The 144,179-nt window shown below is 33.9% G+C and overlaps 1 protein-coding gene across 1 annotated transcript; it reads right to left on the bottom strand.

The window, feature by feature from the left end:
* Positions 1-31,557: 31,557 nt before the first annotated feature.
* LOC116642573 (40S ribosomal protein S17-like) lies at positions 31,558-114,873 on the bottom strand. Its single transcript, XM_032421066.1, is given in 3 exon segments — positions 31,558-31,630; positions 31,632-32,028; positions 114,795-114,873. Coding segments are annotated over 3 exon segments (549 nt in total).
* Between the last annotated feature and the right edge of the window lie 29,306 nt (positions 114,874-144,179).

The following is a 144,179-nucleotide window of genomic DNA, read 5'->3' as shown; positions in this document are numbered from 1 at the left end:
AAAACAATTGGGCCAAGAATTTGCAGATATTTAGCAATTACTACTGACTTCTTCAAATGTCTTAGAGATAGATGGCAAACATATCTACTAGAAAAGAAGGCTCAAGTGTCTTGCTGAAACAATGAGATAACCCTACTTGTTATGGAACTCAACTTGTACAACATCACTTCAGCACACAAATGCAAATATATGGCACAGTAAATGCCTCTCCTCTTTTTTGAATAAATGGTATTGTTCTTTAACTACAGCAATCCTACTCCTGTCTCTACTCCCAAGTTCTGACTGTGCCTCAAAATCCATGACAGCAAGGCTCACCATTTTCCTAATCTCCAAATTACAACTGATTAATAAATTATCTCATGGAAAACAATTTTCTTTTAGTTTAGGAACATGCATTAGATTTAAAAAAATATAAAACACTAGTTTAATCTTCCAAAGAATTTTATAAAACATGTATACATATATTAATTAATAAGCCTTTATTGGCTTAATTTTTAAAAGTCAGATATAGATAATATCTTACTCTACCTAACAATGGAAATTACCCTGTTTTTTTTATTATGGTCTTGGAAATAGAAATTCCCAGTTTCATAAGCAATTTACTTATATAAAAATATGCAATCAAGGAAGTAAAGATGCTATCCAAAATATCGCCACTGCTTCAATTAGTTCCTAGGGAATTAATTCACTGAAAAAATATTATTCAGCAAAACTGAGCATAAAATTTATAATCTAATCAGTTTAAGAAACAGTCTTTGAAATTCAATTAACCTAGCTAGAACAAAGAATAGTATGCATTAGCAGAATCTACCTTTAAAACGTTCAGATGTCTGTTGCCTTAAAATCAAACATTTTTGGCGAGTGTACCCCCACCTCTGCTACACACACCACCAAAGGGAGTTTAGACACGGAAATAAACAAACTTTGTAATGCTTATTCTGAACTTCCTGTATCAATGAACAAGAAAAAAGTGTAGCCAACCAATTAGCAATCATCCTTTCTCTTTAGAGGGACATTTTATTGGTATCTGGCTTTCCAAATATTAGCATGTCATCTGCTAAGTAGTTTCACTGTGGAAACGAAATGGTAGGGAGTGATTTTTATGTACTGTTTTTGTGTCTTGTATAACTACTAGCATAATCTGTGCATCTCTAAAGGCAGTAGAAACAGAACACATGAAGTCTAATGAAAAGGAGTGACAAAGAAAGAGATTATTTTAAATCTTTTTACCCTTAAATATGTAAACTCTCCAAAAACAAAAAAAAAAAAAACTGTACTTCATGATAAGATGCCAAATCCCAGGTTCTATAATGATCCCTGGTGACATCTTTCCTTCAATCCCAACTATACCTAGGTCAACTTCATCACTTTTTTGCCCCTCCTCCATCTTGTGTTCATCTTGTGTTCATAATCTTTCAGCATTTACAAATTACTTTGTGATTACTCATTCTCTACTACTAGTCTCTTAATTCCTTGAGAATATGGACCAAAATTTGTCCATTTGATATCCTCAGAATCTAGAGTATATTTTGTATGTATCAAGCAGTTAATAAAATTTTGAAGGAATAATAAAAATCATTTGAAAAGAGTCCTGAATATTAACATGACACATGGCATCTTTTGAAAAACAGAGATTATCTCCTCACAAATCTTTCTTTCCTCTCCAAGCTTTATAAAACAGAACAATATTCAGGGATTAGGAGTACAGAGATAACTCATACTGCTTATGTTTCATACTGCTTATGTTTCAATCATAAGACAAGTAACCTTTATTCAAACTATACTCTGTGTGGATTATGTTGAATTTATTTACATCTGGAACAGCTACATTTACCATCAGACTTTCAATTGCTTGCCATTCACTGTAGAACTGGAAGGAATTAAAGAATGAATATTTTTAATTAAAAACAAATACTACCTAAGTAATTGTAGTTTATTAACTTCATAGACATATGCCAAGGCTTAGTATTTATTTGTCAATTACTAAGAATAGGAGACAAGAATACACTAAAATAAAATAATAAATTTAGAAAAAATCTTGGATGCATATTTTTACTATATGTGATATAGTCCACTGGTGTTATCTATGTCTCACAACAAAGTACTTGTTATAAGCTCCAAAGGTAACCTTGAGTTCTTTGAACTCAAGATACAAACAATACAAAAGATAAAAATACATTTAAATTGATGGTAATTGACCTTAGCTTTGCAGTCTATTCCATGTTAGCTTGTAAAATGCAGTGTGTTTTCTATTCTTGCACTATGTACCTTTTATTAATACTGAGAGCCAACAATTATACACCTAAAAATAAATACATCAAATTTTCTAATCTGTATTTCTTTTCACCCCAACTCATCTTTGTATCATTTGAAATGTTTATAATCCTTTTGTCTTTTTGAGATATCTAACCATTCTTCAGGCTTGTATTTTCCACCTTTCCAATCTTATCTGTCACACATTAAAATTATAGAAAAGAATAGAAACTATAGTGATAAAAGAAATCAACCATGCATTTCCCAAGATAACCTAGAGCAGAAAAAAAAAAAAAAAAAAGAATGTGGTGTGTCTATGGGGAGAATATCCTAATTTAGAAAATTCACTTGTGATATACCACTTCCAAATACTCCAATTTTTTCCTCTCTCATAGATTACTATCAAAGACTGAGAAACAGAAATAAGTATATATACATGTATTCTACTGAAAGAATAATTCATAAAGGGACAGTTTACCTTCAAAGAGAAAAATGTGTCAAGGTCTAAAATGACCACTTCATCATGAAAGAATGAAAATAAATGATATGACAAACTTGTCAAGATGGGAGACACAAGTCTCTCATTTATTTATTTGGGGATATACATTTATTTGGGGGGACTTTTTAAAACAGAACTCACACAAACCTCTGCTTTATCTCTGTAATCGGTATAAAATGGCATGTGACAGGCAAGGTGGTTGTGGATTGGGACTGAAAAAAGATCCTATTAAAAAAAGGAGAAAATGTTTCTTAACCATACCATATTTTGAAGCAATGACTGTCACATATTACATAAATTCTAATTAAGTGCATCTCCTTAAATAGAGAAAAACAGAGTCATATGAGGACTGAAATAAAAATTATCTCTTATTAAGTAACATAAATCTATAAAAAAGCAGCAAAAATTGGTAACAGTTAATACAATACATAATATCTTAAGTAATATTGCCTTAGAAATTCCTAGGGCTTGCAAAACACCAAAAATGTATTCCCTCTTTTTCGTTTTCATTTTCTCTCTGATTTTCAAAGAAATCTATAGTCCAGGAAGAATTCTAGAATTTGAAGCTATCAAGGCTAACTAAGGCAAGGAGTATCAAAATTATGAGGTGAATAACAGATTTTTATGAATGCCATGAGATCTGTACATTGTGATATTAACAAATCAGACAGAATGTTGTTAGATCAAATTATCAGAGTCATATTTTCTGAATTGCATAAAACTGGGGCTCCTGGGTGGTTCAGTTGGTTAAGCATCCAATTCTTGGTTTTGGCTCGGATCATGATATAGGGGTCATGAGATCAAACCCTGCTTTGGGCTCTGTGCTCAGCACAGAGTCTGCTTCAGATTCTCTCTCTCTCTTCCTCTCCTTCCTGCTCACACTCTCTCTCTCTCAAATAAATAAATTTTTTTAAAAATTGCATAAAACTTTATTTAGAAGTATATATGTATATGTAGAAGTATATATGCATAAAATACATAATAAAGTATACACAGTGATAACAAAGTATATATACATTGTGTATATAATGCAAGCATTATACTACATATATGTAAATACCAAATTAGGATATTAAAATAAGTTATACTTTCTATACATTAAATGAACATAACTCTGTTACATCATTAATTCATTTGATCAACTGTGTGCACTTGAAATTTGAAGAGTGGCATATAAGCCATTTCAGAACTGTTTAGATATATATTCAATAGAAAGTTAACTAACCTGTGATATTGTTCTGTGAAACATCTGTTAAAAGATAATGTATTTTACCAAGATACATTTATATAGAAAATAATAATAGAGGTTAAGAGCTACATGCATTTATGCCTTCCTCTATTACACCTAACATAGTGTCTGGCACACAACCAATGTACAAAATGTATTTGGAAAACAAATGAAAGAATACTAATAATAATTCTACTAAGATTTTAAAAGAAGGATTTCTGATTTCTGATCTGGCATGTAAGGAGCTCGTAAGTCCTCACTCCGTACTAACAAGTAAAAAACTGAAATATCAACAACTCTTCCTGGATCTGACAAAGAAGTGAATTCACTGGGCAAACAACTGCTCCCAAAATTGGAGAGACAGGCAAATACAGGGAATCACAATTTACTAGAGCATAAACGTTTGCATGATCAGAAACCTCTCAGAACCCCTGCTGGGGTAGGAAAACCTAAACTGTAACTGACAAATAGCTGAGGGTTCAGAGTGGACAAGTCTGAGAGTTTAAAACTCCAGGGGAAACTAGTCATAGAGTGGTTCCACAATTTCATGTTTTGCCTCCAAGAGTTGGACCAAGTTCTTACAATGAATGTCACACAAAAATGCCATCACCATTCTGAGAGGGGAAGAGGAAAGTAACTATTTTTAAAAATACCAGAGTATTCTGTCCTTCTTAACAAGATCTGCTCTCAAGAGAAACTTTTCTTTTTAAGAGTAATTGACCTGGAGGAAGGGAACTATCCAATTCCAGCCAGCTTTAGCATGTGGGAAAGGCAAAGGCAAATACCCAACTCTGGCCATGTCTAGCCATCCTGTCCCACTCAAGTGGGGCACAGGAGCAGACAGAGAAGCAATTGTGAAGTTCATAGTCCAGCAGCACAGGCTCACTAAAAGACTGAGACCAAATCATAGGACTATAGAACAATTCCCTTCCTGCATACCTTCACATTACTAAAACCTGATTTCCTATAGTTCCTTTTACCCAGTCCTTCATGTCCAGCTATCAAGAAAAAAATTACAAGGCATACCATATAGCAAAAATACAATTTGAAGAGACATAGCAAGTATAAGAACCAGATATGGCAAGGACGTTGGAATTATCAAACCAGGAGTTTAAAACAACTATGACAAATATGCTAAAGGCCCTAGTGGGTAAAGTAAACACCATGCAAGAACAGATGGGCAATGTAAGAAGAGAGGAAATTCTAAGAAAAAAAATAAAACATAAATGCTAGAGATTAAAAAAATAACTATAACAGAAATGAAGAATGCCTTTGATGGGCTCATTAGTAGACTGGATCCATTGAGGGAAAAATCTCTGAGACTGAGGATATGTCCATACAAACGTTCAAAACAAAACAAAACAAAAGAAAGGAGGAAGAAAGAGAAAGAGAGAAAGAAAGAAAGAGAGAGAGAGAAAGGGGTGCCTGGGTGGCCCAGTCAGTTAAACATCTGCCTTCAGCTCAGGTCATGATCCCAGGGTCCTGGGATCAAGTCCTAGACTCCCTGCTCAGTGGGGAGCCTGCTTCTCCCACTCGCTCTACTGTCCCCCCTGCTTGTGCTCTCTGGGTCTCTCTTTCTCTCTCTCTGTCAAATAAATAAAATCTTAAAAAAAAAAAAAAAAAAAAGGAAAAGAAGGAAAGAAGGAAGGAAGACTGACCAAAAAAAAAGACAGAAAATCCAAGAACTCTGGCACAATTACAAAAGATGTAATATATGCGTAATGGCAATATTAGAAGAAAAAGAGAAAGGAATGGAAGAAATATTTGAAACAAGAATAGCTGAAAATTTCCTCAAATTAGTGCCACAAACCAAATCACAATTCTGAAAGCTCAGAAAACACCTACTAAAATAAATGCCAAAATAAAAATAGGCATTTTATATGCAAACTAGGCATATTATATTTAAACTGAAGAAAATCAAAAATAAAGAAAAGATCTTGAAAGAAGCCAGAAGAGAAAAAATAAAATAGAACTTTATCCATGGAGGAGCAAAGATAAGAATTACATCTGATCTTTCTCAGAAACCACACAAGCATGAAGAGAATGGACTGAAATATTTGAAATGTTGAGAGAAAAAGATCAAAATCTAGAATTCTGCACCTTACCAAAGTATCCTTCAAAAGTGAAGGAGAAATAGTTTCCCATACAAAAAATTGAGGGAATTTATGGCTAGTAAGCCTGCCTTTCAAGAAATGTTAAAAATTCTTCAGAAAGAAGAAAAAGGATATAGGTCAGAAACTCAAATCGTTAAGACAGTTAAGACTGTATTTCAAAACACTTGAAAACTTTCTAAATATTAAATAGGTTCATCAAGGAATTATTATGGAAAGTGAAAACCATTTAGAACTCGAGTAGCAATTAAAATATTTGTAATAATGGTGTTTTAAAAGGAATTCTTATTTAAGAAAAACATCAAAGTTTGAATATAACTGAGCTAAGTGATCAACTCTAGAACCTCAAGAAAAAAGCAGATAATCAATTTGAATTGAAACATAAAAAAGGGGCACCTAGGTGGCTCAGTCAGTTAAGTGTCCCACTCTTGGTTTCAGCTTAAATCATGATCTCAGGGTCGTGAGATCATGCTCCACATCGGGATCTATGCTCAGTGTGGAGTCTGCTTCAGATTCTCTCTCTCTCTCCCTCTGCTACTCCCCCCACTCACATTCTCTTTCTCTCTCAAATAAATAAATAAAATCTTGAAAAAAAAAAAAAAAACACAGGAAAAAAAGCTACACGAAAAAGAGGCAAAAGACCTTAATGGAAGCCTAATGAAAAATGAAACTTAAATTTCCAGTAACAAATGAAAAGATGTTTCATCTCATTCACTTCAGCTGAACACAAATGAAAATCTCAAGGAGATATCCTGACAAACCAAATAGATTAGCAAAAATTTTTAAAAAGCTTGATAACCCACAGATGATTTGGGTGTGGGTATGGACGACTTTCATTCTATATATGCTGAAACAGAGGCATTAAGGTCTTACCTCACAGTGACAAGTGTCAGGGACTGGATGAAAATGGGCTGGTTCGCAAACTCAAACTCTTGACCTCAATACTTGACTGCCTCCTAAGAACAGACAAAAAAATTCTACAAAGGAAAACAGTGGGAGCCCCTCCCTCCAGACTTCCTGGAGCTCCTGTATCTTGTATATCATACAAGTTGGCTGTAAATTAATATTAAACTGCAAAAACAAAAGATTTTGCTCAACTGACTTTACCTATGATAAAGCCTCAAGGTCACCAAGGTTCTTGGTTTTACCCTGAATTAAAGAATTCTACTTAACAAGTATTCCTGGGAATATTTATGCTATTGCCATTCAAAATTAAAAAAAAAAAAATACTACCACAAAAATGAGATTTAGTTTACCTGTCCTCAGAAGACCTACCATCCTATTTAACCAACTTCCCTTCCTCCCTTTCTTATTCCTTTTCCTTATCTCTTCTTTCCTTTCAGTATTTTGTCCACAAGCTGTGCTACACCAAATATTGTACTAAATGCTGGAAATACAAAAGTGAATTTAAAAAATCATCCCTTTTTGGATAAAGTTCACAGTCCAGTACAAAGATTTCTTGATGGAAAAATTATATATTTGTATTCTTTAATGCACTACCACTCCATAAATAAACAGCACCCTAGCTTTCTTCATAGAGGTGATTCTTGGTACCTGCTCTTGAGAGACTTTGATATCTTCAGCTGGTATTCCTAACTAACCATATATGTAAAAACCGTTAATTTGAAAAATAAGTAATTAATGAACTAATCATATTCTTACAGTTAACCATATTCTTTCGGATGACAATAAAGATGATCAACCTATAGTTAGAATCAAATACAGAATTGTGGGAGGTTGTCAGATTTGATAAATTTTTTTGAAATGTGAAGTGATAATTGCAATGTTATTTGTAGGCTCATGGGATTCCCAGTTATACATGAATTACATCAATTATCTCTAATAGGGATGGCAGAGGAAGAAGCATGGAGTGGCTTAGAAGTAATTTATATTGCATGAATAAACTATTTCTTTGGCTCACGTCAACAGGTTTTATGATTATGTAACCAGTTACAAAATGAATTGAAAATAGGAAATGTCACTTACAGGAAGTTTTTCTATGCAAAACTTTTAAAATGTTCACAAGTTTAAAACTTATTTTTGCCTGAAAAACACTCTTGGATTACTTGGATTTTGACCATGTGTAAAAATAGTTATCTAAACTAAATGTGGTAATATAATTTATATTTTAAGTTAAACATTTACTCCTTATTATGTGCTTATGAAATAAGTAAATTAATTTCTTACTCCTTGTTGAATGTAAACTTACATTTTTTGCTCAAATATGCAGGTTAATCCTGTAATAGTGCCTTATGTTACGCTAAGTGAACTTGTAGTCAGAGAAACTTCCCAATTTCCCTACTAACACTTCACATTTTCCCCCTTTCCCCTTTTTTGTCAAAATAGAATGATATGAATTTTAAATGAAGCACTACTCTCGTTTTGCTCCTACAATATTCTGGGATATGTCTAAACATCAGGACTATTGGTGGCAAGAAAAAGATAGGCCAGTGTCAAGCAAACCCCAGAAATAGACCTTTTTCCACCTTTCCATAATTCTGGCCAAGGTGCTTCTCACCTACACAGTGCCTTTACCATGCATTTTTAACTCGCCTTTTTTTTATTCCTCACTTCAGGGAAATCTCCTGGAAAAAATTAGATCTCTCCATTCCTTTTTGCCTAATTCTACAGGGTTGTGAGTTGGAAAGCTGGCTTTATTTTGAGGTAACACTTTGTATTTAGTTTTAAACTCCTTGACATAATTTTAAACTGCCAAAAGGTACAAAAATAATACAAGGAACTCTCCTAAACTCTTTACTCAGAACTTCCAATTGTTTATATTTTTCCCCATTTGCTTTAATGGTGTATAAAACATTTTATGTTGATATTTATTTTTCTTTCAACATTGTATTTTACTATACTCTCTTCTAGCTTACATGGTTTCTGACAAGTCCACTATTATTTTTATCTATTTTCCTCTATACTTAAGTTTCCTCTCATCTCTGGCTTCATTCAAGATTTTTCTCTGTCATTGGTTTTGTTTGTTTGAATAAGATAAGCCAAGATATTTTGGGTGGGTGGGAGGGAGAGTCAGTATTTGTCCTACTTGGTATTCTCTGAGCATCCTAGATTTGTGGTTTAGTGTTGGTCATTAATTTTGAAAAGTTCTTGACCATTATTACTTCAAATGATTTTTTTCTGATTTTTTCAAATGTTTTTTCTCTTTCCTTCCTTCCTGGTAATCCAATTTAGGTTGTTTCCAATGATCTATCTATAAGTTTACTGATCCTCTTCTCAGCCACATTAGGTTTACTGAAGAACATCATAACATCATAAGCATTTTTTATTGTTTTTGACTTCCAGTGTTTTATTTTTATCCTTCTTAAATTTGTCATCTGTTCTTACGTATTTTACTTTTCTATTAAAACTCTTAGCAAATTAATCACAGTTGTTTAAAATTCTCTACCTATGGGGCGCCTGAGTGGCTCAGTCGTTAAGTGTCTGCCTTCAGCTCAGGTCATGATCCCAGGGTCCTGGGATTGAGCCCCGCATCAGGCTCCCTGCTCTGCAGGAAGCCTGCTTCTCCCTCTCCCACTCCCCATGCTTGTGTTCCCTCTCTCGCTGTGTCTCTGTCAAATAAATAAATAAAATCTTTAAAAAAAAAATAAAATTCTCTACCTAATAATTCCAAAATCTGTGTCATATCTGATTTTGCTTCTGATAACTGTTTTGTTTCTTCAGACGGGGCTTTTTTTCTTGTGTCATGGCCTATCTACTTTGTCATTTTTTGTTGAAAGGCAATGTATCCATTGATAGGGAACTGAGGCAAACAGACCTGGTATGTGAAGATGTATGTTAATCTCATTAGGAGTGGGCTCCATTAATATTTGTTCAACCTACAGATGCTAGAGGCTTCAAATTATTCTTTCGTCCATGTTTATGTCTCTCCTCTTGATTTTGGGTTTCCCTAAATATATTCATCAGAGAGAATACCTTGCTACTTTTCTACTTATAATCCACTACTATACTAAGGCATATTGTGGTGGTAAGAAGAGAATAGAGAGCATTCTATATAGTCTTCTAATTAAATCTCCATCCTTGAGACAGTGGGCCCTGTTGTGGCGAAGACTCTGGGTTTATTTCAGTAATTATTCTCCCGCTCCCTCTGCCACATTCAGAAGGGTATTTTTCCTGGATGTTGTGAGAATCTAGTGAGATTTCTGAAGGTAAAGCAAATGAATGCGATAGGTCCCCCTTAAAACTCCAGCCTCCAGGAATTTCTCACTCTCAAGTTCATCCATACTAAGCCTCCAGCAATTTACCAAAAATACCATTTCTTCTGAGATCCTACCAGTTCATGGCTTCTGCTGCAATTAAGCAGATCTTACCTGTGTCTGCTTGGATTTGACTGTCTCTCCAGATTTTGGGGTAGAAGTATGCCCTGCCATGTCAGTTTTCTGATACGTCCAAGAAAAAAATGTTTATTTTCAGTTTGTTCAGGTTTATCTTATTGTAAAGATGAAAATGACAACTTTCAAACTTTCTACATGTCACAGATGAAACTAGAAGTATCATCAGCAAAATTTATCTATTATTTTTAGTACCTACTGATAATTTTCTAACTCCTTTATTCCTTCTACATATTTCTTCTGTTATTGTTTTGGGAAGAAATCCCTTCTCTTCTTTGTATTTATTCATTTACATGTTCATTTATTTTTATGTCAGTTTGATAAGTATTTTTCTTTCATTTAATAAGACATAATTCAGTAAATATTTATTTTCGTGCTCAAGTTGCTCCAGATTGGCCAGTGTGAACCCCATCATGCTGATTCCTGAAACCTCTGACAAGTCTCCATGATTCTTAATACTTCATTTCTTTCTGACACAACATGATGTCCCTGGCTCAACTTCTATTTCCCTGTCCTAGTGTAGGAATCATCCATTCCTCCAAGGAATCTTAGTTTCTTTTAGTGGAGACTGGTGTTTAAAAACTGAGATCTGGACTCAAATTGCTCAATTCTGCTCTTTTCCATTTCCATATTTATAACAGATGTCTTTTGGTACTGAAAGTGTAGGTAGGATCTGAGGAAACATCCTGGGATTATGGAAATGTTCTTTATTTTAACAGCTATGTAGGTTACATGGGAGTATAAATTTATAAAAATTCACAGAACTATATCTTTAAGTTATGTACATTTTACCATATGTAAATTTTACCTAAAAGAATAAAACCTGCAAACAAATATTGAACTCTAATTAGTGTATTTGTTATTGCAGAAATATGGGTTAAAAAAACTAAAAATGACTTATGTATATTCTATTATTGAACAAATTGAATATATTGAGGATAGTTAGGGCCAGGTATTTCACTATTGAGGAATGGAACTATGGATCCATTGTGGTGGTAGGACAACTGAATAACCATATGCAAAAGAATGAGGTTGAGCTTCAACCTCATACCACATAAAAAATTAACTTGAAATGTATTATAGACCTAATAGCTAAAACTATAAAATTCTTAGAAGAATAAATAGGCATAAATCTCTGTACCTTTAGATTAGGCAATAGATTCCTAGCTATAATAACAAAAAGCACAAACAATAATAATTAAAAAGATAAATCAGACTCATCAAATTCAGAATGTCTCTGCTTCAAAAGATACCATCAAAAAATAAAATGACACTAAAAAGAAAAGACAATAAAAAGAAAATTAAAAAAAATGATAATAGGAAAAAACATTTACAAACTATATTATTGATATGAGACTTACATCCAGAGTATATAAAAACTTTCACAATTCAATAATAAAAAGGTAAATAGCCAACTTAAAATATTGAAAAGGACTTTATTATTTATTTTCTTTATTTCTTAAAAGGATTTTATTTATTTATTTGAGAGAGAGCACGAGCAGTAGGAAGGGGAGAGGGAAAAGCAGACTCCCCGCTGAGCAGGGAGTCCAATGCGGGACTTGATCCCAGGACCCCGGGATCATGACCTGAGCTGAAGGCAGACGTTTAACCGAGTGAGCCACCCAGGGACACCGAAAAGGATTTTAATAGACATTTCTCTAAAGAGGGTGTGTATATATATATATATATACACACACATACATACATGAAAAGATTCTGAACATCATAAGTCATTAGGGAAATGCAAATTTTAACCACAAAGAGATACTATTTCACATGCATTACAATGCTAAAATAAAAGGATAGTAATAATGTGTTCATGGGGAGGTGGAAAAATTTGAAACTTCCTTCCCTGCTGGTAGGAATGTTAAATGGTGCAACCACAATGGAAAATAGACTGGCAGTTCCTCAAAATGTTAATTGTAGAGTTCCCATATAACCCAGCGATTTCAAACTCTAGATATATTTTGAAGAGACATGAACATATATTTCCAAAAAAACGGTACATGAATGTTCACAGCACCATTATTATTTATAGCTAAAAAGCAGAAATCCGTAAATATTCATCACCTGATAAATGGAAAAACAAAACGTAGTATACCCATACATTTGGATATTTAGCAATGAAAAAGAATGGAGCACTTACACATACTACAACATGTGTGTACCTTTAAATATTTTGCAAATTGAAAGAGGGTTTTTACAAAGGACCACATATTGTATGACCACACTTATGTGAAATGTCCAGAAGAGGCAAATCCATAGAGACAGAGAGTAGAGTATGTGTTGCCAGAGCCTGTGGGTGGGAAGACATGGCGGCTATTTGGTATAAGGTTTCCTTTCCAGGTGAAGATGTTCTAAAATTATGTTGTGTGAATAGCTGCCAACACTAAGACTATAGTAAGAACCACAGAACTGCATACTAAGAGGAGGGATTTTATTGTATGTGAATTATATTTCAATAAAGCACAATGGAAAAAAATTGCACTGAATCTATAAATTGATTTGCTGTGAACGGACATCTTTACAATATCAAATCTTCCCATTCCTGAACATGTATAGCACTTTATTTATTTGGTCTTCATTAATTTCTCTCAACAGTTTCATTAGAGGATATGCAATGTGTTGTAGTTTCTTCCTAAACATTATTTTATTTTAGGTGTTTTCAAGTGTTTTTTTTTTTTAATTTCTAATTTTCTCATTTTTTGGCTAGTATATAGAATTACAATTGATTGTTGAATTACTTTCTATCACTTAACTATGCTAATTTGTATATAAGCTTTAGTAGTGGTTTTACAGATTTTGCAGAACTCTCCACAAAAACAATTATGTCCAAAATTAGGGACAATTCTGCTACTTATTTTCCAGCCTTTAAGGTTTTTTTCTTTCATCTTGCCTCAATGCACAGTCATATCGGTTACACAGGTAGACAGACATAGTAGACTTTAGATCAATAGGTAGATAGGCAGATACAGAGTAGATGGGTAGACAGAAAGAGAGATAGATTTAATATATCCAAGTCATGTTATTTTCTCTGGAGGGAAGTTAATTAATTTTCCTCACCTTTCCTGTTATTAGACCAAATGCTAGCTCATGTCTTTCTGATATCTTGGTTTATGCTATCTTGATTTAACTTATCATCTACTAAATAATAATAAAGTTGAACCAGTAAAGTATGAAAAATGAAGAGATTAAATGTTATCAGTCCCATAAAATGTATAATTGAGTTCCTCTTTCTTACTTCCCCAATTTAATATATTACCATTTACAAATAATTCAGCCAAAATTTTAGTAATTGAAATCCTATTTCACTTTGACTATGGAGGAGAAGATTTTAGTGTCTACAAAGCAGGCTGTATAACTGTAAAACTTTATGGACTACCTTGCTTTAGAAATCTGAAATCTGCTTTTTGGACAAATCCTTAAGTAACATGATTCAGTTTTTTAAAAAAACAGAAATATTCCAACTGGTGATGATACTGTCGTAACTAAAAACTCAGTTGCATACAGACCTAAAAAAAATAGGCTGTCATATCATACGACTGTCTGAATATTTCAAATAATCAAAAAATTGAACATAGAACCAACCTAGAATATGTTTAAATACTGCAATGTTTGATACATGCACAGAAATTAATGAGATAATATTTTATATTATTAACTAAGGTATTTTGGCACATTAGAAGTACACATCTAAGAATTAGAAAAAATATGAAAATCTAAGTAAAGTTATTTAAAATAAGCACATAACTTTGCTGTTTTCATACTGAATTTATCAATTTGTTTTGACATTGGGTTGACACAGCTTTAGGCTGTTTTCTTACTTTTTCTTATAAAAGAGACAATGCTGCAATAGCAAATACAGCTGGTATTTTAGTTTTACATACAAAGATGAAGTATTTTACATACTTGGATGCATTTCCCTCCTACTATTTATACATGCCTACAATCTACCCCATGGTAACTATATTGTAAATCAAGAAGTTAAAATGTAATTGAGCTGGGTGATAGACACTGGGGAGGGTATGTGCTATGGTGAGCGCTGTGAATTGTGTAAGACTGTTGAATCATAAGACCTGTACCTCTGAACCAAATAATACATTATATGTTAAAAAAAAAGAAGAAGAAGATAGCAGGAAGGGAGAAATGAAGGGAGGGAATCGGTGGGGGAGACGAACCATGAGAGACCATGGACTCTGAGAAACAAACAGGGTTCTGGGCGGGGCAGGGATGGGTTAGCCCGGTGATGGGTATTAAGGAGGGCACGTTCTGCATGGAGCACTGGGTGTTATACGCAAACAATGAATCATGGAACACTACATCAAAAACTAATGATGTAATGTATGGTGATTAACATAGCATAATAAAATTTAAAAAAAATAAAATAAAATAAACACAAGAAAGAGAAAAAAAAATGTAATTGAGAGCTGGGTGTTCACAGGATATGCCCACAGCAACTTGATGAAAAATTCATTTGTTTAGAATGACTTACTTAGACACTTAGTAATCTAAGATGAAGATATTTTGAATCTATATCCTCTAGCATCATCCCATATTTCAGCAAATCCTTATTGCTAGGGAAAAATGCAACTAGCTATAAAATATAGGAACCTACTTAATCTTACAAATTTGCTCTATTTTCTTCATTTAGTCTTTCAGAATCCTTATCTAATTTTACATCATCATCATGCATTTCTCTAAAAATAACCCCAGATTTACAACCATAGCCTTTATCACTAACCTGTTACTTGTCTACATAGAAAGCTTTGATTGTCACCTCAAACTCACTATATGAAAAATTTAACTCCTCCATATCATCCTCCAACATATATTTGCTTTCCAGCTAACCCAGTTCTGTCAATAGGCTTTTCCAGATGACTTTCTAGATTCCTCATCTAGAAAATTTGGTCAAATTTGATATATTGTTCTTTCAAAAAAAGCTTTTTATGTTCTTTATGTCACTGAATCCTCCTAATTCTTTCTTTAAAATAAGCTCAAGTATGCTCCTTCTCCATGACTATCAGAGGTCCCAAGAACATAGTCACCACTGCCTTCTACTTGGATAACTGCAAACAACCTACAGTTTAACTCCTTTCTTCTATTTTAAACATATTAATATTAATAATATTAATATTATTTATTCTACCAAGCTCTTAGGAAAATAATTTTTTAAAAAAGCTTTACAAAACTTTAAATAATTATTAATTATTTAATTAATATTATTTAATTAAATATTATTAAATATTTATTCTCTTACAAAATTTAGGAAGACATTTAGTGTTTTTATTAAAACTTAAAATAATTGCAAATGATATATACTTCATTGTGATAGTCCTTAGAGCACTATTAAATGTATCCACGAAATTCAAATACTATTACAATTTGATAAAACCACTATCTATTAAAATATATAAATAACTTCTTCATTAATTGTAGGAAATTTTGCATCCTATATATCTAAAGGAGAACTCATGGGAACAAAAATCTTCCTGAGTTTTTCTATGATCCTAAAGTTACCTCTGACCGGTTTGAGTGAATACAAGATATTGGCTTAATTTTCCTTGCTCAAATATCTTAAATACATTATTATTGTTCAAAAGTCATGATGGACAAACTGATTTTCTTTCTCCTATATATTGTATAACCAGTCTGCCTAAACACCCAAATAGATTTTTCTTTTTCTTTCTATTCAAAGCCAATACTTTGCTAGTATATGTCAATCTGTGGGTATTCCTATGTTGATTTTCTCATGTATAAACTGCAAATACTGTGCTTCTAAATTTTGTTTTTTGATTTTTTTTTTTAAATTTATTTCTATTGAATTACTTGGTTTTCAGTATGGGGATTCCTATTTTACTTATGTTGGTTTGCTCTGGCCTATCTTCTGTATCTAATGCTTTTGTTCAAATCCATTTGATTTTTCATTTATTTAAAAAATATATCAATTTTTCTGTATATCATATTTCAGATGGCATTATTCATGATTATTTCTGTGTTGTGTGTTTCTTCCAATTCAGACTATTTCTGAGATGACTTCTTAAACATTTTTTAATTAAATCCTGTTATATATTTTTCATACATTTTTTTCAACTTCATTTCTTGGTTTTTGTCTATTTCTTATTTAAGATGTTCTTTCAGAGCTTCTATTATTTTCGGATTAATTTTAGCTCAATTAGAAACATTAGGTTATATTTCTAACTTTTTTGTGTGTGAATAGATCTTTCTGTTACACCTTCACTTTTTCAGGGATGTAATTCTGCTATTTATTCTTTTATTTCTCTATACTAATTTCTATGGAATTCAACCACAATTCTTTATTGGTTGCTCATTTTTAAGGGAGGCTAGTGTTTTTGTATTTTTTAGAAGGTAATTATGGGCCTTTGTATTGTTGCTAACTCTATTACTCTAGAGCTATTTCTTATTTTGTTCATAAAATGATCAAGCATACATTCACTTGTATTCTGCGATATTGCTCCCTTTTTTTTTTCCTACCCTTTGTTTCAGTCCTGCTACTTTTGATCATAATCCCCACACTTTCTTCTCAATATAGGGTCTTCTCCTTGATGTGAGTGTTGGTTTCGTAGATGTCATAGAGTTCATACTACTTCTATCTTTTCTTTTTAGAGTCTCCTCTCATTCACCCATAAATTTAGGCCTGAAATTCCCTCTCAGTTTTAAATGCTCTGCTCAGTTTGAACTGGGATACTTGACAGTGAATATCCTTGGTGACAGTGAGTATCTTTGGTGACCTGAATTTCTCAGGTCCTAGGGCGGTCAGAGGTAAGTTGCTTCCCCTCTACTTTCCTTCGGGCAGTTTTTGATTCCATGTGGGTCTTGCAGGTTTGACTATAGACTTATCTTTTATGCCATGAAACCATTATGTCACTTGATTTTATGTATTTTTCGTGGGACTTTTGGTTCTGCTATCTTATCTGCCAGTTTTAATTAGGAAATTGGAGTACATTCACAAACTATTGAACCATTGTGTCCATCTTTCCAGAAACCCAACCTGACCTATTTTTGATAGTATATTCTCAGAGATAGTGGACTATTTGTATGTTGCCATCTTTTTATTGCTTTTGGAAACAATAACCTTCAAATTTTATTTATAGTGTAAATTATATTAATTAGGCTATTTCTATCACCTTATAATAACACAAATAGAACAAGATTCTATGCATATAAAATTGCCAAAAATATTTAAAGGATGAATTCTTTATGTTTTTAATTTTTGTTTAACATTTGACTTCCTGTAAATCTAATTTAATTTCTAAAGCCCATAATGTATACATATACACAAAAATGCTCAGTTTAAAATTAGCAGTGATTGTTATTATAAATATATCATTCAGGATGCATAAAGTAGGGGCTAAGGCAAATGTTTCTGTTCAGAAATACCTTTGAGAGTAAAACGCATGCCTTCCTTCAAATGATATAATCTCTAAAAATCTTTTCATATATGATTATCTTAAGTTTGTGATTACTTTCAATGACAACTCATATGTCCTATTCATTAGATGTTTTTAACTGTACACTCAACATTACAGACACAGTTAAAATCTAATAATATGAAATTTCCATTTCTGGAAGTTTATACTAAATATAATGTCATCCCTTATGTCATCCCCTTTTCTATAACTAACTTCATTTTTATCTTTTACAATAAGTTTATATAAAACCAAATAGTTCTATTTTAATTTGAACCAGTCTTCTTAATATACATTTATACCAGTACATATACATTCATTCACAATTAAGTTAAAACTATTAAATTCATTGCAAAGAAATATCTGTTTTCTTAAAGTATTATCATCCAACCCAAACAATTATTAGTTATTAATGCAACATTTCCCTGCTTCTATCCTTGCCAATCTATATTCTATTCTCAAAAAAGTAACATAAGAGATCTTGTTTTTAAAATTGTAAGTCAAAACATGTCACTCTTTTCCTCAAAACCACTAAGTAGCTTCCCATTTTGCTCAGAGTAAAGCAAAAGCCACCTCTATGCCCCAAACTGTAGTACAAGATCTGGTCTCTCTTCCTCTTTCTAATCTCTTTTATTCACTCACTTTGCCACCAACTTCACGGATGTGCAACATATGCCATCATCAAGGCTTTTTGCTCAAATGGACCCCCCATCTTGTTTAATTCTCCCTAGTCACCATCTTTAGATTTTTGATAATATTTTTAACTTTTTTACTTTATATAAATTACATAATTAGTCCTGCTGGCCATTTTGGTACTTCTTGAATATGCTGGTCATCCCTACATTAAAACCTCTGTTGGTTGTTCCTATTTCCTGGAATGTTATTCCCCCAGAAATAACTACCTTTCTCACCTCTTTACAATTTTTGCTCAAATGTCAGACCTAAACTGAAGACTCTGTTAAAAACTACAGCCATTCCACCAACATCAACCACATTGAATTTCAGATCCCTTATTACCATACTTCATACTTCCTTGTTTCTACAGTTTCTACTGACTAACAATTTTCTTATTTACTGTGGGTTTGTTTATATTTGTTTGTTTTTGGTTTTGCTTTGTTTTGTTTTATCTTTCCATTAGCTAATCTGTAGACTGCACAAGGGAGGATCTTTTTTTCTAATGACATAGCCTAACCACTTAGGACAGTGCTTGGTGAGCACTACTCAGTAAATCTTTGTTAAACAAATGAATCAATTCAGTCCTTTTAACTAGGATTTAGCCTTTTTAGTTTTACTCATACATAACATACATCCACAAATACTTGCTCTACCACTGCAAAAATTTGTTCCTATTTGGGTCCTAATATCCCAAAAGGTATTTTCTTGGTCAAAAGAATGATACCTAGCAGAAATTAAAACATTTTTTTGGATCTGAAAAAAACATTGATCTGATTTTTACTAAGAACTTTGCAATATGCTCATTAAGCTTTGTAATCTCTCTCATAAATTAGAATCAGAAGACAAGGCTCTAGAACAGACTCATTATATTAATGCTTATGTAACAATGTGAAAAAAAATCACCCTTTCATGAAGTCCTAATTTCCTTATTTGTGCTCTGAGAGTCAGCACAATATAAAGACTATAATGGACATCTACAGAGCCAGCTGCCTGGTTGTATTCTGGTTCTACCATTCTAGCTGTGGAATGTTGAGATTTCCTCATTAATTGTAAAGGGGAATAATAATAGAATGTCCTCTTAGAGCTGAAGCTGTGAAGATAAAATGAATTTATCAACATAACATACTGTGAACAGGCACATACTAAACACATACTAAATAAGAACATGTCAAACACTGTATAAATTTGCTAATACTATATGTAAAATGGGAATATCAGTGTTTGTGTACTGTGTATTTCTTTGGTCTTTATGAGACTCAAAGATAATACAGTTAAAAAAGTCAAGTTGAAAATTAAAAATAACTGTGTAAAAATATATTACACTGATTGAGCTTAATGACTATCATGAGATTTCCATACCCAGGAGTCTACAATGAATATAATGTCATCCCGTCCGGCATATAATCTTCATTTGTAACTAACTTTATTTTTCTCTCTTACAATCGATTTAAATAAAGCCTAAAAGTTCTCTTGAGAAAAAATAATTTAGGGATAAAAGGAAGTCTTTATTATATTTTACCTTCTCTATGTCCACCATGTTTATCTCTAAGATGATAGGTGCACCTTGTGGATTATTGTCTGGACATTGGAAGGTTAAGAAATTATCAAGCCTATAAGATTCATGTGAAGTGCATGGTAGTGGATACAGTCTCTCTGAGAAACATGGGTGAGGGAAAGGAGAATACTGTTTGGGGACTGAGATTTGTAAATAAACAAACTGTACAGATAACCTTTGGATCCATGTTCATAGAGCAATGCCATTTCCTAGAATAAACATATAAAAGGGGCAGAGGAGTTTGTTAAGACTGTTAATGAAAAGAGTCATTTTAGTTTTTGTTATACAATGATGTTTACTAATACAATTTAATTTCAAAAAATATTGCACTTTGATCTCCCAGTTCTTTCTGTGCATTTCAAATACACATCATCCAGCATTTAATTGCAATTCAGTGACATGCTTTCTTTGGATCTAGAGACTAATGTTTTTTTTTTTTTCTCACTAGATCAGAGTCCTTTGAGAACACTGACTAATAATTGGGCATAGAATTAAGAGAAAAACTATCCAATTTACTCTATTCAACAAAAACATCTTTTGTAATTCTGGAAGACTATGCACTGTTATGTTAAGTAACAGAGCAAAGAGCCAAAATGAAGTTTTATCAAGAGCTAACATTTCCAAATCATTTTGATAACAGAGACATCCTTGCATTTCCTAGAAAACAAGAAATGTTCTAGTTTGCTAAACAACAATCCGGTAAGTATAAGAGTACTAGAGAAATCTGATTCCAACCCTAAGGCCAGCTCAATTCACAGCTAAGGAAGAGTTGATATCTGATTGGTCCTTAGCAGATACCTACTTGGAAACTAAGATATGAATGTGTTCAGATGCACTTGAATAGATCCACATTCACAAATGAAGAACAAAACAAACAGATTCGAAGTGTAAATAAAACCAGAACAAATGATACAGTTCTTTGATGGTACCAGGACTTGGCATCTCCTTGGAGATCAAAGAACATACATTTCCCTTAAATTTAACACCACTCAATGAACGCTTAACATACAGCCTAGTGTTAACATATTTTGTCTTTGCCATAAACTAGATAAATACCATTGGAAAAGTTATTACATTTTTTTCAGATTTCTGTTAATCTATAAAATAATGGTGATTTTTTTTCTCTATATGAAGTAGACTAGAGGTCTCATTCTAAATCTTTCATAAAGAATTCTATTTAGGAAAAATTAATTTTTTGAGAAAAAAGAAAAATATTGAAATAATTTTGCAAAAAAAGTTAAGATTTATATACTCAGATTTTTGAAAATGTAATATATTTTGACAAGAAGAAAATGATGCAATAGCCTGACAGCAATCATCAATAAACCAATAAAACCTCCCATAAAAAGAAAAGAAAGAGCCAAATGGTTAAAGTAACAAAACAAAGCAAAGCAAAAAACCAATATGCTAAAGGTCTGGGGGTAAGCAGGAAAAAATGTTAGAAGATACATAAGATAGGCATAAATAAAGAGTACAAGAAGTGATTTTCATTATTGTAGTCAAGGTTTTGGGCCACAAACACCAAAGGAATAATTCTACTCAAAAATCATCCTACCCAAGACACCATGACTATATGTTCTACATTGGAGTTTGAGGCCAAAGCCTTGTACTAATTGTCTGGGGGAATAAAACAAAAAACACACACAAAAAACAAAAAGCTACCACATGAGCTTTGGTTAGGGCGGGAAACAGGTTAAGGATTCAGGATCCCAGTAGATCTCAGAACATACATATAAAATATAGCATAGCATGATTTAGCCTGACTTAACAATCATAGAAGTTTAGAGAGGAAAAGGTCATTACAGAATGCTGTGCTTTACTTTAAACGATTAACCTACTTATGGGAAATTGTTTCATACTAGAACAATCTCATTTATTATAAATACTGAATCTTGGAAATGCCACTTATTACTTCTATGATATAAATGAGTCGTATGTAATATCGGGCTGAATATTTAAATAAATCATTTAAGGATGATTATCCATTATGACTTACTGGTGAACTTTCTTATTATGGAAGGAAGCTAACTAAAGACATAATCACTGAAGTATTAATCAAACATGATAATCATTCAATAGGTGGGACAGAAAGATGTTGATGAGAGAGAAGCCATTTACCACTAACTGTAGTGCAGTTTCAGGGCATTTTTTAACCTCTTTTGTGATTTTTTAAAAGATTTTATATTTCACTTAAACTCAAGTACCTAAATGCTACTATGTGGATTACGACAGTTTAGAGGTTTATAAAATCCCTAAATAGTTTATATGGCTACCCAAAAGGGCTTTGGGGCCAAGATGTACTTTAGGTTGACATTCTATGTAGTCATTTATATTATAATGAAATGGGTGTACAAAGTCCAGGAAAAAAATGATTTTTTTTAGAATAACATCTTTTATTTCTTCTTATGCCCTTACCCTTTCAGGTTACCCAGCCTGTCACAGCAATAAATAGCTTCTACCTCCTGCTATGCCATGCCCAGTGGATGCTTAGTAAGGTCAGAAAGCTAAACAAACAAGAACAAAAGAATGAAAAGGGAACATTTTTATAAAAAGGCAGAAATATTAGGAAGAAATGGAAAGATAGATATGGTTAGTTTATGGTAGTATTTTGCAAGGCATGCTTCATGTAACATTAATTCTATAAAATTCTTTTATCTTGAGAATCCATGGGAAAAATTACCATGTTCAAATACATGTGGAAAATCTGCATATGCTAACAGTTTCTAAGGCATATTTGCATACCTAACACTCTAACTCAGAAAGAGAAGCAATGTATTTAACTTTGCTTAGCTATTTATTTCTCAGATGTGTTTGATCATAGAAGTCTTTCTATCATTCAATTCCTATTAAACAGCTGCTTTTGGGTTCTGCAAATCAAACTTTTGGAAAACATGGTGCAGGTTACACAGTCAAGTGTTGACTGTTCCCTTTCAAAATGAAAATTAAAAGGTTATATATTCAAAAGATAAACATTTTATATTTGGTTTCTCATTTATATATTCTTTATTTAGAAAATCAAAAGGAAACAACTCCATGAGTTCATGTCAGTCAAATTGGGGTTCCTGCCACTCAGTGGGCTAGATAGTACTTGCATCCTTTCATCAAATTAAAAAATAATTGTAAGACACCAAAAGACCCTATTTCCTTTTTCTCTACCAAATATAATGCCAAGTATGGTACAGCTACTACTCATTGCTCCCATCTTCTTAAGTATCCCACTGGTCTTATGACCAAGAAAAGGAAGCATGGCTCACTTAGATAAGAATGAGGCTGACAGGATTTTCTAGTGCTAAAGCCAAGTATCTGTGATTTTAATCAGTCATCCTTACTAAATGTGTGAGGAAGTGTTCTGACACTCCTATTAATTTTTCAGAGCACAAATTGTGAATACGTGTGATCTCAAGTCTTAAATTTCGGATCTAATTTGGAATAAGAAAAGAATGGTTTCTCTCAATTCATTATATAGAAATAAAAGCAACCTAGCAACCTGATTTCTAAACAAAAGAAGTCTTGAATTTTGTAGACATGTTCTCTCTTAATTCAGATATGTGGTCTGTTTTCAGAAGGGGCACACTGATTTTGGTGTGTGATGAATAGTACTAAAGAGTTTTTAACACCATCTTCTTCACACGAGAGGGCTCCATGTATGGGATAGTCTTGATGGGAAGAGTCTAGATGCATAGTCCATACAGTTACAGTCTAATAGAAAAGATAGGTAAATTAAATACATAGTTATAATATAATTAGCTAAATGGAAATAGGTGTAACATGCACAGAGTATAAGAAAGGGTATGAGGATGAGCTGCTTCTAAAAATTGATTTAAAGGGGCGCCTGGGTGGCTCAGTCAGTTAAGCGGCTGCCTTCGGCTCAGGTCATGATCCCAGGGTCCTGGGATCGAGTCCCGCATCAGGCTCCCTACTCAGCGGGGAGCCTGCTTCTCCCTCTGCCTGCCTCTCTGCCTACTAGTGCTTCTAGCTCTCTGTCAAATAAATAAATAAAAAATCTTAAAAAAATAAAAATAAAAATTGATTTAAAAATAGTAATAATCAGAGACATAAGAAAACACAGTTTGTTGTGTTTAGAGAACTATTAAGCATATAATCCAAGATATAAAGGGAATGGAAGTGGGCAATTATAAAATTCAAGAGATCAAATATGACATAATATCCTTAGCTGGGTGAGTGGATTAACTGTGGCACTGTAATATAATGCTGAGAATACAAAATTAGGTTTAGAGAAAAGGATAATGAGATTATAGGATATTTTGTTCTGGAAGTATCCATTAAATGTCCAAATAGTAAAGGGGGAGCAGAGGAGAAGGCTGCCTTAATATTGATAATTTTCAGCATATAGGAGATAACTAAAAATGTGAGAAGATTAGATAACCCATATGAGCAATGGGTTGGGAAAGACTCAGAGAGAACACCTTAATTTGAGGGGAATATTTTATTTAGTTGCATCAATATTAGATATTATTTTAATATCTTATTTCCCTATATATGATAGTTACCTTTTACAATATGTTTACACTAAAAACTTAGTCTTTGGTGTTAACAAAACAATTTATATATTTGTTGAAAAAAAAAAAACCCTACTTTTTGAATAGTTTATTGGTATTACTATTGAGTCCGCATCTATGAGGATAACAAAAGTCCTACTCTTTTACTTTCTATTCAATATGAGTAGAGAAATTACAATTTTTTAATCATAAGTGGTCCTCCATTTAAAGTGATATTTTATGCGGAACATCTAGTGAATTACATTGAATTGTTGCCCCTATATTAGTATTCTTTCTTCAGTGTTCTTAATCAGGATAAATTCTCTTCCACTTTCTAGGGCCACTGAGCTATAGAATTAGATCTAGATGGCACTATTTATTTTAGGAGGGCAATATGACATAATGGAGATTACCATGGACTCTGAAATTTGAAAACTTCAAGTTCAAAAATGAGCGACTTAACTTTCAGAGTTAGAAAACATACTTAAGCCAGTTAAACGCAACTGCACCTGTTCAAAAAACTTAAGTGTAGAACTTAAAGACTATTTACATATATAATGCCCAATATCAGACACAGATACATATATAATGCCCAATATCAGATACCAGATCTATAAATTTCATTCTCCTTTCTAATACCCTCAGAATTTCTTAATTATTCTGACTTTTATAATCATTGATAAGTGTTGCTGGTTCTTAAAATTCATATAAGTGCATTTATATGATATATTTTCATTTGTGTCTGCTTTTTTAGCTCAATATAATATCTATCCATATTATTCTGCATATCAGAATTCTATCCTTTTTTATACATGTATAGTATTCTGTTATTTGAATAGAACATCTCATCCATTTTCCTGTAGAAAGAGTTTGGAAATATTATGAATAAAGCTATTGCAAACATTCTTTTGTTTATGATTTTGAGAACATATAAATACATGCCTTTTGGGTATATAGCAGAAGTGGATTTGCTGAGTCATAACGTAGGCATATGTTTAGCTTTAGTAAATACAGACAGTTTTCCAAAGTCTTATACTCAATTTAAACAACCACCAACAGTGAATGAGAGTTCCAGATCCTTTATATCCTTATCGATAATTAATGTAAATTTATTTAATTTTAGCTATCTTGGTAGGTGCAACATAGTATATCACAGAGGAGTTAATTTGTATCTACCTGCTGATAGATGCTGTTAAATATGTTCCATATGCTTTTTGGAGATTCGGGTATTTTCTTTTATCAATTCCTATTCATTGTAGTTTCTTTCTTCTAAGATGTCTTGATTTCCCCCTCATTCCTGAAGAATATTTTCCCTCGATATAGGATTCTGGGCTGACAGTTCTTTTCTTTCTGACCTTCATGGTTTCTATGGGAAACCTGCTGTCATGAGAATTATTTTTGCCTGATAGTTAAAATGTTGTTTCTCATTAGAACTTTCAAGATTTTTCTTTGCTATTAGTTTTTAGATGTTTGATGATGATGTTTCTTGGTGTTGATATCTTTGGGTTTATCTTGAGATTTGCTCAGCTTCTTAAAATTGTGGGTTTCTCTCTTTTGTCAAATTAGAGGATTTTTCAGCCATTGTTTCTTCAAGTACTCTTTTAGCCTTATCCCCCCCCCCTTTTTTAATTTCCTTCCTGGACTCCAATTACACCAATATGATCTTTTTCTTTCAACCCTGCCAGTGCCTATGCTTCTGTTCATTTTTTTTTTTCAGTTTATGTTCTCTCTGTTTTCTCATTGGATAATTTTTATTGTTGAGTCTTTAAGTTCATTGATTGTTTCCTTTGTTCCATCCATTCTGCTATTGAGCCCATCTACTGAGTTGTTTCGGTTACCATATTTTTCAGTTCCATAATTTCCCTTTGGTTCTTCTTTATAGCTTCAATTTCTTTGCTGAGAATTTCTATATCCTTGCCGTAACTTTCTATTTTTCATTTGTTTCAAATATGTTCATAATTGCTCATTTAAACACCGTTGTGATGATTGCTTTAAAGTCTTTGTCAGATAATTCCAACCCCTGTTATTTTAGTGTTGGCCTCTATTGATTGTCTTTTTTATTCAGTTTGAGATCTTTCTGATTCTTGGTAGAATGAATAATTTGTTACTGAAATTTAGATATTTTGAGATTATGAAACTCTGGATCTCATTTAAACCTGTTTTAGCTGGCTTGTTCTGACACTGCTCTGGCAAGGAAAGGGCAAAGTGCCACATCATTATTGCCAGAAAAGCAGAAGTCCAGCTTCTCCACTTGGCCTCTGTTGATACCCAAGATCAGGAGGTAGTCATTATTATTGTGAGATGGCAGTTCTGGGTCCCTGCTAGTCCTCTACTAATATCTCCCTGTCTAGGAGGTGTAAGCTCTACCTTTTTTTAGCATCTTGTATGTTTTCCATTTACACCAAGTTGGGGAGGATGTCCTTGTTACTGCTGGCAAGAGGGAAAGTCTTGACTCTCCCAAGAGCCCTCTTCTAATGCTTTCCCAGGAGGAGTGGAGGAGGAACACTGCCTCTTTACTTCAGGCTCACCATATGGTCTCCATTAATACCATGTTGGGTCCTTGTTACCACCTAGAAGAAATGAATTGCTTTGGCTCCCAAATCAGCCTTCTCTGACACCACTCCTATGTGGTATTGGAAGGAAGCTGGTGCACCTTGCTACAACCTGCAGACAGTGAAAATCTAGGCTCTCCACTCTGCTTTTGCTGGCTGGGTTGGGGGTGATGCCATGGTTTTTCCTATAGTATTTTGTTTTTTTGTTTTGTTTTGTTTTACAATAGAGTACTTGTTATATAAAAGTTTCTGTCTTGCTCTACAGCCAATTTCCTGTCTTTTGGTTGGAAACATCAGGGATTTTCAATGATGGTATATTAGTTCTAGCATATTAAGAGTTTTATATATTTTTAAATAAATGTATGCTTTAATCAGTTTATCAAAGATTTTTGAAAACTATCAAGATGATCACTGATAAGATAAATCTAATGATATTAAATATGTATTGCCTTTTCAGGATTAAATGTTACTTTTGTCATGACTTTTTTCTCATTTAAACAGTGGTAAATTATATTTGTGAATACTTTATTTAGGATTTTATTGTACTGGGATTTTAAAATTTGGGTATGTTATGTGTTTATATAGTTGGTGACTGTCTTACAATAAGCTGAAAAGTTTTACAACTTTTCTTATGCTCTCAAATAATTCAAATAACATGGAAATTGAGATGTCTTATTGTTTACTGTGTGTGTATAAATAGTTGCATTTCTCTTCTAAGTGCAATATAAAAGAATACTCATTTTACCACTCCTCTTTTTCAGCAAGTATTCAGTTTTAACCAAGGAGGCAGCCCCTGGTTCCTAACCTTGAAAAAGAATGGTTGTATTTGATGGGACAATAATTGAGTTCTCAGTTGATCATGTTTACTGAGACATATAAAATCAACTCCTCAATCTCTCCCAGGCATGTTTCTCTCTGTAATTGAGGCAACCTCTGAGATTCCAGATACCAATCCCCAATTCTCCTTCCTTCTTGATTTATTTAACTTTATGGTCACTTTCAGCCTGATTTCCTAATTTTTTTAGGTATATTTGTTGCATACGTCAATATCACCATGAACTGCATGGCCAGAGCATACTGTGAATTAGCAGCACTCTGTTTTTGAAAAATTTGTGACCCAGTGACTCAGAATAAAACTGATGGAACCCTAACGTAAGAAAAAATCTGTAGGCCAGTTTATTCCATCAGTCTCTGATGTCCTTTCTTGGTGGCACTCCAGAAAATCAAAGTCAGACTTGGGATTTCAATTGAGGGATCAGAAGTCAGAGGTAACAGAAACAAGAATAGAGTAGTGTATCCACTTAGTCAACCTCTCAGCAGAGAAAGGCTTGCCTGACATATAGGAAAACAAAACAAAAGCAAAAAACTTCTCAACAAAGTATATTTTTGGTGAAATGTTATAAATCTGCCTTAAGGAAAAAAAACAGCCAATTTGGACTGCTTGTTTTTGTTATTGTCATTATTGTGAAAATTCCAGCCTTTAGGTCTCATTAAAGACCTCTCATATTGACTCAGGCCAAGATCATCAACTCAATTACAGTCTGTCTTTCAATGTGAGCTAAAGTTCCCTAATCCTTGTTCAATAATTCAGCTTCTGGTGACAGACTCTCCTGGGCTGGTCAAAAAGTTTCTACAGACTCTTTGAGGTAGAAGGCCACACTATTTTGCCTCCAAGGAACTTGGATGCTGACTTTGAAATCACGTATCAGAGAACCATCAATGACTGTCAGGAATCCATTCTGAAGGTTAATGCTACAGTTGGTGTGATACCTGCTCCCACACTGTTTTGCTTATTGAGTGGTGAAGGATCTTTCATCTCTGGAGTCTTTTAGAGTCAAATTCCCATCCATTGTTCTGCTTTCCATTACAGCATGAACATAACTTCCATGACCCCTGTTGTTTACCTGATGGAAAAACTGCTTCTAACAAAATTGCCTCACTCGTTCCTAATGTCAGGTTTGCCTGGTCAAGTCAGGTTGATCATTCTTCTCAGTAAGTGCTAAAAATGTAGTTTGAGGACGTAGTTAACTTGACCCAAAGTCACATAAAGTAAGTATGCAGCTGATCCTTTACCTCTGTTACCCAAATTATGTTTAGAAGAAAATTCAATCTGTATCACTTCACTGATAGAATTAACTTCTAAAAACTTCTCATATTTAAACACCTTGATTGTGATTGTTTCTCTAAAACAAATTAACCAGAACACAGCAGTACTTTTTAGACAAATGGCAACAGTGATGTTTTTCTGTAGAATGTTAAGCCTTAATTTTTAGTATGCACTGAATATCAAGAACCACACTGTGGTTATTCTGATTGAAAAATAGTAACCAAACCCCCTTTGACATCTATATAAATGAGACTTGCTGGACTTGTGACAGTTGTCTGAATCACCTTTCCCTTCTTTCAGAAATATGTATAGAAGGACAGAGAAATTTCTGCAGTTTGGCCACTGGTTATCTGAATACACACACAACAGAAGCTAGTTTTCAACTACACTTTTTTTTTTTTTTTTTCACTTCTCCCCTGAGAATTGTATCTTGAAGTTGTTTAGTTGAAAGCTTAAATGGTAAAGGGACTGGAAATGGTATTTAGGATTCTGTAAGGGAATAAGGAATTGAGGGCAGGCCCCTGAGAATAGTCTGTGGTGACATACGAACACAATTATGGTCTCAAACTGACCGCTAAGAATCCATGAACCAAGGAGTAGGCTGCAAAAAGAGTTGGTGCCCTTTTGCTGAGAGAGTCTTGGTTCCTCTGCTACATTTCACAGACAGCTCAAATAGAACAAAGAAAGACAAACATGCACACTGAATGTGTAACCAGTTCAGAGGAAGAAAGGTTAATTAATAGCAGAGATGGTAAGGTTACACTGAAATCCAAGAATAAGACCTTCTTAAGGACACCACTGAAAAGCAGAGCATGAAAGGATCATAAAGGGCAACGGGCACACACACAGGAGAAAAAGTTAGATTTTGTTATGTTGTAGAGTCTAAATTTTTAAAGAGCTACTAAGATGTGACCACAAAAATGTACACATATATCTTGAACCCCAGAATTCATATCTTCCCTGTAGGAATGTATTAGGGAATTAGAAATGAAAATTTTCTGTTAAAATGTAATTTTATCAGCTGCTTCATGTTCAGATGGGTTTTGAATATTTGTGGCAAATATCATAATTGTTTTTTTCTGAATTGTCAATTCTAAGTGTACATTTATCTATCATCACATTAGTATTCCCTTATCTATTCGCCTGAAGCATTTAAACTGTAATGCTTTAAACGAAGTTTAATTTATTTTAATATTGTGATCCATAGCTATTTGTCTTTTAATTGTGGTTTTCTTATATTGAGAAGTTGTGGTATTTTATGATGAAAATCTATTGACATTCTTCTTTGGGAGTTCTTCCATTACCTTTAAATTCAGAAAATTCCCCTGTCCTGAATATTTTATTTTATAGTATCTTTATAATATAAACATATATTAGATAAATATGTACCTTTATAACAGTTATTATTAATATAGTTAGAACCTTACTATAAAATCATTAGAAAATCATCTTAAATATGTTTATGTTTGTTTCTTTCTTAATTTGAAAATAGATTCTATTTATAAAAGTTTATTCACATGCTCATTTTCTTTTTTTTTTTTTTTAAAGATTTTATTTATTTATTTGAGACAGAGAGAATGAGAGAGAGAGAGCACATGAGAGGGGAGAGAGTCAGAGGGAGAAGCAGACTTTCTGCTGAGCAGGGAGCCCGATGAGGGACTCGATCCAGGGACTCCAGGATCATGACCTGAGCCGAAGGCAGTCGCTTAACCAACTGAGCCACCCAGGCGCCCCACATGCTCATTTTCTTATGAAACAAGTACAAAGGGATGGAGGAAAATGATAGAGGAAACGATATTGCCTATTTTAGTGAGGATGTTTGAAAAGTACCTATTGAGTAACATATTAATAATATAGCAGAATTCTTAAGGGCAATAATTTCTTCAAAGTCATTTTAAAGCACCGTATCTTTTAAAATTATGCATGTGGCAAAAATAACAGAAGAAATGATGGCATCTGCACTGTTATGCAATAACCTGAGAATAGGAAATTGTTAAAATGATTTTTTTTTCTATATAACATACATGGTAATACATTATCAGAACACAGAAAACCAAAGGAAATTTGTAAGTTTATTTAGCATTATTACCTACGTATTATGTAATTGAAAACTATAGTATGTGTATGTATATGAAATGTGTACAGTGAAATCCCCTAAAATAGCTATAATTTATAATATGTAAATATTATAAGTAGAAATGATATTAGAATAATAGGGGACTTTATTTCAATTTCTTTTTTGTTGTTGTTGCTATGTTGTTTTCCAAGATTTACTGAAGATATTATAGAATGGCAGAAGGATTCAAGTGGTTCCACACGGCGTTTTGAAATTCATCCCAACTGTAGGCTAAGTGACCTGCAGGTTGGACAAAGCCCAAGAGTTTCAACATTTCCTTAGTGTCCGGATCTACTTCAGTGATCTCCCGATCCAGGGCTGAGACCTCAGGAACAAAATTATCTCTCCTTTCTCTCTCCGCCTCCTGAAGCTTGACTGAGATACCTCTCACGGGGCCTCTCTGCATCGGCTTCATCAGATGTGTGACATAGCCTGCTATCTTGTTGCAGAGCTTCTTGCTGGGAATAATGGCAATCTCCTCACACACACACTTGGTGTGGAAGTTGTTGCCCAGACGTGCATAGTACTTCTCAGTGATGACCTGGACCGCTTTCTTCATAGTTTTGGTGCAAACACAACCTATGTTGGCAAGTCCCTGGTAAAAGAGGATTCCAATTTCTTCATAGAAGGAAAGTACTAAGTGGGAGTTGGAATAGACTGTAAATTATTGAAATGTTTTAAAAGTCATGAAAGGGTCAGCACAAGCATGTTTCACTTTATAAAGATACTAAAGTAGGATGTGGTATGTTTGGACAAGAATAGAGTCTGTTCTGATGTCACTGTTCTTGGTGTTCTATTTATTTTGACTATCTACAGGAGCATGAGGGTACTGACTATTAAAATGATATAGAATTATGTGCTACATGCTTCTCTTCTTAATAATCATTGAAGAAACACTTTAAGAGTAACATGTATGGCAACAAAAATTATTTGAGAACAAAATCAAGGCTCTGGATTGAACCATGTTGATTGACTAGTTATTAAATCATAAATAAGAATTATGCATATAATATTATTTGCAATCTTCTGCTTAAGTTGGGTGATAGTTTCATGGGTGTTTTTTCTATACTTATTACCAAAATGTGAAAATTATTATTCATCTATATATATATAATATAAAATTATTTATATTATTTTATACATATAGCAAATAATAAATAATAAAACTATTTCCAAAGTTTCTACAAAATTTTCTTAATTTAAAAATCCATTTAGATAATATAAAGTCTGATTGGGCCCACCTAGAACTTTGTGTTCAAATTCTGTATTTATAGAGAGAGAGAGAGAGCAAATGAGATGAATATTCTTTTCAGAAAGTTGGCTTAGTTAGGATTATGTATGACCATATTGGAATATATTATGTCATGATGAACAAACCCAATAGAAAGTGTATGATTTAATTTTTATTCTCATCATACACAATGCAAAAAAAGGCTTTGCCTATAACATCTTACTTTCTCCATGAGCACTTAGGTTTTTTTTTAAGATTTATTTATTTTAGAGAGCAAGAGAGAGCACAAGCACACATGCTTGCGTGAGCAGGGTGAGGGTCAGAGGGAGAGAATCTTCAAGCAAACTCCCCGCTGAGCATGGAGCCTGACACAGGACTCGATCACATGAACCATGAGATCATGACCTGAGCCTAAACCAAGAGTCAGACACTTAACTGACTGAGCCACCAGGTGCCCCATGAATGCTTAGTATTGAAATTGCCATTGAATTAACAGAAAACAATATTCCCCCTTCACTAGCCTTCAAATGGATTATTTTATAATGCAGACACAGATACACACAAACATACACACACAAATGGCAGCACTGGACAGCAGCAGCAAACGACAAAAGGAGATACTGGTGCATAAGGGAAATGTAATTGATATTTTACATCATAGTGGATTTACTCCATAACTCTTGCTAACTAGTTCTGGAGACAAATATAATATGTAGTGAAATACACAACACTGGCCTACAGGAAAACCCTTTCCCAAATGACATACTCATATGTATGATATGTATGATAAAATATTTAGTTATCTTCAATATCTTTTAGTGAACTTACAAAGTTCATGACTAGAAATTTTATTAAAATTTTTTATTAAATTATATTTAATATAAATGTACATTAGAGGATAATTTCTAGAAAACAAAGTCCTTACACATCACTATTAGCTAGACTCATCTCAGATATTTATGTCTATAATTTTAAACATAAAAAACACTGATTTTTTTAGCAATCTTAAAACAAACTCATTGGTAATTACTTAAATGTGAAATGAAGCAAAAATTTATAAATATAACTTCACTAAAGAAGTTTAAATTCCCTACTAGATAAATAAGAACTTCACAGGTTATTTTCTGTACACATCTTAGCATAATTATAAAATGTTACATGTATTCATATTAATATAATTTTTCAGAAAGTCTTCAAGAAAGCAGAATAATTTAACAGCTACATTGTGATTTTATGTTTACTTCCAATAATCCTTTGCTAAATTTATGATGTTGAAGGAAAATAAAACTGTAATCTCAATAAAAGTACTGAATTCTAATTATCAGCTTCAGATTTATGTGCTAATTGAAAAACAGAATCCCCCTTTCCATGACTTGTGCTTTCTACCTGACTTTGTTGTATAACAGATAGGGTTTTCAGACAACTCAAAGAGAGAACATACTGCCTTATATTTATGATTAAAATTTCACTTTTCATGTACTTGCATCTTGTGAATTTTCAGATTCTGGGATATAAGGCCCTTTATAATGTTTTATAACATCTATGAAAAGACTGATATTGTAAAATCATTAATCATAATCTTTTACTTTCCTTTATCCTGTTTGTATCAGTAAATTTTGTGGCCCATTGTTTCTAACTTTCTAAGTAATCAATATATATTTTGAGCTTTAACTGCCATTTTCCCATTTTTAATTTGTTCTTACAAATATAAAACAGAAGTTTCCACATGTCTGTAACTGCCATGAAAATGCGTATACTTTTTTCTCTAAAATGTTTCTTCACATAACACTTCACAAAATAAAACTGACTTTTCCTATAGAATCCCACTCTCCGATGGTATCCACAAGCTATAGTAACTCCTTAAATTTCATTTTAAGTTAGGTAAAATTAAATGAAAGTTAAAATGTAGTTCCTCAGTGCACTAGGCACATTTTAAGTGCTCAAAAGCAACACACAGCTTGTGACTACCATACCGGAAAGCACAGAAATATTTTCACAGATTTGTTAAAACAAAAAAAAGGGAAAGATGTTAATAAATATATGCATACATACATATATGTATGTATTTCTTTTGGTTTCTTCTGAGGGAATTAGGATTCTGTGTATCTCTTGAAATTTTGAGACTATGCCAGAAGGAGTAAGTGATGTGAATGTCTAGAAAGGTTGGAATTGTCATAATCAACGAAGCCATCCATAGGGAGATTAAAGAAACAAGAGTCCTTGGAGAACCATAGACCTTTAAGTGACAAAATGAGAAAATGCTACAGTCCCTGTTAGTCAAGTGAATTAAGTATATTCAAAAGATTGGAATGAGCGTAGGGAAACTAGGGAATTTAACTTTCTAATACATATTATGTTTATATTCTGCCCAACAACTTCTCTCCACTAACACACAAGAAAACCCTCTCTGCCCCTTTACCCAGGAAATAAAGAAACCCAGAATTCAAGGACACAAAAACATAGCTCCCTGCTACAAAAGGAGGGTGGAACAGAAAAACATTTTATCCATTTTGTTGTGCTATGGCAGAAAAAAAATAAAACCAAACTAGACAGTTAATTTCTCAGTGGGTTATTCTGCCACTTTAAATTCTTAATAATCTGCCATGTTATGTAATAATTTTTGTAATAATTTTTGTTTAACCCTCCATTGCATGCATATGAGGTATATGCTTGGTTGAGGGCAGGAAAAAAACTGTCTTGTTCAATGAAATACCTATTGATAGACATCCCCACATGTATTATAAAATAAGTGAAGTGAAATATTCATAAAAGGTTACCGGAAGTGAGGTTTTACTCAGAGCCTATATAATGACCATCAAAGCTTGGTGTTTATTCATAGTCACACAAAATAGATCCTCAGTTTTATATTTATATTAGCACAATTTTTGTGACTATATGTTCACAGAATATAATCTTTATACACATTAAGGGATTTTTTTTTCCCTTTTGTGATTTTTGTAGTGTTTGTTCTTCACAACTCTCACCCCCTTTCATTCTTGTATTACAGGAAAGTTCTAGTTACATCAGTGGACTAGCTGAGATATATTACAATATGTAAAATCGGTCTTTTTTCAATTTTGAGGAAATAGACAACAAGTCCATTAATATTATAAAACAGTTATGAAGCTGACAGTTTACCCTGAACCTACCCTGGACTCCACCTACTTGTTCAGAGAATATTCAAATAGTGTTTCAACCTTAATTCCCACCAATCCAGCCATATAGGCAGAAAATGGAGAACTTAGAGGGAGAAAATGAGTCTGTTAGTGCTGAGGTGTAGCTCACTAAAATAATTGAAGGGAGTTCATTCTCAGAGAGACTGGAGATTTTTATCAAAGGGAGAGCTGACATCAATCGTTTCTGGTTAGATGTTTCAAAAACTGCGAAAACTCTTAGGCCCACCCCAGAACTGCCACTGGAGGGGAATCACCTTGAGAAATTGACATTTGTCCTCAGTAGTTTGGGAATATACATCTACTTGGAGTTTCGTGCCTGTTTCCTTTCTGAGGAATTTTGAAGACTGGTGGTTTACTGAATGAACCACAACCAGTGTGGTGAGGAGAGAGGAAAACGAAATCAGCCCCGGTGTTCAAGTTTCTACTGCTTAACCTAGTGGCACTGTCCAGTCAGGATATGGACTGTGTACTATGTATATCTTAAGGACGGTAGCTTCAAAATAGGCCACAATATGCCCCCATGAGAAAGCCAACATTCTGATGCTAATTGAAATAGAATGCTGATGGACAGGCATTAGCATTCTCCCTTTGCCTACCCCAAAAAAATCTCATCGGAGGCTAGGCCCTCACCAAATCATTTTACAATACAGTGTAAATTCTGAGACACAATAAAACAGTAAGAATCTACAAACATCCCAAACACTTTCAGAAATCTAAAGAAATGATTTTCTAGATATATTTGGTACTGTTACAGGATTTTGTGTCTCCTTAGTGCCTGCGGCTCTTGGTCACACCACTTCGAAGAATGAAGAGGTAGACCAGACGAAGAGAGGTGGGCAGCAAAGCAAGGTTTATTGAGCAACAGTACAAAGCTTCTAGGGAGGGAGGGGGACCTGAGTGGGTTGCCCTCGTTATTTCTAAGTTTAGGGGTTTTTATGAGGTCTTTTGCAGAACTTTCCTAAGCAAGCAGGGTGTGTTGAGTCGTGCCAATCAGGGCTTCGGTCACATATCTGTCTACCAATTAGGTTAATGTCCACTGCTGATGGTCCTTTTTTTGCTGACATGTGGGGGCTTAGGTCTTAACTGCCCCTTGCCCATGATATTGACAAATGTTCTTGAGGTTAATTGTCTTATTTTAGGACGTTTTGCAGAAGTCATTTCTGCAAAGGCTGCAAAGCAGAATGTCAGTGTGGTCCTGTCTAAGCTGCAAAATAGGATGTCAGTGCTATTTTCTTTTAGATGTCCTGACTGTATTTTCTTGTTGAGGACCCTCACCCTGACCACCTAACTGTTACCTAACTCCTAACAGTATAGAAGAGCTTGAACAATTTTTTTTCAAGTAAAAATTAGTTTCATATTAAAATAACATGGACATCATTATTATAAACACAAGTAAGCATTAAATCGGTTATTTTAATAAACTATTATTTCCTGAATATACAACTAGTTTTGCCCCATTTTCTTATTGATTTTAAAGCTGTGCCTATACATAGTAGAGAATTTACAAAAAATTATCCCAACAATCAGGCAAAAATGCTTGCCATTAAAAATGCTTAAGGGGCTTGGCTGAGTGTCTGCCTTGGGCTCAGGTAATGATCTCAGGGTCCTGGGATCAAGCCCCGCATCGGGCTCTCTGCACAGCGGGGAGCCTGCTTCTCCCTCTCCGTCTGCCTGCTGTTCCCCCCACTTGTGCGTGTGCACTCTCTCTCTCTCTCTGTCAAATAAATAAATAAAATCTTTTTAAAAATGCTTAAAAATGGGGTGCCTGAGTGGCTCAGAATAAAGAGAATTCTTTATTTTAGATGCAAGGAAAAAATAGTACCATATATAAAACAAGTAAAGAAGGGAACTTAAATTGTGGGGATATTTTGATATTTATCAAATCATTCTCATTTTTATTATATTTACTACTGATTCCTATTAGAATTATTATATAGAACCCCATTCAGTAACCTGATCTCAGCTCAGGTTAATCAGGTGTTTCTGAAGACACTGCTGAACTTGAAAGACAGATTATCCTTAAACTAAACATTTCACTTAAGAAAGTGTCCAACTCTTGATCTCAGCTCAGGTCTTGATCTCAGGGTCATGAGTTCAAACCCCATGTAAGGCTCCACGCTGGGTCCACGTGGAGCCTACTTAAAAAAAAAAATAAATGCTTAAAAATTTGGAAATGATCATGGAAGTTTTTTGGTTTAATTTTAGTTATCTAGATTATTGCCTCTATTGCCCAATTCACACTTTAATGTTTAAAGCATAGTTCTAGTTTTCTTTTCATTTGAATTTTACATTTTTCTCTGATTAGCAATTCTGATAATGTGTAAATGAAAAGTTTCTTAACATTTATAATACTATTTCTGTAGTTTTATATAGTGAATTTTTCATTATTATCAAATTAAACACCTATTTTATAAAATAAATAATTTATTTTTGTTGTTGTTAGTGCTTAGGATCTGTGAATGTTTTAAACATCTTGAAAAACATGAAAGTTGTTTTTTTTCCTCTAAGTTGTTCAATACCTAATTTCGTATGTAATCCATAAACTCCTTGAATCAAACACAATTTACAGCTATTTAAGAATATTAGCAAGAAATGATATGCATACAATATAGGAAGAAGCAAACAATAGACCCAGAGAACATTAGCTTCTTGAAAGCTAAGTTTTTAAGGAAGCAGAAATGTCAATCCAACTTAAAATACCTTTACAGGTCTCTGTAGATTCTATATAGAAATGGAGATTTGGTCTGTGACATTTCAGAGTATTTCCAGGTTCAGTAGTCATGTACTGTGACAAGGCTTCCTGATGTAACTAATAATACAATGGCTGTGGTGGGTCTCTGGCATCTGCAGGGAATCATTCCTACATTCAGATTTACTACAAAGCCTGTTGCGTTCTGAAGTATTATTTAGGAGTAACTCAATGTATATCTACTATTATTTGAAATTTTATTTTTAGAGTTCATTGAGCTAAACTACAGGAGGGGAATGGGATGAGGTTTCCTAGCAGAAAATCTTAGATTTGTCACTACTGCAGAATAAATTGTTTAAATTAAATGTTATTCTTGAAGAGCAATAAATAGACTAAAGTTATTTGTCAAGCCAAAAGAGTTTGAAAATTATTTTCCTACACAAGGTTTTTTGCTGTATTTATAAAAAAATATAAAAATATGGTGATTCAATGTGTATACCTCAGGAGGAAAAAAAAATCTCTTTCTGATACATGGCATGAGAAAATATTTGCTGACAAAATTAAAATAAATTAGACATATGTGGAATGTTTGTCAAAGGAACTTAATAAGCTTATCTGTTGACATAGCTCCCAAACAAGATGGGTATGATTCAATTTGTTTTGGAGGTATTACTTTAAGAATGCTCTAAAGTAGAAAAAAAAATGCTCTAAATTAAAATAAAAGTGGGAATCTATATATTTATTTTCTATAGAAATTGGCTAAATCAAATCACTTTTCGATTTTGTACCTACGCTTTTATTTTATTAAACTTCCATAGCTTTAGAACCTTTTATTCTTTTGGTCAATCATGTCTTTTATGTTCTTCCTTCCTGTTTTATTCCACTTTGTTGATTAGGAATTGCTATTTTTATAAGTCAGTCTTTCTGTGTATTTGGTATGTTAGCATATAATCCTAATTCTACAAGTGAAGACACTAAATCCTAGAACTGACTTAGCCCCAGAATCTACTGTACACTGTGCATCACCTGGAATCCCTTGAAACATTTTTATTTCATTATCCACATACATTTAACAACAACAACAAAAAAGAATGGAAAAGTACTTTTTAGATTAAATGAATAGCTCATAACAATCTGCTGGATGTTAATCAGGAGTTTCTGAAGACACTGCTGAACTTGAAAGACAGGTTATTCTTAAATTAAACATTTCACTTAAGAACAACTGTATATGAATTATTAGTGTTACATTTAAACAAACCACAGTGTATTTGGGAAGACCACTGCAGGGGGGAGTTATTTTATAACAGAAAAAACAAATATGAACTGGGCATATACCTCAGGGGGCAAGGAAAAAAAAAGGTTAAAATATTTTTTATTGTATGAATAAAGAGAATTCTTTATTTTAGATGCAATGAAAAAATAGTATCATATATAAAACAAGTAAAGAAGGGAACTTAAATTGTGGGGATATTTTGAGATTTATCAAAGCATTCTCATTTTTATTATGTTTACTACTGATTCCTATTAGAATTATTATATAGAACCCCATTCAGTAATAATGCAAGTACAAATTCAGGTTTTCAAATTATAGACTTTCTAAAGCTTTCCAAAACAATATTAAAAAATGGGCAGTCATGTGGTTTTTAAAGAAACATGACTAATTTAAAATTTCTCTATACATTTATGATAAAATAGTAAATGCTCTATACATATTTAAGTGGTCTTTTAAAATTTGACAATGCACATCACCTAATCTTTAGGTAAACTAATTAGCATTTTCATTTGTTGGGTGCTACACATAGAAACACGAACATTAACTCCATATCTGAAAGTTCACAGCCTCAATTGGAAAGTTGATATGTGTTAAGTACTGAATGTGTCCCTCCAAAATTCATATGTTGAATCCCTGGCCCTCCCTTCCCCCCAAAAGGGCTGATTTGGGAATGGGAACTCTAAGAAAGTAATTATGGTTACATGAGGTCCTAGAAGTTGAACCTCTTATTAGGTTAGTGCCCTAACAAGAAGAGGCATCAGAGAACTTGTCTCTCTCTCTCTTCATATGCATGCATTAAGTAGAGGCCTTTGAGGGCATAGTGAGAAGGTGGCTGTCAACAAGCAAGGAGGAGTCATCACCAGAAACAGAATTGGAACTTTGATCTTGGACTTCTAGCCTTCAACACTGTAAGAAAATAAATTTCTATTAAGCCAACCTGCCTATGTTTTTGTTGTTGTTGTTATTGTTGTTGTTGTTGTTGTTGTTAATGGCAGCCCAAGCAGACTAACACAATATCCAAAGAAAGGATTCAATTCAACCCAATTAAATTAATCAAATATTTATTGCAGATCTATTATTCACCAGCTATTGTTCTAGGTTATTAGGTTTTAGGTTTATCACTGAACTATTGGGGAGGGAGAGAAGTAATCACTCCCACAGTGATTACTTTCTCATGATGTAAGACAAAGTACCCGTAAAGTCAATTATGTATGCTATTGGGAAAACTAAAGCAAGGAAAGAAGATAAGGAGTGCTGCAAGTTAAAATAGGGCAGCCATGAGGAACCTCTTTATTTAGAACGTTGTATTTGAGTGAAGGTCTAAAGTTGATGAGGGAGCTAGCCTGTGGATATGTGAATGAGGAACATCATGGGCAGAGAGAAGAGCAAGTGCAAGGATCCTGGGGTAAAAGCCTAACTGGCAAGCTCAACATTCAGAAAGGAAGCCATTGGCTTTGGTGGACATCAAAGAAGTAAGGAAAAGATTTGTGGAAACTTTTAGGACATTCTAAATACACTGGATTTTTTTGTGCTAAATGATATGGAGAGGCATTGCAAATTTTTTGAGAAAAGGAGGAACATGATCTAAGTATGTTCTATGAAGGATCATTCAGGCATCTGTATTAAAAAGCTACTCTAGAGGAAAAGATAATGGAATCAAGGAGCTTTTTTATTATAATCCAGACTTGGAACAGAAAGAGAGCACACGACGGGTAAGAAAATGTCTAATTCTATATACTATATATTTTAAAGTTTAGCCAATGAATGGATTTGATGTGGTATGTGAGAAAAAGAGAAACAAAGAAGACACCTGAGTTTGGGACTATGCACATAGGATAGAGCTGCCATCATCGGAGACGTGTGGAAGAATGAGACTAGAGCAGGCTGGGATGGGGGAACTGGTGCAAAGGAGATCAAGTTTGAAATGTTTCTTAGATATCTAAATGGAGACATTAAGTAGACCATTGTATAGACAAATATTGCATTCATAGTAGATGCAAATATAAGAGCCTTCAGCACATGGGCTGCATGAGATTATCATGGGAGTGGGTATGGAGCAGAAAGGCTCATGGGCCTTGGGTCTCTCCATCTTTAAGAGACTGAGGATATGAGGAATCAGCAAATGGGACTGAGAAGGAGTGGCCAGTGATTGAAGAGGAAAAAAACAGTGATGGGGAGTGGCCCTGGAAGCCAAATATTAAAATATTCTCCTGGGGAGGTAGTGATCAATTGATTTAGTCCAACAGTGCTGCAATTTGATGAGAATTAAGAAATAACATTGGATTTACTGCCATGGTTGTTGATCATTGATTTTCAGTGTTTTGGATGCAGAATAATTACATTAGAGTGAATTTAGGGAAAAATCAGAGAATAAGGGCCAGAGAGCAGAAGCATTTACAGTACAACATGAAAATATTATACAACATGTAAAAATTCTAAGCTCTTTACATATACAAGTTCATTAAATCCTCATAGAAATTCCTGAGGCAGGGACACTTATCTCTCTCTGTCCCCTTAGGATAGAATAGTAACTTTAAATTTGCAAAGTAAGGAGTACAAAGGTTAGACACAAATTAGGTTTATCTGATGACAGATTTCAAGTATATAACCTGACTCTTATCTCACATTCTGAGAGAAAAGAAAAGAAAGATTATTGAGAAAATGCCATCTGAGTTCAGTTTTAATGAACAAAAGTGGAAGAAGAATATGCCAAGTATAGATAGTGATGAGACAGGAAAGAGTAATGAAAACAGTTTTTTATAGGCATCATTTTTGCTGCAATCCTTATTTTTTTTTGTTTTGCTTGATTTTCTTTAGTTCTGTTAAATGTTCTATAGATTTCTGACTATGTGCTTACAATAATTTATACAGTCTGTGCTACCATTCTAAGACATGTAAAAAAGGGGGGAAAAAGGTCAGAGAGGAAGTATTTCATTACACTAAGAAACAGAAGACTCATGGAAAATAAGGCTTTTTTTAAATTACGATGAATTAAAAAACAGAAAATTTTAACTGTCCTATTTTTATTTATTGAATTACTTGTTTTGTGTATTCAGGAATTTAATATTAATATCGGTGCAAGAATGAGCCTGAAATAAGTAAAAGACTTATAAAATTATATGTACTCTAAGAGTCTCGCATTCATATACAGCATACATCATACTGCAAATATGTGGAACAACTTTCTGTCTAGTAATTTACTCATCAAATTTTCTTTTGAAGAATAATACTTTTTAAAGCTAATCTGTTTGCTAAAACCACATTCTATTGACCAAACTAAAACTCCTCTGGTAATTTTCATACGTTCTAAGTACAGGAGCATTTTAAGAATTCTCTTTAATTATAGTTCTTTTATAGTCAATTAGCATTGACTTGCAATCCATGCCTTATAATTATATCTTTAAGTGCCTTATAAGCGTATCTTTAAATCACATCTTTAAATCATATCTTTAATACTGAAAAAAATTAAATTGAAAAGTTTTGTTTCCTTCTTGTTTTGTTAATTTCCCTACTTGTCTGTATCTTTCCTTATAGGATATCGCATAAACATCAGATCTAATGCTTAAGAAATCCTACCTTAAAATGAACAATTTATTTTAAATGTCAGACAGTTACAACTGAATTCCTTAAGAGAAGTCTTAAAGCAAGACTTTATTTATTTCTAATTCTATTAGGATAATGAAAAATTATTGGGTTGGACCTATAGATAATGATTGTCCATTTGAGGAAAGACAGTGAAATGACATATAAATTGAAAGGTACACTCAGTTTGCTCTAAACTAGCTGTCCTGCTGAGTCACCCAGTGCTCCACTTGCTATGCCTGCTCCTCTCACAGGGAGGAGCCTATGTATCTTGTCCAGCCTCTCGGACCTCCTCTTGCTGGTTTTTGAGGCACCTAATCATTTCTCTCCTATGCCTCCTTGTTCAAATCCTAATTACCTGAAACGCCCAGTTCTATAGTCACCTCCTGTCTCAGATATCCCTAATCTTTTGCTATGGAAAAAATTTTCAATTTCCTATACCAAATTGAACTTTATTTGTATATCATTTCTCAGGGGACATACTACTTTCTACATTTTATTTTAGTTATTTATGTGCATGCCTTACTGCTCTTAACTTCATGTTTTACTGGTGTCATTTTTCACTGTCAGTTCTATTACACCATGGCTTCCAAATCTGGATTTATTTCAACCTGTCTCCTGGTCACTTAAATTACATCTTTATTAAATTTTCACTGAAGGGTCATGGATGTGATTTTTTCAAAGCCCTTGAAGATCTGAGAATATCCTTTTTGTTGACATCAATATAACGGGAGAACCACAGAAAAGCTAATGAAACCTAGCTCTTAACATATTTTTAGTGAAAAATTCCTAATTAATCCTTGTATCCTAAATAGCCACCAATACAGCAACCATGTCTTTCACTTTGTATAGTCAGCTTTTAAAAATGACCATTCCATGAATGAATGGCATGATTCATATAGCTCATTCTAGGATATATTTCTGAGCTCCTAACTTGTATGTCCAAATGCCCACTTAACAGTTTTCCATGTAATTTAAGAAATTCACCAACAATATTCCTTCATGATCTTACCGTCCTGGGTAGTGGCACCATCCATACGCAGTTTCTCTATAAACATGGAAGTCAGTTTTGACATTTCCTTACCTCTATCATAGGTCAAAAATATATTTTAAATATAAGAATTCTGTCATGACCATGGTCAAAAATTGCATTTATCCTTTGTTGTTTTTACTGTAATAATCTTTTAACCAGCCTCTTTAATTACCTTATCTAATTCTTTTTCTATGAAGATTTAAATATTCTTAAGTAGTCTTTTAAAAATACCTTTACGTGATGTAACTCATCTGCCTAAACTCTTAATAGCTTTTCATTGCATTTTAAAGTCATGTTTTAAGTTACCTTACTGTAACGTATGAATATTACTGTACTACTTTAGTGTTTAAGAAATATCCCATTATTTATAAAAATAAAATAGAAATAAATCTGACCATTACCACCACCACTAAAAGCACACTTTTTCCTCTTCTCTCAGTAAGCTCAGGCTTTTGTAAAGCTAATGCTAGGAGGAGAGGTGTTGTGAAGGCAAAGTTTGCTTTAGGCCCTAAAATTTAAACATTAAAAATTTGAACATAAAAAAATTGCAACTAAGGAGATTACAGGCCTAAATATCTTTGTAGAAATTACAAAAGTGGGGAAATGCTAATACTAAAAGTAATCCTAATCCTTTCTGATTATATTATAGCAATTAAAATTTATGCGCACATACAAACTTTAACATATCAAAAAATATGTATATAAATAGTACATGAAACTCCATGTGGACTACTAATGTATTTTCATTACCTATTATTCTCCTCTTGCTTTCTATGCTGCAAGCACATTGACCTTCTTTTATTTCTTAGAGTACGTCAAAGTGTTTAATATAGGTGGGACCTAGGTTCCTCTATCTGTCACCATGAATGAAAGAGATCTCAGTGAAAGGCAGTGTTTTCAAATTTATATTTGAAAATGTATATCTAAATGACAAATATTCTTATTAAGGAAATAGATTCATTTCACTAACTTCAGTATAAACTACTCCATAATTATTTTTATTAAATATAGGAAATTACATCAAATACAAGGAAATCTTTCCCTACATTTATACTGTATTCATTGGAAAAAGCTGAATAATTTAACATTTTAGTCCAAAGATAATAGGAAATTTCAAAAAAGGGATATTTTCAAATGTTGATAAAATGTTAATCTATAAATTAGTGCATGGCTACATAAAAGAAAATAGAACTTTTTGAAAATAATTCAGTTGTTATAAAATGAGGCCCTAATCTAAAATCAGATATATCCATTTTTGATTGCTAATCTTTAAAAAAATCAGATTTAGTAATTAGTATCTACCTTTTCAGACATAAAGTTGTTTAAAACTTCTACAGAGTACTGAAGAATGAGTTTCCTCTACAGTGGCACCATTAGTAAATGAACGATATCCTTAACATATACTATTTATTATCATTTTTGAACAAAGAACTGAAGGAAGAAAGGGAGTGAGTCATGTCAAAAGCTGTAGTAGGGATGTTAGGTGGGCAAAAAAAGTATTCTGGTTTGGACATGTAAAATTTGTGATGCTTTTTATGTTCAAAGTTTTTACGACTATACACCAGAGTAAAAGATGGTTTGTATTTATTATATCATTTAATTTTCATAACAATCCCATAAGTTTAGTATTATTACTGTTCTCAATTTTTAGAGGAGGAAGCTGGGGTACATACAGAAGCATTTCTTCAAAGTCATGCACCTAGCATATACGAAAATCACAGTGAGGACTTGGGTCTATAGTCCTCAAAGCCCATGTGTTATTCTGTGTAGTATATTCTCTTAACCGCATTTTGTTCAAATAATCAAATCTAAAAGACGATGCATTTTTAGGCATGTGTAAAAACTGAGGAAACTCTTTGTTATTCTAATCAGAATTTCCTAGAAACCTTACCTAATGCACACAGAAGTAGTTTTGTACTCCTGAAATTTTTTAAACTGTTTAACAGTTGAAACTTTCAAAGTAGAGGATTAAGAGTAGAACACTTTTTACCACCACTTTACAAATGAGCTAATTTTTCCTAGTATAGTTGCTCCAACTAATTGTCATAAAATCATAGCTTATACAAAGTTATGTATGATTTACTCTTCTTATGCAATAGCCCGGTGGTAAATAAATGTAACCACAGAGTCTAATATACTATGACTTTACAAGCATTGGAATAAATTTTTGCAAAATACACCATATGTTTATATTCCCAAAGGCAGAGTTCTCTGATAGAAGTAGTGAAGCCAGAGGGGTTGGATGGCAGGGATAATTGCAGACTGATTTCTCAAATAACATTTAGTAATTTTAAAAAATAATTGATACAAAACTGCATTAAACAAAACAGATTTCACTATTTTAACTAATTTTGTTGCTGAAGAGAAATCTCAGGCTTTGGCTCTTCAAATGAAGTTAAACAGACCAATACTGAGTAACTGTCAGTCTCGTTTATTGTAATTTGTCTACAGTGCAGATTTTTGTGGAAAGAGCCAAAGGATACTTGCCCAATGTTAACACAATTTCTGGTGCACTGTGTTCAGCTCTGGTTTACGCTTTTACTTTAATTTAATTGGTTGGCATAGGTGCTGCCAAAATTTGTTCTATTTTACACACAAAATGCAGTTATTAGACTCCTAATCCCTTAAAATAGGAATACTGAAAGGAAAGGGAAGTTATTTTTATTTAAGGACATATTCCTCCATCACAAAAAATCGGTTTCAATATAAGAACAAGGGATTCTGGGAAAGTGAGTAGCATAATATTTAATCTCCTCAAACATCCTTATAACAGCAGACAGACCAATTAAATAGTAAACCAAAATTGATGGACCACATTTACAACAAAATTATGTTTTATTTCCCCAAACCCAAAATACAGTGAGTGGGGAGGAAACATGATAGCTACATGCCCTGTGTTGCCTGTCTTTGGAACAGTGGGAACATAGGAAACAATCGTGTCTTAAGATTTGAGGACAGTGTAGTCACCATGGGACAATTTGAAAACAGCTAAAGTAGGAGGGGTTTTGTCTAATCCACAGCTGGTCAATGCAAAGGTCTATAGGAAGGTCTGAAGGGGTTGGAGCAGTCCAGCCCCTCTTAATTCTTGAAACTGATTAAGCATGGCTCCCTTCCAGAACAGAGTTCTATACTGAGAGAGGAAAAAAAAAAAAACTTACTAAGAACTGAATTACTGAATTAAAACTTATTAGGATAAGGGCAATAGAAATGAAGAAAAGAAAAGGTCTAGATAAAAGTGGGGGTGGAGAACTGAGCCAGAAGAGTGACATATTTTTAAATACTAATTGAAAAAAAAATCAGAAGTGAGAGCTCTGTGAAGGTTAGAGAACCTGTTCTGAAACAAGCTTACTTTCAAAAATTCAGAAAACTTATAAAAATTCAGATTTTCATATGATAATAAGCCTTGGATATATAGCTATCTATACAGAACTAAGATTAAATGAAGAGAGAATACAGAATATAATTGCTATATCCTAGGACAAAGTAGATATAGTCAAGTTAGAACTAACTGAGGACAAAAAATAATGCATTTGAAAATCTTTTAAGTGTGTTTGGTAATCATTGCAGGTTTTGAGGTATTTGCATTGTTATGTGGACAACAATCTGGGTGTGATGTGGGATAAGGCAAATAAGTAATTACTGTACACTAATTTTGTCACCCCTCCCTGTACCTGAAAACAGAATTCTGAAGGTAAAAGAAAAGAAGTATATATATATGTAAAGTAGAAGAGGTTGAATAGTCCTGCAGGCCTGAAGTTAAACTGGAAATCAGGATGAACTCATTAGGCATTTGATTCATCTATTGATCAATTAATTGTTCTATCAATATTTACTTTCTTCTAAGTTGCAGCCACAAAGTTATATAGAAAAAATCAGGTAAAAATGAATACTAAGGATCACATCAAAAGGAGATGGGATTCAATGTGAGGACGGGCTATAACTAAAGATTTGAGCTTCAAAATGGATTGAATTTATATTAAGAGACTGAAACCCATCAAAGACGCTTAAATACATGAGTTTCTTTTTTTTTTAAGATTTTATTTATTTATTTGACAGAGAGACACAGCGAGAGAGGGAACATAAGCAGGGGGAGTGGGAGAGGGAGAAGCAGGCTTCCTATGGAGTAGGGAGCCCGATGCGACGCGATGTGGGGCTCGATCCCAGTACTCTGGGATCATGACCTGAGCCGAAGGCAGACGCTTAATGACTGAGCCACCCAGGCGCCCCAATACATGAGTTTCTAATGATATTTTGACAACAATCTAATTAGTTACCTTCAGGAGATGAGAGGGAACAAATTAATTATCTGGAAATCTATAAAATAAAGAGAAAAACTGAGCATTTATCTTGTTTTTCCATATAAAGTACTGATTTTATTAATACTTTATTGAGTGATAAGAGTATTAATGTTTTATCACTACAACAAATAAAAACACTATTAATACTCAACAGATGATGTAAAACTTTACATAAGTACCCCTGGCAATAACTAAACAAGAAATGATAAGATTCTATTATCAATGAATTAATGGATACAGGCATTAAGCATAAAAAGAGAAGACAAATTAGAAATAAACAAAATCATGTGTGATCTTGCCAAAAAAATCTGACCTAAGTCTTCTTTCTTCCAAGTTACAGAAAATACAGAGGGCAGTGGAACATTATGAATTGCAAAATGAGCATATTCAGCAAAATCTAAACACAGGAAATTTGCAATTTAAATGGCTTGTGTTTTTCTTTTTTTTTTGCATTTTTTAAATTTTATTTTATTATGTTATGTTAATCACTATACATTACATCATTAGTTTTTGATGTAGTGTTCCATGGCTTGTGTTTTTCAACTTGGTATTTTGCAAGGGAAAGAGGAAGATAGAGTTTGTACTTGGAATTTAAGAGGCTTAAGCAACATACCAAATTTTAAGAAATAGGGTAATATTAAACTATGTTGTCTAGAGTGCATTTTTTTTTTTTTTTTAGAGACAGAGTGTGTGCTCAAGGATTGGGAGGGTGGGGAGCAGGGGCAGAGGGAGAGAAAGAGAGAGAGAATCTTAAGCAGACTCTACACCCAGTGTGGAGCCCAACACTGGCTCGATATCACGACCCTGAGATTATGACCTGAACAGAAATCAAGAGTCGAACACTTAACCAACTGAGCCACCAAGGTGCTCCAAGATGCATATTTAGATAATGAAAAAAATAAAAATATACAGGGAAAAAATTGCCTAAAAAGCAGAATTGTGTTTATTTTTTGAGGATCATGATTGAGATCTGGCAATGGGAAGGGTTTCTGGGCTTTCAATCTACAGAATATCTATACGTTATAAAACATAGTATATATAAAATATCTGCATATCTATAATTTTATAAAACAAAATGGCCTTTTATATTTAGTTTTTACATCAATAAATATGTATCTAAAAGATATTTAAAATGTATGTTGCAATCTATTAAATCGCTATAATAATTATTTTACTATAATTAAATTCATTATTTTTGGACAGACTATTTCTTTTTTAAATATTATAAACTGTGCTATAATGACCATAGCTAAAACTCGCAAAACATTCTATTTCTCTTTCTTTCCTTCTTTCTTTTTGCTTTCTTTGTGATTTTTGGGTTAAATGATGTGAAAAAAAAAAAAAAGACCTGGTATGTATTAATACATTGCTCCTCTAGAAATTTTGCGCTGATGTATACTTTACGTTCTCTCCTATTTTCTGCAATTTGCCAACTGTTTATAAACTTAAATCTCTCATAAATCTTTAAAATTTTTCATAATTTTTTTTCTATTTACATATTTAATACAGTCTCATTGCTAAAAAATGGAAAACAAAGAAAACCTTTAAATTTTAAAACCAGATTATTTGGGATGGGTTACTGAGACACTTCCCTGAACCCTTATCATAGAACATTATGACTCATGTCTGTCACATTCTTTGGTCATCTAATGTCCTAAAGGGTATCTTCCTGTTGTTTGATTATTAAGGTAAAGCTTGAATTTATTTAAATTTTATTGTCGAAAGAACACTTAACACAAACCTATCTTCTTAAGGGTACTAAATATTGCTGTTGACTATAGATATAAGGTTGTACACAGATCTCTAGAGTTTATTCATCTTGCTTGACTGAAACATTATACTGGTTGATTAGTAACCCCATTTCCTATTTCCCCAGACCTGGCAAACAACACTCCACTCCTCAATTCTATGAATTTGACTAATTTAGATACTTCATGTAAGTGGAATCATGCAATATTTGTCTTATTTCACTAAGCATAATGTCTTCAAGGTTCCTCCTTGTGTCCCACAGTGCAGAATTCCCATCTTTTTAAATGCTCAATAAACTTCCATTATATGTATATACTACATTTTCTTTACCTATTCATCTGACAATGGTCATGAGGATTGTTTCCACATTAAAGCTTGATTTTTTTATAGACATATTCTATTCCGTTAATTTTTTCATATTTTGCCCACTTATACACTAAGTATTTCATCTTTATCTTATTAATTTCAAGAATCCCTTATACATTTAGTGTATCCTTTATCTGCTTTGTAGAACTTCCAAATGATTGACCTTTAACTTAAAAAAAAAACTTCCCTATACAGTCAGTCCATGTCCATGTAACCAGTCTTACATTGTTTTTGTTATTTATTCTGCTTTTCTCTTATGTTTGCTAATGTTTTTTAATTTTTATATTCAAAATTAAAGCCTTTGTAAATTTATTTTTATGTATGGTGTGAGATGGGAAAAAATCATCCAAGCAAAACTAAAATTCTTCCAAATTTTACATCATTTACAAAATAAACTTTGAGTAGACATAGGAATATTTAGACATTAACAGGAAATAAAAAATCACATGATAGATATAAACATATCAGTTGTAGGATAAGTCAAGATTTCAGCAAAGAAGTTTTTGAGGACATACAGCATTTTTACACTATGACAATAATAACTTGGTCTCTTGTCTGTTAACTGATGGTATAGTAATTCGAGTAACTTCTTTTCCATTAATTGTAGAACAATTTTGTAATTTTGCAAGTATGTCCTTAATATGTGTGTAAACAACTTGACCATATTAATTCTATCAGGTCTCCCAGTAACCTGGCTAATATATTTTCCATTGATTATTATCTGACTAGCTGGTTAAACTGACACAAATCTTTTTTTGGAAAAGATATAAACTGTGAATATGCTGGTAACAAGCACTTGAGATTTGTTTATTATAGAAAGCATAATGTTTAAATTAATCAACAAAATTCTATAGAACGTGATGCATAACATATAGATTAGACATCATTATAAGTAGTTTCCCCTTATACATATTAAATGTTTATAAAAATAGCTATGAAAATTAAATATTATTTTTAAAGTTGAACAACAGATTGACATTGCATTGACTGTGCTATTTTATGGAGGTCTTAAGTATGACAATATTTTTTCTAGCACCCCACACATATTCTTTAATTTTGTTTTTTCCCTTTCACAGTTCACACAGAAACAATCAGATTAAGTCTAAGGATCATAGAACTGAAACTAGAGTTGCTTCATTCAGCATCCTTAATGAATTCCATCTTTGTCACAATTGCATTATGTTTATGACACATCTTTTTATATCTAGTATCAGCACTTTCATTTTTCCATTTTCTAGTAATTTATATTAAATAAGGGAAGATTCAATAAAATATCCAACTAATTGCACAAATCACAAACACTTATACAGAGAAAGATGATGACACTGCAATAATGAAAATTTTAGCTCTCTGACAGCATGAAGAAAGTACAAAAGTCCAAACTTGCACACAAAACATGGCATAGGAGTGACAATATAGAATACATAAATGCATGAATTGTAAAAAGTCAAACATATGAAAGGGAAGAATTAGAAATAAAAATTCTATTCCAAGCGTGATGTCATATTAATTTTGAGTATATCAGAAAAGTAAAATGTCTTTGAACACTATAAAATTATCTATGAATTATTAAACTGTACTTGAGAAAAACAAAATCCATGCATCCTTTCTATCTTAACTTGCCTCACTATTCTTTTCAAGCTCAATAAATTACATCATCATTCTTTCAGTTGTTCAGGCCCAAAACTTTAAAGTTATTTTTAACTCCTCACATCCCACATCCAATAGAACAGTACACCTTATTGTTTTTACATTGAAAATGTACCCAGGATCTGGTCATGTTTCGCCATTGCCGCTGTTACCCTCCTTGTCCCAACAACTGTTTTCTTTTGCATCCATTGCATCTACTGGCCACCAACCAAATGGTTCCCTGCCCTTGTTTTTTCTTCCATACCACAAAGGTCCAGTGCTAACATAGCAGCTAGAGCCGTCCTTCTAAAACAAAAATCACATCTCTGCCTAAAACTTACCAGTGGATTTCTACTTCATTCAGAGTAAAATCCAAATTATTTACAATGGCCTATAATGCTGTATACAGCCCTCTTTCCAACGTCTCTGACTGGATCTCTCACTCACTCCCTTGCTGACTGGTCTAGAAACGAGTCTCACATGGAGCAGTTTATTCAGGCCGGAAATACCTTTCCTCAGAAACAGAAATGGCTTGTTTTCTCCCTATTTTTAGGTTTTTATTAAAAATATTTACTTTTTCCTTTATTTTTTTAATTTTATTTATTTATGAGAGAGAGCGAGAGCGAGCCAGAGCGAGCACAAGCGAGGAGGAGGGACAGAGGGAAAGGGAGAAGCAGGCTCTCCACCGAGGATCCTGGGATCATGACCTGAGGCGAAGGCAGACGCTTAACAAACTGAGCCACCCAGGCGCCCCAATATTTATTTTTGTCGTTATGCCTCCCAAATCAACCTAATTGAAATAGCAACACCAATTATCTTGACCCTCCTTCTCACATAGCATTACTACCACCTAATGTACTTATTTTACTTATTTGTTTGGGTTTGGCTTATTTCCGTACAAGAATCTAAGCTCCATAGAAAGCAGGTATTTTTCCTAGGTCACGTTCTAGTGTCTAGACATATGGAGAATATGTTCTCCATAAACATTTATGGGATTAATCGAGGACTGTCCATTTGTTATTACACTTGATTCATTTGGCAACTATTCACTGAGTGAGGACTGTCATACCCACACTCTTACCTTGTGACGCAGAAGCACCTGTGGTCCAGGAAAGCCAGCAAGCTTCTCTCCCACCGCCGGGGCTGCAGCACACCTCTCCCTGGGACGCGACGAATCTCTAGGCCCAAGACGCCGCCGGCGTGTTGGCTTCCCACGTGCCCCCTCAACAAACCGGAACTCAGTTATGCAAATGTGCCGCTGGACCCCAGAGGCAGAATATCCAGTCAGCCAATCCGCAAACGCCAAGCCAAATCCGGGCCTTCTCACCCCAAACAAGGGACTGTGGGGCCCTAGTCCATCATAAAGTATTTTCTATTTTCTCGTCTTTGTTCGTTATTGTGGTAGAAAAGCTTCTTGCCTTCCGCCCCGTATTGCGAGTCTCTGAAAGGAGACTGTCCGCTTCCAAAAGTGTTAGATAAGATTTGTTTTATCACCAAAATTGTCTTTTTTAGTCATTTTTTTTTAAAGTTTTTGACCACGAGGAATGGGATCCGAGGCGGCCAACGGGAGGAGGAGACAGACCGGCGAGGCGCCCGCGGCTGAAGCGTTTTGAGTTCCTACTTCTGCTCATTCCCGAGGACCCTGGGTGAGTGAGTGGGTCGGTCGGGTTTGAGCGCTGCTCCCTTGCGTGCCGCTGTCCGACCCGAACAAACTTTATTTAAAATTACCTGTCTGTCTTGTTCCCAGAAGGGTTCTGGAGGCCTGGGAAGGTCCCAGGGTTTATTAACATTCTTAGAAAGGTTCTGGGTCCTATAAGGTTCCAGAGTTTGTTAAAGCATCAAAATATGAAATATGAATGATTAAATGTATATGTAAAATACCTGTACAGAGAAAAAAAAACCAAGAGATTGATGAGAAAAACCAAGAGTAAGTGCTCTTTATCAGGGTAAATATTCTTCTCTTCCTAGTTTGAGAGGTTTTGTCAAGAATGTTTCTTGGATATTGTCAAAAAGGTTTTCTGTTTGTTAAGCTGATTTTTTTTTCATTTTTAATTTGTTATATGGTGAATTATATCAACTGACTTATGAATGTTAAATAAACCTTATATTTCTGAGGTAAAACCTATTTGATAATAATTTATTATTTTTATTGTTGGAATCCATTGGCTAAAAGTTTGTATATAATTTTGAATCTACGTTCATGAAGGAGATTGGTCTGTAGTTTAATTGTAGTATATTTGACTGGTTTTGGTGTCAGGGTAATTCCGGCCTCATAATATAAATTAGGAAGTATTCCCTCTTCCTAAATTATCTGTAAGAGTTTCTGTAGAATCGCTATTAATTCTTCTGCAAATATTTGATAGTGTTTAATAGTTAAGAAACTAGTCAGGGAGTTTTCTTTGAGGGTTAATAGTTTAACTACAAATTCAATTTCCTTAAAAGACATAGGGCTATTCAGATTTTCTGTAACTTCTATAGTGAGCTGTGGTAGTTGTGTCTTTAAAGAAATTTGTTCATTTCCTCTAAGTTATCAAATTTACTGGCTGAAATAATTATTAATATCCCCTTAAATAATTATTAATATCCCTTTAACATCCTTTTAATATCTGTAGAATCTAGAGTGATGTAACCCCTCTCATTCCAGATGTTGTTACGTCTTGTTCTTTTTTTCTGGATCACCCTGGCTAGAATTTTATCAATTTTATTGATCATCTCTAAGAGCCACCTTTTGATTTCATTGTTTCTATTGTTTTCATTTTCTGTGTCATTGATTTTCACTATAGTCTTTATTATTTAACTTATTCTAATTCCTGTGACTTTAATCTGATCTTTTCCTTGTTTTTTAAGGTGAAAGCTGAAGTCATTTGTTTTGAGACCTTTCTTCATTTCTTATACAGGCATTTAGTGCTATGAAATACCAAGTACTGCTTTAGCTATGTTAAAAGATTTTCTGAGGCACATTAAAATTTTCAAGAGTTTATTTGATGGAACTTCTGTTCCAGGGGGGCTGCACCAAACCAAAAGTGGTTAGCAGCACTCCTTAGGAGCTGGGCAAAGACTTTTACAGACCAAATGCAGAACTAAAGCAAGGAAATTATTCAATTGTCTATACCTTACGTGGTTGGCTTAATTAGGAAAGAATAGTTGGCCATTGTGATTTGTTCTTAAGTTTTGTTTTTTGGGATACAAGTGCATTTAAAGGACTTTACTCTGGCTTACTTGTGTTTAGGCTACCAAAACATTAAAGCCAACTCAGCCTCCTTGTATAATTACTTTAACAGCTACCATAGTTTTTGACATGTGTTTTCATTTTAACTTCAGTTCAAAATACTTTCTAAGGTTTTGATTTTTTCTTTGACCTGTGGATTTAGAATTGACTTATTTAGGGTTTAAATGCTTGGGGAATTTCCAGACATCCATGTATTTGGATACGTTGTTTTTAATTTCATGAAGTTTGAAATATCTTCTGTGTTTCTAGTGATTTTTCTTCTCCACTTATGTATTATTTAGAAGGTATTTCAGTCCTTTGAAACGTGTTGAGACTTATATGGCTTAGCATACGGTCTATCTTGGTTAATACATTGTGTGGATTTGACAGTTTTCATGCTGCAATTGTAGTACCTAGTGTTGTAGAAATATCAACTAAGTCAATATGTTGACAGTGTTTTTCAGATAATTTATGTTGTTACCAATTTTTAAAATTAAATCCTGAAAGATGGGTTTAAATTCCTATGATTGTAAAATTGTTTATTTTTCCTTTAATTCTCTCAAATTCTGCTTCATATGCATACTTAAACATTCATTTACATTTACTACTTCTTGGTGAGTTGACCCTTTAATAAGCATTAACATTTTTGATGCCTTTTTTTTTCTTTCCACCCAGGCGCCCCATAAAATAGCTAAGTTTAAAAGGCTGACAAGGTGATCTAGGTCATTTCTGTTATCATCTCCCTTAAGCCTTGAGAACCTCCTTCATTATCTCTTGTGGTGCAGGTGTGTTAATGACCACTTCTGTTATCTTTATTTTGTCTGAAAATGTCTTTATTTTGCCTTTATTCTTGAAGAGTGTTTTCACAGGATATAGAATAGTTGATTATTTTTTCCTAGTATTTTAGAGTATTCTGGCCTCCATATTTTTTGATAAGAGATCAGCAGTCATTCAAGTGATTGTTCCTTGTATGCAATCTGTCATTTTTGGCTGCTTTTAAGATAGTCTTCTTATATTTAGCTTTTGTCACTTTGATTACTTTGTGCATACCGAGGTTTTCTTCATATGTATCTTGTTCAGGGCTTACTGAACTTCTTGAACCAATACATTTATATATGTATCTTTAAAAAAATTTTGGCTTTTATATTTTAACATATTGAAATATAGTTTCTATTCATTTTCTCTCTCTCCACTTTCCACTACTCCCGTTAAACATATGTTATACATTGTCTTATATTCCCTCAAATTCCTTAGGTTTCAAACACATGGTTGAAAGCATGGAAGTGAGTTCAATCTACCCTCCTGCTAAAAGATGTTAAAAAGGAAAGTCACCCTACACCTTCCATGTTTTGACTCTCCTTTCAGAATCTTCTTATTTTGATTTACTCGCTAGTGCCTCCAGGTCCTTTTATTTTCTCCAAAGATTGTGTTGTTATCTGTGGGAAGGCATGAAATAGTAGGTGTTTACTGTGGAAAGGCATGAAATATTAGGTGTTTATTCAGTTTTACTGAAAATAGAAATCTTATCAAAATAATTTTTGAAACTTGTGCTGGTGTAATTCATATGGGGAAATTATAATATTTTCTTAGAACCATTAAAAATCCCTATGGAATAAGTACTTTAATCACACCATACAAAAAAATCAGCTTGAAATGGATATGCATCCTAAACAGAGATCCTAAAAACCTAAAATTTATGTGAAGAAACAAAGGGGATAATCCTTATGATGTTAGGATAGATAAAGTTCACTACTAAAAAGAAATATCATTAAAGAAAATATAATAATTTTATAAATATGCAGTAGGTAGTCTCTAAGAGGGTCCTGGTCATCCTCTGGTACTCCTGGTATTCACACCCTTAAGTAAGACCTCTTACATTGTGCTGATGTTGGTATATTGGACCAATAGACTGTGACAAAATTGATCAAATGCCATTTTTTGAGATTAGGTTATATCAGATACTATAATTTCCATCTTGGTCTCTTGGTTTCCTGCTCTTGCTCTCTTGGTTTTCTGTTCTTGCTCTCTCTATCTCCCTCCCTACTTTCAGGAAATTGAGCTGCCTTGCTATAAGCAACCCTATGGAAGAGTCCATGTAGGAGGAACTGGAAACAAGATCCAGCCAAACCCAAGAGCTTTACTGCAATCTCATAAGAGATCCTGAGCCTGAAACATCTATCTAGCTGCTCATAGATTACTGATCCTTGCAACTATGTAAGATGATAAGTGTTACTGATGTAAGCTGCTAAATTAAGAGAAGTCTAGAAGTTATACAGCAAATAGATAACTAACAAATGTGGTTTCATAAACAATAAAAAATTATGTTCTTTTAAAGACGCTGCTAAGCAAATGAAAAGGCAGGTCACAAATTTTGAAAAATGACTCATGATAAGTGTATGTGACAAAAGTCTTATAACTAGTATATAAAACAGTCTCTTATGACAAAAACACAATTTTAAAAATGGACAAAAAAGTTGGACACTTCACCAAAAAGATATTCAAATGGTAAGTAAGGACATGAAGAGATACCCACCATCATTAATCTTCAGGAAAGGAAAATAAAATCACAATGAGATATCACTCATCACCCACTAAAATAGCTAAGTTTATTTATTTATTTTTTTTTTTAAAGATTTTATTTATTCATTTGAGACACAGAGATACAGAGAGAGAGAGCATGAGCAGGGAGAGAGGCAGAGGGAGAAGGAGAAGCAGGCTCCCCGCTGAGCCAGGAGCCCGATGTGGGGCTCGATCCCAGGACCCTGGAATCATGACCCGAGCCGAAGGCAGACGCTTAACCATCTGAGCCACCCAGGCGCCCCATAAAATAGCTAAGTTTAAAAGGCTGACAAAACCATATGTTGGATAGTACATGGAACAACTGGAACTGCCTTTTACGGCCAAGGGGAGTTTAAATGGGCAAACACTTTCGAAAATTCTTTAGTAACTTCTTAAAAAGTTAAATATACACTTCCACATGGCCCAGCAATTTCTCTACTAGGTATTTACGTGAAGTAATTGAAAACACATGTCTAAAAAAGAGCTATATATGGGGCACCTGGGTGGCTATGATCTCTGGGTCCTGGGATCCAGCCCCACTTTGGGCTCCTTGCTCAGCAGGAAGTCTGCTTCTCCCTCTCCTTCTGCCCCTCCCTCTGCTTATTCTCCTTCTCTCGCTCACTCTCTCTCTCAAATAAAATCTTTAAAAAATAATAATAATAAATAAATAAATAAAATTGAGTTTCAAATACCCAAAATAAACACCAAATGCATACCTAGTTAAACATTTTTTCTAAGGCTATGTTCTTATTATTAAAGTCATGTTATAAAGGTCTAAGACCTTTTTGTAAGTTTTTAATTTATATCTACAAAATATTTTCCACATTTAAATAAGCCATAAAGACAAATAAACCATGCTTTGTTTTTGTTAAAAAATTGTGTGGGGGGGCAGGGAGTGATAGAAGAGGTAAAAACTGAAGACTAATAGCATAAGAAGAAAAAAAATAAGTAGATTGCTCTATGCTAAATTAGAGGTAAAGTTTATCTACTTTTATTTCAATCCATAATTATTCAAAACTCAAATTATTGAACATCTAAAGAAATACATAAATTATTTCTACATAGAGTGTGGATCCAAACTATAAAGTTAAATAGCACAATAATGCTAACTAAACTATTTATATGCTTTGAATTTAATTTTTATCTTGTCAACTTTCTTTAGCATTTTGCTCTAACATTATTAACTTCATGTTTGGGGGAAGAAATGCTAAGCTGGATACTGGAGAACAAGATCTCTGCCACTTCTTACTAGGTATAAAATGACTCTGGACAAATACTTATCTTAGAGTCTGGGAGTCTCAGTTTAATCATCTGTGAAATGGGGAGAAAGAAAGAGTGCATGTTTGAGGCTTCAATTAGGATGGTGATTAAGAGATCACAGGGCACCTGGATGGCTCAGTTAATCATCTGACTCTTGGTTTCCGCTCAGGTCGTGAGATCAAGCCCCATGTTGGGCTCCGCCCTCAGGGCGGAGTCTGCTTCAGATACTCTCTCCCTCTCCCTCTGCTTCTCCCCGCCACTTGTGCTCTCTTTCTCTCTAAAATAAATAAATAAAGTCTAAAAAAAAGAGAGAGAGAGAGATCACAAACATTACTTCTAAAGTTTCAGATTTTCTGATTGAAGTTCAAGTTAGATATACTTTATATGTACATACACACATATATATGGAGAGATCATTTATATTGAATTTGATTTTGATTTGCATTTTATATATAAAAATATGAAATAATTGTTCTTGGGGCACCTGGGTGGCTCAGTCAGTTAAGCATCTGACTCTTGATTTTGGTTCAGGTCATGATCTCAGGGTCCTGGGATAGAGCCCCACAGTCAAGCTTTGCGCTCAGGGGGGCATCTGCTTGGGATTCTCTCTCTCTCTCTCTCCACACCCCCCACTCCCTCTGCCCCTCCCCCCATCACACACACTCTCTAAAATAAATAAATAAATCTTTAAAAAAAATAAAATAAAACTATGAAATAATTGTTCTTGATTTTGACCGTTTACATAGCTGATTCAATGCTGTGCTTATTCCTCTAAACTCCAAGTTGCATTTTAAATGTTCTGAGTGATTAATTTTTTTCCCTCCATGAATCTTCCGGTATAAGTAAGTTATAACATATAAAGGGAAAAAACAACCTTCTAATAACCTTTCAACAGTTATACAGATTCTCAAAAAATAGTTTATTAAATCCTTGTTATTAGTGTTATCATTGTTATATTTATATGTACTATGTAAATCCCTCATATTTTATTAAAAAATGGCATTAAATAGAGGTTAGAATAACAAGTGCTGGCTAATTATTTGATATCAAGCGTACCAGATGTATTCCCTATACGTTTTTAATGAAGTGTTCTTTAGCTTCCTATTCTCAAGTCACTGGCAAATAAAGGTGACGTTTGGCAAAGACAACTGTCAAAACATACATCAGTTGTTTTTTTTTTTTCTTTTTCCCCTTTTCTTTATTTTAGTGTTAGGTGGAATTTTGTGAACGCATCACGTTTTTGTGAATTATTTTTCTATTCTAAGAGTAAGAAAGCAAATATGGAATTGAAGTTTCCAAAAGTCTCCAAAATCACAATTGCCATTCAAGAAAATTAAGAGAAGCTGAGCTGTTTGGTGTTTATAAAAGCATTAGTTAGCAGAGCTTGAAAATCAATATTTCAAAATTTGTATTCAAAGCCAAAGTGAATGATTTTATGTCATATTAATCAGCATAGTTTTAAGCCCTCAAAATACATAGGACCACAAAGGATGTCAAATGAGTTACAGGGGAAAAACATGTAGTCTGAAAAAGAAAAAGATTTTAAAAGATACAGACCCTACACAGAGCCTCACATTAATATATATCGTACCTTTCCTCTATCTAGGATTTGTTTCCTTTTTTTCTTCTTTTTGGCCATTATCTAGTGGTAGTTCAGGTAGCCACTTTTGTAAATTAAAACTCACATCTTTCAGCATTGATGTGAAAGATGAGAGTGACTCATGATAAATAGCTATTAATATACCATGTTTCCCAGATGATTTACTAATATAGTTCTTGCAAACTGCTGATAGGAATAGTCATGCATTTTAGATGTAGATCTTCCTTTGAAATTTACATGTTGCACAAATGTCATCTAAGAGAGGTCTGATGAATTTCAAAAAACAAAACAAATTCCACAACAATATTGGACAGTATTTTTAATATAGAATACTACTTTGTATGTAACAATTTTTTTGGTCTTAATAGTTATGAATTGAGCCTTAACATCAGAATTCTTGACTTTAAATTCCAACTTCAACACCTTGACCTTGGGCAAGACACATATATACTGTAAGCCTCAGTTTCCTTATCTTTAGAACAAGCTATTATTAGGACATTAATATTTGCTAGGAGGTAGGAAGTAAATAATACCTACAGTGCCAGATGTAATACCGGGAATAAATCAAAGATTAAAAATGTTAACCTGTCTTAGTCTAGTTCAGGCTGTTATAACAAAAATACCATGGACTGGCTAGCTTGTAAACGGCAAACATTTATTTCTCATAGTTCTGGAGGCTGGAAGTCCAAGATCAGGGTGCCAGCATGGTCAAGTGAGAGCCCTCTTCCCAGTCATAGACTTCTCTCTGTATCCTCACTTCCTGGAAAGGAAAAAGGAGCTCTTGGAATCTCTTTTATAAATGTGATAATCTTATTGAAGAGGGCCCTAACCCCATGGAGCTATTTGCCTCTCAAAGGCCCCACCTCTTAGAACAATCATATTCCGTGTTAAAATTCCAATATGTGAATTAACAGGGAAACACAAACACTCAGATATAGCACTTAACATTACTGTTTTTATACTTATTGTTATGTTGTTGTAATGTGTAATATATTATTTAGCAAATCACTAGTTACAGAATCAATTTAAGTAAACAATGCCTATGGTATTCAATGGGCGATGTATTTCCAAAATGTTCAAGATTAAGTTAATTAGCATAATTTCCTGATAAGTTTATCATACAATGCTCAAGAAAACATTCTTAAGCCAATATATCTATAAAATGTAAATAATGTTACAGATTCTACAAAGGGGTATTTTAAAGGTTATAATAGAAGCACTTTTACTTATTTCAGTAGAAATTTCTGAATTCAGTGAAGTCTCAAGTATCTTTATTAATGGGATACAGTAGTTTCTAAAAATGGGAGAATTATGGTTCTAACTTTAATACAAAAAAGTGAAAAAAAGGTAAATGAAGACAAACTAGGATGTTGTCATGGAAGCAAGCCAGAATAAAAGATACCTAAGGGCCGCTTAGTCACAATGTCACCAGGCTACTGATGGTGAGGTAAGCAAAGTTCAGGAAATACTTTTGAAATCAGTTGGGATCGAAATCAGGACAAAGTCATTCTGTGTTTGGTTCTTTTTCTAAAGTTATTTAAATTCCAGTTAGTTAACATACAGTGTAATATTAGTTTCAGGTGTACGATACAGTGATTCAACACTTCCATATATCACCTGGTGCCATCACACCAAGTGCACTCCGTAATCCCCGTCACCTATTTTACCCACCCCCCTACCTATCTCCCCTCTGGTAACCATCAATTCTCTATAGTTAAGAATCTGTTTCTTGGTTAGCCTCCTAGTTTTGTTTTTCCTTTGTGTGCTTGTTTTCTTTTTTTCTTAAATTCCACATATGAGTGAAATCGTATGGTATTTGTCTTTCTCTGACTGACTTATTTTGCTTAGCATAATATTCTCTGGCTCCATCCGTATCCTTGCAAATGGGAAGATTTCATTCTTTTTTATAACTGAGTAATATTCCATTTTATATACACATATATACCACATATACCTTTTCTAAAACACATATACCATATCTTCCTTATCCGTCCATCAGTCCATGGACGCTTGGGCCATTTCCATAATTTGGCTATTATAGATAATGCTGCTATAAACATCAAGGTACATGTATCCCTTTGAATTAGTATTTTTGTATTCCTTGGGTAAATATCTAGTAGGCAATTGCTGGATCATATGGTAGTTCTATTTTTAACTTTTTGAGGAACCTCCAAACTGTCTTCCAGAGTGGCTGCACCACTTTGCATTCTCACCAACAGTGCAAGAGGGTTCCCTTTTTTCCACATCCTCACCAGCACCTATTATTTCTTATATTGTTGACTTTAACCATTCTGACAGGTGTGAGGTGATATCTCATTGTAGTTTTGATGTGTATTTCCTTGATGATCAGTGATGTTGAGCATCTTTTCATGTGTCTGTTGGCCATCGGCTATCTTCTTTGGAAAAATGTCTCTTCATGTTTTCTGCCAATTTTTTAATTGGATTATTCAGTTTTGGGGTGTTGAGATTTAGAAGTTCTTTACATATTTTGTATACTAACCCTTTATCAGATATGTCATTTGCAAATATCTTCTCTCATTCCATAGGTTGCCTTTTAGTTTTGTTGATTGTTTCCTTTACTGTGCAGAAGCTTTTTATTTTAATGAAGTTCCAATTGTTTGTTTAATTTCGCTTTTGTTTCCCTTGCCTCAGGAGACATATGTAGAAAAAAGGTGCTACACCCTATGTCAAAGAGGCTACAGCCTGTGTTCTCCTCTAGAATTTTTATGGTGTCAAGTCTCACATTTAGGTCTTCCATCCATTTTGAATTTATTTTTGTATATAGTGTGAGAAAGGGGTCCAGTTTCGTTCTTTTGCATGTTGCTGTACAGTTTTCCCAACACCATTTGTTGAAGAGACTGTCTTTCTTCTATGGGATATTCCTTCCTGCTTTGTCGAAGATTAATTGACCATATAATTGTGGACTCATTTCTAGGTTTTCTATGCTGTTCTATTGACCTAAATGTCTATTTTTGTACCCATACCATTCTGTTTTGATCACTACAGCTTTGCAATATAACTTTAAGTCCTGAATTGTGATGCCTCCAGCTTGCTATTCTTTTTCAAGATTGCTTTGACTATTCGGAGTCCTTTGTGGTTCCATACACATTTTAGGATTGTTGGTTCTAGCTCTGTGAAAAATGTTGTTGTTATTTTGATAGGGATTGCATTAAATGTGTAGATTGCTTTTAGTATACACATTTTAACAATATCTGTTCTTCCAATCCGTGAGCATGGAATGTTTTTCCATTTCTTCGTGTTATCTTCAATTTCTCTCATCAGTGTTTTATAGTTATCAGAATACAGGTCCTTCACCTCTTTGATTAACTTTATCCCTAGGTATCTCATTGTTTCTGTAGCATTTGCAAATGAGATTGATTCTTTAATTTCTCTTTCTGCTCCTTCATTATTGTTGTACAGAAATGCAACAAATTTCTGTAGGTTGATTTTGTATCCTATGACTTTACTAAATTTTTGTATCATTTCTAGCAGTTTTTTGATGGAGTCATTCAGGTTTTCTATACAGAGTATCATGTCACCTGCAAATAGTGAAAGCTTGACATTTTCCTTGCTGATTTGGATGCCATTTTTTTTTTCTTTTTGTTGTCTGATTGCTGTGGCTAGGACTTCCAGCCCTATGTTAAATAACAGTAGTGAGAGTGGACATCCCTGTCTTGTTCCTGACTGTAGAGGAAAAACTTAGTTTTTCCCCCATTTAGGATGATATTGTCTGTGAGTCTTTCATATATGGCCTTTATCATTTTGAGGTTGGTTCCCTCTAAACCTACTTTCTTGAGGGTTTTTATCATGAATGGATGTTGGACTTTGTCAAGTGCTTTTTCTGCATCTATTGAAATGATCAAATGGTTCTTATCCTTTCTTTTATTAATGTGGTGTATCACGTTGATTTGTGAATATTGAATCACCCTTGCAACCCAGGAATAAATCCCACTCGATTGTGGTGAATGATTTTCTTAATGTATTGTTGGATTTGGTTTGCTAGTATTTTATAAAGAATTTTTGCATCCATGTTCATTAGGGTTAATGGCCTGTAGTTTTCTTTTTAAGTGGTGTCTTTATCTGGTTTTGATATCAGGTTAATGCTGGTCTCCTGGAGTGAATTTGGAAGTTTTTCTTCCTTTTCTCTCTTTTTGGAATAGTTTGAGAAGAATAGATACTAACTCTTCTTTAAATCTTTGTTGGAATTCACCTGTGAAGCCATCTGATCCTGAACTTTTGTTTGTTATTTTTTTGATCCCTAATTCAATTTCTTTGCTGGTTATGGGTCTGTCTCTTGTCGGCAACACATATGTGAGCCTTGTGTTTTTTATCCATTCTGACACCCTATGTCTTTTGATTGGAGCATGTAGTCCATTTACATTCAAAATATCAATAGATATGTATTTATTGCCATTTTATTACTTCTTTTGACATTGTTTCTGGAGATTTTCTCTGATCCTTTCTTGTCTTTGTCACTTTTGGTCTCTTTTCTAGACTTAAAGTGTCTCCTTTACTATTTCTTGCAGGTCTGGTTTAGTGGTCCTGAACTCCTTTAGTTTTTGTTTGTCTGGGAAACTCTTTATCTCTTCTTCTAATCTGATAGAAGAGTATTGGATGGAGTATTCTTGGCTGCAGATTTTTCCTATTTACCACTTTGAATATATCATACCACTCCCTTCTGGCTTGCCATGTTTGTGTTGAGATATCTCCAGCTAGCCTAATGTGTTTTCATTTGTAAGTTAAGGCCTTCTTTTGTTTTGTTGCTTTTAAGATTTTTTCTTTATCACTGTTTTTTTTTTGCAAATTTAATTACAATATGTTTTGTTTTTGGCCTGCTTTTGTTGATTTTGATGGGAGTTCTCAGTGCCTCCTGGATCGTTTTATCTGTTTCCTTCCCCAGATTAGGGAAGTTTTTTGCTATTATTGCTTAAAATAAATTTTCTGTTCCCTTTCCTCTCTTCTTCTTCTGGGATTCCTATAATACAAATGTTACTACATTTGATGGAGTCACTGAGTTCCTTAAGTCTATTCTCATGTTCCATAATTCTTTCTCTCTTTTGTTCAGCTTCATTATTTTTCTTTTATTTCACTGATTCGTTCCTCTGCTTCTTCCAGCCTGCTGTTCATTGCATCAAGCCTGTTTCCAATCTCATTTATTGTATTCTTCATTTCTGATTAATTGTTTTTTGACTGTTTTATCTGTGATTCTTTAAATGTATATACAGGTGAAAAAATAAAAATTTGGCTTCCTAATTTTGTATGAAAATTTCTTTTATTTTTTTTATTTTTTTTATTTTTTTTAAAGATTTTATTTATTTATTTGAGACAGAGAGAATGAGAGAGAGAGAGCACATGAGAGGGGGGAGGGTCAGAGGGAGAAGCAGGTTCCTTGCTGAGCAGGGAGCCCGATGCGGGACTCGATCCAGGGACTCCAGGATCATGACCTGAGCCGAAGGCAGTCGCTTAACCACCTGAGCCACCCAGGCGCCCGAAAATTTCAATGTAAGTAGCACAGAACCCAAAGATTAACCTATATACATAATTACCAAATTTACCAAATATGTTATTATCCTATGTTTATGTATTTATTGGGACAGTTTTATGTATTCACTCTAAATCCAATAGTTGCAGTGAAATGAATGCCACCTTTCTTTCAAAGTTTCTCTTGATAGTCTAGTTAAATTGAAAATCCTTTAAAACATCCTAAGGAAGAGATGCCATGATGAATCATAAGATATGAACTTCAAAGGGAGGTAGAAAACTGATCATCACAACTATTTTCTTCTTCTAAGATCACAAATGAAACCTATGGGGGAAAAATAAGCTTCGTGATACCTAAAGGCAGGATTTTTGTGTACCACATGATCCATTCCCTTGATGAAACAAGTTATTTAATAAATACCCCTTTACTTTGATATCTCAACATGAGAGGTAGAGGAGGGATGTTAGTGATTGCAGTAGATGCTTGATTGGATCTATCAGAGCATAGATTGCTATTTTAGAGTAATGAAATTGTCCAGGAGAATTATCTTCTGGTTTTGACATTGCAATGGAAAATCTGAGGCAATCCTAATTTTTCTTTTTTTATAGATACAATTTTTTTCAGCTAAAATGTCTTTGAACATTATGTTTCCCTTCATAGATTTTAATTTTTTCCCTTTTATTTTTCTCTTTTTTGATATCTTATATTGGATATCTCTGGAATGTTATAAGTCTTTTCACTGTACTTAGGTAATATTTTAGTTTGGGAAGTATTTCTGATTTTTGTTTTTGTTCTAGTCACTGTAGTTTCTTACTCTGGAGTGCCACATGTACAGAAGTTGGCCGTTGTTTTCTGTCTCCCATATCCAAAATTTTTGCAAATAATTTTATATGTGTTGTTTTTCCATTAAAATAGGATGGTGGGATTATGCGCACAACTACTATCTTTTTCATTCTGCATCAACATCTCTCACATCCTCCGTTCACACTTTATCCACTACATTATTAGATCCAATTAGATCATTAGAGCCAATTAAAGTTTATAGTTAATAAATATACTATTCCTTATTCTCTCCACTCCCTTCCCTCCTCTGCCTTAATTGTACTCTCCAAATCATCACCTACTCCAACAAGGCACTCAGCTATTCTGACACTTCTTATTTTAAATTCATATCAGATAACCTTAAGTGAAACCTTAATGCTCCCTGACAGTGTTGTCTTTTAGCTCACGTCATTCTCCGAAAAGACTATTTTATGACTTTTTTTAAAAGATGTATTTATTTATTTGAGAGAAAGTGCACACAGGAATGGAGGGAGGGGCAGACGGACAGGAGAGAGAGAATCCCAAGCAAACTCCCCGCTGAGCAGAGAGCCCAATGCAGGGTCCAAAGACCCTGAGATCATGACCAGAGCCAAAACCAAGAATCAAACGCTCAACTGACTGAGCCACCCAGGCATCCCCTATTTTATACTTTTTTAACGTTTCTCAATAAATCAACATTTTCTCTGCTCCCCTCACTCTCTGCTTATGATCTTATAATCTACTCACTTCATTTGAAGATTAGAAGAAATTAGAAGAGAATTACCATATTAGTGTGCCATGACTTCCACCAATCATCCAGCATCTATTCTCCTGTTGTTATGAATGAATTACCAGTATACTTCTCAGCGGCCAATTCTTCTACCTCTGCACTTGTTCTCATTATTTCTGGACTATTAAAATTTTGCTTTTTTAATGGTTCTCTCTCTTCTGAATTATAATTATTCCCTCTATACCAAATCAAACATAATTAACATTTTCCACCTTACAGAAAAGTAACACACACACAATGGCAAAACTCCCTAGACTCTACATATGGTTTCAAAACAACTTTAAGGAATGTGCCAGCCCACTATCTACTTCCTTTCCACAGTCTAACTTGAACTCATTCTAATCTTGAATCAGTCCTTTCACTCCAAAAAAAACAGAACATATTAAGGTCAGCAATGATTTACACATTACCAAATCCAATAATCAATTCCAGATCCTCATTCTCTTCAAACTATGGGTTAAAACCTTAATGCAGTTGAACACTATCTTTCTTAAAACACACTCTTTACTTGAAATTCGGAATACACGTTTCTCTTATTTTTCTACCTTACTATCTATTTTCAGACTAATATTCCTACTGTTTCCTAATTTCACCAATCTTTCAATATCGATATATCTTAGGAATCAGTCCTTGGGCCTTTTGTGTCTGCATTAAATCCCAGGCTGCTCATTTAGTCCCCTGACTTTAAATATCATTTACGTGTTACCTAATCCCAGCAACATATTTTTTTACTATCTTTCCTTATACTGTAATGGAAGTTCTATGAGCACATTAACTTTATTTTGGTTTTTACCATTATCTCTACTGCCTAGAACAATGTCTGCATATAGTTGTTGAATAATTATATGAATGAATAAACAAGTTAGCTCAAAGAAACATTCTAAGCACTTGGAAAGAATTAATCTAATATTGTATTTTTACTCAGAAGACTTTTTCTTGGTGTCACAGTGACTGTCTCTCTGTTCCTCTTGACAGAATACAGACAAGTGCAGAATAACATTTATTAACAAACTATCTTTCTCCCTATGACTCTTAATATAACAATGTATTTGTGTATTACCAATTTTTTCCTCCAACTGTTCAATGCATTTTCAAGGACCCATGGGGTCCTAGGTAGGAAGATAGGCCATAATGATACAGTTGTGGTAGCAAACAATTATAGATCAGATGCCAGTGATTTTTGTTCATTCCCGTACTGTCTGTTCAAGCATTTTCTAAGTAGCAGAGACTGTATAAATAATTAAGGGAGGGGAGAGAGGAGAATGGAATATAGGATACTAGATGCCTCAAAAGGAGTGTCTCTACACTAACCTATGAAATGAGAAAGATAAAGAATTAAGTGGTATACAACTATAAAAGAGAAGGCTATTTTTCTTCCGTAAAGTATAATTATATATAGAAAATAAAGGGTGGAAATAGATGTGAAAAAATTAATAGGTAATAAATAAAGTCAGTAATATGCTTGATAATAATCTAGATAGACAAACGTGTAGAAATGCATTTTATACTAGTAATAAGTAATGAGGAAAGAAATTAATTAAAATTAGTAATTGACAATGTATTGACAATGTAAATATATGAAATGCCCAATAATGAACTTTTCCAGAATATGAAAAATACAAAAAATCTTTGAGAGATGACTCTTAGAATAAATAGAAATGCATAATATGTCCTTGGATATGAGGATTAAATATTTTTAATTGCCATTTCCCTAAATTAATTTTTCAAATAATATAGCTTTATTTTTTGAACAAGGGAAACTGCTTCTAAAGTTGATAATGAAAAGAGAAATATCCAAGAATAATTGGAAAATTTATGTAAAAAATGAGGATTAGGATGGTGGCAATGGAAATATTTCAGTTGGATATCAAACAGTAAAGCTCTAATTAATAAAATAAGCTATGGGTGCATGATTAGACTGAAAGATCATTAGACTATAATAGTAAATCCAGAAATAATCCTCCAAACATAAGTTGATCTAATCTATCAAAATCAGTGGCAAAAACATGGATTAGTAAAAAGATGATGGTAGGCAAATTGACTCGCTATTTTAGCTAATCTTGATTCTATTATATACCCTACTATAAAATTAATCCTGTAAGGATCCCATTTAAAAATATAAAAGTAAATTCAAAAATGTACTGAAAGAAATGTAATTTTACTTTCATGACTTCAACTGGAATAGGCTTTTCTAAGGATGACACAGAATCTGTAAGCCATAAAAACAAAGATCAAAAAGATTTACTTATATAAAAATGGGAAATGCAGGGGGAAAAAATGTCAAAAAATCTATAAAACAAAAACAGGTTGAAAGAATATTTGCAATGCATACAGACAAATAGACAATTTACTTTATATATAAATAGTTACTCAATAAGAAATAGAAAGATACTTATTGAGGAAAAGACAAAGGTATAATTTGCCCACTTTGGGAAAAAATTAAAGTAGTCATTCATATATGAAAATATCCTTACTATTACTTAATTTAAAAATGCAAACGAAAACAAAAAGGTGAGACAAACTCTGGGTTGGTGAAGATGAGGGAAAAGTCTGTATCCTTCTACAACAGGAGCTCAGTAACACTAAAATTATTGCATATCTGAAATACTTTGGAATTTAGGAACTCCTGGGTAGCTCAGTCAGTTAAGCATCCAACTCTTGATTTTGTTCAGGTCATGATCTCAGGGTCCTGGGATCAAGCCCCACTGTCAGGCTCTGCACTCAGCAGGGAGTCTCCCTGAGACTCTCTCTCTCCGTCTGCCCCTCCCCCTGCTTGCATGTGCACTCACACTCTCTCAAAATAAATAATTAATTAATTTAGAAAATAAAATATTTAGGAATTTTAGTAAAACTAAAAAAACATTGCATATTTTGAAGGTTTTGGAATGTGAGAGAAGGGACCAGGTAGAAGGGGGTCAAAAGTAATAAAAGCAATAATTAAAATGAATAAACAAAAAATTTTAAGATAATTATTTAAGCAGTACATTTATTATTTAAGCACTTTTATCTGCTTATGCCATATTTTAATAAATTAAGATAACAACCAAAAAAATTTTCACAGAGTATGAGAAATTTAAGCCTGGTTTTGAAAGACAAAAAAAAATTTTTTTTTCAGGTTAACAGGCCATTAAAAACATAGAAGACAGAGTAAGCTTAAGCTAAAAAAAAAAACAACAAAATAAAACAAATAGAAGAAAATTCTGTTTGTTAAGAGAATATCTATTACAGGGAAAGGAATGAATAATGAGGTTAGAAATATTGGCATAATATTGATTATGATTAATTTCTGGGTTAGTTAGAGAATTTAAAATTTATCTTGAATATAATGGGATTGTAGTGAAATATTTTTAAAATATCACTTTGAGATCACCTGAAGGATGGATTTGAGATGGAAGAAAGATGAATTATTCTGTTATAGAGAAAATGAAGGAGAGAAATGGTATGTTATTGGCAGTGAGGATACAGAATGAAGATGAATTCACATTTATAGGAATTGGGATAACTAGACCTTAGTTGATTGATTGAAATGTGGAATGGGAAAGAGATTTCTTAAAGACTTTTTTTTTATATTTTTTTAAAGATTTTATTTATTTATTTGAAAGAGAGAGACAGTGAGACAGATAGCAAGAGAGAGCACAAGTGGGGAGGAGAGGGAGAAGCAGGCTCCCACTGAGCAGGGAGCCAGACGTGGGGCTCCATCCCAGGACCCTGGGATCATGACCCTAGCCGAAGGCAGACACTTAACCGACTGAGCCACCCTCGTGCCCCTGTTCTTAAAGACTCTTAAGGATCTCATGAATTCTTAAGGGGACTTCTTAAGGATCTCATGAATATTTGAGGAATCACAGAGAGAGAAAATTCAAGAAAAAGACCAATTGTCAGAGAAGGAATGAAGCCAGGGAAATTATGTCATCAATTATAGATATATGAGACTGAGTTTCTTGTGGAACACCCTGGTACCAGGTGTCCACCAGGCAGATAAATCTAAGAATCTTTAGCTCAGAAGTAGATTCTAGGCTTGTGAACAAAATATGGAAGCCCCCAACCTACAGTAGAATCTAAAATCATGGGAAAGAAGTCACTGAAGGAGAAATGTAAAGTGTAAAGTGAGAAGAATGTTTGACAGTAAACAGAAACTTAGGTCCTACTGCCACTTGAGGGATTGTATGGATGAAAAAGAGCTGGTGATGCAGGGGTGAGGGCAGCGCTCGGATAATGGTTGAATACTTGAGTGAATCACACCTTCTGGATTTAGTCTGCTTCTTTGTTTCTTACTTTCCTTACTAACATTATTATTTTGTGGCAAATTGGTTTCCTCACTGCAATAAAATACCCGATAGTGTTATTCAGAAAGTAAAGGAGAAAGTACATTTGGAGTACCCACAAGTGTATTCTAAAATTTTAAACACCTAATTGGTAGTAACTATGATGATATAAGGGGAAAAAGAAGAAAAGATTAGAAGGTATAAGGAGAGTGCAATGTCAAGGAAACCATGAGAGTGCACTATTTAGAAAATGTACTTCTCCAGTTTCTTATGAATGTTAACACCAAGTTGATGGTGGAAAGCAAAAATGGGATGCATTTTATTTAGCCTCTCTCTCTCTGGAACAGCCTGTCTTTGCACTCCAAAGACAGATGATTACAGAGAAAATGAGGTAGCTCCTAATAAAAGTGATGATGGCATTATTAGTGAGCACTCTTACATAGGGCAAAATCCTTTCTTCCCTTGCGTAAGCATATATTCTTCTACTTTATTCACAATATAATCTTTTCAACCACCAAGAGAACATTTGCGAATTGTGGGCAGAAGATGTTTAAGGACATTTGTCATAAATGTACGTTATAAAATCATGATTATAAAATCATGAAATAAAGACATAGTTATGGTCGTTAACAAATATACTAACAGTAGGTGAACCACATTGGAGGAGATCAACTTTGGTCAAATTAGTAATGCAGAGAAGACTTTTAAATTTCTAGAGACAGGTGGGAATATTATCATAGCAGTTTCACCACTATTTATTAAAATAGCAAATACAATTGCAGTACAAAGGAATTATCCATATGTTTTAATTGTGAAGTGTAACAAATGATACTATCAAAATGTTAATTGACAATCAGTGAAGTGCAGGAGCTATATTATTTTACTGTGGTGCATTTTTAAGTTTCATGATAAAAATCTATAATGGTAAACATCAGGTACAAAAGAAGAGCAAATAGTAAGAGAATATGAAAAAGCTATTGTAATTACTATAATTTAAGTGTCTACAGAAGACATTTTTTCTATGGAAAATTCAGTGTTCATTTCTTTTTTTTTTTTTAAGATTTTTATTTATTTATTTGTCAGAGAGAGAAAGAGCACAAGCAGGGAGAGCGGCAGGCAAAGCAGGCAGAGGGAGAAGCAGGCTCCCTGCTGAGCAAGGAGCCAAATGTGGGACTTGATCCCAGCACCCTGGGATCATGACCTGAGCTGAGGGCAGACGCTTAACTGACTGAGCTGCCCAGGCGTCCCTCAGTGTTCATTTCAACAGATATGCAGCTAGTTTTCTAGTATTTGATAGAGTTTAGCATGGATTTTGAAGTAAGTAATAGATACATATTGCTAAAAAATTTAATTTTAATAAATTTTTAATATTCTCTACCATTTAATCATTTAATGAACTTTCTGAAATTTTATCAATTCTTTTTTTGAAGATTTACTTTTTTATCTTAGAAAGTACACTCAAGTGGGGGGAGAGGCCGAGGGATTGGGAAAGAATCCTCAAGCAGACCCCCCACTGAGCATGGAGCCAACTATGGGACTCAGTCCCAGGACCTGAGATCATCACCTGATCCAAAATCAAGAGTCAGACGCTCAACCCACTGAGCCACCCAGGTGCCCCTGAAATTTTTTTAATTCTTAAGATAATGTTTTAAAAGAACAAAGTTAAAATTAATTTTTAGACTTATTTTTCTTTATTATTCAAAAGAAGAACATCAAGAATGCTGGGAATCACTGACTCATTGATTACATTTCTAGTAGTTTATTCTACAAAAATAATCTAAATGGATATATCCTTAGGTTCAAAGATGTTCACCACAGCATTATGTAAAGCAAAGAAAAAGTGTTTTTGAAATTAGAAGCGTTCTAAATATACAGTTGGTTATCCTGAATGTCTATTATGAAAAAATAAAAAGTTATGTACATTTTATTACATTCTATATGCTAGAATACTATGAGATAATCAACAATATTTGTAAAGAGATTTAAATAATAGAAATCTTAACTTTAGAATGTTAATCAAAAAGATTTTTTCAAATTATATTCTTTAGGCATTCAAGTATTTAAATAATAACACAGCACTAAGTACCCATGAAGTTCTCCATGAATTCCAAATATTAACTTACTGAATCTTTACAATGACCTATGAGTGAATACCATTATTATTTTGTACCCCAGTGACCCTATAAGTTGCTACCATTAGTATTACCATTTTAAAAAGAAGAATCTGAGGGAAAGAAATTCTTGCTTTTTGTCACACAACTATTAAGTAATGGTCAAGATTTAAAACCAGACAGTCTGTCCCAGAGTCTGTTCTATGAACCACTAAATCCCATTAGAAATACATAGCAAAAAGAAAGGCTGAGAAGAAATATCCTAGACCTAGAGTGTTAACAGTAATTACTTATCTCACCTTCTCAAAGTCTTTATTACTTCTGTCCTCATCCTCTCTCCCTCCAGCATTAGTCTCTCCATTTCTGCTGAATCATTTTCCATTACCTACCATTTTACTCCATTATCAACCATTTTGTAGGACAAAAATTAGAAAATCAAAAAACAAAATCTGTGCAAAAATATTTACATTTTAATTCTGTTTCAGCAAAACCCTTGAAAGAACTGTAAATGTTTACTCACCTCCTATTTACTCTTCAGCCCTCAGAAGAATTTGTACTTTGTCAAGTTAGCTAACCTGGAACTAGTTTCCTTGAATTCCCTTCCCTGCCTAATTCCAGTTTGCATGAGTTACATGAGACAGTACGAATGAGACTTAGACAATGGAAGTGAAGTCATGTTTTTTTCACTCTAGGGAGGACAGAGGAAGGGATGAGGTACTGCTGCAGCTCAAGCAGGTTGTATTTTATCTGGTGGCTCCTTGGTTGGGATCGGCCAGCTGGCTCACAGCAACTCTAGCTACTGCTTCATCTCCTCCTTAAGGGTCTTGGACTTCTTGGCCTTTTGCACTCTTAACTCATTGACCAAACCACCAGCTGTTCCTGCAAGAATTCTGTATCATTGAAACTGGAGGCTTGGAGGAGATGGGAGACTGATACCAGTTCCATTCTTTGCTCCATCCATCCATTCATTCTTGGATATTCTAATTTTTCTGTGTTTCCCCTTTTCCCATCAGTGTCAATCTTCCCTTAACAACTGACCACTCTGCTGACTTCCTGCAACAGCTCCACACAGGGGTAGCATAACGAGTTCCCACAATTGTTTATAATCAGATTCTTAAAATAAATTATTTACTTATTGGTTCTGTTTTTCTTATCAAACTCAGACTGGTAGAAATCCCTCCAAAAATTAGTTTTGTTTCTACCAAACCAATGAAAGTTTTAAGTACCACTTATGTCGTGCCTTTTTTTTTTTTAAAGAATTCAGCATATTTGAAACATTCTCTTCTCTTGTTTATAGTCACTTTCTAAGGATTTTTATCTTACCATCCAGTTTTGCCTTTTTCTCCTTTGCTGGCTTCTCTTCCCCCCACACCCCCCCCCTGCAGTTTCTAAATGTTGGAGTGTTTCAAGAACCAAACTCTAATTTCTATCCTAACTGTATCTAAGTGGATTCATGCATCCACTTCTGTAAGATGATGACACAACCATTTATAATTTCTATTAGATCCCTTGAGCTCCAAACTTGTGTGACCAAACTGTCTCCTTGATGTTTGAACTTTCATGTTGAGTCACACTCTCAACTACAATGTATGAAAAAATAGAATTCTTGATTCTCTCCCTTCTCCTCCCCCAAATGTTACATTGATCACATCTTTTCTATCTCAGCAAATAGCACAGACCACCCAGTTGCTTAAGCCACTTACTTGGAAGTTTTCTCAATCATTTTGTGTCTTTATAACTTTAGGTGTAATTTCATTAGCTGTGGAATACCTTTGGATGAAAACAAAGTAGATGTCCAAAGCTATTCTTTGAAGTCATTAAGCCTGCATAAAAATGCCACTCATGTTGATTTTTCTAAGAGAGAAATTTGGTATATATTTATAATAAAAGATGAGTTGCTAGAACTTTACTTATAAATGTTTGTTTTATTAATGATATTTAAGATGAAATATATAAATATTAAGAAATTTTGTTTAGAGGGAAAAGATACTACTCCCTGCCTCAAATCTATTGTTTACATATTTATGAGACCGATAAGCCACTTAACCTGTCAAAATTAGTTTTCTCATCTGCAAAATGGAGAAAATAATGTTTTCTTTATGTAGGTCACTATGGTTATGAAGGTTATGTAAAAATATTTTTATGACAGTAGTTTTTAAATGATAAAACCCACTTTATGTTTTGTCATAATGCTGCTGAATGAAAACTATAGTCTTGTGTCCATTGTTAATTCTGTGTCCTAAAATTGTGTTTTTATTATTACTTCTAGTTTCCCTTGTTAAAAACCTGGTATCAATTCCTGCATATTTCCACATAGCCCAAAACAATTTCCTAGCACCTCTAGTCCTCTTTTCCCCATATTTAGATCAATGGAAGTACAAGAGTTAAAGATTTCAAGAGAATGACCCCTACTACACACATAGTAGATATAATTTTGCATTATATTATTCCCAAGAAAAAAAATGCAACTGAGATCACGGAGCATGACTTTTGAATCTATAATTATATTTAATGTAATGACTGCCAGTTGAGGCAGGGGAATAATCTGGGTACTTATTGGAGACATTTCTCCTCAGGAGACTAAAGGAGCCAGTTTTTTCACATTTACCTTCATAAGCCCTTTACTTAGCCTGGGCACACTTTCTAATCTCAGTGCAGCCTTTCTCTCCTAATTGTGGATGAATTTGCTGTCATAAAACCCAGCTCTAGATTTGATGCTCTGATAAAATGCTAATAGCCACAACAATAATAATATCAGTGAATACATTTCCTCAGCACTTGCTCTGTATTGAGCACTTTATATACTTTACTTAATTTCATCTTTATAAAACCCTATGGAGCAGATCCCATCATCATTCTCATTATACAGGGACAAAATTGAGGCAGACCATTTTGTATGAAGAAGTAATGATAGGCATAAAAGTTGAAGTCCTACTTTTTTTTTTCATCTTGCATTACTGTGTGTGTGTATATATATAGTCACATATGTATTTTTAGCATTTCCTATGCAAGTTATTTTTCAATCATTAGAATCACTGAGCTTAAACAAATCATATCGTTTTATATGGTTTCTCTAATACAGAGAGAGGAAGAACAGAACAAGGACATCATGGTAGATTTATAAAGAAATAATGTCAAAATGGTTAATGTAATTCACCAGTTCAATAAACTGGATTACATTTTAGTAGGACAAAAGATCAACAAGAGCCTATTTATATTCATTGGCTGAAAGCTGAAACAACAACCAGGTAATGCTCTTCCTATCTTTAAGCTCATTAGCCGTGGCTGTTATATTTGTTGGGTGCCATAACATCCAGATGTTTCTGGACAGCTCAGCCGATTTTTTCCCCATGTATAGATTAAATAGTAATAGATAGCAGGTGAAAAAATTCAATCACTAGTCAAGGTTTGAGACTTATTTTTTCTTGCTATCTTTTGTCTTTGTATTTTTCAAAATGTTGATATCTTCATAAGACAAACCTTGAGGACACAAGCCACTTCTTTCAAGGATGAGTATGGTACAGAGATTAGGAATGCCATTTTTTCCTATTTGCATAATGTCCTTATCCATTCACTCTACAGACTTGCGTGATATGGTATTATGCTCCCTCTCTCTGATTATTCCTTAAGGATATCCAATAGTAAGTACTCTAATATTATTTTCTCCTTAACCTGTTCTTAACCTGATTATTCCTTAAGGATATCCAATAGTAAGTACTCTAATATTATTTTCTCCTTAACCTGTTCTCCTTAACCTCTTAACCTGTATCACTTCCCTGAAGAGAATATTATAGGTACACTATAGAGAACGTAAATAATACTTCTCTGGCAGAATATTGACTTCTAATATTTCATCTTATCTGTCATCTAACTGAATAATAGGCATACATTATTATGTTTTATTTTTTCTAATAAAAATCACACAGATTTGTATATATACATATATATTAATAATACTGGAAAGTCAAAATAGCATACAAAAGAAATAAAACTAAAGTATATTTCCAAAATACAATTATACTACTGTACCACTATAATAGGTAATCAACAGCATTACATTCCTTTTTGTTGGTGGTACTAATTTATCTTATTACATTCTCTTTTTTTAATTATTCAAAGCATAATTATGATCTTGATAGGTTTTAGAGATAAGGAAGGTCTTTAATAACATATTTTACCTTATTTGGGGGGGGTGTATGTATGTGTACATTTGAAACAGATGCTATTAACTCTGTCTTCTCTATATATATTTATACTTCAATCAAAATACAGACTTATCATAATCATCCTCATCATGACATTAAGCACTGATGAACTGTCTGATTGCAAATGCCACTCTGGTGGCTACAGAACAATGAGAATTGATTGTAAGTAGCTTACCCCATAGGAGTTTGCAGACTATGGCAGACACCTCTCTCTGGAAACATATGTCAAAGAAACATGGGGAGTTAGAATAAAAACATTAAATCATAAATAGCTTGTGAAGTATCTCCAGAATAGAGCAGTCAAAGACACATGCATGTCAGTACATTTTATAGTCAGGGATCAAGACAGGTACATAATTAAGGTGAAGATCAAGGAGAATAGCTGTGGGAACTTGATGTCCTGACTAGGTGATGATTTACTAACTTAATTATTTCAGAATCTTCCCAGGAAAACGGGGGTATCTGCTCTTTAATAGCTGTTGCTCTCAGATGTGCCACTGGGTATTTGCTGACATACACAAATAATTATATCCTATCCAGTTTAAAAATATGTCAGGATATTCAATGGTAGGTTCAAGTAAATGCCTTTGGATTCCCTTTGCTTAATTAGAAAATTTGCATAAATTGCCTTTTTTTGTTTGGTTGGTTTTTTTTTTTTTTGGTCTTTCTCAGCTCTGGCAGTCAGAGAACCAAGTTTACTGGACTGATGAACACTGTTTTCTCTAAGATGTTTAATGTCAGAAACATGCAAAAATACTGAGTTGGAAAAACTTTGGTACTTTTCATAGGCTTCAACCTGGATTTTAAAAGCAAATAATATCATGAGCTAAATAAAAATGATTAAATATTTTACCTTTAATTAGATAAGAGAACATAATGGTAAGCTTTTATAAGTATATATGCATAGGTATAAATATCTGTATTTTTGCAAACTTTAACACAATGAAGATAGCTGTTTTTCATCTTAAAATTAGTAAGAATATTTAGGTACTTTACCCTTTGTATCTTTCTTATGCAAATGGATGGACAAGAAAAGCAAAAGATCAAAGATTTCTTACTAAAAAATGGCAGTTTCCTCTAAAGAAGATTAATAATTTACTACCATCTTCATTTCACTCTCTAATTCTACTTTACTTCCTTTTACAGCCTGTGATGCTGTAATTTCCTTATCTCTTTCTTTCTCTAGCAAACATCTTGTCAAAATAGGGAGGTTTTATTTCAGACCAGTCATTATAAAAACAAAACAAAAATAACAAGAAAGATTAGGCTCATATTCAGTTAAATAAACTTAACAATTGTGTGCAGAACATGGCTATTTCCCATGGATTGTTATTTTCAATATTAGTTGACTATTTCAGTGAATACTTCAGTAACATTTGAGGGAACGTTTCTTTCAAAATGCCATCTCCTCTAAAATAATAGACTTCTTTCTTTTCCCAAATTATTTTGTTTTTTACAAATTTTATCAGGAATCTAGAGCTGCAGCAATAAATGGATTACAGTAGACCAAAAATTAATTAACTTGTTTATTCATGTAAAATATTTCATTTATTGCTCTGTTCCTAGTAAAGAACACAATCTTAACAGCACGATAACTGAGAAATAGTGATGGGCAGAGTGACTTCATCAGACTCACTGGCAATTGCAGCTTAGTTTCTCACTCCCTTTTATGGTCTTGAACTATCTCCATAAATGCACCCCTCCTGGTAACCATAGGAACAACATCCACTGTGACTTCTTGAAGTGGAAGAACAGCTAGTGCCTAAAGACATCTATGAGGAAATATATGAACATAATTACATCCTAATTATTATATATGATATCTCACATTGTATATTAGATGTTAATGTCTTCTGTGCCTGAATGAAGAATTAGATCTGTGACCTTTCCTCCACAGATGATTCTGATGGATGATATTGAAAGCAAATTCTCGAGATTTGGGGTGAAGAAAACTAATGAAGGCAATAAAGCCTTTTAATTTTATTCATGATGAAGCGTGTGAGTTTAAAGCTTTATTTTAAAATCCTGTCTTCAGCTACTTCAAATACATCTATTGGTGGATGAAAACTCACCTAGTGATTTTTGCTTCTGCAAGCCGGGACTCCATTTCAGAAACCCTTTTCAATATCCCCTGTACCATTATAAGGAACAGTGAATATCTTGAAAATAATGTGCTAGACAAATTGGTTTATAAATATTTGTCTGTTATTATGTAATTTGCTAATACTTAAATTATATTTTAATGATTCACTATATTTTTCTCTTCTGTGTACTTATTCCATACATTAAAATATCATGCTTTCTTCAAAAAAGAAGATATTAGATATTAACTGATAATTAACTTTATATTTTTATAGCTTTAAAGAAATTTATATTTAATAGAGTTTTATAGTAGCAAATTCTTAATTACTTCATTATTTAGTTAAGTTATGAGTTAATATGGACCATTAAGACATCTACCTTCAGGACCTGGAAGTAATTTTTCTTCATTATATAACTTTCATAGCATTACTTAATGGATTAGTAAGTATTAATAATTCACAAATGAAAAATGTATAAGAATTTGATGAGCATTAAATGAGAAATTTCTTGTGGTATAAGCTTTATAGTTTAGTCCAACAATATAAGAATCACAGTCTTTACAAACTGTCAAACATTGTTTTAACTAACAAATATAAAAAAAGTTTCCTTTAAAAATAGGAAGTTTTTGGGACGCCTGGTGGCTCAGTCGGTTGGGCATCTGCCTTCGGTCATGATCCCAAGGTCCTGGGATCGAGCCCGTGTTGGGCTCCCTGCTCAGCGGGGAAGCCTGCTTCTTCCTCTCCCTCAGCCTGCCACTCTGCCTGCTTGTGCTCTCTCTCTTTCTGTCAAATAAATAAATAAAATCTTAAAAAAATAAAAACAGGAAGTTTTCAAGTGAATTATTATATTTAACTAATTAGAATTGGATAAAGTATATGAAACAGGGCTTCCTATTTGGACAAAATGATAAAGTCCTTGGTATTCCAACTCTAGTCCTCCACAGGATTGGATGATCAGAAAGTACATTAGCTTTGTATCATTGGTATCTCTCCTGGTATATCCTTGCCTTTGCACTGTTATTTATTGTTAAAAGAGTAAATGGGCACCTGGGTGGCTCAGTCAGTTAAGCGTCTGCCTTCGGCTCAGGTCATGATCCCAGGGTCCTGGGATCCAGCCCCATATGGGGCTCCCTGCTTCTGCCTCTCCCTCTGCCCTTCTCCCCACTCATGCTCCCCACCCCCGTGCGCTCTCTCTCAAATAAATAAAATCTTTTTTTAAAAAAAGTAAATATAGGGGCGCCTGGGTGGCTCAGTTGGTTAAGCGACTGCCTTCGGCTCAGGTCATGATCTCAGGGTCCTGGGATCGAGCCCCGCATCGGGCTCCCTGCTCGGCGGGAAGCCTGTTTCTCCCTTTCCCTCTCCCCCTGCTTGTGTTCCCTCTCTCGCTGTCTCTCTCTCTCTGTCAAATAAATAAATAAAATCTTTAAAAAAAATAAATAAATAAAAATAAAAAAAGTAAATATATGCATCTCTTTAAATATAGAGACTTAGATGTCACTCAAAGAGCCTATAACACTGCACAGTTATCTCCAGAATCTCCTTGCTCCAGAAAAAGCAACCTCACTTAATACCACCAAAGTCAGGAATAAATGAAATATGAGACTCTGCTCTCCAGATTACTGACCAGTCACTGGAGCTTGGGGTCAGGCTGCTGAGTAAACTCCTGTTACCATGCAGGATCTCTGCTTCTCACAGATTTTGATGAATGTGTCAAGATTAAGATGTCAGCAACAGTGAAGCTGTCTCTGGCATTTAATTCTAAGCTCAAGCAAGATGGTTATTGGCTAAAGTTGAACTTTAATATCAATATTAAGGTTTTTTTGTTTTGTTTTCACACCTGTGCAGACCTGCCTGGTCAAGTGCACACTCTCCATCTCAAAAGGTATTCATCTTGAAGCTAGCAAGAATTTTTAGGTATAATAACTGAGAAACACCTAGAAACAGTGTAAACCAACTTATTTCTACCCATTTCTTCCTACCTACAGGTTGCCTCTATTCCTTCTTTTCCTGTAAGCCTTGATTAGAATCTTCTTGGTTACAAAAACTCTGAACCTCTTTTAGAAATGATTGAGATACAGTTCTCTTGGGGAAATAGGAAATCATGCCCCTCCCCCCAAAGACAAAACAAAAAATTTGTATCAATAAAGAAGAAGAAGATAATTATTTTGTATGCATATCATTACAGGTATGCAGACAGTCCAGGAGAGATTGCAGTGATAATATCCTAAGGTGTGGAGGGGGAGAAGCTGCCACCTCCCTTCCTTTAATTAAATAAAAGGAAATTTCACTGTCTTACAATTCCCCCAGCAGAATACCTTGGACCCCATATGCAGCAATCTTCAGTTTACTGCATATCAACTATGATAAATATATAATATAGTAAATAAGCTTCAGTTCACTAGATTCCCTATTAAAGTAATATTTTAAAAAGTCATACTGATAAGCTTAGAATATGGGTTTTGGTGTTGAAGGCTAGATTCTTACAAGTGTAAGAAATGAGGACATTTTATGCCAGGTTAAATGTAGTATCCTGGTTTTACATCTTTTCTTGAGAAATGGGGAAAGACTAAACTGTCATGTCTCTATGGGAAACAGAAACAGAACATCTTTAACAAGAAAGGTGCTGACTGCTGCAGAATTGATTATTTTTTTAAATTTAGATGTGGAAAACAGTTGAGATGGATGATTATTAAAGTATGCTATGTCTGTTCAAAATTCCTTGTACCAATTCCTAAGTAAATTACCTCAGAGATTAGCACTTTTTTGTCCATTTAGACATAATTTTTGTTACAATAACCAATTTTCTAGCATTTTATGGTTCCAGTACTATTTCCCATGTAGTATTTCATTTTATTCTTATAACCCTATGAATTCATTATTAGAATATCTTATTCATAATAAAAAATAGTTTTAGAAATCAGTTGACTTGCTCAAGATCATGCAGCTAGTAAGTGACAAAGTCAAGTTTCTGACACTAAAGTCACAGCTCAAAAAATAAGACCTGTCATATTTACAGTTATTTTAGTACTCAGGCACATAAAAGTCAAGTGTGGGGGCGCCTGGGTGGCTGAGTCCATGGAGCTTCCGACTCTTGATTTCGGCTCAGGTCATGGTCTCAGGGTCATGAAATTGAGCCCCATGTCAGGCTTCCTGCTGGGCGTGGAGCCTGCTTAAGATTCTCTCTCTCCCTCTCCCTCGCCCCCCCCCCAATCACGCACTCTCTCAAAAAAAGTGAAGTGTGAATCAGTCTTTGAGCTATAATAACATAGAATACTTTGAGGGATTAGGGAAGGGTAATATAAATACATAGTCTTCAAACATTGCTTAACTATTATGAAGTAGTAATTAATAAATTGTGTAATGCAAGAAATAGATGCCTTATGGATTTGGAGAAATAGATCATAAATGTTGAAATGTTTAGGTAAATATTCATGATGGAAGTGGCGCTTACACTGGACTGTGAAAGTCAGTTAAGATTTTGAGAGATGTGGGAAACAGGAGGAATCAAATCACCATTTTAATTGTGTTTCATTCTAATTCTTAGAGAATCCCAGGTATTCTGGGGACTTATACCAAGTAAAATCTGAAACCACATAAAAAGTAATTTGTACTCTTAGTCCCTGCTGAGCTGACACAAAGTTTATGGGATTTGGTAGCCAATAGATATATTATATAAAATGAAATAATCTGATATTAAGGCTATTTTAAGTAATTATAATGAAGTGGTAAATTAAAAATCTATTATTCTCAAGATCATTTTCTGGCTGCTTTTTGTTGTTGTTTGTTGTTGTTGTTGTTTTAACTTTTATTTTTTATACTTAACAGAGCTGTTTTTCCAGAGCCATCTAAGACTTTAACTCTTTCTTTTGTAGAACTCAGGCCCCTAACTACTTGCACTTGCCTTCATTCACTTGTCCTCCACTTACAAAACAAGACCAAACAACTTCTCAAATAGATTGCTCATGAGAAATGGCACTTTCAAGACAGCAATCGAAGTGTCTTTCATAGATCACAGATCAAAATGTTAAGCATAGAGGGGAGCAATACAAGTAGTCTATGGTCATAATGGCAGTGCTAAGATTATTTTTACCCCCTTTTTTATTGGAAGTTTTAGCTCTTTGAATTATAATATCTTTAAGTAGCATAAATTCTGAGTACTTTGGCTTACATAAATTTGCATCAGTGGATTAATCCATGGAGCTTAAGTATTTATCTGATTTTAATCCAAACATTAGAGTACAATAATTATGTAAAAATATCTGCTTTACAAATGTAAACAATTTAAAATGACATATCTTTGCTTTTCTTATCTGAAAACAATTTTAGCTGAAATGACTGGCTAACATCAACATTACAAATGACATAATGAAACAGTCAATTTTATTTAGTCTAAAAACTAAATGCACATTTAATGTAAATTTCAGCTAGTTAACTAATATATAATGAGCAATATTTATAGCATAGTGTTGTAATTTTACCTTTAGGGCATCTGAATAATAGAGCAACATAAGTGGGCAAGTAAAGCAACATGAACTGTTCCAAACCATGAAAGAATGTATGAATGTGGGGCACCTGGGTGGCTCAGTCGTTAAGCGTCTGCCTTCGGCTCAGGTCATGATCCCAGGGTCCTGGGATCGAGCCCCGCATCGGGCTCCCTGCTCCGCAGGAAGCCTGCTTCTCCCTCTCCCACTCCCCCTGCTTGTGTTCCCTCTCTCGCTGTGTCTCTCTCTGTCAAATAAATAAATAAAATCTTAAAAAAAAGAAAGAATGTATGAATGTTTAAACTATACATTAAATACATAGGGCTAGGATGAATCATAGAAAAGTAATAATCCAAATAAGATTATTCAGTTAGAGAAGGACTTAGAAAACCTGCGGTATAAGCATGATTTTGAACATGAGGTAAAGAGCATGTCTAATTGAAGAGAGGGTCTAAAAAGTTAAAGCAAAACAGCAGAAATAGAATGAAAGTCATATTCATTGAGCATTACAAATGTAGCAGGGATTCTGTTAAATTCAGTATTCCTGATTGAACTAATCAAATTAACCCAAGGTACAGAGAGACCCCAAGTTTTGTCTTGCCAGTGCTATTAAACATATAAAAAAATCATGATATATTTAAATTTCTGACTTTGAGTAAGTCATTGCTTTGCAGTGTTAAAAGTCATGAAATGCAACACATTCTTCATGAACTAGAAAGATACATTAACAAAACATAGCTATTAGAAAATTTATATTAATTTAGTAATATTTTTGTGTTAATCCAGCTCAGCCATATATATAGGGAACTATTAAAAGTATATGAGGGGCGCCTCGGTGGCTTAGTCGGTTAAGTGAGGGACTCTTTTTTTTTTTTTTTTTTAAGATTTTATTTATTTATTTGACAGAGAGAGAGAGACAGCGAGAGAGGGAACACAAGTAGGGGGAGTGGGAGAGGGAGAAGCAGGCTTCTCGCCAAGCAGGGAGCCTGATGCAGGGCTCGATCCCAGGACCCTGATCTCACCTCAGGTCTTTATCTCAGGGTCACGAATTCAAATCCTGAGTTGGGCTCCATGCCACTTAAAAAAAAGTATATGAGAAATGTGAAAAGATTTAAAAAACAGCAAGATATTTTTCTTGTGGCTTTGTTTTGTTTTGTTTTGTTTTACTTTATAGGAGCCATCAGAAAAATGCTACATGTTGCACCATAATTTTAAGATTTAATAAGTAATTATAGAAAAACAAAGCACTATGCAAGAGTATTATTGATAATAATATTATCAGATTAATGAAGTAATGAGCAAGTAATGGTCAGAATACTATCAATTGGACCCATAACAATTTTCTTCCATTTTAATTTTTTTTTAAGAGAGAGAGAGCACATGCATGTGCCTTAATAGGGGGTTGGGAGGTGCAAAGGGAGACAGAGAGAGAGAATCCCAAGCAGACTCCATGCCCAGCACAGAGCCCAAGGCAAGGTTGGATCTCATGACCCTGAGATCATGACCTGAGCCAAAATCAAGAGTTGGATGCTTAACCAAGTGAGCCACCCAGGTGCCCCTTCCTACATTTTAATCTTAGGAGTAATTCACAAATAGCAAAAATAAACTAATAGCAGAAATTTATTTTAAAAATCCTGAGAATAATCTGGGCTTAATGCAAATTTAATTGGCATAATTTAATTAAGTATGTTCATTCATTTCTACTGCATTTCATGTGAATAGTTGATATTCAAACTGATAAACATGCAGTATGCAAATATTGATTAATTCACGAAAGGAAATGCTTGATTTATTAAACTCTGGTTTGAACATGCCATTTATTAAGTTTGACTTGTTCTCAATAAGTCTAACATTAAGATATTCACTCGAATAAACTCCAAGTTTTTCAAAATGAAAGGGGGATATTCTATCAAATTATAAGACTTACATTGGGGGATCAGTAATGCCAAATTATAAATAACTGTGGTAATGACTTTTAGGATATATATATATTTTTTTTAAAGATTTTATTTATTTATTTGACAGAGAGAGAGAGAGACACAGCGAGAGAGGGAACACAAGCAGGAGGAGTGGGAGAGGGAGAAGCAGGCTTCCCGCGGAGCAGGGAGCCTGATGCAGGGCTGGATCCCAGGACTCTGGAATCATGACCTGAGCTGAAGGCAGACGCTTAACGACTGAGCCACCCAGGCACCCTGACTTTTAGGATATATTTGATGTCGGACATCATCATCATCATCATCATCATCATCACATGGTTACTTGGTATCAATTTTACACCTGCAGTATACTAAATATTTTGCCTATTTTCACATTTTATTTTGAGGGCCAACGTGTTTGAGAAACTTGTTTGAGATCGCATTCTTTTAAAATGGTGACATTTTGGTTTGTTTGTCCAAACCAAGTGTCTAGTCTCTGTGCTTTTTTTTTTTTTTAAGATTTTATTTATTTATTTGACAGAGAGAGAGACAGTGAGAGAGCGAACACAAGCAGGGGGAGGGGAGAGGGAGAAGCAGGCTTCCTGCGGAGCAGGGAGCCCAATGCAAGGCTCGATTCCAGGACCCTGGGATCATGACCTGAGCCGAAGGCGGACGCTTAACGACTGACACCCAGGCGCCCCTCTCTTTGCTTTTCTAGGAACATCCTATGTAACTATGAGGATCATCTAATTCTTTACTCTGAGTTTAATTGTTTAGTAGTCAGGAATTCACTGAATTTTTAAATTGTTCTTCATCTTCTCTATCTCCTCACACTTGCATGCTGGCTCCTTTTTCCTCTGTTGAAGTTGGAAAGGGGTGGGGAAAGAAAAGAGTGTATCCATATTTGCAAGTTTGTGGCAGCAACATCAATTACTGAGTCAAAGTCACATTCCACAGTCCTGAGAAATGAAAGGTATGCTGAGGTAGTAGAAGGGGGTGGGGGGAAGGTTAATTGAGAATGTCTTCCTGTTTTTTTGCTACTTGGTGTGTATTGAAGGCTAGCAATGACCCTTGAGCAAAATCTAATTTTTTTTTTTGAGACTGAAATGTGACACAGGCTTAATTTACTTTTGTGGATTGCTTCAGCCTTTTTTCCATCATTTCTCATAATTACCTATAATTGCCCTATTTCATTTTTACATGTCCAAAAAAGACATTCTTATTAATGATAATTATTATATTAATAAAAAAACCAGTGGATTTTTTTCAAAGTGCTTTATAATGTTAAAGCATTTGCACTTGAATTGTTTTTAAATTATTCAATTTTCAGAACAATTCTTTGAAATAGAGATAAATTATTATCTCTATTTTTGCATGGGGGAAACTGGGAAAGGCCACATCATCAGGGGAAGGAAGATAGCTTTCTTTCTTATTTTTGTTTCAATAGATTTGTTGTCATTGGTGAAACTTAACACACTTTACAAATAATACATGGGCATAAAGTAAATTAAACTGTATTGAACATTAATGTAAACCCACACAAAACCAGTGAAATCAGGGATAAATGAATCATAATTCTTGCAAAGTTTATTTTTTAAAACACTTTAACTGTGTATCAATTATTCCAATGTCACAATTTTAATAAATAATGTGATATTATTAGAGAAAAGGGATACCTATAAAAATCAGTGCAAAGCTGTAGTTAAGCCCCAAGGATTTAACAGCAAGCTTTGTTTTTCTCCTCTCAGTAAGATCTTTCTGAAACATAGATTTTTCAGAAGCAATAAGAACAAAGCTTTGCATGTATCATTATATTGTCATTTCTCCCCTTTTGACTATCTTTGTTAAGAAACTTCAAATATTATTGAATTTGTTTATTTTACTATGTGGTTGAATTACTTGTAACTAGGAACTGAGGATTTCTAATCCTCTTAAGCCAAATTATTTTCCTTCTCAACTATGCACTAATGCACTCATGATTCCTTGTTGATAATGCATGTTTTTTAATTGGCATTTTCCCTAATACAGTAGGGTTTATCTGGTTTCAAATGTCTTCTGCCTTGCTTGTACTTTCCTTCAGGTGTGAATTATGAGGGCCATCAATATGTGGCACAGAGTGGAAAATTAGACCAGCTTACATCACCTTATTTCATATTCTTATTTTTTTCCCTGCTGAGAAAAAATTGCACCTTACATATATTATAGAATTTACCAAATATTTGCATCAGGATTAGAGAGGCGTATAGCATTAGATCTACTCAGTCCATTTCGAACCCATGTTCATTCACTATTTATATCAGACATTAGCCTAAATTTTGCTTTTACACAGAGTAGAGGGAAAAGATCAAGATGACTAACACATTTTTGGCTAGATTCACAAAACAAGGATTTTTAAAAAATAAATGCCTTTTTAAAATATTTGAGCTAGGGTAACCTAAATCTTTTTTATATCTTATGTACGCAAATTTCTATGTTTCCATGAACTTGGTTTTATTATATGATGGCCTAAAGGTATTTTATCATGTATTAAGTTATACCATACTTTATTGCATTCATATACACATTATATACATATGAATATAATAACGAAATATATATACTTTTATGTGTACATAAAAATTGAAGCAACATAGCTCTACCCTATATATATAAATATGACTATTTTTATTGAGGAATATTTTTATATCCAGAATAATCTAATTGACTTTGGCCAAAAAAAGAGAGAATGTTCATCCTTGAGCAGAGTAACTTCCTGGGGAACCAGTTAAAATCATTTGTTCTAATTATGCATGGTAATCAGATGAGTTAACTTGTTTTGATGGATTGCTGTTTACAGTACAAATTATAAAAATAAATGACTTTAGTTTTAGAGTGGGTAATTATTGGCCTTCTGACTTAAACCTGAGTCAGTAATCACAAATCAAATAGTGTATAACTATAAGATGCCAAATTAATAGCTCCCAATCAAATTCTGCCCAATATAATATAAGCTCTATAAGGATGGTCTGCTATATCCCAGAGTATAGCTCATATCTTGTCATATGGGAAATGCTCAATGAGTATTTGCTGAAGGAAGTGAGGAAAGGATGGTTTTCAGTAACAATTCAGAAGACATGTGCCGGAGACTTCTTTCTTACCATCTGAGAAGCCTTTCCTCTCAAGGCTATTCTTATTTTGGTTGACAGTCAAAGATAAAAGGGCAGGTCTGGCATAAATGCCTCTATCTCTTTTCTCCTTTATTATTAATTCCTCTCCTGCTATCTGCCTTCTCTTCTTCCACATCTGTCAAGTCCAGGTCATGGTCTCAATTTTACCATTCATTTCATCAGTGTTATAGTATTTAATGTATCATACTAAAATTATTCTAATTTCACAGAGAGCATTCTTTTCCCCCAAGGTAGGATTGGTAGTATAAGGTCTAGGATGTTAATTCATTTATGGGGCTGTGACCCCTACATTATTTTGAAATTCAGTGCCCTCTTTCCACCTGGTCACACCTATGTGACAATTCTAGTCATTCATTACTACTCTTACTATGATCTTTACATTTTCTGCAACTATCTATTTTCACCCCCCTCTACCTACAACACAGAAAGAAATGATAGGATTCATAGAAATACTAAATAGACTTCATAAGAGAAACAGGGCACCCCTATTAAACTACTAATCTGTCTACTCACACTAGATAATCTAGCACAAGGCTCAGTGTCTAGTGCATTGTAGGCTATCACTGAATATTTGTTGAATGATTGAATAATTCTATAGCAATTTTTCCATATATGTATGACATGTTATCTTAGAGCTAAAAAAAGCCATACCATCTGCATTGATTTTTTTTTTCTGTTTTCTAAAGCATTCTAGCTTATAAGCAGTTGATCTAGAGTAGTATCAGATAATTAACAAAGGAGTGTTTTTAAAAGGAAGAAATATATTCCTGTTTTGACTTCAAAAGGTTTAATTGCTTCATCAGGAAACTCTCTCTCATAACGTTAATTCTCTCTGTAGTTTTATGTCATGGATTCTTTAGAACAAGTATATGATGCATTAAGGGAGGTCATGCCATTTAGGTCAAAACTGACTCCTATCAAGACTCAAAGGCCAAGAAAAGGAAAAATGTAAGCTGACTATTTTCTAGACTAACTCTCCTGTACCTAGCAATAGTGCCTAGCACTGATAGAATCCGTAACATTAATGAGCAGAACATTGTATCTAAAGACAATTTCAAAACAAGCATTCCATCACTTTTGTCATCAGTGGAAGCACCTTCAGAATAAATATTTCCATGATATACCAAAATAAAATGAAATCTGTAAAAATAAACATTCCATGTATTTGTTAAAAAAACAAAGAGCCACCTTACTCAGTAATCCTTCAAGCTCATTGATCACTACAGCATTGCCCACAATGATTGGAGTCCAATATCCTTTATTCAGTTCAAAAATAGCTCTTGGTTACATGACTGTCTGTATTAGTCATGAGAAACATCTCAGTTTATAGAAAATATACTTTTTCATTTATTAAGATAGAAGGAAAAAGAATAACTTCTGGTTGAAAGTTCTGCACTATTAAAACATCAGCAGAAATTTAGAGACATTTTGGCATCCAGTTAGGTATAGAGTAGCTCATTTTCTAATTAGAGAATTGGAAAAACAAAGCTAAATTAACAGGAGATAGATATATAGATATATAGACATGGATATATATGTATGCATGTGAATATAGTTTGAGATAACATTGATGAAATTTCAGGGCATAGAAACAATGGAACAAGGATATTGAAATGTTGCATATAATACCCTTTTTTTTTTTTAATTTATACAACAGAAATTTATTTTCTTATAGTCCTGGAGGCTAGAAATTCAAGATCAAGGTTCTGGCCAATTCAGTTTCTGGTAAGAACTCTCTTCCTGCCTTGTGGAGGGCTGCCTTGTCACTGTGTCCTCACTTGACCTCTTCACCCTATATTTTAATATTTTATCCCAAAGAAGTTTGCACTATTTGCTTCTTTAACAAATTAAGAAAGCATAAACCGGGGTAAAATATTTCTGGTAACAAACTGGAATTGCATTGAATTTATGATATACATTCTTTGACTCTCTAGAAGTATGCTTTTTACTTATCCACTCTTTAGAGAACCATAGAATTTTACTGTTATCAGTGATTTGAAAATACATGGAAAATCAATTGTTATTTCTCTAGGATTTTCCCCCATGTCTCTAGAATAAATTAGTTGGGAAAATATATTCTCAGCTAATAAGCACTTGAATCTTACACCAGATTTCATTTTGGAAATCTCTCTTCATGAGGAGCAAGAGAACAAAGAAAAATATAATTATAAAATAGTTTAAGAGTATCTACACGTAGTTGAGTACCTGCAGAACAACAATCCCCTGAAATAGGTAGATGGGGTTGTAGAAAACCCAGAGATTGGTTTCTAGCTGCTCAGCATGCTGAGTTTTGGTGACTGCATTATTATAATGAATATTCTTATAAAACCAGCCGAAACTAGGTCACAGCATGCCAGTTGTGAATCATCATGTTTGTAAGGTTATTTGAGAAGAAAAATTCTAATTGTTATTGTTAAGAAAAGGCACACTCTACTTTTAGCCCTTACTTTCAAACAGATGCCCAGAGCAATTCAGCTATTTTTTTTAGGCCACACAGCAATAAGTATAGGAAAAGAAGGAAAGGCCTTTCAGGAAAAAAAAAAAAAAAAAATCATCTGTGTGCCCATAATGAAAGTTAGCTGCTATTACAGTGGTCTTCTTTGTCATTTACTGGTTCGTAATCCTTTTTTAGGTTGGCAAGAATAGAAGCAGAGACACAAAATGAGAGTCTGGGTCAGTCACTATAGTGTTCATGCCAGGCATTCATCCTGTTATCTGATTCTAAGAATACATGGAGCATCCTGCAAATATTCCAGATGGTCAGATTACCTATTTCACAGTCCCTTTGCATCTCCTCATCATAGTGTAAAGCCTAGGTAGAAATTGCAAGAAATATCCATTTCTTAGTATTTATATAATCAAATATTTAGAACCCATTAACTCTTTAAAAATAATAGAACCCTAATCAAGACATTTATATGCATCCCACTTGCTTAAGTTTTCATATTTTTATGTAAAGGGGCAAACAATAATAAAATAATTTTATGCTAGTTACTTTAATGGTCATATTTTCCTGAACACTGTGCCACCATCCTCCAACTGACATTCACATGGATGTAGCACTTGGAAAGTTCTAGTTTCACTTCAAAAATGTAAAGAGCTTGGAAGTCATTCCCATCTTTATAACAAGAAAAAGGAAAAAAAAATAAAAACAGAAAATCAAAAAAGATTTTCATACACCCATCAGTATATTAGGGTTATAGGGCAAATCACTATACTCAAGTTTGGAAAGATAGACAAATAGGCAATATAGACAATCATCATAGACACTCGTTTACCTGGAGCAGAAGCCATTGGAACCCATAATTTAGTAGTAACACTATACTGGTTAATTTTGACAAATGACTGGAGGCTGAGTATGGCTTAGCATGAAAGTGAGAATTCCCTGGGAGGTACAGTTTTGGGAGGTTCCCTAAACTTTTGTGGCTTCACCTCCAGGAACCCCAAGAGTTTCTCACTGTGAGGAGATAATAAATATCCCCTGTGGCTTTGGCAGAAGGGGTAAGGGTAACCATTTTGAAATGTGCTTGGATCATTATCTGAAACAAAGGCCTACTCTCCAAGGGGGAAAGACTTTACCAGATCATTGTTTGACCTGGGGGGAGAAGAAATTATCCAACTTAGCCCCCTCTAACCTTCCTGTCTTACCCAAATGGAGAAAAGAAGTGGTAAACATTTGTGGAGGTCAAAGTCTAGGGACTCAGGCCCACTAAAAGACTGATAATTAATAATACAATACCCAACACCTTACCACCACATCAACAGTGAATTATAGCTGGAATTGCTGAAAGACAAATACTGACTTTAAGGAGCTCTTAGACCCAAAGAAAACAGGGGAGATTAAAAACAATGACACTAAATCAATTGTAAACCTCTGGCAACTACAGCTGCAGTAAACAGTGAAATATCCCAGCTCCTAGCAAATTTAACATAAAAATTAATGCTATGTAACTAGTATAGTTGGAGACTTCAACATACCTCTTTCAGTAATTGATAGATTCTACAGGTAGAAAATTAGTAAGGATATAATTGAACTGAGCAGGAGCACCATTAATCAATTGTATCTAATTGAAATTTATAGAATACTTCGTTCAACATAGCAAAATACACATTCTTCTGAAGCTCATATGGAATAATCACCAAGATAAATACACTTGAGCAAATACAGAGAATAAACATCGTGCAAAGTATGTTCTTAGACTACAGTGGAATTAAACTAAAAATGAGTAACTGGCTGGAAATAGCTAGAAAATTCAGAAATACTTGGAGATTAAACAACACGCTTCTAAATAACACATGGGTCAAGAAGATATCTCTAAGAGAAATTTTAAAATATATTGAAATAATTGAAAACGAAAATACATCAAAATTTTTGAGGTGCAGTAATAACAGTGCCTAGAGGCAAATTTATAACATGAAATACATATATTTAAAAATAAGGAAGATCTGAAATCATTCTAACTTAATAACCTAAGCTTCCATCTTATGAAACTAGAGAAAGAAAATCATTTAATCCAAAAGGAAACATAAGAAATAATAATCAGGGCAGAAATCAATGACATTGAAAACAGGAAATCAAGAGAAAATCAACAAAACCAAAGGCCAGTGTTTTGAAAAGATCAATAAAATACGTAAGCCTCTAGGCAGATTTGAAAATGTTCTAATTTAGAGATTTTAACACAATACAAAGCCTCCAAGATCTGTAACTGTTATCTGTACTATATACATGGCCATCCCAAACAGTAGTGTAAAACAACAACTTATTATTGTCTCTCACAATTCTGGAAGTTGACTGGGTTTGGTTATGTTGTTCTTGATCTCAGTTTCTCATATGGTTGTGGTCAATGAGTGGTGGGTCTAGAATCTTCTCAAAGGCTTTCTCTCTTAAATGCCTGGCAGACGATGATGTCAGTCACCTGTTTTGGGGGTGGAACACAACTATGTTACCTGGATTTCATCATAGCAACATGGTTGGTTTTTAAGGCAAGTATCTGAAAGGAGAGCCAGGCAGAAGCTGTATCACTTTTTGGGACATAGCCTTGAGAATCATGTACTGTCACTTCTACTACATAGTGTATTAGTCAGGGTTCAACCAGAGAAAAAGACGAATAGGAGATACATATTGAAAGATTTATTGAAAGGAATTGCCTTACATAATTTCAGGGACTGGATAGGCAAGTTTGGAAACTATAAGGCAGGCCATCAGGAAAAGCAAGCCGAAACTCTTGGACATTACCGAAACAGTTATCTACAGGCAGAACTTCGAGAAGCCTCAGCTGTGCTCTAACAACTTCCTAACAGATTGAATCAGGTTTACCCATTTCTTCTAGGATAATCTTCTTTTCTTAAAGACAACTGCATTTGGATTCTAACCTAATTTACAAAATAACTAGATTATTGTTTGAACGGGTAACCTGCCCAAGTTAACAGATGAAATTGGTCATAATGAGGTATTAAGACCAGCCAATATTCAAGTCAAAGACAGCAATGTCAGAGAATTTGTAGTTATTTAAAAATCACCACACACTGGGTTTCAATAAATTTTTATTTAAATCTGAAAGTACAATGGGTTATTTCTCTTACATTAAAATGTATATGTCTACATACACACACGCACACATATATATACCTTATAATTTGTTTAGTATACTGTCCCTATATTTATATATAGCAAAAAACTATAAGAGTTAGGTCTTAGAATTATGTTTCAATTTTTTTTTAAATTTTTATTTATGGGTCTTTCTATAGTTTCTATAATTATTGGAGTGAGTGAGTGTGAGTATGTGTGTGTTCAGTGATACCATGTAGATTATTAGCATTTTTTTTTCCTGGAGTCCAAACAGTTGTCCATTGAAATATACAATACTTCAAATACCATATTTATATAATAGTATATAAACTTTTGTCCACTGAACCCAAACTGGAGATATTTTCTCAAGCCAACATAGATTAAGAACGTGTCCCTTACACTATTACTCCCTGCCCCGTCCCATGAGTTCTCACTCTTCTCCCCATCTCACACACATTGTAGTGCAGATAGGCCAGCCTATAGTCTCTGTTGTGAAGAGGTAGATGACTAAAGTACAATTGAGGTCATCAAATTCCAGAATCCCAAATTACAGAACTGCCGCTGTATGAAAATGATAGCCACTGCTTCAGTCACATCCATTTTGAAATCTAAATTCATGCTGGGAGCCTTTAGCCAACTCATTGGTACCTGGGTACTACTACTCAAAACAAGCTAATGAACCACTTAAGATGAGTATAGGAGGGCAGAGGTGACACTTGCAAATGAGTTTAATCTGCTTGTCCTATAGATAAGAGCCTTGATGTGGGGGCTCTAGCCTGCATCACACTAATTTAGAAGGCTTAGAACACCCCATGCTTATTTTTAGAACACCAGCGAAATAGCTTGGTGAGAAAGTCCTGTGGCATTGATAGAATGAGATCCTTTCCCGTTTTTCTGTTTTTTTTGTTTTTGTATTTGTTTAGGTTTTGCCTAAACATTTATCTGTCATACATAATTGTCTTCTTTCGTTCTCTCACAAATTATATTTTTAAAATAATATTTATAAAGAGGAATCTACTTAAAATAGATGAAATAGATTAAAGCTAAGTAAACTCAGCAAAATGCTGACTTTATATGTAATAAGTTAGATGGAGCTCAGGTAGAGACTTACTGATATGTTTAAGCTTTCTTTCACTGCTTATCATCAGCCTTGGAGACTGTTTTCAGACTTTACATCACAAATGGTGAGATTTAGCCAATGATTGTGTGTAAAAACAAGCACAGAGCAGTTTTAACCTTCAGCACTCTTAGAGTTCCTTCCAGAGAATGCTTATCCTAGCAAAAGTACATGAAATATAAATCTAAATGCACAGTGCCTTGTCCTGTTCTTGACATTACTGTTAAACCTTCAAAAAGAACATTTGTTTTTGAACTTTCTTTTCCAGGGACTTTAATACTCATAAAAGAATTTTTCTTTATTGAACAGTGGTTCACTGATATAGGAAATTAAGCCCAAAGACCTCCAACCATGTAGCATTATCAGTGACAGTATATGGAGGTTAAATCATAAAACTTAGAATTCCACATTATAGTATGAATTTCAAGGATCTGTTGAATGCACAACTGACCAGGAAATAAGATGAAATAGTTTATGCAGGAATTTGTTGAAATATAACTGAGTTATTTCTGATTTTAACATACTGAAATCTACTTAAAGGGTAAGGAATTTATGCAAAATACCAGCAGATTGAGCCAAAGGAATGTATCTTTAATGCAATCAATCTGTATTAAGAGAATTTCAGCTTACAAGTCATGGAAGACAAGAGGCTCACTGTATCCTGTGCTGGTCAGACCACTTGCCACTGTGGAAACCATTATTTTTTTTAAGAATGACATACATACATGCAAGTTGTTAGATGTGTTCTTGGTATTGTATGGATAAATAAGGGCAGTTGTGGTGCTGTTTAATCTGAAAAAATATTCTTAGAGGATACATGACAACATTTCTCAAACATATGAATATTTGCCATGTGAACGTGAGATAAGACTCTGTGAAAGTAAAATCTGTAGAGCAAAAGCAAGTGAGTAAATATTACAGCAAGGATGGTCTTACTCAATATGAGAAATCACAATTATACCTGTCCAACCACAGACATCTCTCCACAGGAGGTAATGAAGCTTCTCATTTTACTTTCTACTCACAATTTTTATTAATAAGAACAAAGACTCTCACCAGATCACCATTTCAGCAACTCTGCATATATTAGCAAAGAATTTAAGTGTGTCATTTTGGTTTAATAGGAAATGGACTCACAAAGGTCCTTTTAGAAACTAAGTTATTTTTAAATAGAAGCATGTCAGTAGTGATTTCCCTGTGATTGGAAATATTGAAAATGGATTTAATTGCTAATGAACTGATAGAGGGACTTTTTGTACTTGATGGGATGTTGAGTTATTTCCTCTTAGGAATTCTTATGTAATGCTAAGATTTTTACAGCCTTAATAAAGATCACTAAAGTAGGATTTAAAAGAGCTGGGCTTTACTATTGCTTTTTCCTCATTTGATCATGGAAAATTACTTAGCCTCTCTGGCTTTTATGTTTCCCAAATGAGAGGATCATACCATATGATTGGGTTCCTTTTAATTCTCCCCCCCCAAAATTTATTAGATATTATTTACATGTAACATATATGAGTTTAAGGTATACAGTATGCTTATTAGAAACATGTATATGTTGCAAAATGATTATGACAATAAGATTAGTTAACACCTCAATCCCCTCACATAATTAAGATTTTTGTGTATATGTGGTGATGATCTGCTCTCTTAACAGCTTTCAAGTATATAATATAGTGCTGTTAATTATAGTCACCATGCTGTCCATTAGATCCTCAGATCTTATTTATCTTATAGCTGAGAGTTTATATCCTTTGAGCAACATCTTCCCATTTCCCCCACCCCTCAGCCTCTGGCAACAACCATTTTACTATTTCTATGAGTTTTGCTTTTTTAGATTCCACATATAAGTGAGAACATACAGGATTTGCCTTTCTCTATCTGACTTATTTCACTTTGCATAATGCCCTTTAGGTTCATCCATGTTGTCACAAAAAGAAAATTTCCTTCTTTATTATGGCTGAATAATATTTCATTATATATATATATATATATACCACATCTTTATCCATCATCTGTTGATGGACACTTAGGTTGTTTCCACCTCTTGGCTATTGTGATTAATGCTGCAATGAACATGAGAGTGCAGATATCTCTCTGAGATAGCGATTTCATTTCCTCTGGATATACACACAGAAATGGGATTACTGGATTGTATGGTAGTTCTTTTTTTTTTTTTTTTTTTTTTTTTTTGAGGACCTTCCATACTGTTTTCCATAATGGCTACACCAATTTACATTTCTGTCAACAGTGCACAAGGGTTTTCTTTTCTCCAAAGCCTCACCAACAATTGTTGTTTATCTTTTTGATAATAGCCATTCTAACTAGTGTGAGGTGATATCTCATTGTGGTTTTGATCTGCATTTCCCTGATTATTATTGATACTGAGCATCTTTTCTCGTACCTGTTGGCCATTTGTATGTCTTTGGAAAAATGTCTATTCACTTCCTTTGCCCATTTTTAAAATTCAGATTCTTTGTTTTTTCTTTAATTCTTAAAGAAAGGATTCTATGTGTAAAAATAATAACACTATTATAAGTCACCAAGAGAAGGGATTGCCTAATGAATGGAATGGTTAATGATATTCTAAAATACACATAATATCATGCTTACTGGAGATCTTTGATGAGGTGGATTTGAGATGAGATTTGAAGAATGGCTGGGATATAACTATGAAGGGAATTTCATACCAAAAGGAGAGGAAGGACAAAGGCAAATTATTGGCAGTCATCAAATTTGGAAATAGTGAAAAAAACTTTCAGTGGGGTACTCTGGCCGAGTGGAAGGTATGATGAAGCTATTCTACATGACAGAAGTCAGCAAACTAGAATCAATAGGTAAATTCTGTCCTGTTTTTGTAAATAAAATTTTACTGGATTCCAGCCACACCATTTGTTTAGTTATTGTTTGTAGCTGCATTCCAGCTACAATGGTAGGGTTTCATAGTTGTGACAGCCCCTATGGCTGGCAAAATCCTAAAATATTCACTACCTAGCCATTTAAGGAAACGTTCGCTGGCTTGTGCTATGAGGAATCATTATGTGGCCTTAGAAAGGAAAAATAGAAATACTTTGCCTGTGAGAAATCCCCAAAGGATTTTCTCTGCAGTAGTGATTCCCTGTTATTATTTTGAAGAGGAGTCACATGATAATTGTTAGAATATAAAAGACAATAATGGTTCGGTGGAAAAGCAGGAAGATCCTAGTGATTTACAGCAGCTAAATCTCTGTCTGAGGAACAAGAAGGCTGATTTACAATTTATTTAAATGACAGTAATTTGATACCTGCGATATATGATATTTTGTGTAACGTCAAGTATTATTTCATCTTCAGTATTCAACAATAAATCTTGCCATGGCTTTAAGGATTCAGAGAATAGTTAACTACGTAAGTAACTATGCTGTACCTGGTAGATGGAGGATATATGAGAAAGTTTTCATTTATTTCCTGTGCCTCATTTTTCCTTTATTCCTCAACTCATTTATTTCTTCTTGGCCAGAGAGGAAATTCACTTCAAAAAGCTATATTGCTGAGAAGTATGGTGAAGGTGTAACTCAACTATATTAGACAATGCAAAGATAAGTCTGTTACTAAGTCATCCCCAATTTTCCCTTGATTTGTGCCTTTTTCCTTTTTACATGGCAGATGTCTGGATGAGTTTTCAGGTAAACTTAACAACTGATGATTAGTTTCATGTGATTGGTGAAAAGTATTGCTATCCATAAAAATATCTAGTTTCAGACCCTATCAGCCTGTAAACATAATGATGCCATTACTATATCAATGTGACTCCAAAATTACTTTTTAGGACTTTTGTTATTTAGCGCTGAGATAAAAATTTTTGAACCAGTTAGGCTTTCATTGAAATTGCTTGAGAATCATGAGTAAATCTTTTACTAAAATACTGGGAACAAGTTGAGAAGTCATTGATTTTACTACCCAGAAATGTGAAGACGCTTTTTGTTGTTGTTGTTCTCTCTTCCCACGATTTATTTAAGAGACTTTACATCTTCCCATTACCTTTGAGTTCCACCTAGAATCAGACCAATGGGAGCACGTAACTATTGGCTTGTCTTTGTGATTTTCTCAACCTCTCAACTTCAGTTTTCACATCTGTAAAATGAGTCTAATAATTTCTCTCAAACAACTGCTAAGAATTTTAAATGGGAGCCTATGGAAACACACATAGGCCCTCTTGCTCATACATTCAAACATTTCCTATGTTGATGTTATAGAACCTGACTAGTATTCCTTATCGCACAACAGTCTACTTGTAATAAAGTCCTGTCACCTTACTAAGTATCACATGTTCCAGAACTATTAAAGGAATGGTGACAGTGGCCAGTTCATGGAAGGTAACTATGAATGATTAAACAGCTGCTCTGGTTTTAGACAGGTCACTGGCCAGACTGAAATGTCATAATACATTGTCTAGACAAGGCAAGCAGCTGATTGAAGAAGGCATCCCCCAATATTGATATTGTACCCATTCATCTAAATTTGTTTTAAAGATAAGCATATCAAGTCAATATTTTGCAAATGAATGAAAATATCAACCCCAAACTGACCCTCAGCATAGGAGGCAGAAATGTTATTTAAAACCAATGAAGTGGGAGAGCGAGGTTCTTGTCTCACGGAGTCAAAGAATGAATCTTGTGGACAAAGGAGAGTGTGTAAAGCGCTAGAGTTTTATTAAATGAGGATACAGAAAAAGCTCTCAGGAGTGAAAGGGGTCCAGACAGAGTTGCCACTGAGGGCTTTTAAGTTTCCTGGTTAGCCACGGAAAGCTAACCAAGGAATTTAAATCCTTTTAACATCTCTAGTGATAGCCCCATTGAGTAAGGATTAGTGATAACACCTTTAATGGCTTAGTTCCTTTTTAATTTTTGTTGGTCACAAGCATGTGTTATAACAGGACCCCACCTCTGACACCTAGGGCAGGGTAGTCTGGTTTGTTCCCTTATCTCAGTTTCTTTACACCTCCACTTTTTTGTGATTTTTGTGAGTCTGATCCTGTAGCCCCCTACCTATCTCTCTCTACTTAGCCCCGCCTGTTCCTTACTCAGCAATATATATTATCACGAGAAATTCAGTCAAAATAAATTCACTTTAGTGGGAAAAATTGACAAAAACCTCAAAAGAGACAGAGTTTAAGGTCTACAGTTCATTAAGAATGCAGTAATATGGGGTGCCTGGGTGGCTCAGTCAGTTTAGCATCTTCCTTGGTCTCAGGTCATGATCTCAGGGGTCCTGGGATGAAGACTGCTTTTCCCGGTCCCTTCTCTTGCTCTATCTCCCTCCCCTCACATCATGCTTGCTCTCTCTCACTCACTCTTTCTCTCAAATAAATAAATAAAATCTTAAAAAAAAAAAAAGAATGCAGTAATATTAAAGAATAAAAAGAAATATTTTATACATGTAAAAAATCATCGAGGTTTTAATGACAGTTTGGAAGAATATACATCTAAGAATTTTAAAGTAAAGCTATTTTAGCAGTTTCAGTTAATAATTTTTTATTATTATTTTTATACAGTTTGGAAGAAATATAAAATATTTGTATCTAAATGGTAGTTTGTCATAAAATGTGCATGGTCAGCTAATTAATTTTTAGGATTAAAATATAAGGCAAACTACTAATTTTTATGGTTTTTATTACAACTACTTCCAAAAAATGAGCCATATTGAAATAGCCTGTTGTCACTGCAACAGGAAGGGGAGAACAGAATACCCTTTTCTGCACCATCTTGGATATCCCAAGAATCAAGACTTTAATCATATCTTGGCAACTATTGCAAATGTAAACATTTATGGATTAGTCAGTGTGAAGCAGGTAAGTTTCATTTGGACAATTTTATATATTTGTATATTCTCTCTCTTTTGCACACTGCTTCTTTTCTATTTTTCACAAACAAACACCTATCTTTGGGGGGGAGTACGTCTTTTCTGGGGCTTAGATTCCTGCAGTAATAATCTCAGACTAAAACTCTATATTCTTTGATATTATTGGTATTATAAGGATATTGCATTTTCATCATTAGGGTATTTTTAATTATAATACTTTGCTGCTAGATCTCATCCTCTTATGCTTATTTGTTAAAATTATATAGATCTGGATGATGAGATAATTATATATAAATAGGATTATTATTTTAAAGATAAAGTTTTTGAAGTATTACAAATGCTTAGCCGTGTTCTGTACTTTGGATCTGTTGATTTAGCCTTCCTATTCTATTTGTTTGTTGTAACTTCACATAAACATAATGACTATGTACATGGTTCTCACTGGTTGAATTTTTAGGGTTTGTGTTTTGAGGGTTTAGCTTATACTGGTAAGTGCTCTGACATGACCTTTGGTATATCAGTTACCTGATCTCTTTCTGGGTAAACGTGTCTTCTATTTTGACTTCTGTGAATTGGTACAAAGAAGAAAACTGGAAAAAATAATTTACCATTTCTTTTTTTTTTTTTAATTTTATTATGTTATGTTAGTCACCATACAATACATCATTAGTTTTTGATGTAGTGATCCACGATCCATTGTTTTCGTATAACACCCAGTGTGCTCCATGCAGTACGTGCCCTCCTTAATACCCATCACCGGGCTAACCAATCCCCCCTCCCCCCTCCCCTCTAAAACCCTGTTTGTTTCTCAGGTCCATAGTCTCTCATGGTTCATCTCTCCCTCCAATTCCCCCCGCCCATTTTTCCCTTCCTTCTCCTAATGTCCTCCATGTTATTCCTTATGTTCCACAAATAAGTGAAACCATATGATAATTGACTTTCTCTGCTTGACTTATTTCACTTAGCATAATCTCCTCCAGTCCCATCCATGTTGATGTAAAAGTTGGGTATTTGTCTTTTCTGATGGCTGAGTAATATTCCATTGTATATATGGACCACATCTTCTTTATCCATTCATCTGTTGAAGGGCATCTCGGCTCTTTCCACAGTTTGGCTATTGCGGACATTGCTGCTATGAACATTGGGGTGCATATGGCCCTTCTTTTCACTACATCTGTGTCTTTGGGGTAAATACCCAGGAGTGCAATTGCTGGGTCATAGGGTAGCTCTATTTTTAAAATTTTGAGGAACCTCCCCACTGTTTTCCAAAGTGGCTGTACCAACTTGCATTCTCACCAACAGTGTAAGAGGGTTCCCCTTTCTCCACAACCTCTCCAACATTTGCTGTTTCTTTCCCTGTCCATTTTTGCCATTCTAACTGGTGTAAGGTGGTATCTCAGTGTGGTTCTGATGTGAATTTCCCTGATGGCTAATGATGATGAACATTTTTTCATGTGTCTGTTAGCCATTTGTATGTCTTCTTCAGAGAAGTGTCTGTTCATATCTTCTGCCCACTTTCTGACTTGATTATTTGTTTTTTGGATGTTGAGTTTGAGAAGTTCTGTATAGATCTTGGATACCAGCCCTTTATCTGTAGTGTCCTTTGCAAATATCTTCTCCCATTCTGTGGGTTGCCTCTTTGTTTTGTTGACTGTTTCCTTTGCTGTGCAGAAGCTTTTTATCTTGATGAAGTCCCAAAAGTTCATTTTTGCTTTTGTTTCACTAGCTTTTGGAGATGTATCTTGAAAGAAGTTGCTGTGGCCGATGTCAAAGAGGTTACTGCCTATGTTCTCCTCTAGGATTTGGATGGATTCCTGTCTCACATTGAGGTCTTTCATCCACTTTGAGTTTATCTTTGTGAATGGTGTTAGAGAATGGTCGAGTTTCATTCTTCTGCATGTGGCTGTCCAATTTTCCCAGCACCATTTATTGAAGAGACTGTCTTTTTTCCATTGCATGTTTTTTCCTGCTTTGTCAAAGATTATTTGACCATAGAGGTGAGGGTCCATATCTGGGCTCTCTATTCTGTTCCATTGGTCTGTATGTCTGTTTTTGTGCCAGTACCATGCTGTCTTGGTGATCACAGCTTTGTAAAATTCTCTAGCTCAGATTTTGGACAGCTTCTTAACAGCTGTATTTCTCTTACATCAGTATTTTATAAACACACATACATAAACATACACACATACATATATAAACTGTACTACTATATTTGTGCACACTCCCTCAAAAATGATAGTTCAATCCAGCTTAGAAATGAAATGTTTCTTTTTTTCCTATTCTCTAAATACAAGGAAAAGTAGGAATGATCAGGAGGAGGAAGACTGTATGTGTGAACATCTGTCATGCCAAACTCTAGTGCTCCCACTCCTGCTTTGTTTTATATCTCTCCCAAATTTAGACCTTGGAGATGTCATTGTGAATTAAATTTATCTGATTGCCCTCAAAATGTCCATTATTGGCACAATTTGCCAATTTTAAGGAATATTTTCATTGTTATAAAATTGCAAACACATTTTTGAACATTACTCATGACTTCAACCCTATGTAGAGAACCCTACTATTCTTTCCACATAACCTGATAAAGACCTCTGTATGTTTTTTGGGTCTTTAAGATTTCATTCATATCATCAGTTTAATACCAAACATATTCTCTTGATTTCATATATAGTGCTTCTTTTTGCCAAAAATGCCTTTCTCATGTTGTTGTTTTGTTGTTGTTGCCTGCATGTTCTTCACTTGCTTTTTGCTTAGGTATTTTCTCTTCCTCCTTCAGTTTACTAAATATTTTCCTGACTTTCTTTCTGCACCCTTTCGTGTTACAAGGAATATCCTTTATTCATGATGATTATCACATTTGTAATGTGACTTTATTTTTTATGTACATCTGATTAATGTCTGTCTCATTCGGTAGATTATATGAAACAAGAGTCCTTGTCTCTTCATGCTCACAACTGCAATTCCAGCACCTAGCATATTAATTTGTACATAAGAGGCTATTGATACATGGTTTAGAATGAATAAATGATTTGCAATTATTCAGGGTATGAAGTAGGTAAATTTATAAGTCAAACTGAAGCATACTTAGTCAAGTTAAATACATAAAAGTTATCATTATTATATACAAAATACAGGGACAGAAATGATAAAGTGAAAAGAAGGGTGAGAATGGAAACTACCATTCATGATGCTTCCTACTTTACAGCATTCTATTATAATTCTTACTATAAACCCACACTCTTTCTATTCTATTATTTTCATTTTATGAATGAGAGACACGTGATGCAGAGTTTAAGTAATTGTTTCAACTCCCTAAGCCTAGGAAGTGCTGATGCCGGAATGAGGAACCAGATCTAATTATCTCCAAAGCCCACCCTCCCTCCATCACTCCATGACTGAACTACTTGAGCTTGTGACCTCATGTTCCCTCTGAGATCCTGTACAGCCTTGCTTCTGCTCTTTCGTCTGAAGAATGAGTTCTGTGGAAATTGTGAGTTTAAACCTATCTTAGACTCACATCTTCCTAATTGCCTTTTCTCTCTTTCCCATAAGTGCAGCCACAATTTAAATGCTTCTGCAATTGTTGATTACTGCATTTACACTATGCCAGATGTTATCTTGTTTGAATTGTGCCCACACACTGCAGGTGCAAAATGGAGGCCACAATTGAGAAAATTTGGACTTAAGTATCTCTGTATTTTCATTTAATCTATATGCTTGGCCATATAAATCATTTTCTTCTGATTTTTTTCAGCTTTGTCTTTGCCTGGCTTATTTTATATTACTTTAAAAGTTTTAAAAGTGAGATTACTACATTGTGTTTTTTTAAATAAAAATATCCTCATCTTTGAGGTAACTTTGCATTTCCCCAGACCACAAAAAGAGTACCTTGCACATTTTTATTTGTACAAATAGGCCTAAACCTGTCATGCTTTCCACAGAGTAGACCACTGTATGGGATATGGCAATAAAATATCAAAAGTACATAAGAAAATGGATTTGGATAATCCCACAATTACTCTTCTATGAGTAATCTAAGTAATCTAAATCCCAATGTAAAGAGATGAGCCCCTTTACATTTCCTCCTAATTTTTTTTAATGTGTTCTCTGTTCTTTCTCCTAGCTATCATGTCAAAAAATGTAAAACTTGTAACTTTGTTGCATTCACAGTGGTGTTTCTATTGACTGCTATACCTAAACTAGTGAGGAATCACTCTGATGTTTCCTATATAAATATGTTCATTTTAGGATACATTTTAGGTCACTATTTTGTAACATCTGAGCAGCCAGTATATATCATTAAATCTAAGACATAGTCAATTGTATGATACACTATTATGTTAATTACCATCAAAAAAGAACAATAAAAGAACACTGCCAATTAAAACTTTTAAAATTTTGTCCTTATAGAAAAATATATTTTTTTAAAGATTTTATTTATTTATTTGAGAGAGAGAGCGTGGGTGGGGAGGAGCAGAGGGGGAGGGGAAAGAATCTCAAGCAGACTCTGCACTGAGCGTGGAGCCCACACAAGGCTCGATCCCAGGACCCTGAAATCATGAACTGAGCTGGAACCAAGAGTTGGATGCCTAACGGACTGAGCCAACCCAGGGCCCCTGGAAAAATATCTTTTTCACTCGATTTGGATTTCTTTCTTTTTTTTTTTTTTTTAAGATTTTATTTATTTGACAGAAAGAGACACAGCGAGAGAGGGAACACAAGCAGGGGGAGTGGGAGAGGGAGAAGCAGGCTTCCCACAGGGCAGGGAGCCTGATGCGGGGCTTGATCCCTGGACCCTGGGATCATGATGTGAGCCTAAGGCAGACGCTTAATGACTGAGCCACCCAGGCGCCCCTCGATTTAGATTTCTATTTTATATATCATTTGTATATATATTGAAAAAGAAAATGTAAGAGAGAATTTTTTTGAGAAATAATTTGAAAAAGATATTACTAAAAATCTTTCCATTTAGAGTCTGGCTCTTTTGAGTTTCAGAGTTGTCAGTCTCTGTATTCTGCCTCAGAATAACATCCCCTATGATATCAAAAGTATTGGTGATACAATGATGTATAATTCCTCTAAAAAGTTCTTTACTTTTGTCTCCAAGATATTTTTCCATACTACTTATTTATGGTCTGCAGACTTGATTTTTTTCTCTCTCTTTAACTTTCCAAAGAATGCACAGAATATTTGTAGGTAACAATGAGAAACCGTATTTTCTTCTCAAGAAATACCCTGTTGATTTGAAAATGGAGTGGCTATGGTTGTCCAGTCACGGCACTAGAAATAACAGTCAGGGTTCCCCAAGCCCAAGCAACCTTCCACTGCTTGGCCTATGACAATTTTAAGAGACCTCAACATTTCAAAGAACTTAAAATAGAAAGAAAGAGAAAGAAAGAAAGGAAGGAAGGAAGGAAGGAAGGAAGGAAGAAAGAAAAGAAAAGAAAGAAAGCTGTTTCTTAAATAAACTAAAAGTAAGGTAACCCCATAACAACCTATATTGGCCAGTGTTATACCATGCCTGGCAAAAATGATTTTGTTAGATATCTGTTACCGTGTTTCTACTATACTAATACAAGGTTCAGTGAATTAGCATACTATAAATTTTCTCTCTGGTGATTTTAGACTTAACCATTGTGTTTCTAGTTCTTTGGAATATGTCACTCTGTTCACTCATCATGCTTTCCTCATATCATGCTTTAATTTAATTAAATATTTGGAGAAATAGCCCCTAAGGATTGCCCTGCAACAGGAAGGAGTATGTAGCTAAAATTTATGGGCAACTTATCTATTATGAACAAGCCACTTTGATAGTGGCTTTATATCTACTTTTGCATTTAAACCCTAGGAACAATTAAGATTTATAATTGCCATTTTTTAAATGATGTAACAGGGAACTGATTCTGTTATATGATTTAACCAAGATAATCCATAGTAGAGCTGGTATGCTATAATTGAAATTTTAGGTATCATTTTAACATCTCCCCCCTTTTTTTTTTTTTTAAGATTTTATTTATTTATTTGACAGAGAGAGACACAGCGAGAGAGGGAACACAAGCAGGGGGAGTGGGAGAGGGAGAAGCAGGCTTCCCGCTGAGCAGGGAGCCCGATGGGGGGCTCAATCCCAGGACCCCGGGATCATGACCTGAGCCAAAGGCAGACGCTCAACGACTGAGCCACCCAGGCGCCCCAGATCTCCCCCTTTTTTATTCTAACTTTTAATTCCGTATAAGTTGGCCAACATGTATTCATTTCCTTTTATTTTTCATGCTGTTTTCTCCATTTAGGAAATCATCATCATTACCACCTCATGTATATGCTTATTACAATGAAAATCACACTTAGTGTTTCATTTTGGGTTTTAGATATCTGTCTGTCTTACCCTGGACTTACTCTATGATCATTTCCAACAAGTCCTGCTTGCTAAAGTTCCTTGAGAATCTGATTAACCAAGTTCTCAATCATAGCTAGGATCTAAAACTTGTATGGAAATAGGCAGTAGAGATGAAGGCCCAAGATCAGAGACTACAAAGTAGAGGCACTACCTTGATGTTTACTTAGGGAGGTAAAGTGGTACATAGGGAGCAGTGGTACATAGTGGTACATAGGAAGCAGCAACCACTATACCAAAGGAAGAAGGGAAGACCCCAGTGTAATACTGAGCCTGATCATCACAATGTCAAAAGACTCATTTTTAGCTAGGTCCTTTATTCTGAAGAAAGGATAGCTTTAGAATTATACACAGCCGTACTCTCATGGATTTGATTGAGGTAGAACTTTTTAAAATGTAAGATGAGGGGCGCCTGGGTGGCTCAGTTGGTTAAGCAACTGCCTTCGGCTCAGGTCATGATCCCGGAGTCCCGGGATCGAGTCCCACGTCGGGCTCCCTGCTCAGCGGGGAGCCTGCTTCTCCCTCTGACCCTCCCCCCTCTCGTGTACTCTCTCTCATTCTCTCTCTCTCAAATAAATAAATAAATCTTTAAAAAAAATAAAATAAAATGTAAGATGAAAGGGACTGTGTGCCCAGGTGTATTATGATATACCAGCAGAAATGTGTAACAAAAATTTATTTGATAACTGAAATTTATGAATCAGAGATTAGTCAGCTTGTTTTAAGTTAAGCAAGAAAACTCACCTTATCTGATCATAAAGAGTGGGGGATCTGGGTCTCCATAATTTTTTTGTTTGTCTGAAAGATTTATTGATTATTCTCTCTGGGTATATTTGTGTATATACTTGGAGGTGGGGGATGGGATGTTATCTGAAATAGCATCTTCCACATGAAGTCAGCAGCTCCAATTCTCTTCAGTTTATTGTAGGGTCTGTGGCATATTTTCCTAATAAATTGCCTGAGGATATTGCTGTACCCAAGTCTTAATTATTTAAAATATTCTCACTGTAGCTGTGGAAGATAGAAGAAACTGAACTAAAGCAAAATTGAGCTAGGACTCTGCAAAGTCGTGGTTTTGTAAAAATACCGGCTAGTTACTGTTTTGCCATTAATTTCTTCTTTATTCTAAAAGTTAAATTGAAAAAAATCTAGTTAATTGAGGGTTTCATTACTTAAGGTTTTATTGCATGCAAATAATGGTACAATAAGAATATACAAATTAGCTCAACAAATAGAAAATTTCACTTATTTTATGCCCCATTGAAGGATAGAAGTATCAAGGAAGGTCCCCGGGGATCAGAATGTGCATTGGTATTATTCAACATATTCATTAAGCAGTCAGTGGGAAATGTAAACAAGCGTACATCCAAATCTGTAATAATAAAATGCTAGAAGCTAGAGATAATAAATCAGCTTGATCAAAAATACAGATGGATCTGGACAGCTGGGGAAATTATTCAGATGAGAAAGAGATGAGTTTTAATGGAAAGAATAGTACAATAATGCATTTGAAGAAGAAGAATACATAGCAGTAAAAAATTAATAAGAAGTTAAGATACATATGAAATAATTATGGAGAACACTATTTTAGTGTATTTGTTGATAAACTGAAGAGTGTCACAACAGTGAAGGATAATTGTATTCTAAGTTCCCTAAGTTGAACAATTAGAAAAGAAGAGAAACATTATACTACCACTCAGCTAGACAATAAAATTCTATCAATAAGCTTAATGGAGATTTTTTTTAAGTTAGCCACTTTCAGGACAAAGTGGCAATTTTAGTACATAAAAGCTGGCAATTATAACTAGTGTGGAGGTAACTGTTAGTTTTAAAATATGGCATTCCCTGCATATCCCCAATCTTGTAGACTAATTTCAACTATCCATCTCAAAGTTTTCTATCTGATCACACTCTTGCAACTTTTCTTCTAAGTCTGTCTCAAAGTAACATGGCAATTCTTGCTTTGCACTCAAGATGCAGTGAAACTTATCAAACCAAGGATCCACAGCTGACTGTTTTGACTGAACGAAACAGCATTCTAATATCCCAGGTATATCACACACTCTTACCATAAATTAAGCCATACTATTTCTAATTTTATAAATTTTTGCATTGCTAAGTAAGAATAATAAGAAAGTATTCTTAGAACACTTTCGGTATCAGTTTATCCCTAAGGAGACAAATAATAACCAACATAATTACTAGTTGGTTTTCGTGGAATATACCCTGAATTTAGGAAATTGATAGAACTACATGTACCAATAAGGCCTACCGAGATGGAAGTCTCTATACTAAATGTTTATGAAATTGGTAAAAACCTATTTGAGCAGATGTAATGTAATAGGAGAAGCTTTGATTGAGCATTTAGAAGATATAAATTCTTGTCCCAGTTCTAACCCATTTGCTTTGTGGTCTTGACAAGCCTCTTGTTCTCTCTTAGACTGACTAATATCATGGCATTAAGAGTTCATTTAAAAAAAAACAGAACCTGTATATAAAGGTAACATATCATTAATAGCATTATTATTAGTTTAATGTTATTTATTTATAAACAAAATTATGTTCCAAATAGATAGAAATGTTTGTTCTAGTGAGAGTACTTAAATATGTTTTTATTAAAGTTGACTGGTCTTCCAAACTCCTGAATACTAAAATTTTAATCTTTTATCTCACCTAGGTCTCATTAATTTTTCTCCTTCCAGTTTTTCTTTAAGAAAAGAACTCTATTGTCTTGGATCTCTTTCTTTTATGTTCTTTTAGAATTTTTCTTTTGTTAAACTATCCCTCCTGCTCAAACAACTCTGTTTATCATCATCACCAACAATAATGATTTTAAACACCTCCCATAAGTCATAATTACTATCACTTCCCATTTTCTGTGGTAGCCTATTCTGTCATTTGCCCAGAAAGGAGAAAAAAAATTAGTATTCACTGTAGCTTCTTCACTTTTATAAATGGTGTTTCTTCCTGCACTGCTTTCAGCTGCAGTCCCAGAAGCACTTACTAATTCTGAAACTCTCCCTTAGGTGATTCTCTGAATTGGAAATTGTGACCTTGAGGCTGTACTGATAGATCATTTCTTGTATGCTCTGATTCCATGACTATGTTGAATTCCAGAGAAGAGCATCTTTCCTTTGCTCTAGGAGATTCATTCATCTCAAGGGTCTTTATTTTTCTTCCCTCATGGGAACCATTTTATGTATGTGCACACCCTGGGCACTGAGTACAAGTAGAAACATATGGCCAGTAATTTGCTTGTGATGTATTCACATAGGAAAAAGAGGGAAGAGGTCAAATAGAACATATAAATCAAGTGGTAACCTCAGGCAAATAACTTCATGATATAACATGTATGAGTCAGAAAATATTTTTTTAATGAATCACACATCTTTGAAATTATAACTAAAAAAAATTTTGCCGAAGAATTGGACTCATTTTTGATGATTATTTTTGCATTGGACTATAATGCTCACACTAATACTAATAAATCACATTTTGCAGACTAATCCGCATTGTCTAATTTAATAATGACTACCACCCAATCAAATAGTATATTAAGATTATTCTAGTTTACGTGAGAGGAACCTAAATCCCAAGGACTCCCAAATAGTAAGCCCAGGAGCCAGAGTTAGAATTATATTTATCATAATTCAGAGGACTCTCAGATCTTAAAAACTCTCTCTACATATTGGGGAAATATTATAGTCAGCAAAAGTATTAGTTTCTGAGTGCATTAATGAAGTCCAAGTTATTAATATAAAAATAACTCTTTCCAGTCCTCATCTTCCACACTGATGGGTTATGAAACAAAAGCCTGGGATCTGGAATTTGGACACTAAAGGAAACTCTTCTCTTGGGATTCACAAGCATACATAGAAGACCTTGATAAAGTTGTTTGGGAAAGTCTCCACATTGCTTACTCTGCCCTGGAAGCACACATTTGAGAAGACATGTAATAAATTATGGATTGTTTAAAGGTTCAATGTAATACAGTGAAATGACAATCATCCTGAAAACAAAGGAGTTGCTGGACAAATCCTACACTGGCAGCAACTCTCTCCTGACCTACAGGCCTCAGAGCTGTCACTGTAATCTGTTCCCTCCATAGCTCATCATCATTCTCCACTACAGTGTCTTATATACCACCTCCCTATTAAAGAGGTTGGCTTAATTAAAGAGGATATATTACTATATATTGTAAAGCCAAAGCAGCCTTGCGATACTTGGATATCAAACGAAGGAGAGAACCAAAAATGAAAAGAAAGTAGGAAAGAAAAAACAACTCTCATATTTGAGTGCACATGCATATGCCATCAAATGGCTTCTTGGTAGCCCTACAGATGAAATGTTAGGTGTTAATGCTAATGAAGCAGAGTGTTTACTAATTTATCATAAGATAAATCATTGGCTTTGTCCTAAATTTTGTGATTCTATAATGTTTTTGTTATTGATGCCAGTGTTCAGAATTAGGGATACTGTTAATCAATGAGCTTTATAATATGGTTTAGTTCTGGGTGGTAGAACCCAATTCAGGTTGATGCAAGCAAAAAACAGAGTGTTTGGCTGGCGTAAAGAGAAGTCTAAGAGTAGAAACGGCTTTAGATATGGGTTGATATAGATGTTCAAGTGAGGTATTCAGAAAGCGTTCGGTAAAGGTAATGCTTCATCACTGCTTTGCTTTTATCTTTGTTGACTTTATTTGAGCAGCTGCACTCAGCCACGAGTAGTGCCAAGTGATAACCAGTGACATCAAGATGATATTTTATCACTTTAGACACCTTCTTAAAAATAAATAAACAAAATACTTCCTTTTTCTATTGACAGTAAAATCCACACGTAATGGCCTCCCTGTTCCAGCCAAAGTAATGAGTTTAGTGAGGAAACTGAAGTGCCTTAAATGATCACAGCTGGGTGGCATGTATTGCTAATGTTCAAGGTTGAATCAGCCTCTGTCAAATCGCATGGATTAAGATTGAGGAAAGACTTATCTTCCAAAAGAAAGGTAAGGTGCTTTTACCAAATGAAAGGGAAGTGTTTTTTGGGCAAGCAAAATAATAGCTCTCCAGTATAATGGTACCCATGGGAGGCAATGAAGATTAACATGGAGTCTAAGAATAATAATGCATGCACAGAGCTTAGTGTCCTTGAACACTGTCACTCCCTTTATTCAGTACTCGGACACGATTTATTGGCAAGCACTGTGTTAATGTTGTCTTCAATTAGCAAAATGGAGTTGAAATTATCAAAATCCTGGACCAGAATGCATCAGTTGGTATTACAACCATACTTGCTAGACCTGCTGTCAAATGAAGCTAGGATATTTTCCAGCCAAAAGAAAGACTGGACCACAGAAACTCAGCCAGTAGAAATGTAAAAGAGTTGTTGATTGCTTGAAATAAACAGAAATAGGAACAAACAGCTGGCAGGGAGGAATCTGAGATAGGCCGATATCATTTTGGGGGGAAAAAATATCTGTAGATCTATATTACAGAGGGTAATAGACAGAGATAGAGCTCCAAATACAAAGGCGTACTCTGAAAGTAGCAACCTCACCTGCTAAACCAAGGACAGCTTTCATAATGTCTTCCTCAGAAAATATATGGGCCTTTTTAGCTTCATATTCCACTACCATAGTCAGTTTCAAATATTAAAGTATGTTAACTGTGTTCATATACCATGTAAGTGTAAATGCCATACTAAAACCCAGGGCCATTGTAGATCGAGGGACATACCCATGTAGGAACCACACACCATGGATTTATGATATAGTGAGTCTGTCTGCAAAACAACCAATCAAACAAACACATACACACAACTAACACCCCAAATTTCATGCCTAATCCAAACAATCGAAATAGAGACCTTATAATTAAATCACAGTTAATTTGAGGGTACTCAAAAAGGATGATTAAAAATTTAGAACAAGTGTATCCATCCTCTAGTCAGCTTAAAGCTAGAAAAATTGAAAGTGAATGATACATTGTTTTATTCAGATTACATTATCCAGCTCTTGTGTATAAGTGCTATATCTGGTTTTGTCTCATCACAGTTTACCAAAGTATGTGGGTGTTTACATATGTATATTTGTGTATGTATATATGTATGTGTGCATTTACAATTCATACTCTCCTTAGTGGCCAAAGTGTTCATTTCAACTCTTAGGGATATGCTTTTAAAAAAGCAATTCTTATGGTCTAATTTAAATGCACTAAGAGAAAAAGGATTAAGTGCATGCACTTTCATTTAGCAGGTTCAGCTAGCTTACTTGTGCATCCAACGTAATCTCTTAAAAATTACCATAAGCAAAATATAACAGATTGTAAACGGTTGCTCATATTAACTTAGCTAAGTACTTGTAATCTGCATAAGCATTATTTAACAGAACATAATTGTGTAACAGTATGATACCTCCAGAGTTTGGAAGGCTGTTATGTGACTCAATCATATTTAGCAATCAGAAGGCTAAAATAGAGAATACTTAAACAGTAGATACTTTTTAAATATATGCGGATGCATTGTTTTTTCCAAATTGAAAAGTACATTTGAAATTAGAAAAAAAATCTGGTCTTCCTCCTGGTATTTCATTTCATTAATCTTAGTTTGGAATAGATACAAAATATAGTAAGGAAAAAAAAAGAGAAAACCATTGTCCTGAAAGACAAAGTACTTTGGATTTGTAAGAACTGGATGTCAGTGAGAGAGAAAAGGTTTTTCTAGAATTCCAAAAGTTCAGCTTTAAATGTTGAGGGTAAACTTTGAAAGACTGAGAAATACAGTTTATATTATGAAACATAAAGAATGGAAAATTTAACATGATGATCTTCCAGCCCAAAAGGAAATAAGGATTCAGATATCTGGGTCAGTAGTTTCCCAAATACAGTCCTGGAACAGCAACATCAACATCACCTGGAAACTTATTAGAAATGCAAGTCATCAGGCTCCATTGGGACCTCCTGAATCAGAAACTCCAGGGGTAGAACTCTGCAATCTACGGTTAAATAAGCCCTCCAGGTGATTCTAATGCATGCTTGAGAACCATTGGTCTAAGCTGAAAGTGATTTTAGGATAGGAATGATTTAGAGATAGTTGTTTGGGAAAGAGTCATCACACCTGCCCCACCTAGAGGCCAAAACTCTGCATAGGGCCAGAAGTACTCAATATTAAAAGCCTGAGAGTACAGGAGAATCCCTGGTATGGATGTGGTCTCTCTTTTGCGCATGTAATACAGAAAAGAATGTAAACCTTTTATACGTGTTCTGTCCAACATGAGGTCAGGAGCTGATAGCGGCTTCAGAGTCCTAGGTAGTGCAAGGAAAGCAGATGAAGGCTTCTATCTAGCCAAAGATGGGGTCAAAAGTGTCAAGAGGATCTAACGTTGAGACAAGAAGGACTGTTTGAAGACCTTGGTGACCAAAAACTGGCAGAATGCATAGATATTTCTCTTTCCTTATAGCAGGGTGATCTATAACATTCTGCCTTGATCTTAAACATAGATCACCTGGAGAAAAAGGAATATAGAGAGAATTCTGAAAGCAATTGAGTTACTTTGAACTAACATATTGAAAATGGGCCTTATAATTAACTTTCCATTTGTAAAAAAGTAATGGCTGCTATAATTTTTTTTATATCATACTTTATAACTATTCATTTTTAAAATGTTACCATTAAAATAAGCAGAAGGCTTTAATAAAATAAGAGCTCCCGTGGTTATATAATCGATATTTTATTTTTAACTTGAAAGATCTGGCTGTGTGATTTTAACAATTTTAATAACTAATATTCAATAATTATAAGTTGTGTTTTAAGAATTATGCTAGGTGCCTCTCATTTGTTTTTCCAATTACCCATATAACAAGTCGCTGGGATAGATGTTACTTTACACATGAGAAAACTGAGACTTAGAGAAATTAATTTCCCATTACTCATCATACCACAGTAAGATGCAAACATAGGTATACGATATCAAGACCTAAGATTTTAATCTCTATGCTATGCCAGAGTGGCAACAACTAATGCATGAAGAATGTACATAGTATAGCTTAAATACTAAATAAAACACTTGTTTTGCATTATTCTAGGCAGTTGATAAATATTTGTTGAATGTGTTGAATGAATGGATAAATACCATTCGATTTATACAAACTCACTTCTATATTTAATTCAGATGGGCCTTACTTAATCACCTTGCCTAAATAGCACCACCCTCTTCTTGAATGTCTCCTTAACCTAATTTATATTCCTTCTTTACACTTAAAATTATATGACATATGTATCTATTATAAATTCACTCAGTTTTTGTCTTTCCCACTCATCTGTTAGTTCCGTGAGAATAGGGCTTTGTCTCTGGTTCACTACTGGATCCTTAGTGCTTGGTATCTAGTGGAGATTCAATAAAAATCTCCACAATAAAATATTTATAAGTGAAGTAACAGTATTCTTACAATTTTTAATGACATATTTGCCAATGAATAGTAACCTTCGGCTAATCCCTTTTTATTCTATTTCATAGATCTTGAATGCTAATAAAACATTCCATAGCCTTATCTATGGGATTTAAGGAGATATTTTCTGAATGTTTGCCAGAGGGTCAATAAAGACTTTAACTTCTGTTGAATACCCCTGCCTAAGATGGTTGCATTGATTGTTTTTGACATGTTTGAAGCTGATAAAGTGCCACCACAGTGTAAGCTTACAAAATGACATTTGGATATATATGTAGAGAAAGGTGAGAAGTGAAAGGCTGAGAAGACAGAGACCAGTTTAACAGAGGAGCAAGGTGTGGGGGAGGGAGCGAGGGGATAAAATATCACCTTGCCTTCCAAATATTTATACCACCCTCTTGTGGTAAAGGTAATCCCAAACTCCACTGGGCTACTGTCAGATCAACTGGTGGTTCCTCACACCGCCTGCCCATCATGGTTAACCCAGCAGGGCACAGCAAGTTCCTAGGCAGGGAGCCAATTACAACAAAAACACAACTCAGAAAAAGAGCACAAAATGAAGGGTTTTAGGACAGCAATGTAACACTCAGCAATTCCCAGGAACCTTTTATCTCTGCAGGCTGGAAAAAAATTTGGTTCTTATTTGTTTTCACCTAGCAAAGACATCTTGTTGGCACCAGGAGCCCCAGAAAGTATCTGCCAAGTCCATGTCAGTCTTGGCCAGTTTACAACGATGTGCTATACAGGGCATTAAACTTTATAGTACGAGAAAGCAACCTGTGAGTACCTAGATCGCTGTGTTAAAGATCCAGCTAAAATGTAAGGATTTCCTGATTGTCTGACATTTGGGGTTAGAATGATTTAATGCTTCAGTCCCAGAGTGAATTCAATAGCTGTTAAAAAGCTATCCTTTTGCACACTTAGCTTATAAAAAACACGTTTTAGATACACTTTTTTCTTTCTTTTTTTCCTTTTTTCTTTTTTTGGTCGTTGGGTTTTTTTGTTGGCTGTTGCTAAACAGGCAGACCATTGTTTTCATTTGTTAATTTTTCTCTTTAAGTTAATCATGACTCCTCTCAAGCTTTTTATCAGCTTAATCTTATTTTCTGGGAGCTCCACACAAGCCAGACAATGGAGAGAATAAGAAACAATGCACAGCAGTTTTGTGTGTTTTGTTTTGTTTTGTTTTTCAAGTATGCTTCTATCAGAATTAGAAATACTTAAAAATAATTTTTAAATCTCATAAACATAGATTTGAAGGCAAGGCTTATGCTCACCTTAAGACGTAGTCATTTCCTTGCATTTCTGATACTGGGTACACACAGGAAACCCTCAAGCTTTCATTTGTTTGATCATGAATATAGAGAACTATGGAAAGAAGTGAAATTGAGAGAGGGAAAGAAATGGGAAAGCGATGGCTATTTCCACAGCAGTGTAAGAAATAGGCCAGAGCTTCAGAGAAAAATAGCCAAAGGTGAAGATTTGCCACTTTCTAACTAGCTTGTTTGTCATATTGGGGAAAAAATAAAACATTTTCATAATGAGAATGTTGCCCTTTGGTGCTAAATAAATATGCTATTAGTCTAAATGAATTTCACAGGCCATTCCTCTCCCTTTTTGAATTGAATATTCCTTTCAGAATGCAGAAAGGGGATTTGTATGATTATGAAGTATCAAGACTGAATTCTGGAACACAGGACATGAGATAAGTAGAAAGAGAGATGGAATGTCTAAAAATTAAGACAATAGAATTCTTAAAATGTGGTTCCAAGTTATAGAAAACATATTTCCTCTAACAAAATAAAGCCAAGCTATCCCAGCTAGTACATCATCACTTCCCTGTGATCATTTTTTTTAATTTTTAAATTTTGCTTTATATAGTAAAGAAAAAAAATAACATATTTTTCAGAGGCATTATGTAATAAAAATAATAGTAGCAAGTAGACACAATTTACATTATATGCAAAGTGCCTCAGCTTTAACGAATGATTTTATATGAATGAATAGGTAGACAGCCTATTATTTCATATAATGCAGTCAATGGATTGGAGTGTTGGTTTGTCAAAGCCTGGCCAGGATATTCTAGTGTAAGGAAATCTTTCATGATGGCCAAAGGTAGAAAACTCATCATTCCTGGATCTAAAGAATGATTAAATTCCCCAATTACTGTATCTGAGGATTGTCAGAAAGAGAAAAAGCTCATTAGTTCAGCATAACTACCTGATTATCCTCACGCAGTAAAATCTTATTTTTTATGCAAAAATGGGCTGCATTTTGGAAAAGCACTGTTGCATGGAAAATGTATTAAAAGAGCTCCATGATACGTGCCTAATGTTTTTGTATTGTTGAGGAGTTTGGAAGACAGTATTATGCATACAGATGTGTTACAGATCATTAAAGATCAAGAGCTTTCAGATTGCAAAGTCAACAGGCTCATACAAAAACTGAAAGAGACAAGCAGCATCTTATTTGGAATAGGAGCTTTGAGGAATAGAAATAAAAATGATATTCTAGTCACTACCCCCACCCTATCAAACACTCTGCTTTGCATTCTAGATTATTAAAAAAAAATAGAGCACACTTTAAAATTAGTATTTATGAAATAATCTACCAAAATTTTTCAGAAGGTAGAGTTGTATAAGAAAGGGCTGACATCAACATCTGTATCAATTTGGGAATAGACAATAAAATAAGTAAAAATACACTTTGGCAGACTGATTTAATAATAATAGGGTCTCTGTAAAAGAGTGAAAAATACGACATTTCTTGAAAATATTTAACAAATTTTGACAGTTTTTTTTTTTCCCTTAAAAGGAGCATTTCAAATACGAAGTTTGAGTAACAGCAATATTTCAAGTTTAAAGATAATTTGTGTTTCTGGATTTGGAAGCTATGACCCCCAATTTGAAATGACTGGGATAAACATTTTAGTAGTTAATTTCATGTGAGGTAGACATTGTAAGCTTTGAAAAATCAAAATTGCCTTAGGTTTAATTTATTGTTAATAATGCTTGGTAAGGAACAAAGAGTATTTTACATATAATATGTTCCTCTTAATAATAAGAGAAGATCTATTACTGGAAAGTTCTAATGTCCCTAATTTAAAACATAGTTAAAAACAAGTGAAAGAAATGTATATGAAAGGGGCCAGGTGTCCACGGTATCAGGATCTGGCTTACCTCCCTTTTGCCAGACTTCCTGGCATTAAGCTCAACCTTGCCCTTGCTTCTAGACCCAAAACTCTTCCTTGCCAGCAAGGATTTAATTCACTGCCAGATGGTCAGCAACAAGTTGTCATTGCTACCAATCTGGCTCTGATCATACAGGCCAAATCAAGAAATTAGGCTTCTGCTTTGTTTCTGGGAATGGCTCTGTAACAGGAGATTGTCCCTGATCTCCTGTGCCAATGTTCCTCCTTAAATAGCCTGTCTTAGAACGTCTCCAGTCCCTCAAGCCTGAACCCTGCTTTTCTCTCTTGTCAATCCCCATACTCCTAGCTTCTGGAGACTGCAATTAGTCCCCTAATATTTGTCACCCTGCTACTTCCTGCTGTTTTGTTTGTTTTGTTTTAGCTTATTTATCTGGATCTCTGAATAGTGACAGCTCTAAATTGTTCATTGCCATGCTCCACCGGCCTGACTATTGGTGATGTGCGGATATCCCTCTTGTAAAGTCCCTGATACCAACCACTTACCTGTACCTGTCTTTTGTCACATATTCTATGGATACTATATTCTGCTCCTCAATCCAAATTATCTTTGTGGGAAAAAAAATGCTTAGGCTTTGTTCTAGAGTGGCATTTGGAAAACAGTTAAAAGGCAGATTCATCCAACTTTGGAAAAATGAAACAAACAAAACAGTGAAAATCCCTCTATGACAATATATAATAAAATAGAAGTCCGGAGGACAATTGAGGACAAAAATCTTGAAGAAATTTCATCTAACTACAAAATATGGAACTTGACTAAGATAAACCTACCCCAAATTTAGCACATTGAGTCTTTGCGTCTTAAAAGAGACATTTATCCTGATCCCTCCTGTCTGCTTTGTGACTGAGAAATTTAAGATTAAGGGTATTAAAATTGTCAGAAGGTGGTTCTCTGACAATTGGTAAACATCTGGTGAAGCTGATCAAAAAGAAAGAGATATAAAGCACAGGCATTCAATATCATATATGAATGCTACATATAGGCATTATTCTTTATAAGCATTAAAAAAGGAATGAGAGGATATTATACCAACTTTATTTCAATAAATTTGAAGATTGAGATGAAATGGGCAAATTCATAGAAAACTTCAACATTTCAAAACACTTCAGAACACTTATATTATTAAAGAATCTGAATCAGTAATTAAGAATATTCCCACAGGGCGCCTGGGTGGCTCAGTTGGTTAAGCGACTGCCTTCGGCTCAGGTCATGATCCCAGGGTCCTGGGATCGAGTCCCACATCGGGCTCCCTGCTCTGCGGGGAGCCTGCTTCTCCCTCCCCCACTCCCCCTGCTTGTGTTCCCTCTCTCGCTATGTCTCTCTCTGTCAAATAAATAAATAAAATCTTTAAAAAAAAAAAAAAAAGAATATTCCCACAAAACTAATTTCATGACCAGACGACATCACTGGCAAATTTTACCAAAATTTGAACAAAAAATGCCACCCTTACACAAACTATTCCAACATACAGGAAAAAAGTGGGAGATCATTTATGAAACTCACATAAACTTTCAACAGACAACTTATAAATCTAATAAATGATTATATGAGTTATTGCATAGATGATAAAACCTAATTAAAAATAGTACCTATATAACACAGATAAAACTCCAATGACTTCTCAGGGGAAAAAAAAATAGTGCTTAAGTCTCTTTCAGCACTATCAATCAAAACTCTTTCGATGCCCCTTTCTATCAGAAAATAAAATATATTATTTGTTTTTTATAGGTACACTAGAATATACATATTCTTAAGATTTTTATAGTACATTGTGAATAAGAATAAAATTGACAATCTCCTCAGCTCAGAATGTTTCACCGAAGGGTGGCCTGCTGTTTTCTTTTGTTTTGTTCTTTTTAAAAATGTTTTGTATGCTTATTTTAGCATGCATATAATGGCAAACAAGGAAATAGTTTTCCTCTATATTTTGTCTTCCATGTGTATCCTCAAGTTTCTGATCTGAAGTAGCTGTCAAACCTAAATAAATAACTGAGCAGAGGGTAGATGTTGCCCAGGGTAACAAAATGTACATTCTCTGTTTAATATACTTTATGTTTGAAATGTAAAATAACTTATCTGTTTATTTAATTTATAATGGTAAAAATATTGTTATGAATGCATACTGGTGGAACCCTTGCCAAAGTGACTTGTTTAAAACAAAACATAGCAATCAGAAGTGAAAAATTACTCTATCAAAGTATACTAGACTGATTTGCTAATAACTGTTTTCTATGTATGACTAATATTTCAAATCTTTCTCAAAGGTAAAATATGGAAACAGTTTCAAAAAAAGTTTTGATAAAGATAGTCATTAGTATGAGGTTTGCATTTTTTGTATACTACACCCTTGCCTTTACTCTTTTGTTGCTTTCTTCTATCTCCCTTCATTTAAGCACTGTTCCTCCTTGTAAACGATAAAATTTAGCCCAAAATGTCAGGAGACACTTGTAGCAGTTTTCAAATATGGGCCAAAATTCTTTGACATTTCTTTCATCCAGGTGAGTGATCTGTGCTCTTTCCTTTTGAATCTTGTCTCTGTGATCACTTGACCAACAGAATACAGTGGAAATGATTTCTGTGCCAGTTTCCTGACCCAGGTGGTAGGAAACTGGGATATAATTCAAAAGTCTCCTAATATTCTCTTAGTAATTGATTTTGCTTTAGGTAATCTGTAGGGATTGAATTTCATTTTTCCATATTAATAAACAATTTTTCTAATATCATTCGTTCAACAACCTCTCCTTTTCCCCACTGAATTATAATCTCTCATTTTCATCATCTGTTGGCTGGAAGTTCCCCCCACCAGGACCTTAGAAGAAGCTACCTGTTGAAGATAGGAGGACCTGGGTTCTTTAATGACTGCTTGTACAGAATACCACCCCACCTTCTATCCCTACCACTACCTTTATCTGAGTAAAAAATAAATAAATAAATAAAACTCCATGTGTTAAACAACTGAGATTTGGGGTTTTATCTATTACAGAAGCTAGTGTTACATTGATTTTTATACTATTGAAATATAGGTGGAAATCTTTTGTTTTAGATATTGAATCCAAAGATATCTTAGTTTATAATTATCTTTTTTTTACACCCTCTTTATTTGATTATAGTATCAAGTTTAAATTGGCACTCTAAATAAGCCGGATATATTTCCTTCATTTTAATTTTCTGAAACAATTTGCATAATATATAGATGATCTAGTTTTTAAAAGTTTGGCAAGACTCATATGAACCTACTGTCTATGGAGGGAGAGGGGAATTTTGGTTACTTTTGGTCATGGATCCACTTGGCTTTAAAAATGCTATGAAAAGAAGTAGTAGGCACTTTTACTGCATGAAAAAAATGCACAAATATATATTTACTCAAAGTTTTGCACTTAACTTTAGGTCTGCTTTAAGGATTCATTAAATCAAGATTATAAACCACTGACTCCAGCACACTTTTAGTCATGGGTCAGAATGCTGTCATGCCTTATTGAAAATTTCCTTTTATTCTTTTGTTGTTTAGTGTTACGTTGCTTATAAATATAGTAAAGGCTCATTTAAAGATTCTAGTACTTTGTTCTGTCAAGCTTGTTTTAATATGAGAAAAAATACCATCGAGATGTTTTTAAAAATTGAAAAGTCATCACCATTAGAAGGAATACTAGGTCACATCTAAAGCTACCGACACTGTAAATTTAAAATAAAGTATAATAACTAAACCAAAGAACATTTTTAAAAATTAGCCAAGCAGAAGTCAACAAACCAAGTTGTTTTTTAATAGGACTTTATTTTATTTTTACAAATAAAGAGTAGATAATTTAGCGGCTTGAAATAGCTGTTAATTATTTCTTATCTGCATTTAGACAAGATAAATCACCCTAATGTTTACCTAGAAATGGCCAAGTACAAAGGGCATTTGTGTCCATTTCCTACATTTAACTTTACCCCTTCTTGCTTTATGCATATATATGCACTGTAAGAGAACATCTCATCATGAATAGCTAATCAGAGGGCCCATCAACATGCAGATCATTTCTTGGCTAGCAGAATTGTTGATGAGAAACATGTCATACTTCCTGGCCTCCAGCTTTTTTTTTTTTTTTTTTTTTTTTTTTTTTCAGGCAACTCCTACTACATGATGTGTGCCAAATAGCCTGAAGAAGTAGCTACTGACACTGGGAACCGAACCCACCTCTCTTCTGGCATTAAAAAATGTTACTAACGAGCTACTCTTTTGGCTTCTAAATAAGTTGAATTCATAAGATTCCCCAAATACCTGTATTAGAATTCCTCACGTGCCTAGACCATCCATCACCCACCTGATACATCCCTGCCACATATGCCCTTTCTGAAAATGTTCCCTAGATGTGTGTCCACCTCTTTATGCAAACAGAAGTGATAAGAAAACTTGCTCCTGAGCCTCCCTTCCTAATGGGACTCAAGATGAAAGATTCTTCTCTTATTTTATCTCCTTTTGGAAATGATCCCTGTAATATTACCTTTTAGCTCAAGTGTGTGAATGTGCCGTGGGGACTGCTATGGTGCAAGTCACTTGAAACAGGACATTTTTACACGATTCTTGCAATTTTTTCCTATTCAATGGAGAAATAAAATTGAGAACCAAAATCATTTGTACATAGCTTTGAATTCCCTATACTCATTTTCTTTTTTATAGTGAAAATGCAGACCTATCTAATAAGAAGCATTAAAGACAATGCAATTTACTGCTAAATCAACTATTTGTGGGATGTGTGTGATAGTGACTACAGGGGACAGATGCCTGGTTTTTATTTCCCTCTTTACTGCTGACTTACTGTACAACCTTTATCCATGCAATTAACTTCTTTATTCTTGATTCACCTAATTTAACTGTAATGGCCATTATGAAAATCACCAAAACATGTATTTATTTTCTTCTCCTTTAGCCTTTTGTGTTTCCAACATATGTAAAGAAATTCTTTAGGGAACTTTATATTATTAGATATTATATCATCTCTCCAATATTTTTTTCTCATTTTTTCCTTCTGTCTTTGGTAATATTCAGTCAAATGCTCTCCAAAGTTATGAAGGAAAAAGAAGAGAAAGAAGGCCCTATTTGATTTCCTCAGTCTATTAAAACTGCAAGTCATGGTATACTAGTGGATTGTAAAATGAATTTAATGGATTATAATTTAAAAAATAGACCATATGACTTTTTTTTTAGTTTTATGTGTGTGTATGCTTCCTGAGGCACAATGTAAAGTATATGTATTATGGATTGAGGTTTCAAAAAGTTTGAAAATCTGCTCTTTGGACTGTATATTTTGATACTAGATATTTATTATATAATCCATATTAATATATATAATTTTCCATTCCTTTCTCTACAAATTTATATTTCTTCCCTAGATTATAATAATTTTTGGGTGATAATTTTAAAATTTTCTTTCTATATAATATTCAAGTACATATTACCCTAGTCTCACCATGAGAAAAACATCAGACAAATCCAAAGTAAGGGACATTCTACAGAATACCTGACCAGTAATCTTTAAAACTACCAAGGTCATCAAAAACAAAGAACATCTAAGAAACTGTGACAAGCCAAGTGGAGCCTAAGTAGACATGATGACTCAATGTAATGTAGTATTTCAGATGGGATCCTGGCAAAGAAAAAGGAGATTAGGTCAACACTATAGAAATAAAGTATAGACTCCAGTTAATAGTAATGTATCGACATCAGTTTATTAATTGTGACAAATATAACATATGAGTATATAACAGTAATAATAAGAGAAACAGTATAGAATATATAGTAACTTGTTACTATCTCTGCAACTTTTCTGTAAATTGAAATCTATTCTAAAATAAAAATATTCAAGTACATTTATTTCTAATTTTAAATACAGCATAAGCTACCTAATTCTCTATTCAATACTGACAGAAACTGCCAACATTTAGGTCCAAGTGCCTTGGGATATTTTAAAGTAAGGCCATTTTAACAAAAATGAAAAATTGTATATTCTCATATTAGGAACTGATGAAATTCCATATTATAAGGACATTCATCTCTGGTTAAAATTATAAAATCAAAATCAGTCATTAAGGAATAAATTTTATTAATTTAAATTTCAAGGAAGCCAACAAGTTGTCTGACATGAAAAAGATAAAATAGACAAATTATTGTTTTTCTACTTCAGCAATAGTTAGCAAACAAAGGTACCCAGAAAAACAAGAAAAAGTCTTTGAGGTAGAATTGCAAAAATAAGTTTTTATCTTTTACCTTGACTCTCTGTTCCTCAAAGCCATCAACTCATTTCATTCTTCAATAACTAGGACATTGTATTTCATTTTGCCAATTTTCAAGGCTCTAAGATCCTTTCTTTACCTCTGACACCATCTTCCTATCTGCCCCATCTCTTATTGTCTATCTGAATATCATTCTCATCCCTCACAGCCTGGTGATAATTGCTCTTTTTCTCAACCTCATTTTCTCATGTTCTTCATGTAATATTGCAGTAACATTAAAATGTTAAACATCTTTAACATTAAAGATGAGTACTACATTTGTGGACACTGTTAGGTCTCTACTGTGTTGTGGTTTCCTGTTTCTCAAGTGATGATACATTTACAAGATTCACAATCCTTTAACTTTGATTACAGTTAGATACAATTATTTCTGAAGATTGTGAAATAGAAAAAAAAGATATCCTCTAGGAAAATAATACTTGGTATGTAAAAATTGGTGACAAACTTATTTTTAAACAAAATTCTAAAGAAATAAACTATTAAATTATTCTTAAATATTTAAAATCACAGTAAGGAACACCTTATTGCACACATTTCTCATGCATTTCCCAAAAGCCAGTTTCCTCCAAATGATAAGAACTAATTGGTATAATAGTTATAGCCAAACACTTCGTAAACAGGATCTTGTCTCTCTGGAAAGAACTTTTCCATTGGAAAAAAAAAATCTTTTTTTTTTTTTTTTTAATTCCATAGTCATTTATAATTACTTACACATTAATGGTTATTAGGTGACTTTTCTAATGGAGAGTGGCTTTAATGTGTGGATACTTAACTAATCTCCTAATAAGAGTAGAGGGCCTCAAAAATGAACAGAAGGATAAGAGATTTATTACTCATGGGGAAGCTGATCAGGTAGACCAACTTTCAGAGTGCCAGAGAGATGTTCTATTATTAAGCCTGCGATATGCTTTAACTACTATCGATTACTTTACTAATTATGGCTGTGGGCCAAAAAGGGTCAATATGTTCTAAAGATCTTGGAAAAGCATTTCCACTTAGTTTATTGGCAAGATCTTTGAGTTCTGTGTGTGTTGGGGGTGGGGCAGAGATTGTGGGTATGGTGTATCTCAGGGATAAGTTTACATTATTAGGTTTTTTTGGGAAAAGCAGTAGTCCCCTGGAAAGGAAAATCTTTGAGTGATCACTTACATGAATCTGAGGCTTCTATGTCTGTGGTAAATCGTCATTAGTCACCTTGGAACTGCCATGACTACCTTCTAAGATTAGACAAGCTTTCAAGGCAATCCCCTTCACTGTATTTGCATAAGTCGGTGTTTCTCATTAAGAGGAAGTTGAGTGAAATTAGGAAAGTAGAAGTGGAGTGATCATCACTAACATAGTACAGGTCAGACATAATGGCTTGGCACTTTTCTGATTTGCAGTTCTGGGGAAAGCAGAAGAAAGCTTGTCAGAAGTCCCTATGGTCCGTGGCGTCTTTCCCATCCTCCTCAGCCTATGTTTCAGCCAACATCATTAATAACTTTTTCCAGTGCTCCTGCTCTAGGTTTACCAATTTTTACTCCCCCAGTTTCTGTCAGAAATATATAAGCTTAAATCCCCATATTAAAACTCCTTTCTTAGTAGTACTATTTTCATAACCAAACTCATATTAAAATAGTCCCTGAAATTAGCGAAGAGGAAAACATTTTAGGGCAAAGTAATGACTATACATTCTATATAGCAGGGAAGTCTAAATCTAGGGAAGTTAAGATCTCAGAAACATTACAAATTAAGAATAAAATTAACTTCTATTACTGATTGCATTAATCACCTTTTCTGATATGAAGAAACTCTCAATATTTTGATTATATTAGTTTGGTCCATACTGTTTTTGTAAATCAAAATGGTTGAATGTTAATAATTTCATGTAGTTCAATCTAATAATTTGTATCAATCAGGGAGAAATAAATTTTTTAAAGTAGAGATAGATTAACATTTCCTTCTAGACGGCACTCAAGTGGGAAATAAGCACATGGAGAATGGTGCACAAAAACTGAGGAGTGTACTTGAGTGGAACATTACTGACCTCAGAATGTAAAACGGGAATAAGAACCAGAGGAAGAGTTTGAAAACTAACGGCTTTTCCAATTTAAAAGTGTTTTCTTGCTGTCGAGCCTGAATGATTTCCTAGAATGAAAGAGCATCATATGATTTTGGACGAAATGGCATTTAATGCTCATTTTTTTTTCTTTTTTTAGCTTGGTAAAACTGTGCTGAGTGAGACTTCACCTTTCCATTCTCTAAGGGAATAACACTATGATGGGTTCTGAATTTAATTAATGTGTTTCTAGCCCATGCACATATTTAGGGAAGGATGAAAGATTTGGCTCACAAAGATTTGACATGCTCTAGTATAGTTTTAATCATTTATTTAAGAAGAAATTAAAGGACACTTATGTTAGAGTACTTGGATATTGTTGTATTAAAATATAAGAACTGGATTTATCTTTATGTTCACTTTTTCTTTCTTCTAATTATACCCAAGAATAAAAGATGTTTAAAGGGACAATTTCAGCAGAGTTGCTTCAGGTACAATCAATGTGAGAAGTCTGGCATGTGTTTATTTTTAAAAGTGGTGAGATTAATGTACTCTGAGAATAATGTAATGAGGTATGCTAAGAAGATTGCCTATAAGTCAAGAGGAAAAAAAAGTAAAATGTAGTTAGGAGTATGTAAACCTTCTCCTATAATTTGTAAGCCATTTATAATCCAGAGTCATTGCAGTGATTCAAACTAATACAGTCAAATCGAATGCTTTATTTGGTGGATTTCTATTAGATAGCAATGATAAAAATAGGACAGAAGCAAATACAAATTTCTTACCATGTTGTCAGATATACTTTCTGAATTTTTTATTCTTTTATTTGTAAGATTGTTTCAATTACATCATTTTTATAATCTGTATACATGCTAAGAACTACTTTTGGTCAAACATGAACTTGTACAATTGATTTTTTTCTCAGACGCTTTGAATTCCACAGATCTAATCATCCTACTAGCTTCTTTGGGATATTCAATTTGGGAGGAACCCATGATTTCCAGATAAAATGATTACACAATGATGATTAAATGTAAATTCAATTACATATGTAAATATATTAATCTTATTTAAATTAAATAACATCTTTTTCTTCTTAATTTTCTTCTTAATTATACTTTATAATGAATGTCTGAAGAATATTTCCAGATACCAGTTTTGTATTAGGTTGAATTATTTCACTCTCAGTAATGGAAACCACAACTTAAATTGTATTTAGAAATGAGAAAATATATGAACTCAAATAATAGGCAGTCTAGATTTAGGCCAGTCTTCTGGGATATTTGACTTGTTTTGTACAAGATTTTATGAAGATCCAAGGTTATTTCTTTGTCTCTGCTCTACTACCGCAAACTAGATTCATCTTGAGGATGGTTCTTCTTATGAACATGAGATGTCTGCTAACAAGAACTGGGAAACAAGTATCTTTTTTCACATCCAACAGCAAAGGCTGAATTCAGTTCCTTAAAAGTCCAAAGCAAACATTCAGTTGCATTTCATTGCCTAATGTTAAACTTGACCATCTCTAAACATTGGCAAGTTTGAAGAAATTATCATCGTTGACCTAGAACAATTATTTCACAGGGAATAGATGAATGTTAGTCAGTCATAGTGGCTATTGTACACTCTAAAGACTGGTTTTAATAATTAGTAAGAGGATCAGGTTTAGTAAAGTACTTTTGTCATTTTGTCTATTGAGATTGTCAAAGGAATATACTTCCATTAACATTGAAAAAAAATTAGGGGGCACCTGGCTGGCCCAGTAGGTAGAGCACATGACTCTTGATTTCAAGGTTGTTAAGTTTGAGCCCCACATTGGGTGTAGTGATTACTTAAAAATGAAATCTTTAAAAAAAAAAAATTGAAAAAATGTTACGGTCTACAACTTCAGCCAGATTCCAATTACATTTGGTTTTCCTCTTATGTATTTTTATTTAGCATCTTTCTCCATTTCTCATCAATACCCATGCAAATCTTTAATAATCTCAACTCTCCAACCCTTATTTCAGGTCATCTTTTTCTTCAAATTATTTTACCTACTATAAAACAATAACAGATATAGCCAAAAGTATTGAATTTTTTTCATCTTCCTAATTACTGACATCATCATTCATCAGTCCACCACTTACAAATATACCTGAATTAATTTTAATCATTGCTTATTTATGTCTTATCTCAAGGATAAGATTTATTTAAAGAAGATTAACACATTCCTTTTTATTTCCCTTCACTCCTATCTTTCTCTATCAATTTTATTATTTTACTTTTGTATCTTCAATTTCAGCATTTAACTGGGTCCTTAATTCAGCATATAGGATAATAGATAACACTTATATAGTAATTACCAGGTAATGACTCTATGCACATCTAGACACATTAACTCAGTTAGTACTTTGAATAAGTCATTAGGTTAGGTACAATTATTTTCTTCTTTTTACAGAAGAGGAAAAACAAACACAGTCTTATAGAGTAGCTAGAGAGCTAGTATTTGGAATTAAATCTATGAATTCAGGGTCAAGTAAGAGCCTGTTTTTCTAATCCCTACACTGTCCTACTTCTTCTAAAATCAAAGTTTTAAATAATTCACAAGTTACAATAAATGTGAAATCACAAAACAAGATCACTACATGATTTTACAAAGGAAAGATGAGATTATATTCCACCATTTTTATAGGTTTATTAAGGCATAATCTACATACTGTAACATTCACCAAGTGTAAGTTTTTAATTGAATGAATTTTAGTAAATTTACAGTTGTGGAATCATCACCATAATTCAGTTTTAGAACATTCCCATCATTCTAAAAATTTCTCTCATATTTCCACGTTTTGAATCATCTTTATTGCTTGAAGAATATAAAAATAAGAGGAGTGAAGATATTAGTTTCAAGAGAGCTATTATTATACTACAGTGGTTATCAGAATGTGATTTGATGACCCTCAGGTTTTCCCCAAACTCCTCCAGACAACTGATAATGTCAAAACTAGGTGGGGCACCTGGGTAGCTCAGTCGGTTAAACGTCTGCCTTTGGCTCAGATCGCAATCCCAGAGGCCTGCTCTCTCTCACTCTCACTCTCTCTCTCAAATAAATAAATAAAATCTTAAAAAACCCAAAAACCTATGTGTTCATAGGGTAGAGATTCAGGGTAGAGTGTATAGTGAAGAAATACTTGATATTGCAAATGATGAAGGCCTTTTTTAATGTAAACTTAGTTATAGCATTTGGGTAGTTAAAAAAATTAGAAACAGAGTTTAAAATAAATAAATAATTCAGAGAAAACTTGGGACTGAAATAAGTATTTTCCCTCTGAATTAATTCTGCTTTATGTGTCTAGCTTTTCTTTTTCAAATATGATGTATACATTTATATTTAGCACAAGAATCACAATCTTTACCTAATTACATTGAAAAAAGTTTTCTGTCTCTTTATGCCTGCACTTTGAAATCTTACCAAAGAAATTGAATCAGCTTTTGTTTATGTCAAATGATTTTAGAATCAGAATGTTTCTGGCTTAACAACAACAATTAGATTCACTACTGTAGTCAGGTTTTGAGGCAGTTATAATGACACAGAATTTAGTTTTTGCCCACTGGATTTAGTTTATTAATTAGGCAGTGCTAATGTTCATCAGATAGTTGCACTCAACTGATTATATATATGAGTAAGTGGTCTTTTTATTTTATTATGAAATATAAACATGTCATATATGCCAAAACAACATAAATATACAGATATAGGATAATCATAAGGTGACCATCAATGTAACCAGCATCCAGGTTAATACAGAGAATATTTCTGTCAACTCCATGTGTCTCTGGACAATTACATTTCCTCTCTCTCCACTTGAGGTTAATATTATCTTGACTTTTATGGTAATCACTTCCATGATTTTCTTTCTAGTTTTACCTCCTATGTGTGCATCACAACAGTTCATCCTGTTTATGTACTTTCTAGCAATAAAATCATACTGAAAATATTATTTAGTGTGCTTATTTTGCTCCAACATTGGGTTTTTGTTTTTTGTTGTTTTTTTTTAAGATTCACCAATGGTGTTGAATTTAGCTTAGTTTGTTTAGCTTCTTTGCTAGATAATGTTACATTTTTTCAATAACACAATTTATTAATTCTAGTAGAAATGACTAGTCATTTCTAGTTTAGGACAATTATGAACAATGGTGCTACAAGCATCTATGCATGGGTCCTCGTGCACCTCTTGCAATTCTTCCACGAGTAGAATTGTTTGTTCATTGGATGTGCATATCTTTAACTACAGCAGATAATTCCAGTTTTTCAAAATGGTATCAAAATGTATACACAAACCAGTAATATATGAAAACTGCCATTGTTCCATAAATTTTCCAACACACGGAGTTGCCGGATTTTCTATATGATTATTAAAGATGTTGCCCAACTTTCCATATGATGCTGTTATTGTCATTTGTATTTTTTCTTGTTTTGAGTTCTTATTCAAGAATTTTGCCAATTTTTTCAATGAGTTTTTGGGTATTTTTTTCTTTATTGGTAAGTAGAATTTTATATGTTCTGAATATGAATTACTCATCAGTCACTTTGGATGAAAAGAAGCCCCTGATTTACATGTAGTTGAATTTATCAGTTTCTTTCTGTACCATAAATGTTCTGCTTTTTTTTTTTAAGATTTTATTTATTTGAGAGAGAGAGAGAGCAAGAGTGGGGGGGAGGGGCAAGCAGACTACCCACTGAGCGGGGAGCCCTACCGAGGGCTTGATCCCAGGACCCTGAGATCGTGACCTGAGCTGAAATCGAGAGTCGGCTGCTTAACTGACTGAGCCACCCAGGTGCCCCAATGTTCTGTTTCTTAAGAAAGCTTTCCATAACCACATTCTTGGTGAAGATGTTATATATTATCTTTTTCCTCTTCTCAATACCTTTAACATTTTTAATAACAAAGTTTTATTTGATAAAATATAGCATACTTGTAATAAAATGCACAAATCTTTAGTATATAGCTTTATAAAATTTTCCAAACAAGTTTATCTATTTAATCACCACCCAGACCAAAACTTAGAACATTAAGACACACTAGAAACTTCTCCCATCCTCCCTCCCAACCCCCCCAAAACACAATTATTATTCTGACTTGTAACACATTATTTTTCTTTTCCCTGTTTTTAAAATTTGTATAAATGGAATCTTGAAGTGTATAACCTCATCTGATCATCCTCTCTTACAGAACATTATATGTGAAAGATAATACCCATGCTATTGCAGGGAGCAGCAATTTGTTCTTCTTCATTGCTGCATAATTTTCTATTTTCATTCATTGAAAACTGTACAATGCTTGTCTCATCCTGTGATAGACATTTGGGTTGTTTCCAATTTAGGGCTAATATAAATAAAGCTGCTACATATTTTTATGTAGATATTTTATACATATTTTTATGTACATATGCATTTATGTTTGTGGTATAAACTAGAAACAAAATCAGTAGGCCATAGAGTATGCTTATGTTCAGTTTGAGAAGATACTGAACAGTTTTCCAAGTGCATTTATCTTATTTTTCATGTTAATGATTTACTGGGCTTCTTGACTCTCTGGACCGTTGACTTCATTAGTTCTGGACAATCCTCAACCATTATCTTCAAATATTGCTTTTGAACTATTCCTTCTCTCCACTTCCTCTGAGACTCCAATGATACGGATTTTAGAATGTCTCACTGTATTTGCTGTTTTCTTATCCCCTATTCTCTAATTTGAGTCTTCTTATCTCTCAATGCTGTATTTTAAGTGCTTTTTCAGATCTATTTTCCAGTTGGCTGGTTCTCCATGTATTTCTAACCTGCTCTTAGATAGAAAATCTGCTTTTGAAAACTACTTAGCAGTATCTTCTTTTTGCTGTTACTACTGGTTAATGTATAGATTTTTTTTTCAAGAATTTCTATTTGGATCTTATACAAATCTACTATGACACATTTTATAGTTTCTCATTTCCTGTTAAATCTTTAAGCCTTTTTAAATCTCCAAGAGTATGGTAAAATGTGTGTGTGTATGTGTGTGTTTACTTTGTAGATGATAAATCTAAAACTGAAGTCATTGTAGATCTATTTCTAATTCTCTCCTGGTTTTGCTATCTTAGTCCTTTCTCTGTTTGCTTTTATTTTTGACCATTGTAAAAAAATCAGAAACTTTCATGCCTTAGAGAGAGCATTTTGAGTTCTGGGCCTCCTCTGTGTGGTCTTATATATGGTCTCTTAAAATTGGACTCAATTTCTTCACTGTCTTGATAGCTCCTTGATATTTTAAGATGCTTTCTTTTTAGATGCTTTTTATCACATATTTCATTCATTCTTTAAAATTTTCTTCAGGGAGAGAATTTGAGAAAATTGTTCTGCATTATTTTATCAAAGGAAATAAAAGTTTGTGACTAATAATTTTTATCAGATTAAAACACAAAACAAAACAAAACAAAACCAAAACCAACCCATAACTATATCAGATTGTTGAGATATCTTAACTTTTTTGGTGGGTTTTTTTTTTTTTTTTGCTTTTATATAAGGATTGCTTTCTTTGATATGTATGCTACTCCCAAATTACAACGATGAATTTAAAGCCTTTGTAAAAGACAAAAGAAATAGTATGATTTGTCAAGAGTTTTACATCTATAAAAGTTTAGTATATCAAAGATTCTCAATGCTAAATGCACTGTTGTATTGCAAAATAATGATTTCTTTCTACCAAAATATTAGTAAAATGTACTTTATGAATTTGCTAAGGATATACTCATATTAGAAGAAATCTTCAGATTATAAGTAAAATAAAAATTTCAATGAGTAAATCACTGTTCCAGAAACCTGCCTCACATTTTCTTCATTTTTATTGTTTGTTTGTTCATTTGTTTTTATTATCCTATCCTTTGTCTCATTTCTCATTTATTTAGTTTCATTTCCCAGTTTTCTTAATTATGTAATATTTCTTTTCCCAAGCCATAAGAGACTCTTAACGATAGAGAACAAACTGAGGGTTGCTGGAGGGAAGGGGGTGAGGGATGGGCTAGAGGGGCAATGGGTATTAAGGAGGGCACTTGTTACCATGAGCACTGGGTATTGTATGTAAGTAATGAATCACTGAATTCTGCTCCAGAAACCAATATTGCACTGTATGTTCACTACCTAAAATTTAACTTAAAAATATATATATATATACTTCTTTCCCTTTTCTTCATTCCTCTTCAATCCATATGCCCCTCTACAGTCTCATTTCCCATATCATCTCATTATTAGTATTTTTATATTTCATTTTATTCTAGTAATTATTTTAACTCACAATAAGTATTTATTTATTAATACTTCCTCAGAGGGCTCCTTCCTCAGAAGTATAATTTCACTGAAGGTAGGAATTATTTCTTAAAAATTTATATGTTTAATTATTAACACATACCTCATACATCCTAGTTCCTCAAAAAATATGTCTACTACATTGATTGGTTTAACCATTTTAATTCAATCCTTAAGCATTTAAGAGAATTCAAAATAATACCTAATTAGTATCTCATCACTTATTTAATATGCATAGGGGAAATACAATGTTTTAAATGCATAAAATTTATGTAGTATAAAACCACACATTCTTTAGAAGTGTTAAATCTTGAAAGTTTTGGATATAGATAATGCATTTCTCTCCTGTATTCTTTTTTTTTTTGACCTCAACTCACTTTATGCAGAAACTTAATTTGAAATAGATAACAGATCTCAACATAACAAATAAAACCATAAAGCTTTTGAAGAAAATATGGAAGCTCATGTCCATGGATTCTGGTAGTCAAAAGTTTCTTCCAAAGGATGCAGAAAGTAATTACCATAAAAGAAAAAAATGATAAATCAAGTTTCATCATAAGTATATGCTCATTAAAATATAACATGAAGAAAATTAATAAGTCACAGGTGAAAAATATTAACAATGTGTAATTTCAGAAAGGCACAAAGGACTGGTATCCAAACTATATAAAGAATTACAATTTGGTAATAAAAAGACAATTGAATAAAAAACTGAGCAAAGATTTGAACAACCACAGTAAAAAAGAAGATACACAAATGGCTAATAAGCACATTTAAAAAGACTTAGTAGCATTAATTATCAGTAAGGTGCAAATTAAAATCATAATAAGATAGCACTATGCACCCACTAAAAGAGCTAACATTAAAAGACTGATCACTACCACGAATTGCCAGGAATGTGGTATGGCTAGAACTCTCATACACTGTTGGTAGGAATATACAGTTGCACACTGCATTGGAAGATTGCCTGGAAATTTCTTTTTTTTTTTCCTCTCTTTTCAGTTTTATTTTCTTTATTTTTACGTTCTTTTATTATTTGCGTACATATTTTTTTATTATGTTATGTTAATCACCATACATTACATCTTTAGTTTTTGATGAAGTGTTCCATGATTCATTGTTTGCATTTAACACCCAACGCTCCATGCAGAACGTGCCCTCTTTAATACCCATCACCAGGCTAACCCATCCTCCCACCCCCCTCCCCTCTAGAACCCTCAGTTTGTTTTTCAGAATCCATAGTCTCTCATGGTTCATCTCCCCCTCCGATTTCCCCCCCTTCATTCTTCCCCTCCTGCTATCTTCTTCTTCTTCTTCTTTTTTTTTTAACATACAATGTATTATTTGCTTCAGAGGTACAGATCTGTGATTCAACAGTCTTGCACAATTCACAGCACTCACCATAGCACATACCCTCCCCAATGTCTATCACCCAGCCACCCCATCCCTCCCACCCCCCACCACTCCAGCAACCGCAGTTTGTTTCCTGAGATTAAGAATTCCTCATATCAGTGAGGTCATATGATACATGTCTTTCTCTGATTGACTTATTTCGCTCAGCATAATACCATCCAGTTCCATCCACGTCGTTGCAAATGGCAAGATTTCATTCTTTTTGATGGCTGCGTAATATTCCATTGAATATATATACCACATCTTCTTTATCCATTCATCTGTCAATGGACATCTTGACTCTTTCCACAGTTTGGCTATTGTGGTCATTGCTGCTATAAACATCGGGGTGCATGTACCCCTTTGGATCCCTACATTTGTATCTTTGGGGTAAATACCCAGTAGTGCAATTGCTGGGTTGTAGGGTAGCTCTATTTTCAACTTTTTGAAGAACGTCCATACTGTTTTCCAGAGTGGCTGCACCAGCTTGTATTCACACCAACAGTGTAGGAGGGTTCCCCTTTCTCCGCATCCCCGCCAACATCTGTCGTTTCCTGACTTGTTAATTTTAGCCATTCTGACTGGTGTGAGGTGATATCTCATTGAGGTTTTGATTTGGATTTCCCTGATGCCGAGTGATGTTGAGCACTTTTTCATGTGTCTGTTGGCCGTTTGGATGTCTTCTTTGGAAAAATGTCTGTTCATATCTTCTGACCATTTCTTGATTGGATCATTTGTTCTTTGGGTGTTGAGTTTAAGAAGTTCTTTATAGATTTTGGATACTAGCCCTTTATCTGATATGTCATTTGCAAATATCTTCTCCCATTGTGTCGGTTGTCTTTTGGTTTTGTTGACTGTTTCTTTTGCTGTGCAAAAGCTTTTTATCTTGATGAAGTCCCAATAGTTCATTTTTGCCCTTGCTTCTCTTGCCTTTGGAGATGTTTCTAGGAAGAAGTTGCTGCGGCTGAGGTCGAAGAGGTTGCTGCCTGTGTTCTCCTTTAGTCTCCTGTATTCTTACTGTGTGAATTATGTCTCATGATTATTTTTATCTTTAAGCCATGCTAATTGCCCAACTGTTACAAAAGAGAAATGATATGCAGTTCATTTCAGAACCAATGCCTTAAGGTCATTGCAATGAATCATGAAAACTAAAATTTGAAAATTCAAAAAGGGTCTGTTCAAAGTGAGCTATATTAACAACAAAACTATTTTCCAGATTTGGTTTTATCCTGTTTTCAATATGATCTTGAAAGACAAAATTAACTAAATTTACCTTATTAATCTATTGATTAAGGTTTCATTGGGAAATGATATCAACACATGGCATAGTATATATACTTATATATATTGAAAATTGACTAAAATTTAATATATGGACAGCTATAATGAATAGATTTCTCCTCTATTTCATGATAATAATGAACTTACTATGATCCTTCTCATCATAACTACTTTGAGAAGGTCAATATTTCTTTTGGTTCAGAGATAGATGATGTATGTGGCTAACCCTGAAGCAAATAGACTTAGTTTCCATGGTTCAAATGGGCTTATTAATACAAGAACCAGTTTTCAAATAGCAGTAATATTTTTATCTTGTTGTGTAGAAGTAAATCTAAGATACTAAGTCATAAGTAAATATGAGTAAATTTGGTTTTCAACATAGGTCCTCATATTAAGTTTCTTTCCACATTTATTTTTATGCTGTATGAATTTCAAGGAGAAATAAATTTTCTTTACCAAAATACCTTCTGAAACTGCATCTAAAATATATACAGAGATTGGAAATATAAGTGAAATTCATATGTTCATTGTGAATAGATATATTTCTAAGTAATTTTTGCATCTAAAGATTTAGTTCAAATGAAAATATAAAAAGTAGGGGCGTCTGGTGGCTCACTCAGTTAAGCATCTACCTTTGGCTCAGGTCATTATCCCAGAGTCCTGGGATGGAGCCCAGCATTGGACTCCCTGCTCAGGGGGGAAGTCTGCTTCTCCCTCACCCCTCCCCCCAACTCGCACTCACTCTCTCTCTCCAATAAATAAGTAAAATCTTTTAAAAAAAGAAAATATAAAAATAAATTTTTATGAACCTTACTTCTGTTTAATTGTCAGGTTGGGTTGATGGGTGATTCTTCCTTTCAGCTCAGACATGTGTAATTAATTATTGGATAAAATAACAATCCATAGCTTTTGGTGCCAAAAGGAGGTTGAAGGCATGTAAATCATGGGTTTTATGGTGGAAGAATTTGTACTTGATATAAAAAAGCTATCTACAAAAGGTTGAAAATCAAGGACAAACTCCCTGGACCCCATGTATAGATCTAAGAGTCATTGATATTTAATATGACAACAAAATATTTTTTACCTGCTTGCTTGGCATTACTGTAAGACTTAAGCTATCTGCAGCAGACTCTGAGCAGAAAGAGACAGACATGTGTCCAAGATTGCACATGGTAAGTTTGAGGCTATAATTACACAAGCTATTAGGGGCAAGGACCTTGAGCATGTAAACTGTTGTAAGATTTGTCCCAAACTGGTGAAATCTGTAAGTACATGGCAGTAGTACAAAGAAAAACTGTCCTACGGAGTGGTCTCTAAAATTCCTGGAACTTTTGGAGTCCAGATTTATCCCATTGAGAATGGTTTAAGAAATGAAATTATAAGATTCACAATGAAGTTCAAAGGAAGAAGACTGCTGACAGATCCATAATGCGAGAATTGTAAGCCAAAGGACTATAGACAATGGAAAAATTTTAAAAGAACTTAAATTGAGTATGTAGTATGTTCCAAATGTTCAACCAGATAAAATAAGAGATGTGATGCAGAAAAGGATAAAGATTTTGAAACAAGAAAGGCAAATCTGAAGAGAACCAAATGAATGAAAAAAATGCAAAACAAATTATAATAAGCCTCAGTAAGTAAATTGACTTGATCAATTTTCAGAGGTAGATAACATGATAGATTTAAAAGATCCAATATAGATCTATTTGGGTGCACAGAATAGTGAATAGAAGAAGAGCAGAAAAATGGAATGGAAGAATGTGAAAGAGGCACTACTTAATGAAGTGATAGCTGAGAATTTCCCAGAACTAAAGAAATACTAAATCCTTAGATTTAAAAATTAAATATTAGGGGCACCTGGGTGGCTCAGTCAGTTAAGCATCTGCCTTCAGCTCAGGTCAGGATCCCGGGGTCCTGGGTTTGAGCCCTGTGTTGGGCTCCCTGCTCAGTGGGGAGTCTGCTTGTCCCTCTGCCCCTCCCCCCATCATGCTCTCTCTCACTATCGCTCTCTTTCTCAAATAAATAGATAAATTTTTTTTTAAATATAAATAATAAATAAAATTAAATATTAAGTATATTTTTATGAAACTGTGGAATCTTAAAATTTTAAAAGAAAAGTTAAAAGCTATCAGATTAGAAATCTAAGTGTGTCCAAAGGTACACCAATCAAAATTAAGTAGATTTCTCAGTGTAAGATAACATGAAGAAAAAAGAACAATGCCTTCAAAGCACATTTTTAAAATAGTGTCAATCAAGTTTTCGATACCAAGCTAAACTCTAAGTATGCAGAAAAAATAAAGGCCTTGGCAAGAAAAACAAAAGTACCTAGGGAAAAGAATTGGGATTCAAATTGTAATGATGAAGGGGGAGAAATTGGAAGGGGAGATGAACCATGAGAGACTATGGACTCGGAGAAACAAACAGGGTTTTAGAGGGGAGGGGAGTGGGGGGATGGGTTAGCCCGGTGATGAGTATTAAGGAGGGCACATACTGCATGGAGCACTGGGTGTTACACGCAAACAATGAATCATGGAACACTACATCAAAAACTAATGTTATACTGTATGGTGACTACCATAACATAATAATTTTTTTTTTTTAAATAAAATTGTAATGATGAGCAAAGAAGTAGGTAAATAATTGTAGCCAGAGGATTATACATAATAACCTTTTTTTTGCACTTAGAAACTAACAGAACTAAAAGAGATTAATAAAAATGTAGAAGACAGTTTTTAGGAAATTTAGGCAACAGTAAAGTCCCTGAAGTGTCCAGAAAGAGGCTAAAATATTAATCAACTTAAATATAAACAAATGCATATACACATGTATAAAATACACATCAAATATTTCATCATAGGCCTTTAATGAGAAATCATAGAATAAATTAGCTCCTAACTTACAGAGAGAAGATAAATGAACTAAAGAATACCAATTCATTAAAAGGTGGAAAAAGAAAAAGAAAATGAACAAAAGGAAATATGTTATAAATAAAGCTCAGAGAACAAGGAAATTAAAAAAAAGATATAAGTAATCATGTAAACTGAATATACTCATCAACTAAAACCTGTTAAATCAAAATTTTTAATGAAATAAATTCCAGCTGTATTCTGTCAAAGCAGGATCCATAGAACACAACATAATAAATGTAGATTAGAAATCTAAAACTAGAAACTATATAACTAGAAAAAGTAGATATATCTCTATCTATCTATCTGTCTGCTCATCTCTGTCTTTCTTTCTCTCACTCCCTCTCTGAATACAGGTAGATCTCAAAAATATATTGTTTGGTAAAATAATAAATTGAGGAATGATACACTCCTGTACATTTACACAAACTGAACATGGTAATCTAATCTATCATTTTTAAAAAGTAACAAAAATAAAATGAAAACATATATACTAAATTCATGATATCTATTGCCTATAGGGAGTCAGAACTAAATAGTATCTAAGATTACATTTAATGGAGACATTATTCAAATAGAGATAACCGTATAGAATGTCTTAATTTTTAAACAAAACAAGGCAAAAAAATTACAGTAACCAAATATGATAATGATAAAGTGGTTGATTCTGGTCGGTGAGTATAAAGATATTTATTTTATTTTTCTGTGTGTGTATGTGTGTGTTTAGGTCTGTGTGAAAATCCCTCATTCTCAAGTCAATTTTCTATTCCTAAATTTTATGGTTTGAAATTTAGTAATTAAAATAGGAAAAATAATTATAATAAAAGAAAAAAGAGAGGTAATACCTCTGATAAGCCCTTAATTAAGCTTCCTTTAAGTTTGCTATTACCAAAGTGAATAAGAAATATTTTCTGACACATAAGAGAGTGTTAATATTTAGCCATTTTAGTTTCCACTTAGAACTCCTAAAGAATGTTCTTTAATTTTTTACCATTGTTCTTGGCAGGTTTCATGTTGCCCTAGTTATAGCTTCATTCTCTCAAAGTAGTAATCCAGCTAACACTCACCAAGGACATTTCTTTGTTTTCTTCAATTATCTCCAATTAACTATTTAGTAAGAAAAAAAAAAGCGTGCCTGCTAAAACTGCAAAAATCTAAGACTGCTCTTCACAAAGTCTAATTATGGCAAAATACTGGTCGTCTTTGTTTCAGAAAATGTCCCAGTTACAAAAAAATCAGTAATTCAAGTCTGTGCATGTGGTGTATGCCTGTGTGTGCCCAAACGAGTGTGTTTTTGTGTGTAAAAATACTCAATAATAAATTATAGAAATTTTTGGATTAGCTAATCAACGTAGACCTATAAAATGAGAACTTTAACATTTATTTAAAATAAATATCTGGACAAATTGGCTATGGATGTGTAAAGACTTTTTTGTTTGTGATTATTAGACTCCATTGCTTTAAATAAGTTATTTGGTTTAACTTTCATGGCAATATAAGATATATAAACAATACTATACCTTTTACAGATAAAATCTTGAAATTAAGGAAAAGGTTAATCAGGTTCCAAGCACTTAATTTTAAGAGATTTAATTTACTTTTTCCATGGAGTAGATACAATCTAAGAACTTATTTTACGTAAAACAGAATTTTTTTAGCCATGTTTTTGTGGCTAAATCACACTTTCTAAATGCATTCTCTCTCTCCCCCCTCCTTTCCCTTCCTCCCTCCCTCCCTACATATATATATTTACAGTAAACTAGATAACCATTACAATAAGTATATTCTTTCTCAAATAAATCTGTCTTATTACTAGAGATATATACAACTTAAATTGGGTTCTAAATGAAGCCTAATATGTAATATTAACCAAATATAAAACAGATAGATTCATGTATTCTGCTTTTTTTTCCCTTGGGGGAATTAAATGAAAGAAAATGCATTTACTATGTGAGTAACTACATAATTATCAGTAATGTTGCACTATCATTGTTCTTCACTCAGCTACCTTCATATAGTATGCCATTTCACTACACTTAACTGTATAATTTCACATGAGAAATGGTAAAGCAAAATAGCTTTT

This window comes from Phoca vitulina, unplaced genomic scaffold (assembly GCF_004348235.1).
Source record: "Phoca vitulina isolate PV1807 unplaced genomic scaffold, GSC_HSeal_1.0 scaffold23, whole genome shotgun sequence".
Taxonomy (NCBI): Eukaryota; Metazoa; Chordata; class Mammalia; order Carnivora; family Phocidae; genus Phoca; species Phoca vitulina.
Note: the sequence above shows the minus strand (reverse complement) of the source record. Positions and strands in the feature narration are given on the sequence as shown.